Source organism: Desmodus rotundus, chromosome 2 (assembly GCF_022682495.2).
Source record: "Desmodus rotundus isolate HL8 chromosome 2, HLdesRot8A.1, whole genome shotgun sequence".
NCBI lineage: Eukaryota > Metazoa > Chordata > Mammalia > Chiroptera > Phyllostomidae > Desmodus > Desmodus rotundus.
In genome coordinates this window covers 155,402-296,199 of record NC_071388.1, presented here as the reverse complement: position 1 = coordinate 296,199, position 140,798 = coordinate 155,402, and the positions used below count along the sequence as shown (strand labels likewise).

The 140,798-nt window shown below is 45.9% G+C and overlaps 5 protein-coding genes and 1 long non-coding RNA gene across 13 annotated transcripts; 4 read left to right on the top strand and 2 right to left on the bottom strand.

Annotated features, from left to right (window-relative positions):
• Positions 1-20,192: 20,192 nt before the first annotated feature.
• On the top strand, positions 20,193-31,769 carry CCT8 (chaperonin containing TCP1 subunit 8). The gene is made up of 15 exons (XM_024561162.3): positions 20,193-20,343; positions 22,055-22,145; positions 22,813-22,892; positions 23,964-24,113; positions 24,874-25,054; positions 25,162-25,223; positions 26,054-26,191; positions 27,075-27,253; positions 27,930-27,996; positions 28,072-28,159; positions 28,241-28,356; positions 28,721-28,792; positions 28,870-29,034; positions 29,249-29,368; positions 31,585-31,769. The coding sequence occupies exons 1-15, from the start codon at positions 20,284-20,286 to the stop codon at positions 31,660-31,662; spliced, it is 1,647 nt and encodes a 548-aa protein (XP_024416930.2). The 5' UTR covers positions 20,193-20,283; the 3' UTR covers positions 31,663-31,769.
• Positions 31,770-31,911: 142 nt separating this feature from the next.
• USP16 (ubiquitin specific peptidase 16) lies at positions 31,912-58,613 on the bottom strand. Of its 6 annotated transcripts, none has more exons than XM_045195201.2 (18): positions 58,483-58,613; positions 55,469-55,570; positions 53,357-53,535; positions 50,716-50,819; positions 49,664-49,767; positions 48,598-48,782; positions 48,034-48,129; positions 47,094-47,224; positions 46,739-46,826; positions 45,441-45,519; positions 43,443-43,534; positions 43,050-43,106; positions 41,955-42,131; positions 37,863-38,625; positions 36,997-37,091; positions 36,062-36,148; positions 33,271-33,427; positions 31,912-33,171 (listed from the first exon to the last, which is right to left on the bottom strand). In XM_045195201.2, the coding sequence occupies exons 2-18, from the start codon at positions 55,527-55,529 to the stop codon at positions 33,047-33,049; spliced, it is 2,580 nt and encodes an 859-aa protein (XP_045051136.2). In that variant the 5' UTR covers positions 55,530-55,570; positions 58,483-58,613; the 3' UTR covers positions 31,912-33,046. The 6 variants fall into 6 exon arrangements, with proteins under 6 accessions (XP_045051136.2, XP_024416901.2, XP_045051140.2 ...); XM_024561133.3 differs by having other exon boundaries at positions 37,971-38,625; XM_045195205.2 differs by having other exon boundaries at positions 48,598-48,779.
• On the top strand, positions 58,008-67,572 carry RWDD2B (RWD domain containing 2B). Of its 2 annotated transcripts, none has more exons than XM_024561175.4 (6): positions 58,008-58,685; positions 63,108-63,277; positions 65,328-65,554; positions 65,638-65,705; positions 65,832-66,194; positions 66,732-67,572. In XM_024561175.4, exons 3-6 carry the CDS (start codon positions 65,348-65,350, stop codon positions 66,964-66,966), a joined length of 873 nt encoding a protein of 290 aa, XP_024416943.1. In that variant the 5' UTR covers positions 58,008-58,685; positions 63,108-63,277; positions 65,328-65,347; the 3' UTR covers positions 66,967-67,572. The 2 variants fall into 2 exon arrangements, with proteins under 2 accessions (XP_024416943.1, XP_053772476.1); XM_053916501.2 differs by lacking the exon at positions 58,008-58,685 and adding an exon at positions 60,759-62,153.
• Positions 67,573-69,917: 2,345 nt separating this feature from the next.
• LOC128779835 (uncharacterized) lies at positions 69,918-71,096 on the top strand. Its single transcript, XR_008425910.1, has 2 exons — positions 69,918-70,043; positions 70,171-71,096. It is a non-coding gene; the product is annotated as an uncharacterized lncRNA (long non-coding RNA).
• Positions 71,097-71,594: 498 nt separating this feature from the next.
• Positions 71,595-114,239, top strand: LTN1 (listerin E3 ubiquitin protein ligase 1). The gene is made up of 30 exons (XM_024561122.3): positions 71,595-71,706; positions 75,364-75,567; positions 76,301-76,399; positions 76,887-77,117; positions 79,162-79,214; positions 79,910-80,090; positions 80,413-80,586; positions 81,562-81,752; positions 82,753-82,888; positions 83,840-84,649; positions 84,978-85,019; positions 87,666-87,855; positions 88,304-88,543; positions 89,908-90,061; positions 90,791-90,935; positions 91,357-91,543; positions 92,943-93,102; positions 93,845-93,949; positions 97,331-97,473; positions 100,703-100,838; positions 101,053-101,197; positions 102,076-102,289; positions 102,747-102,984; positions 103,550-103,624; positions 105,501-105,687; positions 109,665-109,836; positions 110,617-110,837; positions 112,413-112,607; positions 113,235-113,402; positions 113,911-114,239. Exons 1-30 carry the CDS (start codon positions 71,665-71,667, stop codon positions 113,971-113,973), a joined length of 5,301 nt encoding a protein of 1,766 aa, XP_024416890.2. The 5' UTR covers positions 71,595-71,664; the 3' UTR covers positions 113,974-114,239.
• Positions 114,240-120,064: 5,825 nt separating this feature from the next.
• Positions 120,065-126,674, bottom strand: N6AMT1 (N-6 adenine-specific DNA methyltransferase 1). 2 transcript variants are annotated; one of them, XM_045195189.3, is made up of 6 exons: positions 126,130-126,371; positions 124,559-124,645; positions 123,757-123,847; positions 122,979-123,062; positions 122,211-122,352; positions 120,065-121,344 (listed from the first exon to the last, which is right to left on the bottom strand). In XM_045195189.3, exons 1-6 carry the CDS (start codon positions 126,153-126,155, stop codon positions 121,238-121,240), a joined length of 537 nt encoding a protein of 178 aa, XP_045051124.1. In that variant the 5' UTR covers positions 126,156-126,371; the 3' UTR covers positions 120,065-121,237. The 2 variants fall into 2 exon arrangements, with proteins under 2 accessions (XP_045051124.1, XP_024416866.2); XM_024561098.4 differs by lacking the exon at positions 126,130-126,371 and adding an exon at positions 126,502-126,674 and having other exon boundaries at positions 120,067-121,344.
• Between the last annotated feature and the right edge of the window lie 14,124 nt (positions 126,675-140,798).

Sequence of the window (140,798 nt, the reverse complement as noted above, 5' to 3'; positions counted from 1 at the left end):
AACTGCAGTGGATAAAGAAAAGGAGAGTTTGCATTCACAAACAAGCCAAATGTGAAAAAAGAACTGCTTAGCCAAATGAAAGATGAGAGGTTTTAAATGGTCGTGGCTGGGGCTCAGCTATTTAAATGACAGGCAAGCAGGGCCCCTTCGGGGCTGTTTCAGCTCTGGTCCCTGAATTAGAGCTTTTAGGAGTGGGCTCCAGAGGCCCACGTGGGGAAGGAAGACCGAGGCAGCAGCTTGGCGATGTCTGTCTCAGCGGAAGAGAGACATCAAAGGCGCACTGCTTGCTCACTGCCTTTTATAGCTGCGAACGAAAGCGGACCCCTGTCCAATGGGCAAACAGAAATAAAAGGCTTGCATCAGCTGAGGACTGAGTACTAAAAAAAAGAGGGGGCTAGGAGTCAAAGGTCGAGCCCCTGTGGAGAGAGGCCGCTGTCGCGAGTTCCTGCCTTACTGCCGGCCCTTTCCCTCCCGGCTTCTATCTGAGGGCCTGTGGGTGTGTCGCTTCGACTGAAACACAGGTACAAGGATGTCGCTGGCAGTGTTATCGGGTGAAACCTTTGTATTTCTGAACTTCAGCTTATTCGTAACCAAAGAGAGATAACAGCTAGTCACCCTGCATAAAGTAGTTATGAGTATTACGAAATCTAGCTCAGTGCCTGGCAAATAACAGTTACCCTATCATCTAAGACATTTTCACTGGCCATAAGAGAATACTCAATAAAAAATGTCTTAACCAATGGACAACTATGTTCTCACAGAACAGAAAGTCCAGAAGCAGGATGGGTTCATTTTGTAGCTCAATAAAGTCAGGGCTTTTTATTAGTTTCCGTGTTGTTCATGTGCCTTTATATCCTTGTGGTCTCAAGATGGCTGCTGAAGCCCCACACCCCATGTCCCGCCACGACACCTTCACAGGCCAGGGGGTGGGGTGGGGGGAGCCCTCAGCAGACTGCCCCAGAGCTGGGTCACATGCCTGCCCTCAATGAAAGTGGACCTTTGCGAGTGACTCAGACCACTGCGCAGTTGGAACAGAACAGGGCAGGAGAGGAAACTGCTGGTGCACAGGCCGTCGGCACTCCCTGCGCTGTTCCCCCTCCTTCCTGAGAGCTCACCCTCCAGGTCAGGCCAGTTTTCTGGAAGCAGAATTTGTCCCATCCCAGAACTGGAACACCAGCCACCTCCTCCTCTTAGCAGTCAGCCCGAAGGCCCCACACAGGCCCAGCTCCTTCCCCGGCCATGAGCCCCAGCGAGGAGGCTTGGTCAGAGCAGTGGAGGACAGCAGGAGGGCCCTGTGCCCCAAGGATGCACAGTGTCCTCAGGTCCTCCTGGTGGCTCAGGAGCAGACAGCAGGGCGTCCCGTGCCTGCAGCAGAGTGGCCACAGGGAGTGTCAGGGTCTCAGAACCAGAACGAGGTGGGAAGTGGTCTGGGGCACAGAGCCAACCCTGACTGGCCGGAGCTCAGTCATCTGGTGGCCATGGGGTTTCGATTCCAGGATTTGGGATTCTAGACTCTGCAGCCTGAGGTCATGGTCCAGGGCTGCCCTGTGGTTGTGCAGAGGGTGTCTGTGCCCCTGACCGGGGGTCGGGGTGAGGGGACCCAGCTCAGCTCTGCTCTCCAAGCCCTGACCCCATGGCTGAGCTCCACCTGCCTGAAGCAGGGGCACCTTTTTCTTCAGAAGGACCACGTTTGGGTGCTCACAAAGGAGCCTGAGGCCTGCCCCTGCCTGGACCACCCACAGAAAGCTGCTTTTCTGATTCATGTGGAGACCTGCAGCCTGTTGGCTGCGTCCCAGACACCAGGCCTGGGACAGTGAGAGGACAGGGAGGTTCCAGAACCCCAGACGCGGGGAGTAAAGGCCAAGAGCCAGGCAAAGACGGCCTAGGACCTGCTTGGAGAGCTTTCTTCAACAGTATTTTCCGGAGCAGAATCTCTCCCTGTGCCACCCTCTGTGGAACCCTCTCGCAGCAGGTGAGTGTGAGGCCACGGGCACCCCAGCCAAGGGGCAGCTCTGGGCAGGATGCATGGGAGGTGACGGATGGGAACACTCTTGAAGGTCGCCAGCCCCGGTTCCCCTCTGAACTCGTCACTGAACTTCCTGAACATGTGGGAACAAGGTCATTACAAGTGGGCTTGTTACAGGTCCTCCCCAGCCGGAGCCTAGGTTCCCGGGCCCTGCCTTCCCTACCCACTTCTCCTTCAGGTAAAGTCCTTGCTGCTCCGCACAGGCCCCTCTGGGTCACCCAGCCCATCTCCCTCCCTGGGATTAGAGGTTACAGGTGGGACTCCCCAGCTAAGCAGGGAATACAGGTGGAGCCTCAGCTCTGATGGCCGCAGCAGGGTAGGTGAGGGGCAGCACCTGACCTGCGGAAGGCGAAAGCCCAGCAGCGCGGTGGGGCACCTGCAGGAGAGGAGGATTGAGACTGATCAGAGAAAGGCCTCCCTTGCCCCCAAAATCCCCTTCCAGGGTGGAGACACACAGCGAAGCTCAGGATCCCTGCAGAAGCGCCGGAGGAGCAGCAGCAACAGGAGCAGGGAGCTGGGACCAGAGGGCTCTGCAGGAGCCGAGCAGGGGCTGCAGACCAGGGCGACTGCCCTCGTCTGACAGCGCTGTGTCAGGAACCACGAGCCTCCGGGGGAGAAATGCGCCCGCAGCCCTGCGTGTGGTCCTTCCCTGGGGCTCAGCGTTTGACGCTGGAGGGCCGGATGTTCACCAATAACCCTCCGATAACTGTTGCCTGCACTGGAGGGAACAGAGTTAGGCCCGAGCGTCCAAAAAGGCTCAGAAAGCACACCGTTAGGCACGCTCCGGCTGCCCACCTGGGTCGGGACTGCGACCGAGGCGGCTGCGGCCCCGGCTGCAGCCCTGAGATGGGTTCTGGAGCTGCCCGTTGGGGCGGCTGCATACCCCGTCCTTATCCGCAGCAGCTTCCAGTGCGATTCCAAACGCCACTACTCGGGACGGGGTCGGATTTCCACCCAGGACCTCCCCGCTCCAGACGCGTCTTCCCTGCGGGCAGAGGAGGTTCTCGCACCCACACCTGCAGGGCCGCCGCGCTGTGCAGGGCTGTGCCCCACACCGGCAGTGCGCAGCTGGTAGGGAAACGTGTGCGAGCGGGTTTGTAGCCAGCACAGCAGCGGTTTAAACGTGAGCCTGTGCGCCTCGTGCCCGGAGACCTGAGGGGCACTCCTGCAAGGGAGCCGGAGGAAACTCGAGGGGAGCCCGCTTTGTCATTCGGTTGTAGTTGACTATGACGTCACATGGCGTCACGTGTGCGACCTATTGCCTCGATGTTTGTATATACCGAGGAATGATCACCATAACGCACAGTTACCAACACAGCCATGATTGTTTTTCTTGTGATGAGAAATTTTCAGACCCACTCTGCTAGCAACTTGCAAGTATGCAACATGGTATTGCCATCTAGCCGCCCTGCTACATATTACATTCTAGGACTATTTCATTCATAACTGGAAGTCACCTGTGTTGCCCACCCCCACGACCCCCACTTCTGGTAACCACCAGTCTGTCCTCTGTATCTATGAGCTCAGGTTTGTTTTCGTTTTGTTTTGTTTTTTCATTTTGTTGTTGTTTTTAGATTCCTCACGCAAGTGGTATCACATGGTACTTGTCTTTCTGTCTGATTTCACATAGCATAATGCCCTCTAGATCTGTCCACACTGTTGCAAACGGTAAGATTTTACCCTTTTTACAGCTGAGAAACCTTCCATCGTGCATATCACATTCTCTCCATTCACCCATCAGTGGGCACTTGGGCGGCTTCCATGTCTGGCTGTTGTAAACTATGCCTCCACAGGGGTGGCATGTCTTCTCATGGGGGGGGGGGGGGCTGCCCACAGGGCCCCCCCCACCCAAGGCCTCTACGGATGAGGATAAGTCTACCAAGACATGATCTGCTTGGGGAGGAAAGGTGGCCAGTCTCTCAAAGGAGAAGGGCCAGAAGCCTTTTCCTCAATGGGCGTTTATTGGGTTTAATTTGCACAGGAATACAGGGTGTATATGTAAAGCTCAATCATTGTCAGGCAGTATGATCAAACAAGAGATAACATTCAAAGAACTGTGAGGGTTTATTTAGAGTCAGGGTCAGATAGCTAAAGGGCTGTAAAACTTTGGGGAACAAACTCATTTTGTGCTTGGATCCTTATCATTTAAATTGAGGGTACTAGCAAAGTAGGTTTCACAGAATTTCATGCATTCTTTCTTAGACCTGATGGACCAGGGAGACCTGCCTTTCCAGCACAGGGCCACACCCACCTGTGGCATTGTTTCAGGCTTAAGTCAGGAATGGCAAGTAAGGCAGCCAAGAGATTAGGAGACTTCCTGCAGACAGAATGAGGACTCAAGCTATGTCAAAGCCAAGGGGCAAGGGTCCATCACCCCCTTTCTCTATAGACCCCCAAGTCCTTTCCTGAGGGCCTCTTCGTGACCATGCCTGTCTTAGGTCGTCCCTCCCTTGAGGAATCCTACCCATCATTGGCTAACCAGTCACCCACTGGGGGCCAAGTAGGGTGAAGTAAAGGGGGCAGAGGCGGTGCCCCTACAAGGAAGATAAGCTTTGTCTCCTTAGTGGCTTAGAGTCCCAAGGTCTCCGATTCAGCCTTAGCCATGGGGGGTTACAGCTTCTGAAACCAGGCAGGGCAGTTCCCAACATTCTCCAGTTAGTGTCTTTGTTTCCTTTGGATAAATACCCAGAAGCAGAGCTGTCTGTTGTTTTCAAGGGATCGTTTGAGGTGGTGCTGATGCTGCGGATCCAAGGATCACCGTTGGAGTAACATGACCTTGGAGGACACAGGCCTGAGCTTGGTCTGCAGTAAAATGTGTGTCAAGAAGAAAAGAAATGTAAATGGTATTGAGCTCAAGTTTGTGTTGATGGGAACTCTCAGCACAAACTACAGCCACGATGGCCAGAGGGTTGGAGAGCTGGGAAGGATGGGAACTCACCCAATAAAGAGGAGTTTGGCAAAGGTTCCTCAGAGATACACACAGAAATACCTCCTTTACCGTGATCTTGTCATATGACCCCTGGAACTCAGGGTCTGTTACCAAGAGAACAAGCAAGAGTGTCTTATGCAAGAGAAAGAGTCACCATGCTATCGTTTTGTGTTAAATCCAACCTGAGAAAGGAAGAAAGTTTAAAATGTGAAACCCACCCACCCCCACCTAGCCCCTGCCAGCTGCATGGGGAGAGGGTTCCAGCAACTGAGATCTGACCCCACAGATCAGACCAGGTGCCACTTCACTCCCAAGTCTGTACACTGGCCAGAGCCTGGACGGGAACTGAGGCCACCACAAAATCCATGGATGTGCCTCCAGCAATCGGGGGTGCTCTATGGCACCTCCATGCTCCCCAGGGGTCCAATTCACAGAGCAGCCTCAGAGGCTCCAGGGTGATTAATTCAGGCCTTGATGCCCTCCCCACAGACCCAGTCAGGGTTCTCCACAGAGACAGACCATCAGCTACACTCTGATGTACAGGAAGGGGCTTACTGTACATCACGGAGGCTGAGCAGTACCCGGAGGTCCTGCCTCCCACACAGACAGCACTACATGACGTTCAGAAAAATCCTGAGCCTGCGTTGCCCAGCAAAGGCACACCCAGATTCCTGACCCACAGAAAATGTGAGATGAAAACGGTGGCTATTTTGAGCTGCTACATCGTGGGGCTACTTTTTAAGGCAGCAATGACGGGTATACTCTTCTAAGTGATTGTGGTACATATTTCTAAATCCGCAACACCCAGCAACCCTGCACGCTGAGTGTCAGCACCCACTGTTGACGGACACAGGGCAGCTCAGAAGGTTGAAATGACTTTCCCAAGTTTAAAGCAGCTACTGGGTGACAGGTTTAGCATATCAAACCCTGCTTGGCTTCCAAGGCCACTCTGTTTCCCACAAACAACAAGTTATTCCCTTTTCTATTCCCTTTTCCAGTTCTATGACTTTGGACAAACAACCTATCCTCTGCTAGTCAGTTTCCTCATCAGTAAAATCAGGGGCTGAAACAAATTATCCATTTCTAGTTCTATAAACATCATCCCCTCCTCTGCTTTATCCACAGCACAAGAAGCAAATGTAAATGATCTTTATGCCAAGGAATGCTGAGGATTTGAAGATCGCTCGATTTAGCTGAAGAAATCCACTGAGGTCAAAAACACTGCTGCGAACATTCATGGACCAGGCAGCCGCTGCCGGATCCTACGGCCCGGGGCTGCACGCAGAGGCCAAAGGGGCTCCACCCTGACCAGCTGCGACCGTGCAGCCTCCTCACAGCGAGGGCAAGGGCAGCGGCAGTGCCGACTTCTGCTGCAGCTCTGCGCACACCCCTGTCCCACAGTGACGTGGCAGGGAACCAGGGGCACCCGGCCCACCACACGGTAAAGGCCGTGTGATTGGTGATCAGCGTGGACGTGTTGCCATTTTACTTTATTGTCCTTTGTTGTCATTATGATTGGCTTTCTGTGTGTGCTGTTTTGAAATTCTCCATCCTTCAAGTGTGCCTTCAAAAATTCTAAGTTTAAGCTGCATCTCAGACCCAAAATTGTGGGAACCACTGTCCTAAACCGTAGCGCAGTGGCCCGACTTGGTGAGGGAGGGGACCCTTTTAGGAAAAACCACATCAAAACTCCACCTGCCCCTTTGGCATCTTGGGGTGAAGAGAGCAGAGACCTTCCACTGTACCCTGATGAGACCGCCCTCCTCCTCAGAGGCCAACAAGAACGCAGACCAGGGAGATGAGGATAAAAAGAGTTCCTTTCCGCAGAAGAAAGAAGCCCCATGCAAGGTCCTTTTAGGGTTTCGCGATGTTTGGTGAGGCCGTCTGATTGGTGTGCATGGACTTTGCTGTCTAACCATTCCTTCATCCTCTTCCTCAACGGCTCTGCCACTTATTAGCTAGTGAACACTGACAAGTTATTTGCCTTCACAGAGCCTAGATGTCCCTCTATTATTGTGAAGACTAAAGAAGATAGTTTATTTGAAGAAAAAAAAAAAAACAGTGCAGAGTGGTGTAAATAGTGGGAATTCAATAAATGTTCAGTTTCCTTCTTCTACATTCTTTTTTTTCTTAATCAATTTACTCTGGCCTTGGCTGGTGTGGCTCAGTGGATTGAGTGCCGGCCTATGTACCAGAGGCCTATGTTCGATTCCCAGTCAGGACACATGCCTGGGTTGTGGGCCAGGTCCCCAGTAGGGGGCAAGTGAGAGGCAACCACACACTGATGTTTCTCTCCCTCTTTCTTCTTCCCTTCCCCTCTCTCTAAAAATAAATAAAATCTTTAAAATAAATTTACTCCTGACCTAAGTGTTTAAAAGACTGCCCTGATGCTCGGTGGAGAACATACATAAATGGAAAGAAGAGTAGGAGGTGAGTGAGGCCACTGCTGTTGCCCCCGTGAGGGCGGGGCCCAGGCATGTGTGTGATAAAGCCCCCAGGGGACTGTCCCACAGAACATTTCAGAAACGCGGCTCCTAGGGAGGGTGTCTCAAGCCCAGCGCTTGTGACATTTGAGGACAAATAATCCCTTGTTGGGGGCTGTGCTGTGCACTGCAGGGTGTCTAGATGAGCCTCTGGCCTCCACCCACTCGGTTCCAGCGCCACCAAGTAATGTGGCACCCGAAAAACCTCCAGCCCTTGCTAAGATCCCCTGGGGGAAAGGGAGAACACAATGCCCCCAGCTGAGGACCACTGCCCTGAGGGCAGGAGTGGGCCAAGCCTGGCCCAGGGCCCCTGAACCATCAGGGTCATTAACACACACAGCCGCGTGTTCACAGAGACGCGGCACGTCCACGAAACGAGGGCGGAATACTGTTTCTGTTTCCAAGCTGCTTTCACGCGTGCCATTTCCTCCTCTCCTTAGTCCCAGGAGAAAGCTCTCGTCGCTCTCCCGTTTCTGGTGAGGAGCCTGAGGTTCGCAGCGGTTACTTCATGTGCCCAGGCCCACTGCCTGCTAAGGAGCAGCTCGGGATTCAAATCCCCATCTTTCTTTTTCATAGGGAAAGAGAATTATCTTATTAATGGGTTATGGAGGGGATATTTCTAGCCTTGAACAACACTGTTGCTCTTGGAACAAGTATTAGCTGAGAAGTTACAGTTGTAGAATTCTTTAACAGAGTGTTCAATAATAAAACATATGTTATGTATCCAAGATCAGAGCACGCCAGTCTGTAGCTGAGGCATGAGGTCCTACGTGGAAATGAGAGCTTTATGAGAGTTATCCAGCCCCTGATGAGAAAGGGAAGCAGAACCAGGACCAGGGGCTGAACAGCAGAGGAAGGACGCCCGACCACTGCGGGGGCCCAGTCCCTCTGACCCACAGCTCCCAGGGCGTGGTTGCGGGTCTCACCAGGGCGAGCTGGCGATTTCCAAGGCACAGACATGGACTGGACTCTGAGTGGCCACCCCCCCGCCAGCAGCCAACTCGCTGACCTTTGATGGTCCTCCGACCTGGCCAGGCTTGCTGCAGAGCCTAAAACTGAAATGCTAAGTATAGATGAAGGCCAAATCAAAGTCACGATGAGACAAATGACCCCTCTGATATCAGTTCTTTTTTGACCTGAGAAGAATTTGAAACCTCTTGCTTCCTCTCTAGAGAGGGTTGTGAATGGTTCTGTAAGCTGGAGTTTAAAGCTGAAACCATCTCTCCCTCAGGGTTTGGAGTCAGAAGGCCTGGGTTCTAGTCTTGGAAATTCAGCGGAGGAGCCACTCATCCTCCCCTGGCCTCAGGTTTAGGTTTTATTTTTCCTGTGAGACAGGAACTCTGGGATTTCTTCCGAGAGGAGAAGCCCACTCTTTACTGACGTCCTGCACCTGCAGGCAGTGCGCCACCGCCGCGGAGACCGCGCAGGACGGTGAAGAAGCCACACTTCGGGGTCCTGCGGCCCAGCACGCACCCCTCACTCCGCGGCATTCTGGCCGAGTCACGCTGGACAACTCCTGGACCCTGCACATCCTCGGGTCCTCATCTCTAAGGTAGAGGCGGTAATAACGGTACCCAGACGGAAGGGCTGTTTTGACTGTTGATTGGAAACACACGGATGAACAATTTTCACACAGTCCTGGGCACACAGGAAGTGAGCACTAGAGGGCCATTGTTGCCATGTATTTGAAAATGGGCACAAAAACAAAACGGAAGGTTTTAACGTCTCTCCCGCCTATTGAAACAGGGAATTAGAGCCTCTTAGAAGTTGTCTGGCTAAGAACCATCCTTTACATTCTGTTAGCAAGATTCAGACCTAGTGGGAGACGGTCTCCAGGCGCACGCGCCGTTTCTCAGGTTTGCTGCCCGACCCAGGTTAGCAGACAATCAGGCGTAAAGGGTCCCTCCCTGCGCGCACAGCACGGCTTTGTGCCGCGCCGATGTCTGCGCGTGGAGTTGGCGACGGGCAACCGGGACAGAAAGAAGGAAGGGGCCGCGCTCTGCAGTCCGGTCCCGTGGGGCTGTGCGTTCGCTGAGATGCGGGCCACGGGGGAACGCCCGCAGCGGACTGGGAGGACTTTGTACCAAAAGGGAACGTAAAATATTTCACGAATATTTTTCTATTGGCTATATGTTAAAATGATGACAATTGGATAAACTGGAGTAAATACATTTTGAAAATAATTTCACCTGTTTCTTTTTACTTTTTTACCGTGAGCTCTTAAAAATTTCTGAAATTACATAGGCAGTTCGCACTATTTTTCTATTAGACAAAGAGACGGGTATAGAGAGAGGGAGGAAACACACCCGCACACGCGTGAGGAAGGAGGGGTCCCAAGGGTGCAACCAGCCGCGACCCTGAGTCCCCGTGGGAGGGCACGGGGGCTCCAGCTCCGCCTAAAGAAGGAAAGTCGTCGGGACCGGCGTATCTACTAGCAGAAGAGCCGAAAGAGGCCGCATTCTCTGTGCCTTTTACACGCCGGTCTGTAACGGTCGGGAGAGGAAAACAGCACCAACCGCACCACCCCTCCTTGGGGGAGGGTTTCTAACCTCCCGAAACCGCTCGTTCCGCGTTCGGCGGGTGGCTGCGAAGACCAAGTTAGGGAACGTGCGCCCTCTGCAGGCCGCCTGGTAACTGTGAAAGAGCGACCGGCGCGGGGACGGAGGCTGCGGGTGGTGCAGGAGGAAGAACCCAGGGAGGGAGCCACCTTCCGCACGGCTTTCACTCGCTGCTGCTGCTGCTGCTGCAGCTAAAAGCAAGGAAACAGGTTTGGCAGCGTGGAGCCTATTTTTAGGTCGGATAAACCCTCTCTCCCCCCTCCCCCTCCCGCCTCCCTCCTCCCTCCCTCCTTTCATCCTTTCATTCTTTTCTTTTTTCCACTATTCCAATCGCTGACACACACTTAAAAAAAAAAAAATCCTATATAAAGACAGAAGCCACAAGGTCAAATTCAACTTCAAGACGGATGCTGCTTAATTCTGTACAATGTCTTTCATGTTTCTAAGCCCAACCTCGCAGACAAGTTTGGAAATAGTGAGACCAGAGACGCCCACAAACTCAATCGTGTGCAGCCAGCCGGCAAGGGCTGTCTCCCCAGAGGCAGTTTCTGTGCTGGTGGTTCAGTGGCCGGAAATCTTTTCCTCCTGTTCCCGGGCAAATTTGCAAATGTACAAACCCGTCCTAGCCGCTAAGATGGCTGGGACAGACTACTAGTAGCAACAGTTTCTACTCTACCAAATATATGGAACCACATAGAACAGTATTTCTATGGGGGAGGACAAATGACCCAACTTGGATGAAGGAGCCCACCCTCCGTGCCCATGCGAGCAAGGAAGCCGGCCCCCTGGGACAGTCACACCCCAAGCTTTCCAAACTGGAGAACAAAGGGGAGTCTCATTATCTGGAGGTCAGAAAAAGCAGGACCACAGGGTGGGCTGTCCCTGCCTCCTTTGACATTCCCACACACACTTCTACACACACTCATAGACCCACACTCACAATCGCACACACACTTCTCCCTTTGTCACCATACTTCCTGTTGTTGTTATTATTTGCAGCATAATTTTTTAAAACCAAGTTCATTCCCTTTAACCTACCAAACAAAACCAGCCTAGTTAAATTAAAATGCAGGGTGTGAAATAACTTCAGGTGAGCTTCTGAAAAGGAGCATGGGAGAACTCAGAAATTTTATTTTATTCCTTACACATCATTCAAAACGAGATGAAGATGTAACGCAATCCTCAAACCTGTGTTTTCTGTCAACTGCAGGTCACATATTTTAAAACAAATGCAGAAGAGCACAGCACAAAGTGGTAGGATTTATTTCTTGCTATGTCTTATGCTCACATTTAAAATTCCTAGTTGATGCATACAGCAGCCTGAACGGTGTGTCTACTAAAGCTTCGCTTCTCATAGTTAAACTGCTACTAACCCGAGTTAGTAGAATGTAAGTGAACTATTTCACAGCTCTGCTCTCTCCTGCCAGCAGTCTGGAAATTCAGTGCTCTTGAGAAATATGGGCACAATTTAATGCATAACAGTTCAATAAAGACGCTCTTTCCCACTCAATTAACTTAGGACATTAAAGCAAAACCAGAATGCCCCACCCCTGTTTTGTTGAAGTTCTCATGACAAGCTTTACAGGAGTCTGGATTTGATGGAAAGAAATCCGTCAGTGTCCTGCAGCAGAGTCACTAACAGAATGGGAGCTGTGGGCACGACAGAGGGCATCAACAGCCCTATTGCCCTGAAGCATCCTTGGGCAGGTGGAGGGCAGCTGGAGGGCAGGTGGCCACACTTTCCCACACCTGGTGAGGTGCCTATCTACTGCCCAGGGGGGTGGGCAGCAGGCACTGACCAGGCTGGGCCAGGCCGGACCGGGAGTGTCCCAAGCCCATCTCCCATCTCAGGTCAAAGCTCACAGGGACATTGGGGTGGTTCCCACCCGCCTTCCCTGCCTGTACCTTCTTGTGCCCCTAGGGCGCCATGTAAAGCAGGCCTCACTCTGTGGGTCGTCCCATTTACTAAATCATGGTTTATTTTTTCCCCAGGATATCACATGCTATTTTAGAGTCGGTTTTCAAAAGGTCTTAAATGACTTGGCTGGAAAGTGGTTTTGTATTGAGGGAAAGAACTGGCGTCCCAGAGTTTCAATCAGCACCCTGACCTTCTGTAGACGGCCCAGAGGTGCCAACAGCAAGCATCAGCCAGGAGATGGCCAGGGTTTATGTCTCTCTGCTGCTTTTGCACATTTTTTCCACACAGTTTTCCACGGAAACATCACTGCAGTTGACAGTCTTGTAGGAAGGGGTAGAGGAGGGATGGGACAGGAAGATCTGCTGCCTCACCCCACAAACCCACTGGGGGTGAAGAGATCTGAGGCACGAGCCACCTGCTCGCTTTGATGGGAGCAATTTAACTGCCTCTGCTGTCTTTCACTGAGTGAGAGTTACGATTCTGCCTCAAGGCCATCACTCGCTGCTTCTAACACAGCAACTGTGGATTAGCATTCCACGAATGTTAAACATAGTATACAGTAGCACTTCAGTCCTCTATAGTATCAGAGGAATGAGGTTTTCTCTGTAAATGAATTTTTCAGACAAGTGAAGCATCCCTCACTGCCAAGAACCAAGAGATGTTTTAAAAAAATAAATCACTTTTTTACTTAATTTTGTTGATTATGGTATTACAGTTGTCCTGATTTTCCCCCTTTGCCCCATCCACCCAGCACCGCCCCCCACTCCCTCAGGCAATGTCCCACCATTGTTCATGTCCATAGGTCATATGTGTAAGTTCTTTGGCTGCTCCATTTCCTACACCATACTTTGCGGCCACATGGCTATTCTGTAACTACCTATTTGTACTTCTTAATCCCCTCACCTCTTCACCCATTTCCCCCAAACCCCCCTCCCGTCTGGCAACTTCCAAATCCTCCACATGAAAACATGCTCTCCATATTCATGATTCTGTCTCTGTTCTTCTTGTTTGCTCAGCTTGTTTTTTGGATTCAATTGCTGATAGATATGTATTTATTGCCATTTTATAGCTCACAGTTTTGATCTTCTTTTTCTTAAATAAGTTCCTTTAACATTTCATATAATAATAATTTGGTGATGATGCGCTCCTTCAGCTTTTTCTTGTCTGAGAAGTTCTCTATCTGCCTTTCATTTCTAAGTGATATCTTTGCTAGATAGAGCAATCTTGGTTGTAGGTCTCTGCTTTTCATGACTTTGAATATTTCTTGCCAATCCCTTCTATCCTGCAAAGTTTCTTTAGGGAAATCAGCTGACAGTCTTATGGGAAGTCTTCTGCAGGTAACTAACTTCTTTACCCTTGCTGCTTTTGAGATTCTCTATCTTTAACCTTTGGCATTTTAATGATGATGTGTCTTGGAGAAAGCCTCCTTCCATCCATCTTGTTTGGGACTCTGTGCTTCCTGACTTGCATGTCTATTTCCTTCACCAGATTAGAGAAGTTTTCCTTCATTATTTTTTCAGATAGATTTCCAATTTCTTGCTCTTTCTCTTCTGCTTCTGGCACCACTATGATGCAAATGCTGGATTGCTTAAAATTCTACAGGCCACTTACACTATCCTCATTATTTTGAATTCTTTTTTCTTCTTGTCATTCTGATTGACTGGTTTTTTTGCTTCCTTATGTTCCAAATCGTTGATTTGATCTTGGCTTCATCCACTCTACTGTTCTTTCCCTGTAAATTGTTCTTTATTTCAATTAGTGTACCCTTCATTGCTGACTAGGTCTTCTTTATGCAGCTGAGGTCCTCACTAAGCTCCTTGAGCATCCTTATATCTAGTGTTTTGAAGTCTGTATCTGATAGATTGCTTATTTCCATTTTGTTTAGCTCTTTCTCTGGAGCTTTGATCTGTTCTTTCACTTGGGCCGTGTTTCTTTGTCTCCTTGTTTTGGCAGCCTCCCTGTGTTTGTTTCTGTGTATTGGGTAGAGCTGCTTTGACTCCGTGTTTTGACAGTGTGGTGGGGTCCAGTGGCACAGCCTCCCCTGTCACCTAAGCTGGGTACTCGAGGTGCACCCTTTGTGTGGGCTGAGCACACCCTCCTCTTGTCGTTGAGCCTTGGTTGCTGTTGGCAGGTCAACATGAGGGATTTGCCCAGGCCAGTCAGAGGCAAGGACTGGCTGTGACCACTGACCACCAACCTCCACCTTCTGTGGAGGATCAGCTGTGCAGGGGCAGGGTGGTGGTGCTCCAACCTGGTCTGTAGCTGTCCACTGGGTGTGCTGGCCCTGGGGTTTCCTGGGTGGTGCAGGCCAAGGTCAGCCCCCACCTATGTTTTGCCCAGGACGCCCTGCTTAAGCTATAAAACAACCTGAGATGGCCGCTGCTTGTGCTGGGCTTGGAAATTCCCAGGTGAAGCCAAGCTGTGACTCTTAAGCTGGCCTCTTCTGCTATTGCTGGGCCTGGGGCTCACAGAAGCTAGCTGTTGCTTGTTTGAGAGGATTTAGGAAGCTGTGCAGTGTGAGCCAAGGCCAGCCACTCCTATGGAAAAGCAGCTTCAGTGGGCCCTTAAGTTGGGGGGGGGGGTCTCTGGAGATCTCCAAGGCAGGTCAAACAGTGTTAGCCAGGTTGATGGAATCTCAGATATGGCACCAGCTTGCCAGCTCGGGGTGGGGGGGAGGGCATTGTTAGAAAAGGGACAATGGCCTCTGCCTGCCTTGATGCCAGACACTTCAGTCTCTCCCTATACACCACTGGTGCCTTTCAAGCTGCTACCCCAGTGCTGGTGCTCAGAGGGAGTGAGTGTGAATAAGTTCAGGTGTGGGTTTGTTAAGAGGATTGCTTGGAGCCCCAGACGTTTCTTTCACTGACTCAACTGCCACTGGTTTATGCAGCCAGAAGTTGTGGGGACTTATCTTCCTGACACTGGAACCCTGGGCTGGGGGGCCGGAACTCGTAACTCCTGAGATCTCTCTCCCAAATTTTTATCCACCACATGTGGGTGTGGACTAGGCCATTCCGCACCTGCGCCCTCCTACCAGTTTGAATGGATGTAGTTTCTTTAATTCCGTAGTTGTCAGACTTCCGTTCAACTTGATTTCTGACGGTTCTGAGTGATGTTCCGAGCGACAGTTCTGAGTGACAGTTCTGACAGCTGTTTTATATTTTAGTTGTAATTTTGACGTGGCTGTGCAAATACGTGAGCCATGTCTGCCTGTGCCGCTATCTTGTCCAGAAGTCAAAAAATTAAGTTATTTTTTATTGAATTTAAATATATTTGAATTCAAATATAGGTGGTCATGTTCAATGACTACCTAAAAAGATGCAAAAATTATTATTACTTTACTCATAGCCAATGATCACCTTACCTGCTATTCATGGATACAGGCGATGCCCACACTAAAGAGACCCGATTATGCTTCTGTGGTTCTTCCAGACTCTCTGAAGTGGGCCCAGTCCTTCTCTGTCTGGTTACTACCTGTCACTTGTACTACCAGTCGGTCTGACTGTTCTCACCTGGGCTGTGCGAGGAATCAGACGTAAAGCTTCTGGGAGCGAGTGGCATCACCTTACAGTTCTCGGTCTGAAAGGCCCCACCGAGGGCCCCACCGTCTTCCCACATCACCAACGAGAAGAACATGCATCGTCTGGAGACAGGCATTTTTCTTGCTAACTTTTTTTCTTTTTTCCTTGTCATTTTTGGCAAAGTTTGAGAGTCATCTTGAGATGAGTGACTGTGTATCATTACACTTTCCTAAACATGTTCTTTTGTATCTCCTATTTCTCAAATATTCTTTTTCATCTTGGAAAGTTAATTTCCAATTGTGGTTAGATTATACTTTCCTAAATTGTCAAAACTCCCTGTATGATGATGCAGGGGTAAAATGACTTTCTAGACACGGTTTTCCTACCATTACCCTCCTCCTCCATCGGGATTCCTGGTGGGACTTTGCCGCATGGTGCGACCAGGCAGAGTGGCAGAGCAGTGAGCACCTGTCAGGGAAGAGAACAGCTAAATCGGATAGCAAAGAGAAGACGTAATTGCTCTAGCCAACTACCACATAAATAGATCCTTCCTTAATTTTATTCCCCGGAGACTAATGACTGATCCTAATGAAAATCCTAGTGGAAATCATTTTAACAAAAATAACCAAAACATTAAGAATAGGACAAGTGAGGATGACAATGGATGACAAGCATCTGAACTGTCAAGCACCCTTACTAATCCAACCAAAAATAAGTACTGGCTCATGGGCTGAGTTCCTAAAAGAAATCAGGAACTTCTTATATGAATCAAGTAGCAATTTAATTTAAGGAGAAAAATTCTGCAATGATCTTTTATTCTCTCTTACTGTTTTTAATGGACTCAATGTATAGTAATGTAAGACAGCCTCAAGCTTATTTTATATCTTGATATTGTACTATTTGTACTGTGATTATGTTCCTAGCAAAAATTACAAATTCCTCTTCCTAAATCAGTTAAAGAAATCAAATCAGCCCTAGCTGGTGTGGCTCAGTGGATTGAGTGCAGTGCTGTGAGTCAAATGGTTGCCGGTTCGATTCCCAGTCAGGGAGCATGTGTGGGTGGCAGGCCAGGTCCCTGATAGGGAGCATGCAAGAGGGAACAACACTTTCTCTTTCTCCTTCCCTTCCCCTCTCTAAAATAAATAAATAATATCTTAAAAAAAGAAAGAAAGAAAGAAAGAAAATGGCTTGCTGGTCATTGTCTCTTTTTAAAAAATCACTATGAAGTAAGGCTTCAAATCCCATTAATCATCCCCAAACCATCTATAAATTTATAAACTAGAACTTTAAAGAAAACATATTTATACCCCACCTCATTCCCTGAAGGAGTTGATGTGGCTTATAAAAACAAACAAAATCAATGAGGATTCTTTTTTAAGCTGAGAGAGTCTAGATGAAGAAAGAAAGAACAAGCAAGAAAAATAATAAACCAAGTAGTGAGTACTATACGGAAATATCACCCCATTGTCCTGTATAGTTGTTATAGCTAGGCTCCACATTTGGCTCAAAGTTTCTAGTAGTTTAAGAGAGAAACAAAAAAAGTGTAAGAGGAGAGAGACCATCAAATAAAAACAATGGTCGAATGATGGAGTAAGTTTTCCCCACAGGCCATATAAAAAAAGATTCTGTGCAACGAAGTGTTTGACAGCCTAGAACAGAGTCAACAGTCCACTCCACTTGGCTGCTCCGCTCACTGTCCCTTTATAAGATGCTGGCTCGATACCAACAGGCATCTGTCAAACTCAAGTCTCCGAAGAACCAGAGCACCGATTGTCTGGCTTGATACAGGGACGACATTTATTACCTAAATGAGAGTGTACTGTGTGGTGTTCAGGGAGCTTCCCTCCAACATAAACTTTTTCAATTAGGCTTTTGATTAAGATTGGATAAAAGATGGTTAAACGTTATATTCTCAAAGTAGAATCCCTCCCTGACAGGCACGGCTCAGCGGAGTGGGCATTGTGCTACAAAGTGAAAGGTCGCCGGCTCGACTGCCAGTCAGGGCACATGCCTGGGTTGCTGGCCAGGTCCCTGGCTGGGGGCCAGTGGGAGGCAAACGATCAGTGTTTCTCTCCCTCACTTTCTCCCTTCCTGCGGAGAACAGGACCAATAAGATGGCACTGGTCTGGTTAAGACAGCTTAAAGTATATAAAACAAAGTGGAGTCATTCATGTCAACCAACAGGGCCTCCAGTCAGCCATGACACTTTGGTTCAAGAGGGACACTACCTAAGTCAGAGCAGACACGTCTGACAAGGAGACACACCCGAGATATCTGCAAGCATGATCAGAGCAGCCGTGTCTGCAGAGCGGGACCACCCACCAATAGGCTCATGGGGAGACTGCCCACTGGGCATCAGGGTTGCCAAAACATTTATCGAAAAGACCCAGAAGGGTGGAGTCCACCACTCTCAAGGTATAACTGAGGCAGGCTCCAGACCACTGATGAGACAGCCGAGCTCTGCACCCCACAGGGCTGCTCCGTGCCACTCAGATTTCCCTTCCATTGGCATCAGCCACCAGAGGCTCGGCCTGCTGGACAGCCTTCGCCTGCCCGGCTGCCCACCTGGCTCCAGAGATCCTTCCTTGCAAGATGCTGTCTCCCAGACCCACAGACTGAGACTCTGGGACTCGGGTTCGTTACCCCCACTAACTGCTCTGTGTGTGTGTGTGTGTGTTGTCTCTCTCCCAGGTTGTCAGAGTGTGAGTAGGCTATCAAGGTGTGTTGACGCTCTACTCTGAGTGAACCTGCACGCAGCAACAGCTGAGTGAATAGCGTAGCTACTGTGTATGACTTGGTGCCAGGCTGCTCCGAGGGCAGCTCGCCGAGCAGTTGCCCAGCCGACTTACAGGAAACACTGTGTCATGAACATGTACGAGGGTGAGGACCTCAGACACTCGGCTGGTGGCCATACTCAGGAAAAGTCCTGGATGGCGGAGAGCGGCGCAGTTTCTTACTTCTGCTGTCCTTACTACCGCCTCCTGCATGTAACCTCGTCGTGTGCGGAGCCGGCCCAGGCACCCCTGGCTGCTCCGGGAGCACAGGGAAACACCTTCAACGGATTTCTCTTCTTTCCATTTCCTATCTATTAAAATGAACGTAAGGCCAATTTTTATTACAAACCTTGCATGGGAACTGAATGATTTCTCGATTGTTAACTCTAGTTTAATTTTCCATGGTTCTTGTCAAGGTTTGGTTCCTTAGTCATTTTTAGTTAAATTTTTGTCAAGTGTCATTTTAGCGCCTTTCACTTTTAGCTTGTGTTTGTCTAACACTCCCTTGGAGTCCGACCTTTTTATTCACATCTCAGTCCATCCTGGAAAAACCTTGTGCTGTACTGTTTGGGGCCCATCTGCTGCAGGGCTCTCCACCTCTTCAGTCTCGGCACCTCTCTCCTCTTAAACACTCCTGGGCTTCTCAGAGGGCTTTTAGGTGGGTTCTAGCTAATAATATTATCATACTATAAATTGAAACTGACTTTTAAAAATACTTATTAACTTAAAAATACAGTATAAGCCCATCAGGTTAACATTTTTTTTATTAAAAAATAACTCTACCTTTCAAAACAAATAAAAAAAAGGGAAAAGGGGCACTGTTTTATGCTTTTGCCAATGTGTGTTATGTCCGTCTCACTAGAAGACAACTGGCTTTTCTCGCCCTTCACGTTCCCACTGTGTTATTCACACACGTCGCGTGGCCTCTCTGAAGAACTGGGAGGAAATGTCTTAGTTTTGCTATGAAAGCCTTTTGGTCCTGGTCAGCACGCTCGAGGTCCGATCACCCTGAGAACTGCTGACCTCTTGGGAGGCTTCCCAACAGGTGGCCACGGACCATTTGATTTGAAGTGGCAAAAAAAGCATTTTATTATTTTAATAATTAGGTATTTTTTAATGAGAAAAAGTAGAAAACGTTGTAACTGATAATAGACGTGGCACGTGGTTATTCCTTCGACAGTAACCCTGTCCCAATTTCAAGAAAATAAATAATTGACACCTGCCCGTCAAAGAACGACAGTGGAGCCCAAACGTCCTGCTTCGGGTTTTTGTATTTTCATCGGGAAGAGCGGATTGCGTCCCGAGGTGACATTACTCTCCAGAACACTCTGTTGCCATCCCATCCTGATTAAACCAGCCCGCGTCCAGGCGGAAGACACAGACATCAGGTGGCTCATTTCCAGGAACGGGCAGATTAAGCCGTCCGGGTTGCAACAACGCGCGCTGTGAGACCGGAGTGCCGCACGGGTCCCCACGGGCGGCCTCCGCTTTCACCGGAAGGAGGGCGCGTCGTCGGCTACCGAGGCTGTAACTTGTCCCGTGAGGCGCCGCGCTCAGTAGGACCCTCGCTGAGTCGCGACCCGCACGGGCCCGTCTCCTCCCGCGCCCAGCCCGAGCGTCCCCGAGACGCGCTCGGCACGTGGGAGGGAAGGGAATCATATCTGGCCTTGTCAAGGGCCTGGAGCATCACGCACATATTACTCATGAGGCAGGCGTAGCTTCCAGCTCAGAAATGGCAAAAATGGGACGCACCAACACTCGCGCTTCCACCGCGGGGACGGTCCGCAGCAAGCCCGACGGCCTGGACCGCCTGCGCGTGAGCAGCCCGAAAGCCGGAGGCGCGCTGTGCAACGTGCCCCGCCCGTCTTGCTGATGGGCGATCATCAGTGCTGTTCTGACTGCGAGAACTGTATTATCTCGCGAGGCTTCAGGCCAGCGGCCGGGAAGGGGCGGGTGTAGCTGTAGAAAAAGGAGGAGCGTGAGGCTACGCACGCTGCGTTCCCAGGAAGCTGTGCGGCTCACGCTTCTTGTGGGGTATTGCGAACGGCGCGTGAACGGCTTCCCCGGTGCAGCGATGGCGCTCCACGTACCCAAGGCCCCGGGCTTCGCGCAGATGCTCAAGGAGGGAGCGAAGGTGAGTGATGCGGCCCGGGGGAGTGGTGCAGGAGCGGGCCGGCTTGCTTCCCGACTGCGGTCCGAGGGAAAGAAGGTTCCAGAAGGGGAGGTGCCCCGGGGCGGGGTGGGGGACGCGGCGATTCGTGTACTACAGCGACCCTGGGTTCGCGTCCCGTGGGGTCAAACCGGGGCGGCGTGGCGCCGCCGGATGTCTCCCGCTCCGGGCTCGGGGACCCGACGGGCGAGGGCGGGGCTGAGCGAGTCCCCCGCTGAGACGACGCCGCGGCTGCGCACGTGGGTCTTGCCCCCCTCGGTGAGAGGCCGCGTGAGGAACGCGGCCCTCCGGCCTCCTATCTTCTCTGACGGCGGGGGGGCGGAAGGTGGCACCTTTCAGTTGGGACCCGCAGGCTACCTGACACCCTGGCCTGAATAAAAACTTTCTGGCAAAGCCTAGAATGTCCTTTCAAGAGCATTGTTTTTTTAAAAATGTCTTAGTGTGCTGCTGAGAACTTGTCCGTTGGCTGTTGAGCAGTGGTGTCGATTTTCGTCCCCAGCTTTACCAGAATCAGCGAGGTTCAGCGTCAGGGAGTTGGCTTCTTGCTGGCAGGAGCACCTTTGGGACAGCACGACTGTAACTGAATAACTCTCTGGGTTTGATGTAAATGCTGATGAAGCAGCTTTGCTGAAAATGACGTTAGGCTGAACGCTTCATAGTGTTTATTCTGAGGCAGGAATAATAGCTTATCACAAGGAGGATAGTTTCCTGTGATAAAGGAAACCAAGAGCGGGGTAGTGGAGAATGACAGGGCAGGAAGCCCAGCCTGTGCCCAGCGGTGGGATGGCCTGCCGAGCTTGGAGGTGAAAGTGTCCAGGCTGAGGGGTGAGAGGGCACAGACCCTGAGGAGGGTCCATGTTGTGTCCCGAAGGGTCTCAGGGGGTCTGGCTGGTGGTCAGAGGTGCCTGTCCTGCAGTGGGGAGGGCAGGGAGGCCTGAGATGAGGCTGAAGATGAGATATCAAGTCGGGGTGCTTACCGTTGGGGTCACAGTCCAGCAGGAGCGTCGAGTGGGACCTGGGACAGTGTTGTCTGAGGCTCTGTGGTGACAGCCACCCTGTCCACTGCGGTGCCACTGTGGCTGCTGGGCAGAGCAGCTCTAGAGAAATGTGGGCATGGACACTGCTTGCGAAACATGAGGCCACAATAAGTCCCACGTCTAGAGTCCAGAATAAAACAGTCCAGCTCCGTGGGCGACTCGGGAACCATCAGCTGTGTGCACTGCAGTGGACCTGCTCCAGCCCCTGAGCATTGGGCGCAGGTGCGTGTGAGGGACTCCCAGTGACATGCGCTGCTGGCCTCGCAAAGCCCAGGCTCCCCACGTTGAGCTTGTGGCCAGAATGGTGCTTTCACCTGAAACAGCGTATGTGCCTCCTTGTTGGCTTTTCCTGCTCCTCCCTTTACTTCTCACTGCACTAAACATGTGGCAGGCCCTCTGGTTGGAGTACGCAGGTGCCAGGGCCCCCTAAAAATGCTTTGTTTGTTGTGCCGGTGAGCGAACGTGTGGGTCATTTGTGGCCCCGGGGCAGTGTGCTTTACCCATGCGAGTCTCACCTGGTTCTCAGGACAGTCCTGAGGTTGGTACTGAGGTCGCTATTGTCATCATGGCCCCCGTTGCTAGCAGAGGAGGAGAATCCCCACTCTGCTGTCCCGTCTAACCCGAAGGTCTGTTCACAGCATTTCTCAGGATTGGAAGAGGCCGTGTACAGGAATATCCAGGCCTGCAAGGAGCTAGCCCAGACCACGCGCACAGCGTATGGACCCAACGGTAATTTCCAGATCCCCGCTCTCAGAGGCGCAGCCCCGAGCTGTGCATGCCACTCCTCCAGACGACTTTGGGAGGGCCCTGTGCACATTGGGTTTTAGCCAGCCCGGCACACAGGGTGGCTTCCAGAGTTATTTCCCAGCTCCCAACACTAGTCAGGGTTTCCAGTTTTTAATGAGAACTTCAGGTAATCTTCAGAAACATAGGAATCAAAGTATTACTTTTGTTTATTCTATCAAGAGGATAGAAAAGTCATGGACCTTTCACCACTGAGACAGTAGCTGATATTTGCTGTTACAAATGGCCCACGCTTCCTGCAAAATAACACTGTGATTTAAAGGGGAATTCTCTCTTGCCTCCTGAGTGAACTGAACTTAATACAGGTTTATGGAATAAGCAAAAACCAAGTTTACTTTTAAGTAGATTATTTTGTATTCATTAGTATATTTATATTTATCAATCAACAAGGAAGCAGGATCAGCATCATCCTGAGTAAACCAGGGAGACGTATGCCTGGGTGTGCCATCAGGGGCCGTGGGGGGGAGGGTGGTGTGTGATGGGCTCTCCCAAAGTCGCTGGAGAAATGCAGAGAAGCTTGTGTTTTCTAACTAGATTTTACTGGGTATTTGGAAGAGGATTTGAGTAATAATGTCTTACTATCATTTTTGAGGAATGAACAAAATGGTTATCAACCACCTGGAGAAGCTGTTTGTGACAAATGATGCAGCGACTATTTTAAGAGAGCTGGAAGTAAGTCCTTCCTTTTAAATAAAAGTCAAACGTTTTGGTGACATCAAAAATTTACACTTTAGCCACTCATAAAAGTCTGCTAAGTTACTTACAGGATTGATCGTGATAAACGTGTATTTGCTAATGACACCAGATGGAATGTGTTGTCTGGTTCTGTAGTGTGTGACACCAAAGTGACTTAGTCCCAAATGCAAGGACAGCTGATACGCAAAACAGTGGCTTTAAGGAAGTCAACCATTGGTTTGACTATGTGACAGTAAAACAGTGGAGTTCTGATGTCACAAAGTCTGTGGCAGAAATATGCCCACATGTCAGCACCTGAACACCCGCAGGACCGTCCCTCGTGTCACCACTTGTCCGTGAGGGCTCTGTGACTCTGAAGCACTGTGATCAGTCTTCCTAAAGGGAGCTCCAGCTGTGTTTGCGTGTGTCCCTGACTGGGTTAGGGACACATTGGGACTTGTCTCCATGGGTGGTGTGCGCTGTGCCGTCCTGCTGAGCCTTCTGGTTCCTTGCCGGCAGTTGGTTACCCCTTGCTTGTCCCTAATAGAGCATCTAAATCCTAGGGGGGAAAGCTTAAAATCTTGATGTACTATTTTGGAAGGAATATTTTATACTTCTCTTATTTGAACCACAGTTGATAGCCTTACAATGAGAACATTCATAGAAACAGAGACTCATGACCAACTTACGTGATAGCTGTTACAGCTGTCCTGAAGCTCGTTTTTTTAACGTCTAGATTTAGTGGTGGGACTACTTTGTTTTTATTTCATGAACGTGTCATAATGGTCTGAACCTGACCTGTGGAGATGTCCATGCTGGATGGCTGCACACGAACAAACATACGCACTTTGAGGTCATTTCCCTTTGCTGTGGTCACGTGTGCTCGTGGGCCCTGGGGGACTTGGTTGTCCCATGCAACCACAGCGTCCTCAGTCCATCATGCACCTCAGTGTGACTGGGGAGTTGGAGCCTTTTGACGAAGAAATGGGAGTGGCTGTTTTTGTATTGCCTTAGAGATCAAGTGCGTTAACTTGGTGGTTTAAACTCACAATCCCCCTGCCGCCCCAGGTGCAGCACCCTGCTGCCAAAATGATCGTGATGGCTTCGCACATGCAAGAGCAGGAGGTCGGAGACGGCACAAACTTCGTGCTGGTGTTCGCGGGCGCTCTGCTGGAGGCGGCTGAGGAGCTCCTGAGAATCGGCCTGTCGGTCTCAGAGGCAGGTGTTTGCTGTGGAATGTCCTCCCACTTCGCTTTTGTCTGTGTGTGTGCACATGCGCACAAATGCAGCCCCGCATGCCTGCTTCAAATAAGAGTCGCCCTCACGGCAGTATGAGCGCGGAGCGTTTCCCTGCGCCCACACACTGGTGCTCGCTAGTGGAAGCCTGTCAGTGAGGCCTATGAAAATTAATCCCAGACCTAAATTAGAAAAACGTTGCTCAACAAAATATAACCAGAGACATTGAAGTTAAGAACAATCTAACAATACTGGGGGCGGGGGGGGGGGACAGTGGGAAGAGGGGATTACAGGAACTACTATAAAGGACACATGGACAAAACCAAGGGGGAGGGTGGAGGTCGGGGAGGGAGGTGGGTTCAGCTGGGGTGGGGTGGAGGGATGGGGAGAAAAGGCATACAACTAAATAACAATAAAAATTAAAAAAAAAAATCGGTTGGGTTTACATGTGATGACCTGGGGAAATGCCCATGATTATATTATTAAGTGATAAAAACAAGTCACAAAATTAAAAAAAAAAAGAAAGAAAGAAAAACGTTGCTCAAGATCTTGCAGCTGGTAAGTGGTGGTTCGGACTCAGATCTGGCCTGTCGCCCAGCCTACACTCCCAACTAGGAGGTTCTGCCACGAACGCTACTCTGGACGCATGCTTTGTCGCTTCACATTGAAAATGTGTGCCCACGTTCACCGGATTGTCACAGTTGTGTCTTTTTAAAAAACATTCTTGCACTTCACATTCAAGGTCATTGAAGGTTATGAAGTAGCCTGCAGGAAGGCCCATGAGATTCTTCCCAGTTTGGTTTGTTGTTCTGCAAAAAATCTCCGAGACGTGGATGAAGTCGCATCTCTACTTCACACGTCCATAATGAGTAAACAGTATGGTAACGAAGTCTTTCTGGCCAAGCTCATTGCACAGGCGTGTGGTGAGTGAACGCACTAAGTGTAGAGACCCACAGTAGGGTGATCGTGGCGGCCGAGACATTTCCTCTGTTGTCCATTTATATCCTGATGTGTCTTGTTTTCTTAACAGTATCGATTTTTCCTGATTCCGGCCACTTCAATGTTGATAATATCAGAGTTTGTAAGATTCTGGTAAGTTTAAAAAATGCATTAACATTATCTAGATAGGTGGTTGGTTTGGGGAGGATAAATTTTGTGTTAATCACACCTAAACCAGACCCTGGGTTCTGGGCACTTACGACTTCCGCGTTTTGAAGCATCGTTTATATAACATTTTGATTTTGCTAGGCTATTAGCAAATGTTAGATTTGAAAGAGTACTGACATTTCCTTGTAAAGTCATTTTTCCTTGGCAGTCTGAAGGGTGAGAACAGAGCATAGACAAAATACTCTTTGCAAGAGTGCATTTTTGGTAGAAGCGTCCACTTGACAGAGTAAAACCTATAGTTGTGGTTCCACACGTTGGCACACGACTGTCGACGTAGCTGGGCGTTGCCGGCATCCGTACACGTGCTGGTTCTGTGTCCACATGTGCACGTTTGTGGAGGTGCTGTGTTTTCTGACTCACTCCATCCACTGCCCTCCCTGTTACATGGTAAGCTTGCGGGGCTTGAAAGTGTGCCCCGTCCCCAAGCCTGGCCAGCCCTGGCAGCGGTGCTGGGTCCATCAGCGCCCCGCATGTGCGGGTGGGTGGGTGGCTCAGAGGGTGGTTCTCAGTCTATGGTGCCTCCCTCTATACGGAAGGCCCTCTCCCCTCCCCCACGTCAGTGGCTTGTTCCCAAAGTGGGTTCTTCCTGCTCTGGTGGCCGTGTGTCTGTGCACACCCCCCCACCTCCAGGAGTCACTGCCTGGTGTGTGTGCTGCTGTGGTTAGAGAGGGTGTTTGGGGGAAATTGCAGAATCAGCACTTCGGCCTGGGTGTCAACTTCTTGAACTCACGGGTGGTGCTGCTGTTGCTCCTCAGGGCTCTGGCATCTGTTCCTCTTCAGTCTTACACGGCATGGTCTTTAAGAAGGAAACGGAAGGGGATGTGACATCTGTCAAAGATGCGAAAATAGCAGTGTACTCTTGTCCTTTCGATGGCATGATAACAGAGACCAAGGTATGTGGACCTCAGGACCTCACCATCAGGGATGACGGTCGGAGGCTGGCCGGCCTCTCAGGCTGTCACAGGACTCTAGAGGTCTGAGGGGGGGGTTTCCTCTCAGTCGGGGACTCCGTGTGATTGCTAGACACTGCGGGGCCTGTCTGGTGTTTAAGTCAGGTTTCTGTTCTTTGACTCAACGATTCAAACCTAAATGTTGAACTTGAACCTTCACACAGGGGCAGTGTTGTTTGTATTGTGGCAGGCGGCCCTCGCTTCTGATAGAGCTCACGGAGCGAGTAAAGTGCTCGCTGAAGAGCTTGCCAGCACTTGTGTGCTACTCATGAAACAGAAAAACAACGTTGAGATTCTGTAGCATCCTAAACAAAAATACGCTAATGTTATTTGAAAGTGATGAGTTCGGTTTTAAAGAAGTACACGTTGTATGAAGTTTGAGTTTTATAGATTGCTGCTTACTTCCTCCTCAGAATTCTTGAAATCTGAGTTGTTGATAGTTTCAAAAGTTAGGCTTGTGGTTGGGGGATTGGTTATTTAGTTCATGTTTTAGAAGTTTGGACTCCAACATTGTTGTTTTGGTGACAGTTAGACGTTTGTCAAAAGTCAAATGCCAGGACACCTATCCTACATCTCTCAAATTGAGGCATTTCTCCAACTTTTCCACCAAGGTCCCTTCAAAGAGAAGGTGCATCGGTTTGGGGACTGGGAGAGTCTAGGAGCACACCGGGTTTCCGTAGATTTTGTATTCTGCTTCATAATACACTCACGTCTGTCTTCAGTTTCTCCCAAGTTTTTGTTTCTTCAGTAAATGCTGTCCTGTGACTTTGAACACCAAAGTAAAATGGTTTTAAAGAGAACGCTTGCTTGCTTGCTTGCTTGCTAGGGAACAGTACTGATAAAGACTGCTGAAGAATTGATGAATTTCAGTAAGGGAGAAGAAAACCTAATGGAATCACAAGTCAAAGCCATCGCCGACACTGGCGCAAATGTCATCGTCACGGGCGGCAAGGTGGCGGACATGGCTCTTCATTACGCAAACAAGTACAATGTTATGCTGGTGAGGTGAGGGCCGCTTCACTGTATTGGCCTGTGTTGGGAATGGCTTTTGGTGGTGAGACACCAGACAGTTCAGCGCAGCCTGAAGATTTAAAAGGGGTGGAGTGGGAGATAAGGTATTAGATCAAAGAGCAAAAGGACCCACTTGGTCTGGGCAGGCAGAAAACACTCAGCTCAGCTCAGCGCTGCAGGACCAATCAGCAGGCACTGGCACTTGAAGAGAGGGAGGGAGAGGCAGTCCAGGCAGGCTCAGTGCCAGCTCACGGGTGGGGGTCGGGGACACACTTGCAGTCCAGGAGGCCCACCAGGCAGCTTGTTGACCCTCTCCCACCCCTCCCCTCCCCTGATGAGACGTTCAGGCACGTTCCTGTTCTTTTCCTTGCATAACATGTCTGCCCGAGGACAGCAGGAGGGCCCTTGTGCCAGGGCTCGTATCGCGTTCACAGCTCCAGGCCCTTGGTGTCTCCAGGGGACTTGAGCTCCCGTTCTGGAGTGACGCTGCGAACACCGCGTCTGGGCTGCGCAGTAGGGTCTGGACCTTTTCTGGGCCTGAGCCTTTAGGTCAAACCCCGTGACTTGGGGATCCTTGTGCAGTTTCCTGTTCAGTCACTGCATTTTATTCTGTCGGGTAGAGTTAAAGCCTCTATTAAGGTTTTTGTTTCTGTTTTTTGTTCTTTTTAAGGCTGAACTCAAAGTGGGATCTCCGAAGACTGTGTAAGACCGTGGGTGCTACGGCGCTGCCGAGGCTGGTAAGCGTCGTGGACAACGCTAGCAGGTAGTGGAGCCTGGCGTTGGCTTGTATGTCAACGGTGCCTTTCTTGCAGACTCCTCCTGTTGTTGAAGAAATGGGACATTGTGACAGTGTGTACCTCTCAGAAGTCGGAGACACGCAGGTGGTGGTCTTCAAGCATGGTAGGTAGTGCTAGTGAGTGTGTGTGCGTGAGCACTCAGATGTTGGTTATCTTCACTGATCCCCGGGGTGTTTACTGACAGAGAAGGAAGACGGTGCCATTTCTACCATAGTGCTCCGAGGCTCTACAGACAATCTGATGGACGACGTGGAGAGGGCGGTGGACGATGGTGTGAACACTTTCAAGGTTCTCACAAGGGTCAGTACTAGGGTGACCTGGATTTGGTGGCTTGCAAGGCCTCAGCAGCCCAGTTGCCAGACTCCCTGACGTTCTAGAACTTCAAAATGGTGGTTCATGTAAGAAAGCAAAGCGCCTTTTTTACTTAAGGTTTTTTTACCTGTCTTGAAGGGATAGTTGTAAGCACTGTTTTAGTGCTACATCTGGAAAAGCAGGTAAGTTCCTGTTCACTCCAGTCCTCGCTTTCCATGTGCCAGGCACCCAGATCACCACATTTGTTTGTAACTTGTACTTGGCATCTAAGAAACTGGGGTGGAGTGCTGCCGTCGGAGGTTAGAAAACGGGAAACTGCTCCTTAGTGACCTTCTGTCACCGCATGTTACAGGACAAGCGTCTCGTGCCTGGAGGTGGAGCCACAGAAATCGAGTTAGCCAAACAGATCACGTCGTATGGAGAGGTACAGCTTTCTCTCATAAATTGACTTTCTTCTGGCCCCTTGAGTCAAGTGGAATAATGAACTCTTTTTCTCTGTAGACGTGTCCTGGACTTGAGCAGTACGCCATTAAGAAGTTTGCAGAGGCGTTGGAAGCTATCCCCCGGGCCCTGGCAGAAAACTCGGGGGTTAAGGCCAATGAAGTCATCTCCAAACTCTATGCAGTACATCAGGAAGGAAATAAAAATGTTGGGTTAGACATTGAGGTATTTGAAAAAAACGTTGTGAACTTAAATTTGTTTTCTGAATGCAAAACCTAAAAATAGAAGTGTAAAAAGAAAATGAGGGTTTATTGTTCCCCATTTTCTTAATAACCTTTTCTAGGGTTTATAAGGTAGTACTTCCCCTGTTGCTTTTCTAGCGTAAACATCTTTGCATAAGAGAATTTAAAGGGAAAAGTGAAAATTGCTGTGTTGACAGGCTGAAGTTCCTGCTGTGAAGGACATGCTGGAGGCTGGAGTCCTAGACACTTACCTGGGGAAATACTGGGCTGTCAAACTGGCTACGAACGCTGCCGTCACTGTCCTCAGGGTGGACCAGGTGCGTGGCAGGGGGAGTCTTGCTCTTCAGAAATGTCGTTTTCGCGTGGCTCACTGGTTGGTTCACAGACTAGACAGTGCAGCTCTCACTCAGCTCCGCGGAGTGTCCCCCTCACCTGAGAGGTGCTATAGGGCCCTTTGCGTTTTTATTTTTAATCCGGAATCTGATTGAAGATCCCAGTGTTCAGACTCTCTTTAGCCTACGAACCTCTTTGTGGGTAGTGGTGAGGAGTCCGGGACGGTGGGACTCCTGCTGCTGGCCACCAGCTTGTAAGAAATGGGTGCAGCCTGTGTTGTCCCTGGAGACTTGGAGCCTGGGGGTGACAGGTAATGTCTGGAGGCTGAAAGATTTGAAGGTAGTAAAACCCAGCATTTCTGCGCTTTTCCTTTTAAAAACTATGGCAAAGAAGAACATGGTAAAGACTTGTTCTGGGCTAAGAGACAAACTGGAATTCTTAATTTTTCAAGGTGTTACTAGTAAACTGAATGAAACTCATTTTTCTACAAAATTCTAGAAATGATTAAGCAATGAAGTATTTGTAAGTACACAAAAATTTTAAATCGTAGGAAAACACGGGTAAATGCATTAAGTGAAAATCAGGTAGGACTAGCAAGGGAGGTGGAATTAGACAATCTGAGGGCACTGAGGACCAGGTGGTGATGTTGCCAGGGCCACACAGTCCACCTCAGCAAAAGGAAGTCCTTTTCCCACCACAGCGTGACCAAAAATGGAGCTGGTGTTTGTGTACTCAATTTATTAATTGTGTTTTTATGTTGGTGTATTCGGTAGTTTCCAGGGGAAGATACGTATTTTCCAGTTTTTAAATTAAATAATGGAAGCCTGTAGAAATGCTTGTTCTAAAAGGACCAAAAATAGAAGGGAAGGGGAGAGAGGAATTGGCAGAAATTCTAATAGTGGAAGTTCCTTTTAACTCGGGTCCTTCCTGAACTCCCACTATGTGGGCGGGACACCGAGGCTTTGGTTATCCACTGTTGCCTGCCCTGGTCTGCACTTGGGAAGACGGGTGCCCAAGAACCTGATGACTGTTTACGTTAACAAACTTGCCCCTGATTTTGTGTAGCTTATAGTCTGGGACAGGACTTGCAGGTCACATTGTAAGCATCGGATAACATAGAAGGGCTGGATTGCTTTTAGTAGATACTCATTTCAATCGTCCTAAAATTATGGTCCACAAGTCAACAGCATCAACATCACATAAGACTTGTTGAAAATACAAATTCTTGGGCCCAAACCAGATGCACTGAATCAGACACTCTGGAGGGAGGCCCAAATTTATACTGAATGCCTTTAATTCAACCAGAACTTAACTCTCAATAAAATGGTATTCCAAGAATTGAATGTTTAGATTTCTTACAGAAGCTTCTGAGAGGGGTGTGGACTCTGCCAGGGGTTATGGCAGGGAAGACTTTTACAGCTTGTGTGCTTTAAATAGAAGCCGAGAGATACAGAAACGTTTCCGAGAATATTGTTTCCAATTGTGATCTTCAAAACGTATGAGTTTGAGAGTTCTACTTTGAGGAAGCCCACCTAATTCAGTCTAATTTGGCTTCTCCCAAGTTTATCTGAGCCCAGAGCTGCTGCCACTCCTGTTTTTTTTTCAAACATGAATCCTTTAAAAATGCTAGGTGGCTGCGCTTGGGAAACGCTGGGTTAGCGTGTTGTAGACACATTGGAGGCTTCTGGTGGCTGGGTGCTTATGGACATACACTTCTGACACTTGGGTGGTTCTCACATAGATTCTAGCGACTTCCTGTGCTGAGCTTTTTGTGTGTGTGCATCAACCACTTCGGATTCTAATGGCAAAGCTGGCAGTGGACCTAAAGTTCCTGGCTCTCAAGGAGGGGGGGAGTAAAGGTGGTTGGCAAGACAGCCTCTTGGGTAAATAGCAAACGAGGTGCCAAATTGATTCACACCAATGGTGTGTGCACGTTCTCCTCACTCTTGGCTCCTCGACACACGTGTGGAAGGAGTGGATGTCCTTCACCAGTGTGTGTGGATGTTGCTGTCAGTGTCCAGAAAAGCAGGAAACGCACCCTACTGAGCACCGACGACCTGTGTGCTAGCGTTTCATACGCTCTACAAATCCTACGGTTCACTTCTAGGTGATGCTCAATCCTGAATCAGGCTAATAGGAGCAAGTTTCTTTTCTTCGTCCTGTAGGTGGTTTCTAAGGTTCGTGACGTTTTGTTTTGCAGATCATCATGGCAAAACCAGCGGGAGGCCCCAAGCCTCCCAGCGGGAAGAAGGACTGGGATGATGACCAGAATGACTGAGTGGGCAGCGCTCGCGTGGGGGCTGGTGCTCTGAGAGTTGGCGGCCGGTTTCCTGTTGGTGAATTGTCTCCTCGGCTGTGTTATGTAGTAAACGTGTTGTTATCAGAGCTTCAGTGTTTGGTGACTGCTGTCCTGGGGTCTGAGTGACTGGACTCAGCCTTGTTCGTGACACACAGGCAGGCCACCATAGTAATCGGGCCTGTTTCCAACGTGTGTCTGGCCTGCTGCCTGATCTCACGTGTGTTTCATGGGGACACGGCTGTGCCACTTCCCACAGCAAAGGCAGGGTTGAGAGGTTGTGACAAGACACCAGGTGAGCCACCCACATGTCAAAGCATTTACTATCTGGCCTTTCCCTAGAAGTCTGTTGACTCCTGGGCTACATTTTTCAGTGTTTTTTCTCACAACCCGGGAAATCTAAGCATCCGAGTAACTTGTTTTGTGAGCAAAGTACAAAGATGCAGTAGAGCTGAAACTACATCTCCAGGCATGTGCAAAATAAGCAAGTCAGGGTTCATACAGCAGATCTTAAGATCAGTAAAATTAACTGGTTTTGTGGATATAGGGTACCATATGTTTTAGGCAGCACTTTGTAATTTTACACTGTTGGTATTCCAAAGGAATTTTGGAAGCCCTACGGTGGAATGGGCTCGAGATGAGCTCAGCAAGTTGTGAAGGTGACATGGGCTCATTGTCCTCAGAGACCGTCATAGACTCACAGGGAGTCCACAGGCCTGGTGTCCTTGCAGCTCTCAGGCTGCATTTGGCTCGCAAGTGCTGGTTGTCTGGTAAAAGGAGTTTCCTGGGTGGGCAGTTGGTAGGCTCTTTCTGGCACACTGGCATTAAGGGGACCTGGTGCCCCATTAGTCTCACAAGTGTGGCCTTGGGCCAGCTCATCGCACAGAGCACTGCAGTCAGCCTGCGCCCAGCTGTGCACGAGGTGACGTCAGAACTGCAGGCCTGCACTGTCTGCCAGTGACACACCACTGCCGGCATCCATCACCTGTGGTTGTAAAATTAACACATGTGTGGCAAAGTTTCATCAGCCAGTCCAGCGCTACCTGGTAGGGTCAGTCAATACACCTTTAAACACCCTAAGCAATAAAACAAGGTTTGGGGTAAGTCAGTTTATTGATGCATGTAACCCACCACCAGACCCGTTAACCAGAGGACTTGATTCAGAATCCTTCCAGGACCTGGAAGCAGGAATTAAAAGCTGCTGACAATCTGCAGGTATTTTCCCTTCAATATTTCAACACATTTCGGTGATGCTTCTGGCATGGACTTAATTTTAGTGAGCATGATTTAGTCTTTACTTGTTTATTATTCTTACAGCTGTTGTAAAAGCCCTAAACGCGTTTCCAGAGAAAGCATCTGCTGAAACTCAGAGGATCCTCTCGTAAAACAGGAGGTACGCCTGTGAGTTCAGCACTTTGTCTGCAGACACAGTGTGCACGTGGGTGTCGCTGATGTGAAACCACTGCCCTTTGGTTGATTCCACTTCAAAATCTGTCAAGGAAATGGGAAATGAGGTGTGAACAGAGAAATTCAAGGTTGTCGTCTGTTTTGCCACGTGTGTGCCCAGTGCCAGAACTCTGCAGGCCTCACCTTGTGGGATGTCCCCGCGGAGAACAAGATTAGACAGGCGAGTGTTGGCCGCTCGCGCCTTACTGTAGGCAGTGTAGTGCCCGGACCGCATGGTGCCGCTGTGCTCCACAACTCCGTACAGGGAGTACAGCACCCTGGTACTTTCTTCGGCAACATTCTTTAGGAACGAACAGGGTTCAAACGTTAGTTCTAGTCCCATTCATACAGGAAACAAGGGCAAGATGCTTTTACTTCCTGACCTCCACACTGAGAACCCGTGAGTCTGGACTTGACCTGCCGACCTTGTCGCTGCCCGCTGAGTCTGGTCCCTCATTACTACCCAGCGGCTGTGGCCTTTTCCCACAGGCCACCTGATGGAATCTGTCCTAGTGTCCTAGCCTAGAAGCTTCCATAACAACCTCCCTGAATTTCGTCAGGAGTGTGAGGCTCAGATAATTTCCAAAGACCTCAACCATTCTGGCACTCTGGTTTCTGCTCAAAGTGGAAGTTAAACTTTTTACAGCTGGGGGCCAGCATTAGGGTTGCATTTCAGAACCCACCCTGGGGTTCCATGAGGGGTGCTCGGCCTAGCCAGCCTCAGCCCGTGTAGAGTGGAGGCACCCTCCTCCCCTCAAGCCCGCTCCCCACAGGGCTGCGTGGGCGTGGACAGGTCCTGTCCCGGCAGGCCCCCTGCCTCTCAGTGCTGCTGTGCCTCACGCCGCTCCAACCGCTGCTCCATTCACTGAACTAGATGCTGCTTTGCCCCAAATCCAGTCGCCCCCCCCTGGGGACCCCAGCTCCCCAGTGACCCTCTCAGCACTGTCACTGCTGTCCATTTCAGCCTCATCACTTGGAACTGTTCCAAAGTCCCACTGGGTGTCCAGGCTCAGTCCACAACTCTCTTGTCCTTCCAGCCCTCAGTTCACTTTCCACCCAGCAGGATCTCCTGCCTCGTTTCCTCTTGGCCTGTCGGCCTCCTTCCCAGGTAAAACCTGTAACTTCAACATTCAAAATGGACTGTAGAGTCTTCCCCGCCTCCAGCCCCTTGTTCTCAACAGCTGACCTCACTGCCCACTGCAGGAAGTGAAGGCACAGCCTAACCTAACGCAGGCGCCTGTTCTCCCTGTTCAGAGATGGCAGGGAGATGACAGGGCGCTCCGAATTGGTGTCATCGGGCCCTTCCTGCCTCCCGGGTCTTCCCCAGTCAAGTATCTTCACCTTCCAGATTTTCGTCTTGGACTCTAAACCTACGTAACATCTCTCAGACTTTAAAAACAAAATTCAAAAAAACCACCAACAGAGGAGTCCCCAGCCCCTGGCCATGGTTAGGACTGGGCCGCACAGCAGGAGGGGAGTGGCAGGTGAGTAAGTGAAGCTTCCCTCCCATTACTGCCTGAGTTCTGCCTTCTGTCTCCCCACCTCCCCAGCCCAGAAAAAACAGTCTTCCAAGCAACTGGTCGCTGCTACCGAAAAGGCTGGGGACTGCTGCTCCAACCTGTGTTATTATCCCCAGTATGTCACTCATGTCTCCACCCACAGAAGTAACCAGCACTTCCTGAAAAATCTGCCATGACCACTACGCCTTCCAATCCTCACTATTTTCTCGTCTTTTTTCCTGCCCCACTTTCCTTGGAGCCTCAACACAGGAAACTGGCATTTTAGGGGAAAGATGGGTTCTTCGTGACCGAGTATTCAAAACTAGTGCCAACAAAAGTTGTTCACCCGCAAAAATGACAGTAGCCTATGAACATACTGATTACAGTTCGCTCTACCCACCAGCTCTGAATACATCGCAGAAAACTTTAGATTGGGAAGGAAGGAGGAGTTCTATCATTTCAACTTCCATAAATAAAATAAGACTCAACATATTTATGCTGACTTATTCTGACTCTCCAGGTCCTCAACCTGGGGACCGCTGAGACACCAGCCTTTCCTGCTTTAATCACGACCTGTGCACTGACGTCCAAACCCCCACCTGCTGCCCCAGCCTCTCTGCCTGGGGCCTCGGACATGTCTGCCCAAACGCTTTCCAAACCAAAGCCACGTGGATGGCTAAAGAGTGTCTGAAAGTCAATGTACCCCAAACTGAACGCTTTATCCTGTCTCCATCCACCCTTCTTCCCGGGTTTCCCTCCTCAATTTAAGACATCCCCTCTGCCCACGTGTTCAGTCACCCAACCAGGCCCAGGGATCACACTCGACCCCTCCTCCCAGGTCAGCGTCCATGGAATGGCTCCAACCTTGTCTCCCAGACCAACCGACCGCTGTCTGGATTCAGTCAACACAACACACAGACCTGCTGTGACATGCTTCTGTGGCTCCCCGCCGGAGCACCTACCTCATAAAGCCTGGTTCCCCCAAAACCTCATTCCTAGCCCAGGTCTCAGGTTTTGTTCCCCACTCCGCCAGCCTCATATTGGGGACTCCGGAGCGGCCCGCAGCGCTCACACGACTTCCTGCGGCTCTGCTCCACACCAACTCTCGCTGCTGTGGCACCGGCCGAGGCACGCCCAGCCTGCAGAGCCCCCCCGAATCACTCCTGCTCTATGCACACACTGACAATCAGCCACGCTAAACGGACGTTATCCATTAGTACATCTGCTTAGCTCCCAAGACGTCTGCCACAATAATGAGGGTTCAAAAAACTGAAGTGAAAAAACAAACCGAACATTCAAAACAGAAGGAACAGAAATCAAAGACCCACTACCAGTAATTCTTACCAACCTCACACTTAGGCAAGTTGCTGTGGCAGTATTTGGTAAGACATGATTTCCGTTCAAAGGATTTTCCAAAAAAGACCACTTTTACCTACCTTACATTTAGCGGTACAAAAAGGAGCCAAGTCTAAGATTTCTGGAAATCTTATGTGTTTGTTAATTTTGCGTAGGTTAAAACCAGCCTAAAAAAGAGGGATAATAGATTTAAGTTCTTTTCCTGCAAAAGCAACGCGTATTAAGTGAACTGGAGCCCCCCTCCGGTGCCCAAAGTCTTTGTCCCTCCCAGACAGGAACTGTTTGCGTGCTGTTTGTCCTGGGAAGTGCCTGCCACCCCCCCACCCCACACGCACACCAAGGAAACTGCTCCTGCAAGAAAACTCTTCAGTGTTTCTGCTTCGACCACCCAGCAAAGCCAGATTATACCAATGTTTCGATGCTTCAAACTAAGCCACAGCAGAATACTTTTTTGGGAAGCACTCTAACCACACTGAGGGAGCTGTCCCCAGAGACCCAACCCATTTGCCTAGCCCACAGCACCCACAGGAGGGGAACATTCTGGAGGCGTTTGGGGAATTTGCAAGTGGAAGTGAAACTCGTACTGCTCATGGCAGAAATCTTCTGGAAGAGCCGGAGTCACTGAAGGATGAAATCTGATAAATGTCTGTTTATCAAATAAGGAACCACACACAAAACAAAAACATACCACTTTTTTAAGTGTGGCATGTGACTAGTAAACTGGTCTTTTCCTTAAACCGAAAATTACGGTTAGAGTCAGACGCTAATGTTACTAGAAAGAGCAACAAGAGTTCTAGTAAAACTGCAGGAGAATTGTGCCTGAATTTCTCCACCTTGACAGGCATCTCCATCAAAACGTCTGCCTTAGCAATACGAATTATTTTTTACTTTCCTACTTCTTTGAAGTCAGAATTGGGAAATAACAGGAAAACAAGGAAACAGTAGTAGTCTGAGACATTAACAAAGAAAACAGATGTTACGTGCTTAGAACAAACTTTAGACAAGCAAGAGGTACCTGCTGAAACCTCTTTAAATGAAGGGTGAGAACAGGAGGGACAACAGAAATGAGCATCTGCTTTTGGGCGTTGGTGTGAACGGGCTTCTTTTCACCTGAAAGAAGGGAAAAATTACAGCAGTGTGAAAATCAGTTGAGAACTCTACAGCATTCAGTTGCTATAAAGTCATTTCAAAATCAGACGCCAGGGCAAGTGTATTTTTTGAAGGACCAGGTAAACATTTTAGGCTTTGTGGACCAAGAGGCCAAATGAAGGATATTTTGTTAAGTATTTATATGTAAGACTAAAACTTCCATGAATTTTTACTGATGTTCTTCAAAATATAATACTAATAAAGTATGACTGCTATCTGCTAAAGAATGAAGTTATTTTTGGAGATAACATTTAATTAATTGGGGTTCAAAGTTAGTGTTTTCTACCGTAGTCATTTTCAAAACATATCTCGAAAAACCACGGAAGCGCAGAGACCATGAAGAACAGGCGCAGGCCGAACTGGACCTGTGGGCTCTGGGTTGCCCACAGCGCTCTAAGCTCAACTGCCGTGACATCAACAGTTTACTCTTCGTGCTGACGTGAAAATGCATAAAAGCGAGACTTTGCAACAGTCAACAGGCACCCCGACCACCTCCTGCTCCATGTCTGAGGCAGATATAGGAAAGCCTGTGCCCTGGACCCCGCAGGCCCTTTGGTCCCTGGAAAATCCCAGGGCGGCTTCCCGGGAGCAGGCAGGGCGGAGGTCCAGAGGCTAGCGGAAACCGCGGAAGCACAGAGCCGCACTGCCTGTCAGGGCGCTGCTGTGACAGGCAGCGCACCAGCGGGCTGGTTCAAATACAGGCGGCCCATCCACCCCCCGCAGACTATTTACTTGGAAGATGCCATGCAGGTCCTGACCCAGTTCGAACAGGACTGTCTCCCGATGCCACACAGTACGTGCCCCAAACACTAAGGTTACTTTCTTTGAGGAGCCCAGTACCTTTCGGATTTGACTTTGGGGCACTGAGCTGTCTCTGGGTGCACGCTTCACACAGCAGCTTGTTGGCACCTCGGAGCTCCTCGTTCCGGGTGAACTGGTACAGGCAGTGCTGGATGGAGCCCTCGTCAGCGCCAACGGCCTGCCTGCTGGCCAGGGTGCAGAATACAGTCGCCGGGTCTTGGTTCACAACCTCATACACTTTCGTCCCGGGAACAGGGCTGCCGTTCAGAATCTCTACATGTATGTCGTCAGGGTGAAGAGCAGGAAGAGCAGCATCCAAGTTCAGGTTCCTGAAACCCCTCAAAACGTCCTCTTCCCTAGGGCCTCCATCTTCCACGCAGGCACCGTTTAAACTCCCAGGACGTTCAGCGGGAGATGACAAGACCTGCAGACTGTCGTCCACATCCACTTCCTCTGTGCACTTCTGATTGTCAGCTACACTTTCTACCGTATTTTCTTGGCCATTCAAGTCTTTCTGATTAACACAATATTCTTTATTGATAACTTCTCCTTGGGAGATGTGGTCGGATCTAATACCCACTTGTCCCTGAACAGACACTTCAGCGTCACATTCATTGTCTTCAGGACGGTCGATGGTACAGACATCATTTAAATGAAGAACTTTTCCTTGAATTTTTTGTTGCCTTCTCTGGTTCTGTGTAAAAAGCATAAAACATTTTTTAAAGAAATAAAAGAGTGTACATATACCACATCAGGTTCTCTGGCTTATTAATAAAAATAACAAGTTAATATGGAAAAGCTCCTTCCCAGAACTGATCCTAGAAGTTCCTTTACTCTCAGGAATCAAATAAATCATGAAGAAAAGTTCCTTAACTGAAAGCAGGAATAAAGCCTCCCTGATCATCACAAAACGGCTGCACTGGGGTGAACGAGTATGTGCGGGACGTGGGGTCCGTCCCGAGAACGACCCAGACGGAGCAGCAGACTGCAGCGCCTTCCTGGAACAGGGTGGCTTCGTCCCCAGGACAACTTCTCTGAGGTGCGTCAGGCAAAAATGGTCCCACGTGAAACAAAAAGGGACACACACGTGTATGACAGGACTGTACCCCTGAAACCCAAGTTATTTTACTAGCCACAATTCAATTAAAAAAATTCCCCAATAAGTTCAATTTTAAAAAATGGGAAAGAATATGAGCTAATACTTTAAAGAAAATGAAAGACAAGTAACTTTTTTAAAGAATTTATTTGGTTATTTTTAGAGAGAGAGGAAGGGAGGGAGGGAGGGAGGGAGGGAGGGAGGAAGAGAAACATCAATGTGTGGTTGCCTCTCACGCATCCCCAACTGGGGACCTGGCCCACAACCCAGGCATGTGCCCCGACTGGGAACTGAACAAGCAACCCTTTGGTTTGCTGGATGACACTCAACCCACCGAGCCACACCAGCCAGGGCACAAATGACTTTTAAACGTAAAAATACGGTTAACCTCACTTATATTAACATAAATGGCAAATAAAGTTTACTAAGCTAGTATTCCCCATCTCTTGCACTGGCAGAAATCCAGCAGTTGGATGGCACCCCGCTGTCGGGATGAGGAGAGATGACGAGTGTCCCATGTTGCTGGTAGGAATAAAAACTGGCACCACCTTTGTGGAGGGCAAAAGGGTAACATTTATCAAATCTACCAATGCAAGCCCTCTTCTCAAAATGTACCCTAGAAACGACATACTCGTAAGGACATTTCAGTGACAACTGGCCACTTATACAATGGGGGTCCCATGAAATAAGGGAGCTGAAGAAGCCCCACTGCCCGGTGAGGCCAGCCGTGGGAGGAGGCTGTGGAAAGTGCCAAGGCTGCCGCTGAGGCGGGGAGCAACCCTGCCTGGGATGCACAGGGCGGCGCACAGACGTGTTCCTGAGGAACTGGCCTACAGGCAGGTGTCAGAACTGGCTCAGGGACGCAGAGGTGCAGAAGAGGCAAGAAAAAGGGAAACTGCAGCAGATCATCAATAATTCCCAAGAAAACTCACAGTGAAGGGCTTAGCAGAAGCTTTTGCAGAATTTACCAAGCTCCTTCGAAAGTTTGAAAACAGGGACCCCAACACCAACAGGCGTTCGTTAGTGCTGGGGAACGTCTGTGGTGCACTATCTGCTCACAGGCAAATCTACGATGAGAAAAGAAACACATCAAGCCAGCCACCATGGACGTATTTCTGAACCGAGTGACACCCCTCAGAACGAGCCCCGGGCAGGTCCTTCAGGAGGTGTCCCCGAAGAGGGCTGTGGTCCTAGGAGGTGACGGCTCCAAGTGTGTTACTGCCCCTGAAGCCATTCCAGGGGGCCAGGACGTGGAGGTGGGAGACAACTGACGCTGGGTAGTCCTGCCTATGCATGCTTAAGTCTTAGTCTTTAACAAAAAAAGTTTTTAAAGTTTTTTAAAATTTAAAAATAGAAAAAGGTTTATAGGCCCTGGCCAGGTAGCTCAGTCAGAGTGTCTTCCCACTGCATCACGGCTGCGGGTTCGATCTCTAATCAAGGCACATGCAGGAAGCAACCAATGAGTGCATCAGTAAGTGAAACAAGAACGAAACGATGTTTCTCTCTCTCTCTTCTTTCCTCTCTCCCTAAAATCAATTTAAAAAAGAAAAACAAAGCATACAGAATAAGAATATGAGAAAGTAAAATATTTTTGTGTAGCTTACAATGTGCTTTTAAGCTAATTGTTATTATAGGACTCAAAAAGTTTTTAAAATTCTTAAAGTTATTCTTTAGAATCATTCTTTTTTATTAAGTAAAAAAAGGTACAGTAGGCTAAGGTTAACTGATGATTGTAGAGAGAAACCACATTTTTATAAACTCAGTAGAGACTGCGTGTACTCAGTGTTTCTCAAGCCCACAGCTCTGCCCTGTCCCCGCCCCTGTGGGCCACCACTTCTGCCTCTCACCCGTGTTTTCACGGCCCCTTCTCTCGGTCACAGATCCCAGAACACACCTGCGTGGCAATGTCTACAGGACTCGGCACAGGGACACGCCGCACGGACTCGTGGCCCAGGAGTGGTTGGCCGCACCACGCAGGGGTGTGGAGTGCACTCTGTGACACTCGCACCACAAGACAGCCCAACGGCTCCTTCCTAAGACCGTCTCGTGCTCTTAAGCAACACAGACCTGCACAGGGTCGGTCCTGCAGCACTGGCCGTGACAGCAGAGCAATGCCAAAACCCTCGACCAGGAGAGAAATGGTTGGATGAGCTGTGGTGCCTCTGGAAGTGCAACACCAGACAGGTGTTAAAAAACTGACCTGTGCCCTGAAATGGAAAGCTCTCCAAGAACATAATTAAGTAGAAAGAAACAAAAAACAAGGTCCAGAACTATGTGCACAATTGGTAAAAGGAGGGAAAAAACAAGACTACATGCTTGTACTTGATCTTATTGTCCAAAAGACGAGGACACGCGCACTTACAGAGCAATCATCAGTGTCACAGAAGGACAGGACTCGGGCCAGGGTCAAGGGGACTGTTACTAAATGCCTGAATTTTTATTTTTTAAGTTATTTACTTTTAAATGTTAAAAATAATTAATATTTTTAAGGTTTGAATGTTGCCCTGGCTGGTGTAGCTCGGTGGATTGAGTGCTGCCCTGAAAACCAAAGGGTCGCTGGTTCGATTCCCAGTCAGGACACATGCCTGTGTTTCAGGCCAGGTCCCCAGTAGGGGGCGTGTGAGAGGCAGCCACACAGCGATGTTTCTCTCCCTCTCTCCCTCCCTCCCTTCCCCTCTGCCTAAAAATAAATAAATAAAATCTTTACAAAAAAAAGTTTGAATGTGAACGAATAAACAAAGCACAGCCTTCTATTCCCCTCGACTGAGGAGGTTCCCCAGCACAGGGCACTGTACACGCCAGTGACGGGGCTGCGAGAGGCAGTGCTGGGTGTGCGAGAGGAGGCGGTCCACCCAGGCCAGTCTGACTTCAGACCAACGGTTCAAGACACAAAATCAGAGAGGCGCGGCTTTCTGCCCATGACTCACCTTGGCTTGCTTCTTGGCTTGCTTCTTGGCTTTCTTCTGTAAGTGCTTGCTTGTTCCCGACAGGGCATCCTTTCTCTCTTTTATGTAACTGTCGCTATCTTTTTCTTCCTCGCTGTCTTTATCATCATTCTCCATTGTCTTTTTCAGATTTTTATCATTTATACTTTTCTTACCACTCTTAAAAATATGGAGAAAATATGGGCCAAAAATAGTATTTTACAACTACTATTTGGTGAATAGATTTCACGTTACTTAAATATTTTTCTACTCCTATTATACGCTATTTTATTTACATAATGTTTGAAAATATATCCAGGACAAAATTCATTCATCTCAAGTACTAAGAAGCAATCTCCACAAACTAACAAACAAGTAAACAAACAGAAAAGAAGTAACTGCACATGGAAGCATGATGGAGAAGAACAGTATAAACCGTGTCAGACACATGCTGCACCACATTGCAACTGTGTCCATTTCCAAGGGCACTTTCTGTTCACAGGGATTACCTGTCCAAACACAGGCGTTTCTTTTTATTCATTTCTTTCTGTGCATGTAAGTGACAGTTTCAGACAAAGAAAAAATAGAGTGGATTTGGTAAGACCTGAATCACTAAGTTACAGTGATTAAAGGGACCCCTAATTCATATTAAGTTGAATAATGATTTATCCAAAATTCATCACATCTTCTCTTTTTTCCTACTACTACTTAGCAACCAAATTAACATGGCTTAAAACTGAGATGTTCTGTATTAACACTTATGAACACTTATGAAACACTTATGAACACTTATGACTATAAGGGATTTGTGGTTAGTCTTAAATAACAAATAGTAAGCTTTAATATGTCCCTAGATGTAAACTAATCAAGATAACCATCTACAAAGAATTCTAAACACACTCTCCTCTTTTTTTTTAAAAAAAAAAAAAAAAAAAAAGTACGCCATTCTTTGTCCAACTATTTAAAATTCTTCTATCTCAAATACACTTAGAAAAATTCTCCACAGGCTGTTAATAACTTGGAAAGGGTGACAAGGCTTCCCCATAAAATCTAACACAGGAAAAATATACTTAAATAAAATGAACTCTAGGGTCTTACCTGATCATCTAAAACTGGTAGAGACAAGTCAAGGAAAGACTCATGAACCAAGGAGACCTTAACCAACCAAAAAAGAAAACGTAAAAGGAAGGAACAGATGCACTGTAAACATTACGTAGTAAGATCATGGGGGCTGGGGCTCGGCTACGACAAACAGACTAAAGAAAAGGGGGTGGGGAGCGCAGCCCTGAGGACCCTGGGCCAGGGAACCAAAGCAACATGTTACCTCACTTCTTCCAGTGTCAGGGGTGCTCACAGTCCCCACAAAGAACTACGTACATTCGGGTAGTTTGACCGAGAAGAGCTCACGGAATGAGACCTTTGTGGTTTTGAAAGCCACAAATGACAAGCTACATCCACACAGTGAACCAACCGCACATGGCCCCAACTCACCGTTCCGCATTCTTCACACATGATCGTGCTAGTTAGTTCACCCCCAAAGATGCGGTCCACAAAACTTGGTGCTGACGTTTTCTTTTCATAATCTGTAAGGGGAAAGAAAGTTCATCAAATGTACTTGTAAAATCAACTGAATAGGCTAAAACTACTTACTTAACCTCTCTAACCCTAAAATTGTATTTTTAATTTCCTATCTCAGACTCGTTTTTCTCTATTCATAATTACCGTAAATTTTTTTTTTGCTAGTCAGTGGCACACAGTGCACTTTGGAGCATAACAGAATCTCACACCATTGCATCTGGTGAGAAATAAAAGTTCAGAGAAAGTTCTTATCTAAGATCCTGTCAGTGGGAAACACACTGTGTAAGTCAGTGAGGCTTTTCACCCGTCTCCACTCAGAAAACGAGCAAACAGGCGACTCTGGATGATACTCTAGCTCACCTCCACTTCTATGGCGGGGGCGGGGGGTACGAGACCCACAAAGTCCGAAATTATCTTCTGGAGGGCAGGCCCTTGTAGTACAGGCTTCCCCTGCTAGGTGAGTGTTCTAGGAACCCATCTGCATCAGTGGACCACCTGGTGTTGTTGTGAGAGGCTGTGTTCAGCTTTGGTGAGTTTTTTTTAAAGACTCCTTCACCGTGTTTGCCCACTTCGTGATGGGTAATGATTTATGAGCACACCTGCCCACACTGTGCTGAGTATGCAGCAGTTTTTGACCAAAAAAACAGTGTGACCCCTGAACTTCACCCTCCCCATTCACCTGATCTCACCCCACACGACTTTTCCTTTTGTTTCCTCAGATGAAAAAATTCCTCAAAGGGAAACATTTTGGCGACATGGATGAGGTGAAACAAAAAATGGGAGAAGCACTAAAAGGCATCAAAACTGATGAGTTCAAAAACTGTTCTGAGCAGTGGGAAAAGCGTCTTGACAGGTGTATTGCATCAAACAGAGAGTACTTTGAAGATGATGTAGAATAAATACACAATCGTTTATATAAATAAATTCATTTTGCGGGGGGCCCCCCTCATAACATTCCAACATGCAACTTGCTTTGTGAATTCTAAGACTAACTCCATTTAAAATCAAAACAAAACAAAGCAAGCAAAGAAAAACGTTCAGGAAAATGCTTCCAACAAAATCCTCCTTTTATTTCCCTTTGTTCCAAAAATAATCTCGATAAATTTAGCTTAAAGTATCATAACTTAATTACCTGGTCACCTCTTTTACTAAGTACATGAAATTTATATGCTTTGTTCCCATGACAGAGGCCAGTTTCTATGGAAACACATTTCCCGACAGACCGTGAGAGCAGGGGAGAGAGTCTCTCTGTCCAGGCTGAGGCGCCAAAGAGGCAAAGTGCTGCTATGTGCTGATTCTCAATTGCAGTTCACAATACAGTAGCCACTAGTCACTTGAGAACATTTAAATTTAAATTAATGAAAATTAATTTCGCTGATTTTTTTTTAAATGAATGAAAATTTAATAATAAAAATTTAGCTTCTCAGTTGCACCACTTAGACTTCAAGGGCTCAACAGCCAACACGTGGCTGCGGCATGGACAGGACACGGAGAAGCCTCCGTCACAAGCCCTGCGGGACGGAGCAATGCTCACCCCTGCCTGCCACACGGCCGTGAGAAAGACGTGGCTCCATGATTACTGAACCACCACTGACGACTCACACGGCAAGGGGGGTCCCTTAGCACTGCCAGTCAGGAGTCCACGCTTTTGAGAAATGAAATTGTGATGATGTCTTCACTCTATCCTTGTAAATTTCACTATAATATTACACAAAAAGATGACGCTAGAAGTTGATTTTTTCTAGAACATCCACCTTGGGTGTACTGAGCAAATTTTTAAAATCAATGGTGATAAAGAGAAGTTACACATTAAAAACTGTGGATGCAAAATAAAAGTGCCAGCACTCCCATCCTATAGTACAGGGGGATTCATTCAACTATAGTGGTTTAGTTCAAAAAGTCAGACATTACCTTCAACTTTATTTTTTAGTTCTTCATCCAATTTTTCAGTAGAATTACCAAATGCTTTAAGAATTCCTTTACTCACTCTCTAAAAGTAATAAAATGAATATATGCATACTATTAAATTTAAAATTTTATAATTATTTTCTTAGAAAATATGTGATCAAGTCAAGAACGTGATCAAGAATTAGCTCCCCAAACTTACTGAATAAAAGTTAATACTTCTAAAGTCACACTTTCAAAATTAACTAAAGGAGCTAAAAAGAACTATACGTATAAAACCACGAACCCATGAATAAGGCCCCTGTCTTGTCATTTCCTGATTTTCACCGACTCGAAGCTACACTTTCAGAATATGCCCCTCCCCTCCGGAGAGACCGCTGACACAGTATATCCTGGGCGCAGGACGGTTCAGGGAGAGCGAAGGCTCAGCCTCCAGCAGTGACAGCCCAACTGCGTCAGCCCTGGGTGACCTTGAACCAGGCACTGAAGCTTCCTACACCTTAGCTCTGTCATCTACAGGGGAAGGAACGGTACCAGCATCTACCTCACAGAACGGCTGTGAGGTCTGAGTAAGGTCAGTCACAGAAAACACTAACAACAGTGCTTGACATAAAATAAGGACAAAATAAGGATTAGTTGTTACCACTACATTATTACTATTATTAATTATATTCACATCCTCAGATACATTACTTTCCATCCTGGCAATTAAAAACTTCAAAATGCAACAAATGTTCCCCTGACTTGTACAAAATGAATGAATATACAGTAATTCCTCACTTATCGCCATCAACAGGTTCTGTGACTTTAAGCAAAACGACACATAAGGAAGCCCGTGTTACCACCGGCTAACCAACAGGAAGAAGAGTAAGTCCTAAAGCGTCTCATCGACGTTCTACGGAGAGGGCGTGGGACGGACGGGCAGTATTCACTATCGGAGGGCCGCCTCGCTGAGTTGCCCTCAGAGTCCGAGTACGGGCGCGGCCGCTGGGCCCTGTGTGGGGAGAGAGGTTTCCCAGCTCTCCGAGCTCTCAGGAGACGGGCCTGTACAGCAGAGCCCTAAGGAACAATAATGCTGAAAATGTCACACAAAACAGCATCACGAAAAGGAGAGTCATTTCTAATTCTCTTCATTCATCCTCATGACTAAAACATACTGGCCAAAAAGGCTGGTGTCAAAAAACTGTTTTCCGTCCAGTGGCCTCCATAACTAGCTTTCATTGCTTTAATATCCCTTCAGGTACCAACTGATAGAGAAGTTAACGAGATGAAATTATGAAATACACGGGTCAAAATATGCTAACTTGGTGTTCTTCTGCTCTCATGCCGTCCAGTAAATACCGAAGCAGCTCCTGGCTGTCTTGCTGCTGATATCCTCTAAAACGCACTGCTCTGCAGGAGAAAAATAAAAGAGAGAAAAGCAAAGATGAGACTACCAAAATATGAAACCCGCTGTACCAAATCTTAGGGTCATATCCCAGACCTTTCTCTAAATTCCTGTGTGGTCCAACACCGCCCTTGGCAGATTTCGCTGTCGCACAAAGCACTGACCCAAGTGAAACGAACGGCACCTGAACGTGCGCACTGGGCTGCGTCCACGCTACGAACTTCTCAGCGTCTGACCACCGCACCGAAAGCACAAGTGACGCAGCTACTCACTTTTTACAGACCTGGGCGAACAGCTCCTTGGGCGTCACGACGCCCTTCCTGGCCTCTTGCATCTCAGTAAGGAACTGGCTCATGGCCACAGTCAGAGGGCCTGCAGGCTCAAGGTGGACTTCCAAGGGCTCCTAAATTGGGAACAAAAAATACTTTCTTCATTCCAGTTTTAGAATCATTCATTTTAGCAAAATGTGACTAGTCAACCCACACTGCCAACGTTCCTGAAAGAGCTGTCCATTTAAAAGTTCAAATGTACATCAAAAGATGGAGAAAGTTTCTGGTCATAGACTGTTTTACGAAGACTTCAGTTCTACTGTTTCAGTTTTAGATTATCAGGAACTTATACTACCTAAGACGAACATACCTAAGGCAAAACGTAAAAATAAAAATGGGTAAAATGCATTTGGCTACTCATCTGTCTGCCTAGAGCTCCACAAATACCAGTAACATTCCCAAGAAGGAAGTCAAACAGGAGAGCACAGCAACACACGGCAAAGGCACAACAGATACATGTAAAGGCCCCAGATAATTTCTGCCCTTGCTGGTGTGGCTCAGTAGATTGAGCACTGGCCTGTGAACTGAAAGGTCGCCAGTTCAATTCCCTCTGAGGGCACAGGCCTGGGTTGTGGGCCAGGTCCCTACTTGGGGACGTGCAAGAGGCAACCGATCCGTGTATCTCTCGCAGATGGTTGTTTCTCTCCCTCTCTTTCCCTCACCCTTCCCCCCTCTGAAAGTAAATAAATAAAATCTAAAGAACAATTTTAAAAACATGTAAAGGCCCCTGATAATTTCTGTTAGTCTAATAGCCTTTAACTTGGTAGCCTAAAGCAAAACAAATAAAAAAGGTGAAATGAGTATCAGTGCTTTAAAATAACTTAAAATATGGATATTCAGAGAAGAAAATCACTGACTGCAAAGTGAATTTGAAAGTACATACTGTCAGTGGCAAGTCAGGTGGTTCAATTTTTACAATGGCTCCAGACATTTTTACTTCTTTCAGTAGTTCTCTAAGCACTGGTGTCTGCGACAAATTCTGGAAAGTAGGATGAAAAAGGAAAGTTATTTAAGGACAAAGCAACCCATTCGATCAAAACAAAGTCACCGCCGACGCCGCAGATTCTCCTGCCTCTGTCTGGGAAACAGAAGGCACTGGATGCTCCCTGGCCCATGCTCCGTGGCTCAGCACTCCAGCTTGGGCAGCTGGGCACCCGGGCAGGGCCCTGCCCCCACCAATACCCACTTGTACCGGGGGATTTGCTTCTCAGCTGGGCTGGACTGTGCTCCCCCTACCCGCGGGGAAGTTCTCGGAGGGCAGGGGTCACACTTGTTTCAAGCCCCACTGCACCCTGGGGCTCAGCACAGTGTCTTAGTGACACACAGAGTGAGCATTTCCTTGGGTTTTCTTTAAAACTGTAGAAGTAAATTACTTGGGGGAAAACTTGATACGATGAGTAACAACTATGGGAACAGGATTCGCACAGCAGGAGAAGTAAGCGGGTACCTGCATAACCGCATTGAAGAAGCACGTGTTTCCCAGATTACTGAGCCCCTTCACGGTGAGCTGGGAAGTAAAATTCGTGCGTGTTTCTTTAGCCATGTTTTCCTTTTTCTCTCTCTCTTGTTCATTTTTACTCTCCTTTTCTAATTTTTTATTTCCAAGTTCTATGTTACCATTATCTTTTGCTGCTTTAGGAAAAAAAATAAGAAGAAGAAATGATTTAGCAAAATGTGTGGCACAGCCACACCAAGTGCAAAGCCATACTTGGGACAGTGCACTAGGGTTTGTGCCTTTCACCTGATGTCATTATCTGCCACCTGTTTGATTTTAAATGTCTTCTAATAAGTATAAATAAATTACCATCAAGAAAAACCAGTATATATATTCAAAACTGATACAAGCATTACTTTGACAAATAAAACCAAACACAATGTGTTTTTTAGTATAAACCCCTTTTTAAATGCACTAAAGTGTTTTACAAATGACCATACCATACCTTGTGAAATTGGAATATAAAGCAATCAAGTAAAAATGTGGACGTGAAATAAATTTTTTAATGAATTCTAAGTAAAAAAAAAAAATTCTGAAGTTAGGAATAAACAATTCTGGCTCTGCCAAAGATATGTCTGTGATCATAAAAATCTAAGCAAGCTTAAAGCTAGTAATATATACCAGCCCAATTAATTACGTGTGGAAAACAGTTGAGAGTATCTGGTCTTTTGAAGGAATTACGGGTCCTTCCCTTTTCTGTCACCCGAGCAGAAGGAACTCCGGTCTAACACAAGTCTGCCTGCACCACCTGCAAGGCCTGACTGCCCATCACCGTGTCCACACTCTTCATCACGTCTGACTGGATTTCTCAGATTCCCTTCTAATTCTAACACCTCAGAATTACCTACACTCTCCATTTTACATTCTTACACCAAAACTAGTTTCCTAGTTCAAAATCAACCATAATAAATGTTATGCAGCTATATGCAATGCTAGGTAATACAGTAAATTAAACATCAACAGGTATATAAATCAACATTATAGTATATGTTAAGGAACAAGTGATTTTTTTTTTTACCTGATTCTGAAGCTGTAACACGGGCTTGTTTCCTAACATAATCAACCACCTGACCCAACCGGTGTGAACTGCAATACTGGACCTCATCATCACACAGGTAACACCTGTGCCCCAAAAGACCATAGAGAGGAAGAGTGACAAACTGACAACCAAAAAGAGGGACAGATTATAATTCCTGGAATCCAAAGTGTGTAACCATCAAATTATTCCACTGGAGAAAATAAAACCTTGCACGTTTTCTTGAAGACTATCCACATTACGGCTATATATAAATACTGTGAAAAAACCCCAAACAAACATTTCACTGAAATGGCTATTCATGACATTAAATTTTTTTTCTATGCATATTTCAAAGTACAAACCTACATTATCAAAATTGACAAATTTTATAACTGACAGATAATGTTCAGTGAACAGTGCTGTGTAAATGGTTTTCCAGCTGGTATGGCTCAGTGGATTGAGCGCAGGCCTGTGAACCAGAAGGTTCGGGGCTTGATTCCCAGTCAGGGCACATGCCTGGGTTGCAGGCCAGGTCCCCAGTAGAGGCTGTGGGAGAGGCAACCACACAGTGATGTTTCTCTCCCTCTCTTCCTCCCTCCCTCCCCCTCTCTCTAAAAATAAATAAATAAAATCTTAAAAAAATATATGTGAAAATTTGTTTTAATGACGTTAAAATATAGAAAATATACAAACCAGCCTGATATTTATTTTCATGCAAATTCATTGCCAAAGTTTTAGAAGATTCTCAGTTTACTTGGAATTTGTTCTCAGTGTCTCAATTTTAAACTATCAATAAAAACAACCTACCATATGCTTCACAGTATCACAAGCAAGAAAAAAGGATGAAGCTCCCCAACCCTTCCAAGTACCACCACTTTTCTGTCTACAACACTGAGCTCGAAAGCTTCTCAGAATATCACGTTCTCTAGCCTTCTGAAAGTGATGCTTAAACAAATACAAACATTTTAACTTTCTTGCTCCTTGAACACTGGAAATGCCTCACTCTGCAGCACTTCCAGCGATTCCCAGGCAGGTCCCAGGGCTGCACTCACCACACACTCCAGCTGTCCAGACTGAGAACCAGGCAGTGCGGGTCAGACCTTGGCGTCAGGTAGTGCTTCAAAGCGTGCTGCTCCTGAGAGTCCCTGCCGCAGCCCTGGGGAATCACAGTCATAAACCTCAAGGCCACAAAAATTCACCAAAAGAGAATTCAAAACCTATGATGAACAAGGAAGTGGCTCAAGAAACTCTGTCATTCTTATAGTCTCGAAAATAAGGTGTTAGACTCTAAAGAGCGTGTAGATGCTGTTAAAACTTAGGTATGTAGAAAACCACACATAAATGAACTCTTCCTCTCCAGCCTGCCCTTTCCTGCCCTGACCAGACCACGCTGACGCAGGCATTCACTGCGTCTAGCTGGTTCGGACTCCATATCGGCTTCCTATACGGTATTTCCTAACGTCGGCCTCTTTCATCACATACACATTGGGTTGGCCAAAATGTCTGTTTACGTTTTCCCATAAAATAAAAGACACATTTTTCATTTTCACCAATGACTTTATTGATTCGGGTATTATGAGTATGGCAGCTATCTCCCACTATTGGCTTCCAATGCCTACGACACCCCTGGCACAGAACTGTCTGAACGGCATGTCTGCCAGCACCAGGCCAAGTCCCCTGTGCTGCAGGGCAGTAAGTGGTCCTGCTTCCAGAGCAGAGGGGCTAGAATATGCTCTGGGGGGGAATATCTCTCAGTGGCTTATAAACCCTTAACTGTGATATCAAACACTGCTGATTTAATTTATCCCGCTCCACATTTAATTCTAAAATGAATTAAATTTGATGTTAATTTGCAGAATTAAAACACCATTGGAGATCATTTGAAACATAAAATCAAACTAAGTTGTCTTAAAACAAATTGAGAATCACTTGCTAACAATGTAAAAGATAAACACAGTGGGATGAAAGGTAATAGTCACTATTGACGCTAGGAATTTAAAAGGGACCAAAATACATAAAATGAATAATAAGAAACATCTTCTGGAAAACTGAAGCAGCAAAATACATTCATGCTCACCACATGAATGTAAGAGGTCCAATGAAAACCTTTCAAAGACAAATAAGTAAATACATTCTTTGCTAACAATTTTTTAAAAATTGTCTGACCATGATGAGATTTCACTGTTCACCTGTAAGAATGCCAAAAAAACCCAAAAACCCCCAACGAAAGGAAACAGGAACCCGGTGACAACACTGACCGCAGCAGGGACACAGAGGGCACCCCCCTCACCGCTGCAAGAGCGTGAAGTGGCACAGCCACTCTGGACAGCAGTTTGGCAGCATCTTCGAAAACTAAACATTTAACTATCACACGATTCAGCAACTGCACTTCTGGGCATTTTTTCCAGAAAAATGAAATCTTAAATTCACATAAATAGTTGTGCACAAATGTTCACAGCAGCTTTATTCAAAATTGCCAAAAAACAGGGTCAGCGCGGGTGTCCTGCAGAAGGGGACAGTCACACGCAGCGGCAGGGCTCTGGCGGGAAACACTGCTCTGCAGTACGAAGGAGTAGGCTGCCAGCGCCCGCCTGGACGGGTCTTCGGTCCGTCCGTGTGCGAGTGAGAAGGAGCCGGTCCGACCACTGCGCCCTGCCTGGTTCCACGCACCCAACGTTTCTTAAAGAACACAGTTTAAGAAACGGCAGACAAGCAGCAGCCTGGGGCTGAGGGGAGGGATGGCCACATGAGGCAGCAGAGAGGCCCATGTGAGGTGGGGACCCCTCAGTGTCAGCTGTGGTGGTGGCCATCGAGTCTCACGTTCACTCTCTCTCTCTCTCTCTCTCTCTCTCTCTCTCTCTCTCTCTCTCTCTCTCTCTCTCACACACACACACACACACACACACACACACACACACACGTTCCAGGAAAAGGAAAACTCGGGAAACCTAGGATGCAGGGAGTGCGTCAATGCTAATACACTGGTTGTGATATATTACAGTTTTGTACAACGTTACCACTGAGAAACTGGACAGAATGTGCAGCGACATTTCCATATTACTTCTTCCACTGCACATGATTTATAATTATCTCAATAAAACTTCAATTTAAAAGCAAACTTTAAAAAATGGTCTCTGACTCATCTTCAAGCACCACAGCAGGACTGGCTAGCAGCCCAGTTTCCTAACACAAACCTAACTTGCCACCTTGGAGGTGACTTAGAGACCCTGGCCACTCACACCACGGCCTCTCATGTCTGTGAGCTGTCCTGCCACCAGCCAACCCCCCCAGGGCCAGGGACTCCTTCCCTCAGCTGCCAGCTCACAGTTCAGTCTGTCCATCCCCAGGAATTACCCTCAGAGAAAGGGAGCGACCCTGGCCAAAGCCAGTCCCCCGCCCCCACACCCGCCGAGGTGCCACGGCCAGAGCTGGTCCTCAGACCCATGCAGGCCTGCGGCTCCGCCTGCTCTCCCTCCGCCTGGCCCTGCCTCTGCACAGCTTCCCGGAGGGTGGCAGCGGCACACAACCCGGTAAGGCACCTGAATCCCAGCAACCTCAGCCACAGCGGCTGCCCCCCAGGGAACACAGCAGGCGAGCTGGCACCCTACTCACCCTCCCTGTGCTCAGGCAACACCTTCCGAAGGATGGTCACAGAGTGTAGAAAACCCCACACTGAGCAAAACCTACGCATACCTGGTGGCCACATTTAAGACACAGCCAAACTGAAGGGCCTTCTTCCGTTGCTTCTTCAGATTTATCTTTTACTTTGTTGTCCATCTTACAGTCTTGGCAAATATTCCATTCCACGTTCACTAAGGCCTTTTTCAAACCGCCCTGCTCCAGCCCTTTTCTGAGGTGCCTGCACAGGGGTTCTAGTAAAACAGAACACAGGAGCACATGAGGCAACACGCGGCTTTCTTCGGAGAGTCTCAGAGCTCACCCTTCCTGTGAGCTTCAAAGATGAGTTTACTCTGTACACAGACTGTTAGGTAATCCGATAACCTAGATTTGTTTGACATTTGAATGAGTTGATTATGTGGCAGATTTGACAGAAATTTGAAATTTTGCTGTTTTTGTAGTTCTGAGTATAACCACCACCACCAAAAGTTCACTTTAGTTTATTTAACTATTTCCTTCAGTTAAGTCCTAGTATCACATTTGTAATTCTCTTTATTTTAAAGCGTTTGCAGAGCAGGTCTCTCCTTCAGGGGGCAGGCCCCGGGGAACTGAAGAGTGACGGCGCCTCAGCGCATCTCGGCGAGGAGCTCCCGTTCCAGCAGGACAGACCGGGAAACAAGTTCACGCTCAGCAGCCTCCGAATGCAGAACCGCTGCACAAGGAGACAAGGCTAAGGTCCCCGGAAGTTTCACAACTACAGAGAGTACACTCAGCAGAAGCTGCATCTGTTCAGTCTTAGAAAATATTAACCACAATTAAAATTTCTCATATTAAGCCCTGGCTGATGTAGCTCAGTGGACTGAGCGCTGGCCTACAAACCAAAGGGTCACTGGTTCAATTCCCAGTCAGGGCACATGCTGGGCTGTGGGCCAGGTCCTCAATGGGGGTTGCATGAGAGGCAACCACACATTGCTGTTTCTTTCCCTTTCTTTCTCCCTCCCGTTCCCTCTCTCTAAAAATAAATAAAATCTTAAAAAAAAATTCTGATATTAAATACTTACTATGAGCCTGAGACTGTGCTAAAAGTTTTGCACACATCATCTCATTTAATTCTCACAACTATCCTAGCAGAAGTCACTACTATCCCCAATGACAGATGAGAAAACTAAGATTTCATGCCCAATGTCACATAGCTACTAAGTGGCTAAACCGGAATTTGGACTCAAGTCTTTTTGACTTCAAAGCCCACATTTTAAACTACGACCTCAGGGATTAAAAGCAATCTGAAAGGACATGTCCAAGACGCAAAGGCTCAGGGTATAGAATGTAAAAGTGTTTGCTGTCCCCTTGGAATGGCAGGCACCACGCCTGTGTAGACACAAGCAGCTAGGCTGAGGCTGAAAGTGCTTCTGGGAGCAGGTCAAGTACAGGGCTCTGAGAGCCACTTGAAAGGGTGTCAGCTGCTTCAGAGACCTAGGAGGTTTAGAGACTAGTCAAGTGGCTCGAAGAACTTTATGTCCAAGCTCTTCGTGAAAGCCCACGAAGTTTGCACCACGAGGTTCTCAATGCAAGTGAGATCATGCGAAAGACTACTAAACCCCAGTAAGTAGTCAAAGAGACATGAACTAAAAAGAAGATCACCTTTCAACGAGCAAACCAGCAAGGAATTTTACAAATGATATTAACCAGGACTGATAAAGGTTCAAGAAAAGGGGCCTGGCAGCAGCATGCTGCCCGGGGCCAGTGAGTTAGTGAGACATTTCTGGAAGGTAACTTGGCAACAGAAGCAACAGAGTCCCGAAAATGTTTATGCCATTTAATGCAGCGATTTTCCCTCTAAGATCTGTACAAAGAAAATAGCTGGATATGCAGAGATTTAGGTACAAAAATGTTTACGATTGCTCCATTCATAACACTAAAAAGTTAAAAGCTACCTGAAATTATAACAACAGATTCCCGAAATAAATCACAAAACACGCATGCACCCATGGTCTTTTTTGTCAATGGAATAATCATGCCGTTAAAACGTTGAAGACTATATCTGAATGACATATACTAGATGTAATCATGAGGTTGAAATGCAAGTTACAGAACAATAATGTGAACTTTGATCCCACTTTTGCACATTAAAGTATGTCCACTTAGGGATATAAACATCACTTTAAGGGTGTAATTGGTGAAATATACCTAAAGATTCAGAAGAATCATCAATTGGAACAGTTTTTCCCTTTGTCCGTTTCTTTCCCATGTTGGCACTTCATGGATTACTTACTGACACAAAATAATAATCTAGAAAACAAGATAAAGTTAGCTTGATTAAAAAAGAAGTTTGTTCATACTTCTCAAAGCGACAGTAACAGAACTCAGCCAGAGATAAAATCGTGCATGCCTACCACACACTGCAATTTAAAAAGACCACCCACACGTGTCAGGACAATGAAAATTCCCAAGTAGACAGAACCCGTAGCATCAGTCTTCCTTCATAGCGTAGGAAACGGATTCTTAGTCAGGAGGAGGAGTTTTCAATACAGGTAAAGGTCAGGAGAGAACCTGTCTTCTTGCCCAGACCGTGAAAAGTCTCAGCACCTGACCCCGCTTGGAATGCGACTTCTCACCACACACCCGGGGTGCTGGGGGCACTGGGACGATTTCCTTTCCTTCCAAGCTACCTTTCTTAGCTGTGCGGTCCATGCAAATTGAACCGGTAATTTCTCTTAAAAAATTAAAAATAGTTCTTAAAGTGAATTAACAAGTATGAAAAGTGCTGAAAGTACCAACAGGTCCACCTAATTTTAAAACAATAGTAATGATTTTGAAAAGCTGCATTTAACATACATTACAATAACTTGGCATCAAAATCACTTAAGGGTCTGTAACAGTTACTTGACCCGGGGTGCTTATTAAAATTCTGGTCACATAAGTCAGCAATTTTCAACCTTTTTCATCTCATAGCACACATAAACACTAATCACTAAAAATCTGTGGCACATCAAAAAATACATCACGTTTTTTGCCGATCTGACCAAAAAACAAAAAAAACCCACCAGGTATAATTTTAATTCATTCACACCGATGGCTATTGTTGTGTTGCTGTTTTCATTTTTTTTTTACTTGACACTCGGAGGGAAAAGAGGTCAGTGTGCTGCATGTTTTAAAAATTCTTGTAGCACGCCAGTTGCAAATCACTGACATAAGTGAAAAGACATGGAGCATACGTTTTTGTTTTGTTCTGTTTTAACTGATGAGAGACAGACAGTAGCATCGATCTGTTGTTCCACTTGTTTATGGAGTTATTGGTTGATTCTCCAATGTGCTTGGACTGGGATCCAACCCACAACCTTGGCGTATGGGGACAACACTCCAAGCAACTGAGCAACCCGGCCCGGGCTGGAATGTGTGTTTTGAGAACACTTCCCAATGAATCCTGCTACTTAGCTGCCACCCTATCCTGTCTTAGAGTCTTACAAGTATTCCTCTGCTAGCCCTTAATGGGTCAGTGTACTTGAAGGTTAGTCAAAAAGGTCTGTATGAAAATTAGTGCCACATCAAGTAATTGTTAACCTTTCCAAACACAATCTAAAATGTAACAAGGTTCCATTTTTGCAAAGTCCATGAATAAGATAACAAAAGAATAATATAGAGGTATATATAACACAAGGTATATTTCATGTACTTTTTCTAACCCTAAAGATAACATGTAACATAATTTACCTTATCTCGAATTGTAGGTATAAGGGGGGGAAAAGGAGCACTCGAGTTCTTGCCTCCAGTCAAACTCCCTCTAACCCGGGCTGCATTCTGGCACCAGCGGCGCCCTCCCGGGAAGGCACTTCCATCATGTCACTCTCCGGAGAGCACCGAACAGTTTCCCCGTCCGCGTTGCTGAGCCTTGCCCCCACGGTCCTTTAAAAACTGTCCCCAGTGCTCTGGCAAGCCTGACTCCCATCACTTCTCAGACAGAACCGCTTAAGTTTAATTATATGGAGCTTGGGGTCCTTCAAGCCCTTTCATGATCATTATCACAATTGCTTTCACAACAACCCTTTAAAATTTAAAGTTTAAATGGAGTATTTCACTCAAGGAGGAAACTCAAAAACAAGATGACGAAAGGGCGCAGTGTGTCAGAGATGAAACTAAAGGTCAGGTCTGTCTTTCCCGTTTCCAATCAGTCTTTGGTAACCTGCACTCCGAAACGCCTTGCCCCCAGCTCTATGCCTCTGATCGCTAGCGGCACATCTTTACCTGGACACGTGTAATTTCTCTACTGGAATCTAAAGCCCTAGGAGAAAAGAATTGGTTTTCAGCATTGCTTCCGAATTGCCTACAGAAGGAAAGCGTTAGCAGGTCCTCAAGACATAGAAAAAGAGGATAGCACCCGACGCACAAAGGATGGTTGCAACGTGCGGAGGCATGCACAGAAGGACGAGGCGACCGCGTCCCCGCGGAAAGCAGAGGGTGGACACGACGGAGTGCGCAGTGTGAAGGCAGACCTGCTCTGAGGGCTGCGGCGGCCCGGACTCCGGGGGCACTCGAATGGCGAACTGTAAACGCTGCGTGGCGAGGGCAGGGGGGCGACTTCAATGCTGTGCAAAGAACTCCACGAAATTTTTGACAGCTATGAAGGACATCTAATGAGACCTGACCAGAGAGTACAGTGGTGCCGCCAGCTGTAAAACACCTATAAATCATACTACGCTTTTCAGATGACTATGGGCTTCTTAGCCAAAAGACTCTGCAGGACTCCAGACAACACTGAAAGGAAAGCCGGTCACGCCGGCTCTCGCTTTAGTGCAGCCCCTTCCCCGTCCGTCGCCCCGGGCTTCCCTCGCGTGCGCGGTCGCATTAACGACGGGAGGTTTGCACCGAGCTCGGCGCACCTCTGTCCCACCCTGGGGCCTGAGCCTAGTGGGGGCTGACCCCGCTCGCCCCGCGAACCACGCCCCTCGCCTGCCGCTGCTGCCTCCCGCGGGAGTCGCGGGGGTCCCCCAGGTCGAGAGGGGCGCCAGCACCGAAAACTCATTGGCCAGCTCCTGGGAGTGACAGGACGTGAGGCCAATGAGGACGCGGTACCGGGCCGAGGCCGGGAACCGCGCCTAAAGCAGAGCGGCAGTGAAGAGTGCGAGGCGGAGCAGGACCTTAATGCTCCCCAAGCGCAGGAGGGCGCGCGGGCGGCGACTGCGAGTCAGCGGGGCCGAACTCACCCACAGCAACAGCGCCCATAACTGCAGCTCCTCAAGGGCCTCTGATCAGCCAGCGTCGTCTTCCTCCCAGTGACGAATAACAAGCGACAGAGCGGAAGCCAGCGTGGCCACCAGAAAACGGCAACTTCCGCTGCGCGGCTTCGTGGGAAGTGGCGTTAGCCCGCGTACCGGAGCTGCGCGCGGCTCGCGCCGGAAGTTGAGACGTGAGTGAATTTCCCAGCTGGGCGGTGGGTTGGTTCCCTGTTTGTAAGGGTGGGTTCCTGGTGGCCGTCGGAGGTGTGCAGTCTCCTTGATGGCGCCTTGGTCAGACACAGGGCGTCGGAAGGCCCGCTAGGCGAGCGCCTTTAAATCTCGGCAGCTAACTGCGCGGTGCCCACGGCCCTGGGCGTCTGACTCAGCCCTGCCAGTACGCTCTGTCTGCGCGTGCAGGACCGCTGGCGCCACGCTCCGTGCGCAGTAGACCCGAGGCCTCGGCGCCGGCTCAGCCTGACACAAACGCCGTAATACAAGGCAGAAAGCTGCAGGTGTCCACGGAAACACAGGCCAGGGACGGAAGCAGCGACTCACAGCCAAACCAACAAATTTCATCCTTATCAGCCCCGGGAGGAAAGTGGCTCCCTGGCCTGTTGAATTGGCCGGAGTCCCCATGGCTGAGTTGGGGGTGCTGGCCCTCCTGCCTGGTGCTACTGACACTGTTTCCCCAGCTCTCTCACTAAGCACACAGGCTTTTTTTGTTTCTGTTCTGAAACAGTCATGTGGCCGTCTGTCCACCTGCTGCCCCCCGCCCCCGGAATGCTGTTCCCCTCGTGCTCCGTAGTAGGCATCTCGCTGTAACTCTGTGCACAGTGCAAAAGTCACTGTTCCCAGAAAAACGGCTGGGCGACCTAGGACACCGCTCCTTGCTCACTTGCTTCACCCTGTGCTACTTTGCCCAGCAGTTACCACCATCTGGTATTTTTCTTTCATGTTTACCTATGTATTTACGTCCCATCCCCACCCCAATCCCATACAAACGGGTCATTGTGAGCCCCTCGAGAGTTGTTGGGACGTCTTTGTCTGGTTCGTTGCTGCATATCTAGTACCTAGAAGTGTCCAGAACATAGTAAGTATTTAATACTTCCTGAAGAAATAGTCATTATAATGAAATACTTGTACAAGAATGTTCATAGCAGGCACAAACAGCCACGTTTTCATCAAAAGAATGGAAAAACTGGTATAGTCACACGATGACATACCACTAAGCAATAGAAAGAAACTACTAATATAAGAACATGGATGAATTGTAAAACAGTGTGATACAAGTCATACACCAAATACCTGCCTTATGAAGTTCTAGAATAGGCCAATCGAATTATGGTGAAAAAACCAGAGCAGTGGCTGCCTCGAGGGGGTTGGGCAGGGACTGACTAAGAGTTTGAGTTACACAGATGTACAAAGGTTTCAAAACTCAGCATATGTACACAAGATATGCATTCCATATTTACCTCAAAAGAAAAAAAATACTAATTTGCATACTAATGTTATGCATGCCGAAGTAGGGAGAAGTATACTAATGTCTGTAACTTACTTTGAAATGCATCAGAATGGATGGATTGGTCAATGGATTAGATGTATGAGAAAGCTGATAAATGAAACTGTTCAAGTGTTTAGGTCAGTTTCTTGACCTCAGCACTGTGCACATTTTGGACCAAATGTGCACATTTGGTGCAAATTTCTTTTTGTAGGGGCATGTCATGTGTATTGTAGTAACTGGAGTGGCATCCCTGGGCCCTACCCATTAGGTGCCAAAAACACCCCTCCATTATGACAACCCAAAATATTCTCAGATTTTATTGAATGTTCCCTGGGGAGCAGAGTCACCCCCCCCTTCTCCTTCCTTTAAGGATTGCTCCACTGTTTCACTGTAAAATTCTCAACTTTGCAATATGCTTGAAATGTTTTATAAAAGTTGGAGAAAAACTAGATTATGTAATGAAATTGAAAAATGCCTACAGAACACCAAGTAGAAGATGTACCTATGAAGATCTAAGCACTAAACTTGTTTTTTTTTTAATTTTTAATTTATTTTATTTTATTTTTAGAGAGAGGGGACAGGAGGGAGAAAGGGAGAGAAACATCACTGTGTGGTTGCCTCTCATGTGCCCCCTACTGGGTACCTAACCCGCAACCCAGGCACGTGCCCTGACTGGGAATCGAAGCTGTGACCCTTTGGCTTGCAGTCAAGCACTTGATCCACTGGGCCACACTAGCCAGGGGTGACAACAGAGATTTTTTTTTTTTTTTTAACCTCTGTTCACTGTTACAATCTTAGTGCCAAGGACAGTGCTGGTCACAATAAGTGCTCAAGAAACCTCTGTGGAATGAGTGACCAGTACCAGTAGTAGCGGCACTTTCCTAGCACTTCCCCTGTTGCGAAGCACTGGTTCATGCAGTTTGCACACAGCCTCAGCCAGTCCTCTCTGCAACCCTGTCCTTCCATTTTGGAGACTGCGAGACTGAGGCACAGAGGAACTAACCACCTGCCTAAGGTCACAGTTGGTAAGTGGCGCTTTGGCAGTCTAGCAACAGTATATAAACTGCTACAATCAAAAGACCAAAACGAATTCATTTCCTCAAATAACCACCCAATGAGTTGTTTCCTAGAGTCTTCAACTTCAAAACAGGCTAGAAAAGATATCTGTAGAATTCAAATAAGTCCAGGCATTATAAATATTTATGGGTATTGTTTAGTAACAGAGCAAATGCTAAAGTTAGGATGCCAAGTGAAAATAATAGGACATTAAAATTACATGAAATCACATACTAGTAAAGCAAACATTGTGTTTAAAGGACTCAGTGAAGCTGGTAGGTAGCCTTGGTAATCAACTACTTAAATTGAAGTGGCTAGATGACAGCCAGGGATTCCTGATCTGTGTGGGGAAGAGCTAATGTCACTATGTCTGGGAAAAATGACCTCGGGTCAGGTGGGTTTGGGATGCTGTGCATAGTAAATCCTACTCTTAGAGATTCATGGTGCATATTGGGATCTAGCAACACAGCCACACACACAAACAAATGTGCCCCTGTAATTTATTGTCCAAGTGTCCCTTTTGTCTAAGACAAATACTAGATCAGTCAGCACCTAGACCATGATGACCCATGGTCACCCTAAAGAAACCTGTTGAACTTTGTGTCATTCTGCATTTCAATAACTTACTTAAACAAAACACGGTAATTTTTTCCCCAGTGTGGCACCCTGGACTTCAGTTGGAAATACACTGGCATTGGGAATGAAGTGGCGTTGGCACTGATTTACACTCTGATGAGTGTGGCTGCCCAGCATGTGCAAGAGCACTTCACCTTTCCCTGACTCGTGTCCACTTGACCTTAATGCCCCATCACATGGGGTCATCCCCATAGTCTCGGATGTGGGGATGACAGGATCCACGGCAGCTCATGATCTGCCGCCTTGAGTGATTCACTTTCTTTTTTCAGTGAAAGTTCTTTTGTTCTTTAAAAGGACCTAATAATGAACTAGCTACATTGTTGACCAAGTACCATTTTCTGATATTAAAGAAATGATCCAAAGCATATTGGATGAAACAAAGAAGACTTGAACAGAGAGACATGTTTCTAGAAGGCTTCACAATGACCAGGCGAGGCAGCCTCTCGGGAGCAGATCTACTCTCAAGGTGTGGCATTTCCTGCTTCTGAGTCTGTGAAACTACGAGCTTCACTCCCCTGTGTAGCTGTAGGGTGGGCTAGCTTCTCCCCCCACTCTCCCCCCCCCGCCCCCCGGGGACCCTAACATGCCACTCCTTCCCCTCGGATTGCAACACTGTTGCCAAGCTACCAGTTAGGTTAACTTTTTTCTCTTACAGTCTCTTACTCCTCTCAGTATACACCTAGTAGACACTGTACTTAGTCACTGTAAGGACAATGTTGAGTGCAAGTTAAGACTTGAGTCTGGGAGAAAATAAACACATGCTCAACTATGAAACTTGGAAGAGATCTTAATAACGAGGTTATTTACAGAGCATGGCCAAGTTTAAAGGAACCACTCCTACCCCTAGGCCCGAGAGGTCTGCTGGGGATATGGAACAAGGGCTGCCTGCAGAAGATGTGGTCTTTAGCTGGTCACCACCATTGTCAAAATCCTACCAACGCAGAGAAGACCAGTGAAGAAGTACCCTGAATTCTTTCTCCTCCCATCCTCCCACTTCCTGCCAGCGCATTGGCTGAACCCAACTGCAAGAAAGGCAGCAGGGTCTGGTGCTGTAGGCTGTGGAGGTCAACTGTCCAGAGGAAAAAGAAAGGCTAGAATGGGTCCAGGGGACAAACAGCAAGTAAGAAGCACAAGAGAAAAGAGTCCAGATCATAAGCCTCTGAATTAGGCCTTGGCACTGGGATTGTGAAGGGACAGTCCAGGCCAGTGCTACCCTTGGTGCCCCGCTGCCCCACAGACCTTCCTGCGCTCTCCCCTCCACTCTTCTGAGTCTTCCCCTCCTTCCAAGGCTCCACTCAGATCCTGCCACCATCACCAAATCTTTCCCTGTGGCCCTTGTCATTGTGCCCTCATCTGCATTCCCGAGATAATACCTATACTGGTTACTTAACACCAAGTCTTTTTATCTTCATTGTTCTAGGTCTTGTTGGATTTATGTCCTGATCCTCAAACTTAATAGAAAGCTCCAGGAAGGAAGGATGGGTGAAGCTCTGCATATAGTAGCAGCTCAGTAAACCTTTACCGAAGAGGAGAAAGGGTTCCATGAACAGACCAGGAACCTAAATAATGGTGTTTGATTTTATGGAGTAGGTAAGCATGTGTTCCTTTATAGCAATGAGATCGAGATCCTTCTTTTTTAGAAGTGTAATAACCTTTCTTCTTGCTGGATTTACAAGTACAGGCTAATCATGAAACTACAAGTAATACTGAAGCCCATGAATTGGAAAGTTAAAGCCCTTTCCTTTTTCCTTTTACACCCATTTAGCCAACTGTTAGTAGTTGTTTCGTTCCTCTTAGAATGTCTTGATTTCCCCTTCATTCCTGAAGGGTGTTGTTGCAGGATCTAGTATTGCAGGGTGATCTTTGTTTACCTTCAGCAGCGGAAAAATATTATGTCTCTTCTTTCTGGCCTTCACAGTTTCCGATGAGAAGTGTCCTCTTAAATGATTTTTTTCCTCAGAGCTACGGCTCATTTCTCTCTTGCTGCTTTCAGTGTATTGTCTTTGTTTTTAACTTTCAGGATTTGACTGTGCCGTGTCTTGATATGGATTTATCTGGGTGCATTCTGCTTGAGATATGTCCAGCTTTTTTAATTTGTTTACGCCTTTCGACACAGTTGGAAAGTTTTCAGCCATTATTTCTTCAAGTTCTATATAAGCTCTGCCCTCATTGTCTTTTGTTAGAGTCCCACCTGGCACGAAAACCCTGTTTGAATGCCACTCACACACAGATGCAAAACACCATGACAAGATGATGTGTTAATAATTTTTTAAAGGTGGGAACTATGTAAAAATTTTAAATTTCTGTGTGGTAACTTTCTAGAAGGCAACTCTGTGACGTCTACCAGAACTTACAGTGTTGTGCCTGTTGTTCCGACAAGCCATCTCTACAAGCTTGACCTTGTATAGGGAGTACGCACCAAACTGAATATATACGTTCATCAAACTGTATACATAAAAGAGCCCCCCCAATGTGGAAACAACCCAAGTGTCCAGGGAAAAGAGTGCAGTAAATTACGAATTATCTACATGACTCAGTAGGGCAGTCACCCACCAGAGAGACCGGTCGCCCTGTGCTGATGGCGCGTCGCTCTGCCACGTGTGGTGCGGGGAAGGGGAGAGACATGAGTGTATCATCCCCTTTGGATACATTTCAATTACGTTTACATATCTCACTCTATACATGCATTTACACATTATACCAGCATATATTTTTTATATATGTTTATGTATAATGCTTAAAATCTTTTTGGATACGAAACACCAAAAGCTCTTTGTTTTGGATTGGGGACTTAGGTAGAAGAAGAGACTACCAGCAGAAAACTACATTATTTAAAATTTTTTTTATTTATTGACTTCAGACTGGGGGGAAGAGGGGGATAGAGAGAGAGAGACAGACAGACAGACAGACAGGGAACTTTCTGTTCCACTTATTGATGCATTCTTTGGTTGAATCTCGTATGTGCCCTGACACGGGATGGGACCTACAACCTTGGCGCATCAGGACAACACTCCAACCATTTGAGCTACCCGGCCAGGGCAGAGAACTATACCTTAATTTAAAATTTTTTCTCTACTGCTTGAGTTTTCTAACCTTGTAGTTTTTTAATGTTAACAGTGGTTACTTGAGCTGTGGGATAATTGTCAGTCTTTATTTTCTCTTTTCACATTCCTCTGCTTTTTAAAAACTAATACACTTAACATCAAGTTAAGAAAAAATGAACCATCCATATCATTAGCTCTTATTGTGTTCATTTTAGGTTTCCAAGGTAACCTGTCATAGCCTCTTTCCTGGCCATTGATATGGCTTTTGACTCCATAATTAGATTTCTTCCATGAAATTGCCTGTTGTGGTAGCTCAAGAAGCCAGATCAACTGTCTAGATATGTGAGAATTGGCTCCTGGTTATTATTAGGGTTTTACTGTTCTCACTGGATTTTCCCATATTTTAGGTCCTTAACATATTACATCTATTGCATACATATTACAACACATTACAAAGTAGAATAATGGGAAATATACTCTGATTAAATTGCACATTTTATGAAGAAATCAAATGCATTCTGAATAAGTACCCTTAATCCATAGAGTTCTTCCAAGATTGTATGTGTTATTTGTCTGTCTTATTCTTACCTCCGTAGAAACTTATAGGTAGCTGAAAATGGTTGAGATGGAACAGGCTGAGGCCCAGCTCTCCGAGTTAGACCTGTTGGCCAGCATGTTCCCTGGTGAGAATGAGCTCATAGTGAATGACCAGCTGGCAGTTGCAGAACTGAAAGATTGCATTGAAAAAGGGTCAATGGAGGGGCGATCTTCGAAAGTGTACTTTACAATCAACATGAACCTGGACGTATCTGCGGGAGCAATGGTAATTCAGTTTTGCTTCGGGAGAATTGAAACAGGTCCAGACTTAAAACAATGCTGAGGGCATTTTTCTTCTCTTTTGATCAGGTGGTGTTTTCTCTGTCCTGTATTCTTCCCTTTAAATACCCTGCAGTCCTGCCTGAGATCACTGTCAGGTGTGTTACAGGAACTGGCTAACTTTAGAGTTCAAAATTAATCAGGGGGGTAAAAGCAATTCTTGAGTTTGTTTTCTGTTCCAAGAAAATTGATTTATTTTTTTTCTCCCATGTATTTTGTACCAGATCACTATTGTTAAGTAGATCCCAGCAGACTCAGCTGAATGCAGATCTGACCGCATACCTGCAGAAGAATTGTCTCGGAGATGTCTGCGTGTTGCATGCCACCGACTGGGTTAGAGAACACGCCCCTGGCTATGCCAGCAGAGAAACCACAACTCTTCCCGCTCCGGGAGGTGCAGTCCAGCCCGTCCTTCTCGTTCTCACGAGACTCTGGATCTATAGCCACCACATCTACAACAAATGCAAAAGGAAGCATATTCTGGAGTGGGCGAAGGAGCTCTCCCTGTCTGGGTTCAGCTTGCCAGGGAAGCCGGGTGTCGTCTGTGTGGAAGGCCCACAAAGTGCTTGTGAAGAATTCTGGTCCAGGTCTGCTTGCACAAATTCTGTGTGCTGTCAGTCATTTTAGCACTGAACTAAAACTGCAGATCTAGAACTAAGTATGACCCTGAGGTTGCATCTCGTGGGCATTCAGTCTCAAGTCAGTGGATCCAGTAGAACTCCCGCGCAGTCAGCATCACATCCCTTACCTGACACAGTGCACCTGGGAAATGCCTGTAAGCAGATGTCGAACCAAGGCCCTCCATCCCCATGCATCCGATTCTTCCCTCATCTTGAGCTCTATATTCCCTGTGAAACAAGGGAATTTCTAATTGTCTCATTTCTCCACAGACACCCTAAGCGAGTTTCTGAGAAGTCCCTTTTGGGAGTTCGAGGTTTAACAATTTCCACATGAGTCATAGTGGCAATAAATGAGTTTGGGGATGGGATTATGACTAGCATCATATTTGATTAAAAGAAATCCCTGGCATAAAAGCAGGTTTCTTCACTTCTAAGACAATATTTTCAGTACCCTAAAATGCATAACATAGTTTCAAATTTTCTACTTTGAAAATTTCTTTTCAGGCTCAGAAAATTAAACTGGAAGAGAATTTTGATTCGCCACCGAGAAGACATTCCTTTGGATGGCACAAATGATGAAATGGAAAGACAAAGAAAATTTTCAGGTTTTGAAGAAAAAGTGTTCAGTGTTAATGGAGCCAGAGGAAACCACATGGACTTTGGTCAGCTGTATCAATTTTTAAATGCCAAAGGGTGTGCGGAGGTTTTCCAGATGTTCTTTGGTGTGGAAGGACAGTAACTGAGTAGAGGAGCAGTTGAAAGTATTTTGTCACTGTTGGCCACTTGTTTTTTTTTTTAACCCACTCTTTATTGAAATATGAAGTAATTTTACTTCCATCCCATTCTAGAATGGCAGGGGTGAAAAAGAAAAAGTAGTACAGCTGAAGTGCATCTGTTAAAAATATGTCCTGATTGAAAACTGAACTGAGTTTTAAGTTATAATTTTAAAATAATTGACAGAAATTTCTTGATATATATACCCATTTTGAAAGAAATTAATTTGCCTTGAGTTAAATTGTGTTGGTGATCCAACTTGCCACCCATTCCCCACCCCCTGCCCTTTACCTGCCCCCATGAGCTGTCCCAGCCTCTACGGCAGCTCAGATGGCTTTGGCTAGGGGATACCTAGGAAGACTTCTGCTTTCCTGATTGACATGGTAGACCCAGCGAGGGCACCTCTTTCTGCAGCAATGCCATGGTGATGGCTGGAGCTGCAGTCGTCCCTTCAGCCACAAGGGCAGGAAGGGCCCAGAGAACTGCTGAGATGCCACTGCGTGTTGTCAAGCTGTGCCAGCCACTGCCTATCTCTAGACAGCTTGTTATGAAATAAAAACATTTATTTATTTTTGTGTGCCTCTTTACAAAAAATTAATCCTCACCGAGAACATGCTTAGAGAGGGGAAGGGTGTGAGAGAGAGAAACATCGATTGGTTGCCTCTCATATTGATTGACCGGAAACTGCACCTGCCATCTAGGTATGTGCCCTGATCAGGAATTGAACCTGAAATATTTTTGGTTACGGGACCACTCTCCAACAGAGCCACAGCGGCCAGGGCTGTTTGTGTGCCTCTTACTAGCAGTTGAAAGCTATTTTGCCAAACAGGTGTTTTCAAAGCTTTAGTTTTACATCTACCCCAAACATTTGATACACAAATAGGTGAAGTTTTTCTTGTCTTTTTTTTAAAGATTTTCTTTTTTTAGAGAGAGGGGAAGGTAGGGGAGGAAGAGGGACTGAGAGGCATTCATGTGAGAGATAAATCAATGTTGCTTCACACATGGCCCCCACTGGGGACCTGGCCTGCAAGCCAGGCATGTGCCCTGACTGGGAATCAAACTGGTGACCTTTCGGTTTGCAGGCCAGAGCCACACCAGCCAGGACGAAGTTTTTCTTAAGTGGAGTTTGCCACTCACATCTGGTTTTGTATTCTTATGCTCCAGTCTTGGGCTTGCCTCACAGAAGGCTGAGGCATGAGCAGAACTCACACTTTTTAACAGGCCTCAAACACTCATCAAATTGGTAATTTAGAGAATTCGGTTTTGGCATATTGGATTTTAACAATTTTTTTCTTATTCTAGAAATGGTTTTCTGTAAATTTAGTTTCAGCAAGTTGACCCACAAAGACACACAGCCTGGTTTTGGAGGCCCTCCAACAGCCAGCTCCAAAAGTGCTTAATAAGTGTTTCTTTGCTAGCTTGCTAGCACTCAGGTTGATGCTGTGTTGGGTGTTCCTTGACATGTGAGACTCTGTTAGGAGAATGGTGTTGGGGGATAAGAGGGACACAATGCGTTGGTCATCTTAGTAACAAGTTGCAGGCAACCTATGTGCCCGTCAGTGAAAGTCAGCAGGAATAAAGAACTAAGGAGGCAGTGGCGTAAGTGTTCCTCTAAGGACAGAATGGCACTGACAGCGCTCTGAGTTGGGTAAGAGCTCTGTGCTCCTCCTCAGGCCCCCTCCCTACTGCCCCCCCCACTGCCGGCCCCACCCCCACCCCGTTTGCCTTGTCCAGCGCCACCACACAGCCAGATGCACCAGCCCCCCTTGACTCTGGTTTCTGACTCCCCCAGCCACTTTCAGATTCGGATGGATCCCCACAGCACACGAGATCTGACATCCCCGGAGGCCACCAAAGGGTCAGGTGCTGCACAGACTAATTTTAGCAGGATTAAACTGCTAAAGCGTTTTCAGTCTTTGTACATTCTATTTATTATTTATTAATAAAACTTTTACAAAGATTTTTATTTTTAGAGAGGGGAAGGGTCGGAGAAAGAGAGGGAGAGTAGTTGCAACCATCAAAGTGTGGTTGCAACTACTGGGGACGCAGCCCCGCAACCCAGGCACGTGCCCTGACGGGGAATCGAACAGGCGAGACTTTCGTTCTCAGGTCGGTCCTCAATCCACTGAGCTACAACAGCCAGGGTTATTTCTTTTTTCTTTTTGTTTTCTTTTAAAGAAAACTATTTCAGTATATCAGGGAAACCCAACGGAATATGCCATTAGTGAGTTTCCGTAAAGACTGCAACGCAGCTGAAAGTTAAGGACACACAGGCCCCATTACACAATTTAGCATAAACTGAGCCATCAAAACTCTGCCAAGGGGCACCAGGAGGCTCCCATGGAAGCACAATCCGGCGATCTGATGCCATGGGGTCCGGTCAGGAAAACAAACTTCACTACTTGTTTAAGGAGAAAAAACATTAATGTGGGAAATTGGTTAAAGGGGATTTTAAAAGCCAAAAGAGGTAACAGAGGTCTTCACCGCAGCCGCAGCTCCTGTCCCTGGGGCGCGGTGAGGAGGGGAGGAGGGAGGAATGCAGGAAGGGAAGGGGGTGATCAGAGTAGTTTGCCGGAGACCCAGGCAGCTGCAGCTCGGTTCCCGTCGTGAAGAGAGGGCGGGGCCTGGCTGTGGCAGGTGTCCCGGAGCTCAACGGAGGGACCTGCGGAGTCTGGGTGCGGACCTCTGAGCAGAGGCCTGGCGGCTAGGACCCAGGCCGCCTGGGGGTGGGTGCTGCCTGCTGCCACTGGCTCCCTGAGGTGCACGGTGAGGCCGGTCCGATGGTGTAAAAGGCAGGAGACTGAAACCCGCTGCTGCCGGACGCGGTTGCAGTTCCCGGGGCAAAGGCCGCTGCCGGGGCGACGCAGAGAGGGGCTGGCTGTCCCAGCGCCTGCCGAGGAGCCAGCCGAATAAAGGAGTTTGCGGAGCTCAGTATCGTGCCGTTGAGTACCAGAGGGAGGGTGGACATGCGAGGCCGTCACCAGCATCACGCGCTTGTTTCTCTAGTGATGCTCAGAAGCAAAATCCCGAACTACGAGATCCGTACGTTTCAAAATTAGGACTGCCACATTGCGGGTTTTTCTAAAACTGCACGTTACAGTTATAACATGAAAAAGTGTGAATTCAGGGGGAATACTGCCTAGAGCACTATTTCTCAAATTTTTAACAGGGCCTGGCTATCTGGTTTCAAACGCAGAACCTGATTTAACAGTCGCGAGCTGTTGGGAGCGGTTCCACTCTTGCTGGCTGACAGAGTCCCAGAAGATGTTCCCGGAAGGCAAAGACCAGATGGGAAAGGAAAACTCCCCACTCTTCCCCTTATAGTGTGTTTCATCTTATTAATCATGGGTGGTTTTTGGATGGTGCGTCATAATGGTGGGAAAAAGACTTTCCCAAGAGGGGTTCCAGGGAAACAGGAGACTGCAGACGGAATGACAGAAAGTAATTCCACACGCCCCGATACTCCTGCCTGTAATTCTAGGGAGTCAAAACAAAAGAACTTTCTCATAAGATTAATGTACCACGAAGGAGAAACAGGATATAATCAGACCAATACATTTCTAGTCAACAAGCCCCTGAATGTCTAAAAGTCGTCAGAGTAACACCCCCTCCTTTACCTTAAATAAGAATATGTATCAATTAGACAGCCATAGAAATAAGAAAAGCTGGTTAGCTATTAGGTATACAGAAATAGTTACTATGAAGCTAAAGTTTATAGTACACAGAGAAACATTTTAGACAGAAAAGATAGATAGCTAAGTTAGATATCACAAAGGCCTTATTGCCTCTGCTCAATCTACCGTATACTTTTGCCCTATGAACAATTTCTGAAAATGTCTAATCGTCTGATTTATGACTCTCCTGGTTAAAATAATCTTTGTTCACTGTAACTGAATCTATGGAAACTTTGGCCAAAACAATCCTTGTTTAATATATTTAAATCCATAGAAACTTTTGTACTTTTCCTGGTTACCTTTGTATTGATGTTTCTGCTTAACTGATCATGCTATACACTTGCAAATGTTAATCTATGCCAAAAAGGAAAATATAAAAATCCATTTGTGCTTGCAATAAACGGAACAGAGCTTCACTGTCCTCTGAGGCGTGATGTCGTCTGTCTCCCATCGCCGACGCCTCATAGCACCTTCGGGACCCCCTGGACTCTGCTGCGGCTGGACCGCGGCAGCGAGCGGGCCCAGGAGCCCGCGTTTCCAGCAAACGCCCAGACGACACTGATGATTGCGTTTTAAAGGGCCTAACGCGTGCGCGCCTCCCCACAGCCACTGTCACGTTGTTCCGCCGGGGTCGAAAACGCCCCTCTGCCGCACGTGCCAGCCTCCTCTTCGCGGAGCTGGGAACTGACGTCGGCCCTCGGGACATCAGAAGCGAGGACTCGTCGCCACGGCCCCACGCTCGGCTGCCTATTGGACAGAGTTGACGTCAGTCGGACAGGCGTGGCTCCAATTGTGACGTGACGCCGTCTGGGCGCGTTGACCTCTGCGGAGCCGGGATCTGTAGCAGGGCTGCGGGTGGCGTGGGTAGGTGGCGGAAGGGGAGGGCCGGGGAAGTTTTCCGTGGAACCACTTCCGGCAACAGAGCCGGAAGTTGTGGTCCGGCCGTTTCAACCCGGGGCTGCGGCTGAGAGTGCGGCGAGAACGCGGCCATGGGCGGGAAGAACAAGCAGCGGACCAAGGGGAACCTGAGGGTGAGCGCGAGGTGGCCGGGCCGAGCGGGGACGTGCGCAGCGCCGCTGCGGGGCGGCGTGGGCGCGTGTGCGGCGTGACCTCCTGGAGTGCGACCCCGCTGGCAGGTGGTGGCCGAGCAGGTGGCAGGGCTGGGAGAGCACAGGCGCTTGGCGCCGAGCTGCCCCCCGCGCACACACTTTTCGTTAACAGACGCTTCAGTGGCGGTTTCAGCGGGAGGCTACCGACCGGGCTGAGCCGGCGGCCTCGGACCCGGAGTCGGAGGTCGCGAGGTCGCGGGGTCGCGGGGTCGCGGCAGGGCTCCGAGTCGGGGCTGAAGCACCCGCCCTCCCCGCCTCCTCCATCCACGGACCTCTCACGAGACCTGGGCTTTTTTATTTAACACACGTCCTCAATGTTTTGTTTTTCAAATAGTCCCAGTATGAGCGAAAGAATATTAGAGAAGAATATGCAAGAATATTATAGTGACAACCCATCTAGTCTGTACCTAGAGTCACCAGCTGTTAATATTTGGTCACATTTGCTTTCCCTGTATAAGTATTGTATTTTGTTGAGAATTACTTGCAGAACTTATGAGAATTACTTGCAGAAACTACGACAGCTTTTAAATCATGTGTATTCTAAAAATAATGCCGTTCTTCTACATAACCATGAACAGTTACAACGCCGCAGAAAATTTAACTTCAGTATAATACTGTTAGCTAATAATATGCAGCATTGTATTAAGATTTCTGTAGTCATCTCAGTAATGTTCTCTATAACTTAATTTTTAGAAATAGCATTCAGCAAGCATCCAATATCCAGTCTGGGATCACTCATTCCTTTTACTTATCTAGCCCTTGACAGTTTCCAGCTCCCCACCCCGCCCTTCCCCCCATACTTTTATGATGGGGAAGAGTCTAGGCCAACTGTTATGCTTAATTTAAAATTGTCTATTTGTTTATTATGATTAGATTCAGGTTAGCAGGTTGTGACATGAACGCTTCCTAGATGAAGCACCGACTTTCTCAGTGCATCACTGCAGGGACACATGGTGCCTGTTTGTCCTGCTGGTGGTGGTGGGTTTGTTTTGTTTTGTTTTTAAAGGTTTTATTTATTTATCTTTATAGAGAGGGGAAGGGAAGGAGAAACAGAGGGAGAGAAACATCAATGTGTGGTTGACCCCCACACGGCCCCCACTGGGGACCTGGCCAGCAACCCAGGCATGTGCCCTAGACTGGGAATCAAACCAGCCACCCTTTGGTTCTCAGGCCGGCACTCAATCCACTGAGCCACACCAGCCAGGGTGGTGGTGTTTGTTTAATCACTTAGGGGAAAACAGCTTTTCCATTGGCTATCAAAATAATACGTGAAGTGGTACCTTGAACCTGGGAATATCCTGTTCTCTCCTACAAGCTTTCATCTAATGGTTTTAGCATTCTTTGATGATAATTGCTGGAACCAGTTATTACTACAGTGGTTAAAAAATTTATGTTTAATCTTGACAACAACCCAAATAATTTAGCTACAGTTATTTCATTTTAAACATGATGGTGCTGAGTTTTAAAGAAATTTACTGAGCTCATGTAACCAGGAAGTTGCAGAGCTGGGATTTGAAGGGCAGTCGTTGATTCAGCAGACTTCAAATCCTGAATACCGTGTACTCAAGGGTGATAGACAAATGTCCCCTTTTCTTGATGATAACAGATAAGTATGCAGGTAACTAATGTATCGGGGAATGATGATAGAGGTATGAGTAGAAAGGAAGTGGAAAAACAGAAAAGAATGGGGGTTGACCTGAGAGAGACAAGTGTTGAAAACACGGACTATATTTTGAAGGATGAATGGGAATTTGTCAGACGATGAAAAGGAAGGAGAGGTTTTCAGGTGGAGAGACAAGATGATGCAAAGACCAAACCATGAAGAGCAGGGCATATTTCAGGGACCCTTCAATTCAACTTGGGACTGGAACATAAATCGAGGCAGTTTGTTTGGAACAAGGGAGAAAAAGGGTGGTAGAAGAATGAAGTGGAAATGGTGGAGGTGAAGTGGTGAAAGATCTGTCCTGAGTTTGGGATTTAAACTGTAGATACAACTGTGCTACCTCAAACACCTCTGGAAGACAGGCACAGGAGAATGAAGCAGGTGTATTACAAGAAAATTAACTGCCAGAAATAGAATCAAGTTTCTTTTTGAACTGTGGGTATATCTAACATACAGTAGAGTAAATAATAAGAAACAGTAACTATATTTTAAACTCAGATTAGTCATTGCATGAACGATATAATCAGTACATTCAAAAAATAATTTGTTACTTTTAAATTGGAAACTTGAAGTTGGTAACTTCTGATCCTACTTATCACTGTCCAGCTGTGATAACTCAGGCCAGTTCAGAATTCTGTCTTGACCCCTTTAACTTTTAGCAATTATTTCTTTTTTATACTACTTCATTGTTCTGTTTTCTCATAAAGAAGTTTACAAATGGGATTACAGATGAAATTCCAATGTACTAAGGTCATCATATTTAGTTTTCAGAATTGTAGTTCACTAACTTTCTTTTAGCTCTTTGTATAATGTTCACTTTAATGAAGTTTTAAAATAGAGAACCATTTTTTTCTTTTGCATTCAGTCTTAAATGCTCTTGTTTTGGGAAAAAAGTAATTCAGGCCATCGTTTTCATTTCTGATCATTCATTTCAGTTTGGAATGTATCCAGGGTTTTCCTTGACAAATCAGTTTTCCACACAGTTTTGCTAGGTATGAGCAAATTGAATCACACATTTGGATAACCCTTTTTGAACATTATCAGAAAGAAATAAGAAACAGGTTTAGATAGGTTTTAATGTCATCCTGGACATTGAACTGAGGCATTTTTTTTCTTAGATGACAATATGTTAATTTCTTTTAGCAGTTCAAATATTTTCTTTCTCTGTAATCAGTACAACTAATCCTTTAACTTTTAAGTACTAGGAGACTGCTGCTTTGTGTATGGGTCGGACAGACCACTGATTATGGTTCAAAACAAAGTAATGTATCTCATATCCTAACCATCTTGTAAGTTTTTATGTCCATAATAATGTAATTTGTAACCATTTTAGCCCAAAGAAGTTCGAGTATGTGGCAGTGAGTGTGTCTGTCCTCAAGGAGTTCCTAGTCTAGAAACAGCTATAGTTAGACTTGTTCCACTGTGGTTACTTAATAAACATTTGTTGAATGAATGGGTGAATAAAAAGACAGAATCCATTTCAGTTAATTTTACATCATTACTCAGTGCACATGCTATTTATACAAAAGTTGGAAGTAAAACATTTTATAAAATAGTACTTAGGCTTATCATACATGATGCTTTCTCTGATTTTATTCTGTCTTTAAAATGCTGTCGTGACTGATTAACGCAATGTCATGAGTTCCTCATGGATCGTACCCAGTTTAAAAAACATTTTTCCGATGTTTAGAAAACCAGGCAATACCTCTTGGGATCATTATCGATAACTTCTTGCTGATAGTAACATTTATCTTTGGGAAACATTGCAAAATACATGAAATCTTAGGCTAAGAAAAAGACTCAGAAGCTTCTTCTGTCATGGGAATTATCAAGGAATTATCCTCTAAAGAACTCAAGGTTAAATTTGGAACTCTTCCTGCACTCTGACATTTTTTTCTCTCTCTACTTTCTACCAGCCTTCAAACAGTGGCCGAGCTGCAGAACTTCTTGCAAAAGAACAGGGAACTGTGCCGGGATTTATTGGTTTTGGAACATTCCAAAGTGACCTAGGCTATGTTCCTGCTGTTCAAGGAGCTGAAGAAATCGATAGTCTTGTAGATTCTGATTTCCGAATGGTCCTGCGGAAACTTTCTAAGAAAGATGTCACAACAAAATTAAAAGCAAGTTTTATTGTTTTCATAAATTTTCTTAATAACATAGTCCTTTTATTAAAATATCATTGCCATATTTTATGTAAAGGAAAATGAATCATCGCACATAATTTCTTTTACAATTGTACTTTTTTTCTGACACAGGCTTAATCTTAGTTTGTATTTATCTTCTAGGTTATAAATTAATGTGTTTTTCTGCTCATTTTGAACCACTTTGGATTTCTGGCTGTATAGTTTCACTTCCAGTAGAGAATGTAATTTGACCCTATAATTTTAAATGGGATTTTTTGTTTGCATGTTTATTTCTTTAAAAATTTTTAAAATTTATTTTCAGAGAGAGGGGATGGGAGGGAGAGAGAGGGAGAGGAACACTGATGTGCAAGAGAAGCATTCATGTGAGGTAGCCTCTTGCACACTCCCAACTGGGGAACTGGTCCACAACCCAGGCATGTGCCCTGAGAGGGAATCGAACCGGTGACCTTTCAGTTCATAGGCTGGTGCCCGATCCACTGAGCCACACCAGCCAGGGCTACATGTATTTTATTTAAAAAAAAAAAATAGCTGAAAAGTTTCTACCATACTAGCATGTAAAGGAACTCTAAATTCATTCTATGTGGCACAAACAGAGACAGTCTATTCTCCAATTACATAAAATAGACAAAACTTCCAGAGTAGAATAAATATAGACAATAGCCAGTATTACAGCTGTTGATCCTTAACAGTGTTAATAATTTACTTTCAGGCTATGCAAGAATTTGGAACCATGTGTACAGAGAGAGATGCAGAAATTGTAAAAGGAGTTCTTCCATACTGGCCAAGAATTTTTTGCAAAATTTCACTTGTAAGTTTAAGACTTGACTAGCTTATTTCTGTTGTATGTGTTTGATTGAAGTTATGGGGACAGTCAGATATAGATGACATTGGTGGTGAGGGTTATGAAATGTTATGTCAGTATTGTTATACAGATTGGGTCATTGGGTTTTGTGAAGTGTGTAGGGAGTCTGTTGTGTTTTCCAAAATTAGGTCAGAATTATCCAGAAGCTTTCCAGTCACAATAAGTTTTGGCAGTTTAATTTCTTTGTATACTTGCTCCAGAAGATGAAAACCAATTGCTTAATTGTTTTAAGGCCTAGCTTTAACTCTAGCTTTAATACAGTTCTCATCTCGTTGGGAGAAGGAAAAAATAATCAATTTCTTCACATAGTTATTGATTTTTTGTTAAGTTCTGTACATAGTTGAATTCTTATTGATGGGTTATCATAGCATATTCCAAAATATCTGTATTTGTTTCAATAGAGTGATTTTAAACCATATTATACTTGCAATAGGACCATGACCGCCGTGTTCGAGAAGCCACACAGCAAGCTTTTGAAAAACTTATCCTCAAAGTTAAGAAACACTTGGCTCCTTATTTAAAAAGCGTGATGGGCTATTGGCTCCTGGCTCAGTGTGACACGTACCCACCTGCTGCGTCGGCAGCAAAGGATGCCTTCACAGCCGCGTTCCCCCCCAGCAAGCAGCCTGAGGCCATAGCGTTCTGTAAGGATGAGATTGCAAGTGTAAGTCCTGGGAACTGTTACCTGCTTTTCCTTGAGTGTTTAAGGGACAGCAAGCATATTACAGTGACAGCTCTTCTACCCGGCAGTATGAGGGAGTACGTGCGTGAAATGTTTCCAATGGAAGGTTGTCTTTTTAGAACAGTGTTTAACACAGTTGTTCATGCTGCATTCTATTTATTAAAAATATATATATTATATTTATTTATTTTAAGGCATGGAGGGAGAAAGAGGGAGAGAAACTCCAATGCACGAGGGATACATTGATCGGTTGTCTCACGCCCCCAGCTGGGGCCCTGACTTGCAACCCAGGCGTGCACCCGGACCAGGAATCCTTTGGCCACCCTTTGATCTGCAGGCCAGTGCTCAGTCCACTGAGCCCGACCAGCCAGGGCTCATGTTGTTTTTTAACTGTAGTTAACATGTTGTATTGCATCTTTCTAAAATATTTAAATTTTCCCTCTTTAATTTATAAATCTTAATTTATCACATCACCTAAAAAATTTAGATATATGCTCTATAGTATATAATCTAAATAAAGAACACATCTAAAAATTCATTCTAAACTTACTTTCCCCCATATTTAACCATTAATACATATTTCCAGCTGACTTCATTCTTTTTGCTGGCTCTCTGGTATTCCTTTGTATGGATATACAGCAGTGTAGTTAACTTTTTAAAACATATGTTTGTAGTTTTACCCCGATGTCTTCATTAAAACGTTTAGTGGACTTTTCTGAATAGATCACTTCATACTTGGTGGGAGTGATAAGTACCAGCACTTTTAGTCACCATTTGTTGGGTCAAAGAATAAGCGCAGTTACAGTTTTTACAGATGTTGGTAAAGTGCCCTTCAGATGGCCTTACACATCTCTCCCGCTAGCCATGTGGAAGTGTCTTCAGCTCGGGGCCTGCCCTTTGACCAGCCTGGTATCAGCCATAACTTCTGTGGCTTTCAGTGTGTCTGCATCTGGCGCCGTTTTCCTCATTTCTTCCCTCCTTGCTGTCCTTAAGATACGGGCTGGGAAGACCAGATGGCCAGGCTTCCTGACATTGCGTGAGGAAATGGAGTGAGGAGGGAGCTGAAGATTTCAGCAGTGTGTGCCTGCACTCCTTCCCTCTGTGGGGCTCCGGTGCGCTCACAGCCCTGTGTCTGCCCCTCACTCCTTCCTCCTTCCAGTGAGTCGGCCTTGCTGTGGGTTCCTGTTACCCTTATGGGCTCGGACTCCAGGGCTTTCCCCCCACACCTCCCCCCCAGACACACACACACACACACACACACACACACACACACACACACACACACACACGAAGTCCCCTTGCCCACTTGATTCTCAGTTTTCCTGTTCTTCCTTTCTCAGGTGTACCAAGTTGTCCTTCTAGGGAGATGATTTGTACCTTTAACCATCTTCTCAAAGGCAGTTCTCTAACCCAGCTACAGGTTAAGAGTCATTGGTTTATTTAAATATCAAGTGGTAACTGTTATGAGAGTGAAGTGTCAGGAGTTTAGACACTAAGAGTTTTAGAAAATGGATTTTAAGACAACTGATTTGGCTCTTCATAGTTTCTGTTTGTGTGTTGTTGTTTTTTAAAATTTTATTTATTTATTTTAGAGAAAGGGCAAGGGAGGGACAAAGAGAGGGAGAGAAACATCATGTGGTTGCCTCTCATGCGCCCCCTACTGGGGACCTGGCCCACAACCCAGGCATGTGCCCTGACTGGGAGTTGAACTGTTGACCTTTTGGTCTGCAGGCCAGCACTCAATCCACTGAGCTATGCCATCCATGGTGAGGGTGACAATTCCTCTTGATGGAAACTGCAGGTGCTTGGAGAAGTGTCCTATCCTTCTTGCCTCCATAGCAGCTGACCTTGGAGATGGTAGGGAAAGAAAAATAGGTAAAGTTCAAACCTTTTAGTTTTGCTACTTAATTTAGTTTCCTTTGTTGGGAAAGGTTAGGAAACTTCTAGGTGAGATGAGGCTTATGCTCTCTCCAGTCACCATTGGCAATGCAGTGAAATCTCAAGGCTTGGGATTTTCCCTCTGCAGGTGCTGCAGGATCATCTGATAAAAGAAACGCCTGACTCCCTCAGTGACCCGCAGTAAGTTGTGCCTGCGTAACTCCTGCAGGATTTGTTTTACTCGTGGGTCATGCCGTGGTCATCTTAATTGGTGTTTTTAAAGGGGTGTCAAGTGTAGAGCTGAAAATGCCTAATAGAGTGTGCTGTGTGCCGTGTGCCATTGTCGGTGCTTCTCCTTGCCAGTTGTCCTGCTGTTTACGCCGAATCGTCTGGGAGCCACATATTTGGTTCTTTTTCAAAGAGATGCTTTTAGATTTTTCCCACATTCACCTTTAGATGGTCAAAGCAAGGGATGTTTTAAGGTCTTGTTGAAAATAGTTGAAAAGCTGTCAGTAGTTCTACCTAAAAAGTAGTGAAATGTTCCCTTCACTTTTATTATGTTCTAATCAGACTCTTAAGAGACCATAGGGAAAGCTGTCTTCGGTGCATTAACACCTGTTTCGAGGCTCCTCCGTGCACCCCTGCCGAGAGCGGGTGGGTGCACGCTTCCCTCGGCCGCGGCTCTCCACGTGCTTTCACCTGGTATTATGTGGGAAATAGGTGACTGAAATTGTGGGAGTGATTGTATTTTGAGGGAGGTTGGCACGGGAAGAATTGAATATAGAAGTGAAGCAACTTTGGTAGGCATTGAATGATAAAACATTTAAAATAGTGCTAAGTATGTTGTTTGGCTTATACTCAATCCTTATACATGTTTCTCCTGTTTTCACAATAAGAACTGTTCCAGAGGAAGAGAGAGAAGCCAAATTCCACCGGGTCGTAACGTGCTCCTTGTTGGCCTTGAAGAAACTGCTCTGCCTCATACCAGAGCACGAGCTTGGGTCTCTGGAGGAGAGGTTTAAGTCTCTTCTGTCACAGAACAAGTTTTGGAAGTATGGAAAACACAGTGTGCCTCAGGTGTCTTCGTCTTTCTTTTTTAAGGCTCTTCTCTGATCCTTTTTTTTCCTCCTGATTGTGTCAGTTTATATTTATGCTTTATGTTTATTGTTTATGTTTAAAACTTTACGAATACATCTTCGTGGTGGGACCTAATTGCCCCTCCTGCTAGAATGTTACTGTATTTTCACTTTTGTATTTGTTAGGACTTCAGATTGAGAGTTGAGTTGTCATGCCCCATTCTTGGCACCTTGATTGAAATTGTTGGCATGTGCAAGTCTGTTTTCATTGAATGTTTTATTTATTTTTCCCTTTTTGTTTCTGTTTTCGTTTTTCCTTTTAGATCCGTGCTGCTTATTTCGAGTTAGTTTCTGCTTTGTGCCAGCGTATTCCACACTTGATGAGGGATAAAGCATCACGAGTGAGCTCCTCTGTCCTACTGAGCATTGACGACAGTGACCCCATCGTGTGCCCTGCCCTCTGGGAGGCTGTGCTGTACACTCTGACGACTGTCGAGGTAGGTGAGGGAGGTATGCTCAGTGTATCTAGGAATACCTGTCCTAGAGCTGCGATTTTTCAACCTTTTTCATCTCGTGGCACACGTAAACTAATTACTAAAAATCTGTAGCATATGCCCTGGCTGGTGTGGCTTGGTGGATTGAGCACTGGCCTGTGAACCAAGAGGTCTCCAGTTTGATTCCCAGTCGGCACGTTGGGAGCACGAGAGAGCCAACCAGCTGATGTTTCTCTCTCATCCTCCCTCCCCCTCTCCCTGCAAATAAATGCATAAAATATTTTTTTAAAAATGTGCGACACACCAAGGAATGTACTTTTTGCTGATCTGACAAAAAAATAGGTATAATTTTGCTTCATTCACACCAGATGACTACTGTTGTGTTGGCGGTTGTCATTTTTTACATTGACAATCGAAGGGAAAAGAGGTCAGTGCCCTTGGCTAAAAGTCAGGCACCGCATGTTTTAAAAACTCTTGGCAGCACACTAGTTGAAAATCGCTGTCTTAGAGAGAGCCTGTTAGGTTACACTATTTAAAACTTAGCTGAAAAAATGCTTTCTTGGAAATAAAATACTTAATCCAAAACTTGGTGTAAATCACACCCGACTATGAAACGGCAGAGGGTCTTGGTTGACTTTCTGTTCAGCTGGTGTTGTGTGTTCCCGTGCGGCCCGGTGAAGCCTCTCTGAATCTTCTGTGTAAGGGACAGTGCTGCTGTCCCTTTAGAAAGAGCAGCTTTTGTGCAAGTACTTTAAGTTAGGTAATTATTTCTGGTGACTATGATCCTGGAAGCCTGTGGGATACATGATTACTGTGTGTAATAAGTGTCTTATAATTTCAGAGTTTTAGTTTGTAGTGGAAGTAAGAGATGTTAGTCTCTTAGGGTAGAATACTTGACTTTTATTTTGGAGACCTATGTGTCTTCTCTCTCATTTGGGGAAAGTAGGTTATGATCTTTATAATCTTTTCCCTGGTTAGGACTGTTGGCTTCATGTAAATGCCAGAAAAAGCGTGTTTCCTAAGCTCTCAGCCGTGATGCGTGATGGTGGCCGGGGCCTGGCCCCAGTCATACACCCCAACCTGCTGCCATTCGTCAGCAAGCTCCCGCAGTCCGTCACAGACCCAAAGCTGGACTTCTTCAAAGACTTCCTCACCTCTCTGGTTGCAGGGTAAGGGGTTTAACTTGTGGGTCTTTAAAGCCAAGAGATGTTTCTTGTTCTCCCAGAGGGGTGGGGTGACATATACATAATTGTCTGTCTTATTTAAATTTCTCCCAATTGTTTTTTCCTGTTCATTAGACGCTTTTCAAGTTTTCAGGGAATTAAAATGGAATTTTTGTCTTGGGTACTTTGAAGGCTTCAGTGTTAGTGTACAGCAGAAAATGAGGTGAATACAGTAAGACCCATAGGTGGCAATAGGCCATTTTCCAAATGAGCCATTTTTTTGTATGTTGATAAATACAAATGCATAAATGCAGAAAATGAACCTGTAAAGTTTCTAAAAATTCCACAAACTTACAGAAATTTAAAGTCACAGTTAAAAATTATTTCAGTATTTGCTGAACTTAATAAATGAAAGATACTGGATTTTATTTACTATTTAAATTTTTTTACACTACTTTTTATTTGGTTAAGTCCTGTTTTTCAAATTTGTAGCTGGATTGGTTCATGAATAGAAAGTAAATGTGTTACCTTCTGTTGCCATTTTTTTAAATAGGCTTTTTTTCACGGTTCTTCAAGCTCATATTATAATTAGGCTATATTTTTGTTGTTTGTTCTTAGTTTTTAGTTTAAGAATTTTATTTTTTAGTCCTGTCTGGTGTGGCTCAGTGGATTGGGTGCCAGCCTGCGAACCAAAGGGTTGCTGGTTCGATTCTTAGTCAGGGCACATGCCTGAGTTTTGGGTCAGGTCCCCAGATGGGAGCGCAGGAGAGGCGACCACACATGGATGCTTCTCTCCCTCTGTTTCTCCCTCCCTCCCCCTCTCTCTAAAAAAATAAATACTTAAAATCTTTAAAAAAAATAAATGCACATTAAAAAAAATAATTTTATTTTATAAAATCCTCTTCTTTTGGTATGATACCTTTTCCGTGACTTTATTTTGGTGTTTCTGAGTTGCTTATGTTCGTTGTCATGAAGGAGTAAGCCACAGTGATGTATTATTTCTTAGGCTATCAACAGAGAGGATCAAAACCAGCCTCTCAGAGTGCTCGGCAGTGATATCTGCGTTTTTTGATTGCTTACGTTTTATAATGCAGCAGAACTTAGGAGAGAAAGAGATTGAAGAGATGCTCATCAGTGATCAGGTATTTATAGTATAAAAATCACTAGTGTTTTCCACACTGACTGTAAGGAATCAAGTTCATTGTGTCTTGTTGCCATTTCCTCATAAAGCTTCCATACTTGGTAGTATAATTCGTGTAACACTGTAATGACTGAGGATTGCCTCTGGATGAACAAACCCTGACGGTTTTAGAGTTGAAATGCAAAACAGAATTTAGAAGATGCCGTTTTCGGTCTTTTCCATCACCGTGTTTTGCTGTGTACAGTGCGCACCCACATTTGTGCGCATGTACATGTGGGATTGTTTTCCCCATCCTTATACCCATGGTGTGTAATCATTGTACCCATGCATAATGTGCATCCTTATTTTTCCCTCAGAAATTTGGGCAGAAAAGTGAGCATTATACACAGCAACATATAGTAGGTTCAAATACACGTACTTGAGTATTTATTACTTCTGAAATACCCAAGGGTGTATACCCTTTTGTGAACAATTGTGTTTGGTGCTTAGAATCAGTGATGAGAGCAGGTTCTGGAATATGGCTCCTATGGTAGGAAATTAATTAATGAAATAGAAGCCCAAATCCTAGATGCTATCGCAAATAGTTAACTTCTCTTGTCTTTGTAATTCAAGAAAAAGGGTTCTGAATTCTGTGGATCCTCTGTCTTTCATTTTGGCTTAGAAAAAAAAGCAAAAAACTTGAATAACCTCAGAAATTCATTTGTTAATGACCATTGTGACCTTGGTCATTCATGTCATAAAAATGAAGTCATTCAGGAGGAATACAGTGAAACCATTAAGCTGTTTATATTGATAGGAAAATGATTTATCAGGTTAACTCTTTTCAGAGTTCTGGGGGGAAATCCTTGCTTTTCACTTATTAAATATGAACATTTAGAATGTTATACAGCTACCTTGTTTACATTTTATTTCTTCTGGAAACTGAACTGTTCTATTTCACCTTCTCTTTTAGTTGATTCCTGTGATTGATGCAGTTCTTGAAGACCAAAGATTGCAGGATGGGCAACTATTTGCCTGTTTAGCAGAAACTTTAAGTTCCTGGGAAGCCAAAGCAGATGTGGAAAAAGATGATGAAACTGCTCACAGCCTGGAGAAAGTGCTACTAAATTTTTGGGAAAGACTATCAGAGATCTGTTTTGAGAAAGTGAATGAGCCAGCAGCTGACGTTAAGTCTGTTTTGGGTGTATCTAACCTATTACAGGCCCTTCAACAGCCGAAGAGCTCACTGAAGTCAAATAAAAAAAAAGTTGGTAAGGTCAGGTTTGCTGATGAGATGCCTGAAAGTCCTACAGAGAACAAAAAATATGTCCCCTCAGAAGGCGAGAACAGTGATGGCTGGGAATTAGTGGCTGAATCTTTTCTCTCCCATAATAGTTCAGATCTTATATCTCCGCTGCGGAAGAAACCTTTGGAAGACTTAGTCTGCAGACTGGCAGGGATGAGTATTAATTTTGTCAATGAACAAAAATCAGAGCAACACCTGAGGTTTCTTTCCACTCTGCTCAATTCTTTCCCTTCAACCCAAGTATTTAAGATGCTGCTAGGTGATGAAAGGCAGAGCATTGTCAAATCCAAACCTCCTGAAATAGCCGAACTTGTACAGAAGAACCCTGCAGTGCAGTTTTTATACCAGAAACTACTCGGTTGGCTAAACGAAGACCAAAGGAAGGACGCTGGTTTCCTGGTGGACATTTTGTACAGTGCCCTCCGTTGCTGTGACGACGACAAGGAAAGAAAAGATGTCTTGGATGATCTGACTGAGGTACCACTGGCGTGTCTCTTCAAGCTGTAGTGACTTACACTGGCACCACGATTCCAGACGTGGAGGGGTCCTGTGGAGGGGGATGTTGCACTTGTTTCTCGATTATGAATTTAAAGATAAGCAGTACAGTGGTTGTGTGTTGGGAAGCATGTGAGACTTCCGGTCAGTGTTCAGTAAATAATGTACGTGGTTGTGACACAAGCTTGGTAGCAAAAGGGGGAGCTGGACCAGCTGACAAAGTTCCATTTCGGTAGTGGTTGCCTGGTCGCATCTTCACTTGCTTGTAAATCCTTCCAGTGATTACTTGTGACTCCTTTTCCTCTTTCAGGTGGATCTGAAGTGGAATTCAGTTCTTCAGGTCATTGAAAAGGTATCTTAGGGATTTTTTTCTTCTCTTTTTCTTTTTGTGTTTATGGGTGTAGAAAAATTAAAACCAGTCATAGTCCTACACTGGGATGTGGTCAGATATCTGTGTTAGAGGACTTCCTCATTACTATCAGTTCCCATAATTTGAGAAGACATTTGGTGCTTGCCTTCTGTTGTATTTCTCAGGTTAGGGATATCAGGGAAGAATGGACAGGCTCTGCAAATCCAGTGTTTCTTCCTTAGCAGGCAACAAAGGGAAAGTTAAACATTTTTTTATTTATTGTTTTTTCAAATCATAAGAGAAAGTGTATTAGGAAGCTACAGAGGGAGAAGAAGTGAGCCAGCTGGGCCGTGTGGGCTCAGGAAACAAGTTACGGAGGCAGAAGAAGGGCCCTGGGAGCTCCAGGGAAAGAAAGGCAGGGGTGCAGTGCAGAGGCAGACAGGAAGGGCACGGGCGTGCTCCCCAGAGGGAGAACGCACACATTTTATTTTTTAAATGAAGGCTGCTATTCTTATCCTGGTACTCTTTCTTCCATAGAAATGGATTCAGTGGTTCTAGTTTTGCCTGGAACGCACCAGGAGATTGTTGGCCCAGCTCTGGAATATTATACAGGCAGATTAAAGTCTTCCAGTTGATGGCAACTTAACTGAATAAGAAAGTTAATGATGAGAATAATGAAAAGAAATCAAGGGACATAAAAAATTTGGAAGGTTAAAAAAATAGCCTAATTATTCTTTTGTAATGAAGAGGTAAATAATATAACTAACAACACATTTCCAACCATAGAAGTGTTATGAATACTTAAAATATTTTAGCTTTTTTGGATTATTTTTAAGTTTTTCACAGATAATTCTTTAACTTAGAAGTTTTTTTCTTTTAAAATTGTGGCATAAAACACAACCTAATATTTACCATCCTAGCCACTCGTGCGTGTACAGTTCAGTCGAGTCTGTGTGCTCACGTCCCTGGGCAGCCAGTTTCCAGAGCTCTTACACCCTGCGGAACTGAAGCTGTGCCAAATGAACAGTGACTCCCCGTTTCCTCCAGTCGTTTATTTTTTACAAAACAAATACACAGTGTTACTATTTTGCATTGAGAAGTATAACTTATCAGGCACATCTTTTGCAGTAGCTTATCCAGTATCTTCTCTCCCTATCGGCAGACTACATGGAAAGCCAAATGAACAGCCAAGCTGCCTAATACATCTAGAATCAGTCAGGGGAGTTAAAAGTTTGATAACAGAACGCTCCCTCCATTTCCAGCTTAGAGGTGTCTCTGCCACGTGGTTTGGATACACGTGTTTGGGAGACTCCTCCACCAGGGCAGTGTTTGCTGCCCACTCTCACCCATGAGCAGCTAGCCTCCCGTCCTTAAAACTGGTCAGATTCTGTCGGTAGATAACACGTGGAGAAGTTGAACTTCGTGACTTGCTAACCCGAGACACATTTTATTCAGAGGATTATTTTCTGGATTTTGTAGGATTCTATAAAATAGACTGGTCTTTTTTTGACAAACTGTATTAGGAAAGCCAATTTTATAGCCATTTAAACTCTAGTTTTTCTTGTGTTTGTGCAATCTCATACTTTATGAGCAGAGCCCTAAAGTTACCTTCTTTTAAAAAAACCCTGGATTTTGAATGCGGAAAAGAACCTTAGAGGTTTTCTAGGTTAATCCTCATTTTTCAAATTAGGAAACAGGCCCAGGTTGATTATGAGATTTGTCCAAGGTCATGAAGCCAAATAGTGGTAAAGCTTGGGCTAAAATAAAAGCTGTGGTTACCTACGATTTCTTAAGTAAAAGGATAGAGTTTTTCAGGCATTACCCAGTCCACACTTGGGTTGTTTTTTTTTTTTTTCTTTCCTAGATTGCTTTGAAATGAGCCAAATTGCAAATTCCTTTCTTCTCAACCCTTAAAACAAAAGAAGCTCTGGGAACATGGATCAGCATGCTTTCGGGGGTGGAGTTACAGTTTTCCTTGCTTCTCTGTCCCGTGAAAATAAACCAGTTGCTGTCACATATCTAGCACTAGTAACTATTTTAAGGAATTTGTGGAAATAATAAGTACCATTATTCATATTAAAGCAATTTAGCATTATATATTAATTGTGCTTTAATTTTAGCAAAATTAATGAACAAAAATTGAATATCTATAGAGCATTTAAAAAAAGTCTGTCCTCAAAGTTCAGCCATTCATTATTGAACACATCTGCAGAGTTGGTAGCGGGTGTCAACGAAGCTTTAGACTCTCTCTGCTCGCAAGGAGCTTAAAGTCTCATTGGACACAAGACACATGCAGATGAAACATTTAAATAATACCACCCAGTGCGTGCTTTCGAATTCAGAGAAAATCAGTGATGAGCATGGGCTGGAGAGGTGGGGAGACCTCGTAAAACAGGTGGGATTTGTACTGATTCTCGAAAAATGGATAGGACTTGGGGAAGTGGCTTGGGGAAAATGGATGAGCAAAGCATGGGGTGTAGTGAGACAGGCTTTGTGGGGACGTGGAAGCTGCCCCCCTCAGTACGAAGGAGGAGGGGTGGGGAAGGGCAGAGCCACAGGAGGAGTTCAGGGAGGCTCAAGGCACAAGACTCCAGGCAGGTAGACTTTGTGGTCTTGCTTCTAAGCATTGCTTTAATTGTATGGTTTTAGGCATGTTCTAGTTCAGAGAAACATGCCTTAGTCGTTTCTTGGCTGAGAGGAGACACCCTCGGAGAGAAATTGGTGACCTTAGCAGATCGTCTTTGCAATAAGGACTTGGAATCCACAGTAACTTCTGAACCTTACTTCTCGGAAAGATGGACTCTTTTAAGCTTGGTATTATCCCAACATGTTAAAAGAGGTAAGCAAAAATATAACTTGTTTTCAGTGGGGAATAATCCTATCACTTTTAGGGGGATTTCAGTGGGGGAATTATGTCTTGCTGAAAATACAAGACATAATTCACTAAAATGTCTTAATTTTGTAAGTACTCTAAATGTTTATTATCTTTGTAGCATGACTTGGATGACATTTAATATTTTGTATTTTATTCTAAAGGGTTTTGAATTTAGCAAAGCTCTTCACCCTAATTTTGTAGAGCATTGGTTTTTATATTTAATTTAAAACTGCTTTTTTATGAGGCATTTTTTTGTGTGTGTGAGAACATACTGATTTGTTCGTATGGTTTTCTTTTGTCTAATACACAAGCACCTTTTTTAAAAAATAAACACAAAGACTCAAGTTGTAAGATATTCAGAATTATACTGTTAATATTTTTTATTTTTTGTCTGTGTTTTTTTTTTCTCTAGATTATTTGATTGGAGAAGTATATGTTGAAAGAATTATTACTAAACTTCATGAAACTTTATCCAAAGCAAAGAAATTGTCAGAAGCTGAAAATAATGACTCTTCAGTGTCTTCTGTCTGTGATGTGGCCTATGACTATTTCAGCTCAGCAAAAGGATACTTGCTCATGCCATCATCTGAAGATTTATTATTAACTCTCTTTCAGCTGTGTGCTCAGAGCAGAGGAAAAACACATTTGCCAGGTAATAGCCTACTGCTCAAATGTTTTGCTGGGAATCTCTGGCTCTGACCTTCATAAGTGTAAGTGTCAAGGCTTTGTTAATTGAATTATATATAATGTATTTGAAAGTTGAAACCATTTTGAGTAAAGGTCTCAAATCTTAAACACTTTTGACCTTAAAAACCAAGTTAAAGATGTGTGTAGACATTATGTCTTAAGTTCTTATTTGATATCAAGGAAATAGTTTTGGAAGGTGCCGTATCTTAATCTCTTTCCTTCTCTTAAATAGTTAAAAACATTCAATCTTAGTGTATATCAAAATGAAATTGAGAGTGCCTTTTTAAGGACTATATTTTTGCCTTGTGTGTTAATTTAGAAATATCTATGAAAGAAATATTTTAAAAAATACTCTTGGTAGCCTTCCTCTCCAACCCTTTCTTTAATACTGATGTCTCTGTTTAGAAAAGGTATTCTATTGGGTTGGCCAAAAATGCCAAAATAAAAGATACATTTTTCATTTTTACCAATAACTTTACTTATTTTGAGTATGTCAGCTGTCTCCTGTGTGGTATAATGTTGGTTCTTAATTAATGTCTTCATCTGATGGCTGTCAACTTCAGTTGGTCTGCCCGACCATGGAGCATCCTACAGCAAGAAATGTCCAGCATGAAACTTTGCAAATCACTTCTGACATGTTTGATCAGTTACAGCACCTTCTTCATACACTGCACTAATTATTTTTTGCATTTCAGTTGCATTTTTTTTAAAGATTTTATTATTTTTAGAGAGAGGGGAAGAGAAGGAGAAAAAGAGGGAGAGAGCCATCAGTGTGTGGTTGCCTCTTGCACACCCCATACTGGGGACTTGGCCCATAACCCAGGCATGTGTCCTGACAGGGAATCGAACCGGCAACCCTTTGGTTTGCAACCCATGCTCAATCCACTGAGCTATACCAGCCAGGGCTCAGTTGCATGTTTACCTTTCTTGAAATAATAAAGTATAATATGCCAAAAATGTTGCATCTCTTGTTCCATGTTAAATATTAAAGTAGCTGCACAAATATTCACCAATTTTGACATTTCTTTTAAATGCACAATGATATGGCAGCTGTCACAATACAGTTGAATGAAATTGTTTGGAATGAAGTTACAGACAACTAAGCACTACTGGCGCCATCTTACGGAAAAAACCAAATGAACTTTTTGGCCAACCCAATATTTTTCACTTCTCCAAAAGGATGACTTTAATTTTACTATTGGATTTTTGTTTTCTTTTTTGAGTGTTACCTTAATAATGTGAGACTGGCAATGAATTCTTTCAGACATTTTGTAATGATTATAATTACTGCAGCGGAATTACAAGTCACTGTTGACATCTTGATTGTAGACATTCTCATCTGTAAACTGAAAAACACTTGGCTCTCCGGCATGAATGTGTTGGTTCATCAGACGGGCTGCGCCGGCCCGCAGAGCACCTTCCTGCGCTCATCTGCTCTGTGGCTGAAGGACCAGGTCCAGTCTTCGCCTTTGGACATCCAAAGGTAACCATTTTGTGCTCAGCTGCACAGTGTTGCTTAGTACTTACCACTTCCCTTATGTAAGATCCCATAATTAGTGTGAGTGCCTATGAAAAATGACTCCTTATGTGAGAAATCAATAGGACTCCTACGAGGATTTTCCCAGAAGGACTTGTGTTAAACTCACTGAGCTGAGAATGACTGTCAGAGCAGACCTGCTGCCCTCCAGACCTACAGTCAGGGAGGGGCTGCTGCTCTTCGGAGTCTCGCTGGGTGTGGCTTGCAGGCCTCGCCTCTCCTGGCCTGCGCACACAGCGACTGTTCGGATCGCTTTTGCGGTCTGACAGCCCCTGTCTCCAGGTGCTTGGGTTGCAGATGTGTTTCACAGCTCACACCCAATCCACACGTGAACGTGAAGCAGATGCACCCAGAGGCTTTCGAGTTGGGTCTCATCTGTCTCTGGGCACCACGCTCATTTTGTGGAACACGGGAGCTGTATTTCAGAAATATCTGGTCAGAAATAGGTCAGATCCCCTTCGTGCTGGGATGGAAGCAGCACTTTCTTTTCAAATTGTGAATGTGGGATTAAATCCCCCGTGTGACTGTGTGTTGTGGTAAGCGGGGGAAGATGAGGCGTAGCAAAGCCACTCAGGGTTCCTTTTGTGTTTTTGTTCAGGTAAGCTGTTACCTGCCACAGGGCGTTCAGTGTGTATATATGGGTGTCATAACCATACGCTCTTTGCATTGTTTTAGCCTTCAAGGCCTCTTGTCTACTGTGGATGATTTGCTCAGTAAGCTTCTGGAGAGTGAAGACACCTCCCTCCTGGGAGTTTACATTGCAGGTGTCATGCCAAACAGCAGAGAGTGGGAAATGATGAGACAGTCCCTTCCCGTGCAGGTATGTTTGAGGTTGGAGAGTGCGCATCTCATTCTGATCTTTGGATTTCATGGAAGCTTAAATATTTTTATTTATTTTTGGTGAAGAAAAAATAAGTAAGTATCTCACTTCACCCTGATGCCTCCGAGTGCTCCTCTGGGGGTTTGCTGTTTGCAGGGTCCCAGCCGGCCTGGTGGCAGCTGTGGTGCAGATGAGGTCCGAGGGCGCCTGCAGGGAATGTGCATGTGAAGGGTTTTGCATAGCGGAGCCCGAGCTTCAGGCTCTGTGGCTGCCAGTAAACTAATGATAAACTCATTCTTACAATGACTTTAAAAACAGTTTGAAGAGGTTCTAGTAACTGTGTTTTTGCCCCTGTCTTAGTTGTGCAGTTGGTGGCAGACAGGGTGTCTGACGATGGTGTACCCGCTTTGTCTTTCTGCAGTGGCTGCACAGACCTCTGTTAGAAGGAAGACTGAGTTTGAATTATGAGTGTTTCCAAACAGATTTTAAAGAACGAGATACAAAGACACTTCCTAGCCATTTGTGTACTTCAGCATTACTGAGCAAAATGATATTAGTTGCACTGAAAAAGGAAATAGTCCTAGAAAATAATGAGCTTGGGAAAATAAGTAAGTATATGCGAGAAGTTAATGTAATATAAATAAGAATTTTGAAAGAATTTTGAAATACTTTTGATTATACTGCAGTTTAAATCTTCAAGGAATCAAGAATCTGCAGCTCCTATTGTTTCAGTGATGAGGTTACTTAAATAATGAATATTAAATTGCAAATCGGATGGAAACATACTGAAATCTTGCTGCAATCTGGTTAGATATCAAGCAGATTGTGGTATAAGATCACTTTCTCAAACTGGCATCACATCGGTGTGAGCAGATCCTGTGTCACGTAACCGGAAGGACACTGCGGAGGGCGTCTGGGTTTCATCAAGGAGCCTCAGTTTTTAGCTGGTATTTGAGTCACTGCCTTTGTCTTCTGGGCAAGTGGAGGTTGATGTGGTGTAGAACTGCAGGTGGCAGTGTGAGCTGTGCAGATGGCTTAGAAGTGGAGGGTCTGCACAGCTCCTATGTCAGTCCGGTGTGTGAGCCCTCGGGGGCTGTGACAGTTCCCAGTGCAGGAGGTGGGGCCCTGTGGTCGGCCAAGTCCACAGGCTCTTCTGGGCGAGGCAAGGCAAGGAGCACCCCGGCTGTGCTGCTGGCAGAGTGAATCTGTCCAAAAGCCAGACTGGAAAGTAGAGTGTCATTTCTGGAGTGACTTACTCATATTACTAATTCCAAACTGACAACATTGTGTATTTAATCTTCTCGTCAATACTATCAGTTAGATGTTACTGTTTTTATCCTGACTTGCTTAGAATTACTTAACTTGGAAAGGGGAGGGTTATGTTTTTAAACCAGGTCTCAAATCTTCTGACTTCAAAATCCAAACCGTACATGTATTTATAAGAAGAAGTTGTGACTAATTGTGTATTAAAAGCCTCTGACATTCCAGGTTTCATGAATGACACTTGGTCATTTAATTCTCACAGCAGGTGCGTGAGGCGGACTGTGGCCTCCTCACTGACAACGTTGTGTACAGCTCATTGAGGGCAAGCGGTCTGTCACGGCCCGTGCCCTCTTCACTGCCACCTGCCGTCTTCCAAGTCTAAACTCGGGGGCCGCAGCTTCTCATCTCAGGCCTCACCCCCCTTCGTGGTTTATCCAGTGTGCACCTTCTTGCCACTGTGGCCAAAGTAGTGGGAAGATTCTTCCCCTATCTCTGGTCATTAAGGTCCTTGTTACATTCTTAACTAATCAGAGAAGGAACCAAGGAAGATTTGGTAAAGGAGTGGTGTTTGGTATCAGACAGATGTTCTCAGTTTTCAGTCTCTTGCCAGTCTCAAAGCACGTTGGAAAGTCAGTTCCCAGGTGTTGGAGAAGAGCGGACGGGGTGGCATTAGAGACCAAAGCGGAGGAGGGAGGGGCTGGCAGGCCCGTGGGGCACCCCTGCTAACGCGCGCCCTCCTCTCAGCTGCAGAGCTTCTCTACTCCCTGCAGTGGTGTGAAGAATTGGACAACCCCCCGGTTTTCCTAACTGGGTTTCAGGAAATGCTTGAAAAAATGAACATTACCTACGATAACTTGTGTGGACTTGGTAATACCTCCAGCCTTTTGCGCCTGCTATTTAACAGGTAAAAATCCCTCTCAAATTCCATTTTTAAATGAGCATTTTACTACTTTGAAATGTAAGCCCTCTTTGTGCTAATTTTTCAGTCACAGGGTTGATGTAAATTCATCTGAATTCTTAATGATAAATTCTTTGTGGATACTAAGTACTTGATTTTATTTTTCTGGGGAGATATCTGGACTTTGTGTTACTAAATTTATCAGCATGTTCAAGGGGCAGATGATGAAAGGAACAGAGCCCGTAGACAACGGCTTTGACTCATCCTCTGTGACCCATTCCCCACCCCCGTGGGGATCAGCCTGTGTCCTGCCCGCTGTCCCAGCTGTGTGGCCACGAGAACCATAGGCCTTCTCCCCTAGACGAGGAAGTAGGTGTGAAAACGGGCCCTTGTGGAGGTGGTTGCAGTGAGCGGTTCTGTGGTTGAAATCACTGAGTGGGACTGCCTTTTCTTAGGAGAGTCCAGGGTCTGGTCTCTGGCTGGCCAAGTCTTCCTCTCCGGTCCCGCCCACTCAGCAGCCGCCCAGAGCACGCCACAGCTGCAGCCCCGCGGCCTCTGCGACCTCGGGCCTGGTCTTCAAGCTCGGGGCAATTGTGCGCCCGGTCCTTCCAGTCCTGGGTGCAGAAGTCCTGTGTGCAGCGACACCCTCACAGGGCGACAGATTCAACTCTGTTGCAGGAATCCAGGGAAACAGTGTTTAAAAATCATAGGTACAGGTTCAGAATGAATTTTTTCCTTCCTTTTTTAGATCCATGGAACACGGCACTCTGTGGTCTCTTATTATTGCTAGATTGATCCTTTCCCGAAGCATTTCATCTGATGAAGTAAAACAGCATTATAAGAGAAAAGAAAGGTATAATCACTTAAAGTTTTCACTTTGTAATTTATTGTATTTGGTCACCTTGGCAACCTCCAACTAACCAACAGTTTCTAATAAATCGAGAAAACAAAGTCTTAGGAGATGAAATTTAGTTAAAAAAGATGAGAGTTAAAGACTGAAAACAATTTGAGTTGTTCTAGGTTTGGAACATATATTTTTGTGATAAACACTTTTAACTTTATAACATTTTGTCATGGAATTTCATACTGGTTTTCAACAAGTAGCGTTTCATAAACTTACTCTCTTTTCCCCCAAAATCTCTCTCTTGTGAATCTTTTTATTACTTTCCATCTCTGACATCCTGTATCACCACGTTATTTGCTCTATAGAGAGGGCTTTACTCTTCTCTTCGTGGGGGTCATCCAAGTGAGGTGGATTCTAGAAACGCAGGAAGAATGTGTTCTTAACCCAAAGAAATACACTGCGGTTAGACGTGCAAGAGACCTGCCAGGGTCGATCATGCTGGGGAAGCCATACTAAACACTCAGCTGGAACTCACCAAGAGGCATTTTAAATTGGTTGATTTACCGAGAAGCAGTCAAGAATGACATGTGTATGTTCTGGCACAGTAGAATTGTAAACTAAATTTTGATTTTTAAAAATCTTATCTAAAACTTTAAAAAATGTATTATTTTGAGATAAAGATTCACATGCAAATGTAAGAAATAATACAAAAAGATTCTGTACGTCCCACATTTAGCTTCCACTTTGACACCATTTGGCACAACCTCAGCTCAGTTTCACATCCAGAGAATGGCAGTGACACAGTGTATCAGCCAGGGTCATGTGCGGTCATTTGCGTGTGACCACAAACCGCCGTGAAAGTCTTCAGATGGAGAACAGCTTTGACCGTGAGCATCACCGTGTTAGGTTTCACACCCATAGCCACCTCCCTGTGTCCCGTTTCTGCGTCTCTGGCAACCAGTAGCCTGTCCTCCTCTGTCATTGCCTCGCCCAGGAGTGTGGTATCAGTGGGACCGTACAGTACATGATCTTTTGATACTGGTGGTTTTGTTCAGCATGATTTAAAATTTTTCTAATTGTAAAAGTAATGAGGAATTTACTCAAGAACTATTCGAACTAATTACTACTGAAATGGATATAAGCTTGACATGCAAAAATCAATAACTTTCTTATTTATCAGTAATAATGAATTAAAAAATGTCATAGGAAAAAAGATTGCATTCCAAGTGATTGGACTATAAATACCTACAAATAAATTTAATAAAAAGTGTAATTGTAAAGCCTAGTAAAGATGACAAAAGAAAGTGGGGGGATATGAATCTGTAATTTCAATGTAATCACAATGAAAATTTCAGCAACATTTTTTGAAAAAGTTGACATACTGTTCCAAACGTAGTGTGCATCTGAAGGGAAAGTGCTTTAAGAATAGCTAGGAAATTTCTGAAAGAGGAAAGCGAAGAGAACTTGCCCAACTGAGCACAGTCCTTGAGCTGTGAATAGACAAACCAGTGGAGCAGAGCACAGAGTCCAGAAACCAAACCACACCCATGTGAGAATGTCGTGCCTGATACAGGTGACCTTTCAAATAAGTGAAGAGAATCAGTAATGAATGATGTTAGGAAAATTGAGTGTGTGTTTTAAAAATACAGTGAGACCCCTTCCTGGCGTTACGAGTAAACATGAAATGCAGGTGAAAGCTAAATGTAGAGAACAGACCTGTAAAGTTTTAGGGGAATAAGAGACTGGATTGCCTTGCATGGGGAAGATCTTCTTAAGCAAGGCACAAAACCCAGAATCCATTAAAGAAACAATAGACATTGGATTATTTTAAAAATGAAAGCGCCTAGCAACCTAATTGTCTATCAACATGAACAGACAAATAAAAATACAGTACAGACACAATGAAATGCTGGTCAGCCTTAAAAAGAAGGCAGTTCTGACACCTGCCTTAACTAGGTGAACCTTGACATGATGCTGAGTGAAATCAACCAGTCCCAAAGAGACAAATCCTGTATGATCCCGCTAATTTGAGAGACCTCGCTTAATCAAATTCATAGAGACAGAAAGCAGATGGGGGCTGCCGGTGGGTCCGTTTCTGGTTCTTGGGTAGTTTCGGTTTTGCGAATGAAGAGAGCTCTGGACTGTGTTTGCGCAGCAGCATTGACTGTGTGTGACACTGCCGGACCGTGCACTTAGAAATAGTCAACACGAAAGAACCCATTACGTATGTTTCACCACACTGAAATACTTTTTAAAAAAGAAAACTATGCCAAAAATACAGTAAACAAAGTTGAAAGGCCAAGTGACAAAATGGAGGAACACATTTGCAAATTAACAAAGAATTAATGTCTATAATATATCAATACCTTCTATTACTCACTAAAACAATCCAAATTGAAAAATGTGTCAAGGACTTGAACAGGCGACTCACAGATGAAGTGTAAAATGTGAAAGGAATTGCCTCATCAATAATGACGGTCAAGTAAAGCTTACCTGACATATTGCCAGGGATTTAAAAGATTCGCTAAGTGTACAGAAAAACAGTGACGTGTGTACTCTGTGAAAGTTTAAATGGGTTAGGGTTTTTCGGAAAGCAATTTGAAAATCAAAATACAGTGCATTGAGATCCTTTGATCCTGCAGTTGTACTTCCAGGGATCGAGACTGAGAGGTGTATGAACATGTGCTCAAGGACATCGCAGCCTTGTTTACCAGAGCAAGAAGTTGGGGAATAAAACCTAAGTGTCCACTAACAGAGAAATAGTTAAATTATGATACACCCATCGTCTGGAATATTTGTGTTTGTAATTTACTTATGTAGCATTGAAGTGTCAGTACAGAAAATAACTTATATGTTCTGACACAGAAAAATGTACAAAGTGTCTAAGTGACAGTAACAACTTACATGCTTTGTGTTTCAGTGAAAAAGTGGCCGAAAACAGTACGTCTAGTGCGATGTGATTATGGAAATGATCCCAGCTCTCTCTCTCTCTGTATATTTACCTGTCTACACAAACATGAATTATCAGCTCATAGAAAGGACACACAAACGGCACTGTGCAGATTGACTCAGTGGGCTCTAGAAAGCTTAACTATGTGTTGTATGTATAACACAAAATAGTCATAAATGGGGGAAGGTAAATGTGCTCCTTTAAAAAATTAGAAATGTGTTAAAAAGAGAAAGAAGCAGCAAAAAATAATTATTTATAGTTCCATCATTCCAAAATTAGCAGTTACCAATCTCTTTGCACAGTTTCTTTTATTTTTTCTATACAATTATTTTACATAGTGGAATTACTAGCCCTTTGGAACCAATCTGAATAAGGGATTTTCTGAAATAACTGCATATTTAGTGTAAGTGTAACTCACAGTTTTTCTTTCCTTTAAACAGCTTTTTCCCACTAACAGAGGGAAACATGCACACCATTCAAAGTCTCTGTCCGTTTCTGTCAGAAGAAGACAAGAAAGAATTCGTTGCTCAGTGTATACCTGCCCTTCTGGCCTGGACCCAGGAAGATCTTTGCAGTACAGACGGTTAGTTTCTTGATAATAAATATTCTATTAATTTAATTATTGCTTGAGATGAACGAAGTGTCTCTCAATATCTGAACCCAAATCTAACAGAGTTAAATTAAGTTACAGCTCGTCTATTCCTGGTTTGCGCTTCTGCTGCGTAGCAAGTTGACAGTCAGTAGGATGAGTGTCTTTGGAGAGAGCCCATTGCCGTTTTGTGGGACAGAAATGCTGCAGTCTTCAGGGGGATTTACAACCACAAACGTCCTCTCTCTCATTTCCTTTCCATCTGTAGCTTTTTTAAAAAAATCCTTCCAAGGACATGTGGGGAGAAAGAGGGAGAGGAACATATGTTGCCTCTTGTACGGACCCCAAACAGGGCTGAACCCACTATCCAGGCATGTGCCCTGACTGGGAATTGAACCCTCAACCTTTGGGTTTATGGACAACACTCCAACCAGCTGAGCTATATTGGCCAGGGCCCAGCTGTAGCTTTTTAAGCTGTGCCTCGTCTCTCTCTCCCTAGTCAGCCAGTGATTGAACACAAAGTCAAATGAGGGAATAGCTTTTGTATTTTAAACTTTTTTGGACACTTTTCCATCCGTTAGTTCATCTGTTTATTAATTTAATAAACTGTGGAACACTGGCTGTGTGTCAGCCCCTTTTGTAGAGAAGACAGAAAATTGTGTCATGTGATAACTGATGGAACCTCTGTGTGGAAATGGCAGAAAAGGAGTTTTCAGCTGTGCTTTGAATGTCGGTGGCAATTTCACAAAGAGGAATGTTTCAGCTGAGTGTTCATTTTCCATAGGGCCTTAGTTTGGGAAGGACAGAGTCAGATAGCTCAAGTTTAGCCGGCATCGAAGGTTGAAGGTCGGGGGACCAAGACACGGTGGATTCTGAGGCAGGAGGGAACAGACCCTAAGGCCTAGTTTGTGGCTGAGTTGGGACTTGGAGCTGTAAGAGCTATTGGCCCGAGTCAGGTAGGAGAGCAGCACAACTCCCTTAGAAAGCAAATGGACCACTGCGGGGTGGGCATGAGAGTGAGATGGGGGAGGAAGGCTGGGTAGGAAACTACTGGAGTAGTCCTAGAGACAGATAGATCTGAAATCAAGGCATAGATGGAAGAGAGGGTAGGAGGTGCAAGAGATTGAAGGGGCTCTGGGATGATGTCCCGTGTTGGGAAAACGGAAGTATTACTGACCCTTACAGAAAACCCATTAGGACACCTGAGGGTTAGGAGAATGGGGAAGGAGTGTGCAGGGAGCTAATGCTACTTTTTAAATGCGTGAGATGGAGGTGCCTGTGGAGTAAGTGTTCAGATGGAGACTTCCAGCAAGCTGCAAGCCACTGACTGGGGAGCAGCAGTCCTGCCACTGAAGGCCACGGCGTGTGGGGGGGCATGCAGTCTGTAAATGAGGGTGAGCTTGTTGAGACACACTGCCAAGGGAACACACGTACAGAATTTAAAGGATATATGGTGGTGGGGGATGGGTGGAGCCTTGAGAATAAGGACAAAAGTTAAAGAGAAACAAAGGAGAACTTTGAGGTAATGCACATCACCTGAGTCAAATGCCACAGAAGGTTGAATGAAACTGGGGACCGAGCGTGTGCATTGGTGTTTGTGTTTCAGAACAAGAGGCTTGTTCTGAAGAGGTGCGGGGGGACTGCCTGTTTCAAGGGTTTGGTGAGAGGGTAGTAGAGAGAAGGTGGGAGCTGGAGGCGGTACGAGGTCAGAGGGAAAGTACACGTGGGGAGGAGGAGGGTTAGAAAATCGGGCAAATTCCCAGGAGCAGAGGAGGGAGGCAAGAGGGTGGGATCTTGAGCACTGTTGGACGACGTCAGCCTCCTAGGTGGTGGCTGTCCCCTGAGACGAGGTCAGGTGGGGGTTTGCAGATGCCAATCCGTGGCTGGGACCCTGGTGTGATCCTGACTGATGAGCTTCAGGTCTCTTCAGGCCAGGCCACTGGATGAGTAGAAACTGCATTGTAGCTTTTACAAAAGGTAGTGGAGGTTGAGACGATGGAAGAAGCTGTGCCTGTGGAAGAAGCTGTGCCGTCAACAAGCATTGGCGGCGTTGCCACACTGACCCCCAGGACCAGCCCGTGCCAACAGTGACTTTCTGGATGGTGCTGCAGCGGGAAGCAGTCGACCCAAGTGCACAGAGGAGGGGGGCACCTGGTGGGAGCAGGTGATGTCTCTGGCACAGGCTGCACCCAGGACAGCAGAAAGGTGGGGGCGGGGGCCGGCAGCGGGGCCACGGCCTGGAGGGTATGCAGGCCTGGCAGCAGGGACACCGGAGGAGGAGTCGTTTCTGATGCTTGACAGCCAGTTTTGCTCTTTCAGCCCAACTGATAAAGCAGAATTAGCTAACAAACATGCTTAGTTGTTAGAATATCAATTCTGGTTATTCAGGGGAGGGCATGAGTAGGTTTACATTTGTGAGTACATGAAACAGTTTATTCTTGTGTTATTATTAATTGTTGTGTTTTCCATACAAAAAACTGTAAACTACCTTTGCCTACTCAGTATCATGAGTCTCTTCTATTTTGCCAGCCAGGTTTTAAGAAATAAATAAACCTTTCTCTGCCTAGGAAGAGTAAAGGCATTACAGAGCCAGTCTTGAACAGCACGGATTTGAGCTGGGTGGGTCCTCCTGTGCATGGGGTTTTTTTTCAGTAAAAGTGCAGTTTCCCCTGCGTGCACCCAGTATTTTCCTTCTGCAGTGGGGAACCTGCAATGCAGAGGGCCAGCTATGCGTTGTTCCAGGCGATTTTGTGTAAGGGAATTCAGCGTCTACAGATTTTGGTGTCCTGGAGTGGGGTGTCTTAGAACCAGTTCCCCATGGATATGGAGGGATGATGGAAGTTTTGGGAGAAGCAAAAGTTATGTGCAGATTTTCGACTACATGGGGGGTTGGCGCTTCTAACCCCCCCTGAACCCCTGGAAATTCTCAGGAGAGTTTTGGTCTATGTCAAAGTAGACTTTTTTATTAGCAGTACAATAAAAAAATTTTTTTCTTTAGAGAGAGGGAAAGGGAGGGAGAAAGAGAGGTAAACAGCAGTGTGCAAGGGATACATTGATTGGTTACCTTGCACACCCCCTACTGGAGACCCAGCCTGCAACCCAGGCTCGTGCCCTGACTGGGAACTGAACCAGTGACCCTTTGGTTCACGGGCTGTCACTCCGTCCACTGATCCACACCAGCCAGGGCAAAATTTTTTAATTTTCATTTTGAATTTTATTATAGGAGGTTTTGGACATCTTGCCATTTTAAATTCTTGTCTGCAAACCAGAAGCATAGATGATGCAGAGCTATTACATGGTATATTGAAAATCCTAATATGCTGGAAGAAAGACCATGAAGATATTTTTCTTTTCAGTTGGTAGGTGATACTTTATACTATGTTTGCCTCCCCGTATACAATCTGGACAATACAATATGTATTTTATAGTCACAGCTCTGTAAAGTAAGAGGGTGGTAGACACCTAAATCACTCTTTTATAAGAACATAAGATTTAAAGTGGAATATTTCTAAGGGAATGTCTATATGATTCCTTCATGCTTTTCTGTTTGCTTTGCTTCTGTCTTTATCCCAGTGATCTGTCCGAAGTGAGTCCAGAGATCCTGGGAGTGAACATAGAAGTAATGCGGTTCCTCTCCCTGTTCCTCAAGTGCTGCTCCCCTCTGCTGGCCGAGAGCGAGTGGGACTTCATCATGTGCTCCATGCTGGCCTGGCTGGAGGTAAGGCCACCCGGCATCTCCTGACCGCTGCCGGGTCTCCGTGTGGCTCTCGGTCCAGAACTGTCACCAGTCGTGTTCCCCACTGGTTGTCATCAGCGCCTTTGTGGCTGTGTGCTCCTCACCCGCTACGGTTTCACTGACAGTGAAATGACAGCTTGGATGTCGGCCAGTGTCATTCGGTGACCAGGCTCCCAACTTCTGTCGGACCATCCTCCTCATTGGCTCATGTTAATGGAATAGGTGCCGCACAGCCCTTGCTGGTTTTGTCTCTCAGTGGCCAGCCTTTTGGACTTTCTGGTTCTAACAGTTCTTCAGGCCCAGGTGTCACTGTCTCCAGAGTAACCCTTAGAGGTCAAACAGGTTCACAGGGAACCGGCATGGTCCTGGCCCAGAGCAGCCCAGTGCACCCCTGCTTCGGGCCCTTGCAGCACACTGGGAGGGGCAAATCGGCCTGGGTCTCGGCTCCACCTGCTCTTGGCTGGGTGCTGTGTGGCTCAGGGTTTTAATTTGACCCAGTTGAGCCTCAGTCTCCATATTTTAAAATAATTTAATAATGCCTAATTAGTAGGGCTCCTGAGAAGATTATAAATGGTGTTTTTAATGTGTTTCACTTGGTAACTGGTAATTGATGTTGTTTTTTTTGTAGTTTTAGAAATAAAAAGCATTTCACAATAAATGGGTTGATTCTAATTTGTACTATTTAATTTTGAAAAAAGTAATTTTGGTGTAAACTACATTAAATGTCTTCTGAGACTATATATATATTTCAGTTGCTTTTTATTGTAAAATGTAGAGAAATGAACGGGACTTCTGTATTGCCTTGACTTTTGATTTTCTGGCGGAGGTCTGCTGACCTGTATGACTTTGGTTTTCTGCAGACCACGAGTGAGAATCACGCGCTGTGCCACGTGCCTCTGGTCCAGTTGTTTGCCTGTGTCAGCTGCGATCTGGCCTGTGAGCTCAGTGCCTTTTTCGATTCCACAACTCCAGATACCGTGGACCACCTTCCTGCAAATCTGATCAGTGAATGGACAGAATTTTTTTCCCAAGGCATCCATAGTTTGCTGTTACCTCTTTTGGTTACTGTTACAGGCAAGTAATAAAGGGAGATTCATTTAGAATCACTTGTCAAAAAATTCAAAACATCTTTGGATGTTTAAGTCAAACAGTGCAGAATAGTCAAAGAAGAGACCAGAGAGAAAGCCAGGCCCCTCAGAAGTATCGTGCGCTCTGTTCCTGATCCGAGTTGAAAAATGACAAGGCATCAAAGGCCTCTGCAGATTACAGTGACAGCGACTCGGACGACACAGAGAGGTCCTTTGTGACTCGGACCTGTCTGTCCTTTTTAAAAAATGAGATGCCGGAAGTCATTGCACAGTTGAGATCATTTGATGTTATGTGTGTTCAGTTTATGTTTCTAGTGGCAAGGGGCTAATATCTGTCGAGTTGTTATGTCATTTTCTCTAGTAACATTCGATTATCTGTGAGTCAGCCAAGCCGCATTGCTCATTTTATTTTGGGATATACCCCTTTTCCTTTTTGTCTTCAGGACAAAGCAAAGATACATCTGAAACATCCTTTCAGAATGCGATGCTGAAGCCCATGTGTGAAACGTTAACGCATATCACAAAGGATCACCTGTTGAGTCACGAGCTCCCTGCGAGATCACTTGCTGGGCAGAAAACAAACTTGCCGGAGCACCTCCAGACTTTGCTAAATACACTGGCCCCGTTACTCCTCTTCAGGTCTCGGCCAGTGCAGATTGCTGCCTATCATATGCTCTACAAGTAAGAATTCTGAATCAGTGTTGCGGTGCTCTAAAGAATAGAGTATGTATTTAGTTTTAATTCTTAGTCACTAAAAATGTCAAAGTTGCCCTGCCTGGTGTGGCTCAGTGGATTGAGCGCTGGCCTGCAAACCAAAGGGTCACTGGTTCTATTTCCAGTCAGGGCACATGCCTGGGTTGTGGGCCAGGTCCCCAGTGGGGGGCGTGTGAGAGGCAAGCACACACTGATGTGTCTCTCCCTCTCTTTCTCCCTCCCTTCCCCTCTCTCTAAAAATAAGTAAATAAAGTCTGTCTTAAAAATGTCAAAGTTATAAAGAAAGTGAATACAAAGTAAACTTGACCATGCATTTTTTAATGACAAGCAATGCCAAGTTTTTGGTCTTTTGGTTCACTGCTTTCCATCCAGAGTTTACATTTAGATAGTCCTGGCCAGAGGTAGTTATTTCAGAAAACATTGAAGAATACATTCATTACTAGATAAGTATTGGTCTTTCTGCTCTTAAGCATACTTTTTAACAACAGACAATTTAAAATAAAATAATTTAAAATAATGTTCTAATTTCCAGGTTGATGCCAGAATTACCACAGTATGATCAGGATAATCTAAAGTCAGATGGAGATGAAGAGGAAGAACCAGCCCTGTAAGATTTTTACTAGTTTGTTTTATTACATTCTCATAATCTGTCTCACCTATAGTGGCCTCTGAAGGCTGAAGCGATGCAGAAGCTCCCAGCACAGTGTGTGTGTTCCCTCCACAGATTTTTCACAACCTTCTGTAGACATCAGTGAAACCTAACATTCATCCAAAAAGGATTGGTCCTCTCTCATCTTAATTGCTCCTAAATCATATATTCCGTTTGCTACTATTTAGTAAAGTATTCTTTTTGGCCACATGGTATCTTTTGTGGTCAAAAATATCAATGGAGCACCTGTTTTGCACAAAGTATTGACTAAATGCTAAGAGAAGAATACAGTGTTTAATAGATGTTCTTGTTCGTAAGGAGCTTGCAATCAGAGGCAGACAGTAAGTAGTACCTGTAGTAGAAGCCAGTGCAGGACAGGTGCTGAGAAAAAGGATGGGTGGCATGTTACGGGGCCACCCTGCTGTGCGCCAGGACGGGAAGACTGTGCTGGACCCTCTTGCAGAAGAGACGTCTGTGCTGGACCCTCAGGGTGGGCAGCGTGCCGGCAGGGCAGGAGGGCCATGCAAATGCAGGGAGCCCCTGGCACAAAGGCGGGGCCGCGCGAGTGCTCAGGGTGTGCTGGGAATGTCGAGCCGTCACCATGTCACTTATTTTTTTATTGTCTGTGTCTTGTTCCATGGGATGTAAGCTCTGGGAATACAGGGATTTTTGTTTCTTCTCAGTTATTGGCACGGCACCCAGAATGGCTCCTGGCCTAGAGCAGACTTGTGAGTGGGCCCATTTGTGGAGGCAAAGAATAAATGAACGAGTGTGTGGAGTCGGGGGAGGGCCAGTATAGCAGAAGACGAAGCTGGAAGGGTGCTTACAAATGGCATTTTTTAGGATTTGGGCATTATTTGGAAGAAAGTGGGATATCACCAGCTGATTTTGGCGCTAGTGTGAAGCATAAATTGTACACAGAAGCAAGCAGGGAGAGAGACCATCCCAGGAATCGTAACATGCGTGCATGCATGGAAAAGGAGAGGTAGCTGAGCCGGTGATTGTGAAGTCTAGTGACTGTTGCCTGGAAGAGAGAGAGGCTGCTGTGTGAGGGTGGTGTCAGGAGAGACACCTGCGTGCAGGAGCGGGAAGAGCCAGGTGTGGGAGCAGGAGGAGGCAGCACAGGGACAGGAACATGAGTGAGAGGAGAGAGCAGCACAGGGTTCCCACCCACCAGGGCTTTGCTGACTGCGAGTCTCTGAGGCTCACCTGGCAGTGGTGGTGAGTGTGCAGTTCTGTGACGGCTGCGCTTAGCTGGCACCGTCGGGAATTGATGGTGAACTTCCCGAGAACGGAGAGTCGTGCGGTTTCTGCACCGTTACAGGGTGAGAGGGCCTGGGGGGACTTGGCCACCCTCATCGTCCCTGTGTGCTGAGGGACTGTGGTCATTTCAGCTTTTCTGGGTGTGTGACTTTTTTCATCTACAAAACAGAACGTTGAAGTAGATGTTTTCTAAAAGGGATTTTAAGTGGTAACGTCTAGAGTCTACACTGTTGTAGCACGTTCATGTTTTTTATATTTAGAAGTATTTATATGTAATATGTTACTTTAGTGTATTGCATATATATTATATTTACATATTTATAAGTAAAAAATGTAATGTGTAATAGGTATGTTTTTATGTGTAAATCATATATATTTGTATATTTTATGTGTTTTAAGTTCTGTAATTACCATTATGTGAAATTAGGAGTTAAAGCCGAGTTTACAAAGCTGACTTTGAGAGTGGTGTTTGGAAAATAGAGAAGGTTTTTCTAGACGGTGAGGGTTACATGTGTGGCTGTGTGTTAAAGGGGTGAGGTGTGAGGATGACTGTGCTGCCCCTTGTTCACAGGTCCCCACCAGCGGTGCTGATGTCTCTGCTCAGCACTCAGGAGGACTTGCTGGACAGCACCCTGGGGTCTGTTCCTGTGGGACAGATCGTCTCAATCAAGCCGCTGAGCGAAGACTTCTGCCATGTCCTGGGCTACCTCCTCACCTGGAAGTTAGTACTGACTTTCTTCAAAGCGTCCTCCTCTCAGGTCAGTGAAAGTGGGGCAGCTTTTGACAGTCCTGTCCTAAGGAAATTTACCTCATTTAAAAGTCAGGGTTTAGAGAAAGAGCTACGAAGCATTACCTATGTAGTTCAAGCTGTTATCCCTAAATGCTGAAAACAGCCTGCTGTAATTTGCCCAAACTGTTCTGCCGGCACCAGATGGCTCCGTCACCTTATGTTTAGGAAGGAAGCTCGGAAAATCTATTCCTTTTTTTTTTTTTCCTTCTTTTAGGCAGATACTGACTTAAAAAATTTCTATCAAACTTTGATTGAATCACTGTAATCAAGCTTCTTTGACAGGTCAAGACTTGATCTATCACTTCATTTTGAAAATGCATGGTGTTCATTTCCGATGTGATTTTTCAGAATGCGTAAATTACAGCTATGTTGTTGGAGATGACCCATGTCCCGGCACAAATGTGTCCGAGTGTGCATGTTAGCGTTTGCCGCTCTGAGGGGGAAACCATGGTACGGAGGCAGCACAGACCGGGCTCTGGGGACCCTGTCTTTCTCTCCAGGCCTGCAGAGTGCCCTGAGCTGCTTTTGTTTGCTGATGATAAACTTTGAGAGCTCACTGTTGGACTTTAACATTGGTTTCTTTCTTTTTTTTCCTTTGGTATGTATGCATGTATTTATTCAATTGTTCTATTACAGTTGTCCCGATTTTTCCCCCTTTTGCCCTCCGCCCCTCAGCCCACCCCCTGCTCCTGCAGTCAGTCCCCACACCGCTGTCCGCATTGTTGGGTCAGTCATGCATGTTCCTTCACTCGACCCTTTCCCTTCTGTCCCCCGTTCTCCTGTTCCTCCCCTTTGGCCAGGGTCTGTCCCATGTTTCCATGCCTCTGGCTTATTTTGCTCATTAGTGTATTTTGCTCATTAGATTCCTCTTATAGGTGAGAGCATATGGTATTTTTCTTTCACCACCTGGCTTATTTCACGTAGCGTAATGTTCTCCAGGTTCATCCACGCTATCACAACGGGTAGGAACTCCTCCTTTCTTTCTGCTACATAGTATTCCATTGTGTAAATGTAGCACCATTTTTTGATCCTAGTATTCCATTTATTTGTAAATATACCACTCATATACTGATAAGTGCTTAGGCTGTTTCCAGCACTTGGCATTGTAAATAATGCAGCTCTGAACATAGGGGTGCATAGGTTCTTTTGAATTGGTGTTTCTGGATTCTTAGGGTGTAATCCCAGCAGTGGGATCACTGGATCAAAAGGCAGATCTATTTTTAATTTTTTGAGGAAATTCTATACTGTTTTCCACAGTGGCTACACCAGTCTGCCACATTTGTTTCTTAAAACATTGTGGATGTCCGAACTATTGCAGAGAATTGAGGCCAGTATGTGTATGTAGGAGTTTTGGTCTTGTCATTACATATTCATAAATCTGGAAACTGACCACACTCCATCTTTTCCGTTGAACCAGAGGTGGGAGGGACACAAGGAGTAATGGGCACCTGCATGAGCCTGCAGCCTGGACGGAGCTGTGGGCAGATGAACCAGAGTGACACCCTAAAAGCAGTGATTGGAAGGGTCCTATACGTAAATAAAATCTAGATGGGTCCTGTAACAGAATTTTAAAGAAATAAACCTTAACTGGTCCTAAACCTGGTCAAAAAACTCCTGGTGAGTTAGACTGAACCGAAACCACTATGTAACCTAGACCACTTTTAGCACTGGGAAAGGAGACACTCACCCATCTGCAGTGACTTCCCACTGCCTCTCAAACCCTCCAGCCCCTGGCAACCCCCAGTCTGTGTCCGTCTCTGGATTTGCCAACTGCGGACATTCCCACACAATGCCTTCTGCACCTGGCTTATTTCACGTAGCATGTTTTCACGGTCCTTTCCTGTTGCAGCATGTATCAGTGCTGGGTTCCTTTTCATGGCCGGACAGTGTTGCCCCATGTGATCTGTAAACCGCAATGTGAGTGTGACACGTTCAACGTGGATGAACACTTCGGCTGCTTTCACTTGCGGCTGTTGCGGACGAAGCTGCTGTGAACGTTCATGCATGAATTTTTGTGTGGACGTGTTTTCACTTGTGTCGCACACCTAGGAGTGGGATTGTTAGGTAACATTTATGTTTTTAAAAGCCCATTTGATATATATGATTAATTTTCTTCTCCTTTCCTTCCACTTTTTAAAAAGATTTTATTTATTTATTTTTTAGAGAGAGGGAAAGGGAAGGAGAAAGAGAGGGAAAGAAACATCAGTGTGTGGTTGCCTCCCATGAGCCCCCCACTGGGGACCTGGCCCACAACCCAGGCATGTGCCCTGACTGGGAATCGAACCTGCAACTTTTTGGTTTGCAGCCCCGCACTCAGTCCACTGAGTTACACCAGCCAGGGCTCCTTTCTACTTTGTATTTTGAAAAACTTCAGTTATAGATAAATTGAAAGAATAAGTTGACGAAGTTACGTACATTTTTCCTACAGTCACAGGTTTTTAACATTTGCATACTTTCTCCATATTTACCTTTTTCCTGCTGGTCTGTTTGAAAATAAGTCGAGGACAACATGATGCTCCACCAAGTCTTTCAATACATGCACCCTAAGAATAAGGGCGCAGTTACACATGAGTGAGGTAATTGTTACACTCAAAATTTTTGGATGCAGTGGTGCTGATTGGCATTCACATTTCCTAGTCAGTGTCCTTCACAGCTCTCTCCCCCTCTCTGTGGAGGGTGGACTCAAGGGTTGTGGGTGCATTTGTTGTCGTATTTCTTTAGCCTGTAGCTCCCCACCTTTCTTCTCTTTGCTGTCACTCCACAGGCAATGATTTTGTGGACTTACAGTTTGGTTGTGTCTGATTGTTACCTCGTGATTAGATTCCTGCTAGTTTTCCGCCAGAGTGCTGACCACCTTCTCCCCCCACACCCCGCCATGGTGACGTGTCCTCATTGTCAAGCCTCTGGGGGCGCAGAGTGTCATTGTGTCCTTTATTGGTAACACCAAGTTTGGTTACTTGATAATGTTATTGTCTGCAAGAATTCTCCATTGTAAAGGTACATCGATCAAGATATTTTAAGACTCAATTCCAGCCCTGGCTGGTGTGGCTCAGTGGATTGAGTGCCACTCTGCAAACCAAAGGGTTGCTGTGTCGATCCCCAGTCAGGGCACCTGCCTGGGTTGCGGGCTGGGTCCCCAGTGCAGGGCGCTCGAGAGGCAACCACACATTGATGGTTCTGTCCCTCTCTTTCTCCATCCCTTCCTCTCTTTCTAAAAATAAATAAAAACTTTAAAAAAAAAAAAAAAGGAATCAATTCCAAATCCCATGGCTTGATACTTGTATTGGAGCACACATGGTGTTAACTGTGAGGAGCTGGAAGAGATCATTGTAAGACAGGTAACAAAAGCTGCGACGTCCATGTGAGCCTGTGAAAACCACAGTGCCACCGAGGGACAAGGGGCTCTAAAGCCTGGGCCTCCTAAGGGCCAGCTTCTCCTAGTTTAAGAAAGAAACCAGAAATCCGTATTTGTGTGAAATTTCCTGATTTATAAAAGACATGTTGAACTTCTGGTCCACGCTTGCTGTCCTGAAGTCGGGGGGAGTGTTTTATATAGGGTGGGGTTGGCCGTGGAAACAGAATTAGTTTTAGGCAAGATTTTGAAGGATGCAGGGCTGTATTGTGGAAGGAATATGGGGATGGTGAACAAGTCTCCAGGGAGGTGAAGGCGGGAACAGGAAGGTGGTTTCAGGAGGATGTTAGAAACACATGAACACGATGAGGGGTGGTGAGAACATCTGCTCGTTGATGCAGACAGAAGGCGGTGGTGTGTAAGCACATGGGGAGGGTTGGAACATGGCATCCCTGTTGTAGAATTCCTGGATGCAGTTCTAAGTGCTCACACTAATTGTTCTGTGTGGCATTGTGCAGTCTATTTTGATGTGTTCTTATCTCTCCATTATCTTGTTTCATTGGGTTTACTAACACATGTTTGCTTTCCACCAGCTTCGGGCTCTGTATTCGATGTACCTCCGGAAAACAAAGAGTTTAAATAAACTGCTCTATCACCTGTTCAGGCTCATGCCAGAAAATCCGACCTGTGCAGAGGCGGCTTCTGAGCTCTCTAACAAGGAACCTAAGACATTCTTCACTGAAGAGCTGCAGCTGAGCATCCGAGGTCAGTGAGGGGTGAGGGGGGTGCGTGCGTGCGCTGTGTGTGCGCGTGTGCACTCCTGGACCCCAAGGTTCAGACCTGCGGTGGGCCCGAGTGCGAGGGTTTCCATGCTTCTCTGAGTAGGACGTACGGCGAGATTGGTGGGTGAGGTTTTTGAGAATTTCATAAGTGTTTAAAACCTAGTTTGCTGAGACTTATCTTTTACTCTGTAAATAAGTATTTGTTATGTGGTAATGTTTTGTAGGGGAAACAAAGATGAGTAAAATGTATTCCTTTCAGTGTGGGAGCTCAGATTTTAGCTAAGAGGACAGGCATCTAGCAGTACTAGCGTGTTATCCTCGATTCCAGAGGATAATTTTGTAAATGCCTTCAAGCTCTGAGGGTGGGGCGGGGAGTCCGAGCAGGGGTCCTGGGCCACCGCAGACGCAGCAGGGATGTGGGGAGCGACGGAGGCCAGCCTGCTGTTGTCTTCCATTGTCCCTCCTTTGTCACCTCTGTGTGTTTCATGTATTTGTGACTTTCCAAGTGAAATCCAGAATACTGTTCTGGGAGATTTTCCAGTATCAGTTTGGATCATCTTTTACTTCTTTTTGCCATCCTAAGGGTTCGTTTTAAATACATAGGAAAAAGCTAATACTCTAGGATTCCAGTTTCTTTGCTGTGTTTTTTTAATGAGCTGTAGCACTCATGTTGAGGAATTAGGATTTTCTAAGGAAAAGACTCATATTAGGCTGTTATTCTGTGTACGAAATACATAATACTCAGAGTTTGCCGTTTTCTTAGAAATGACGACTCTCCCGTACCACATTCCTCACTTGGCGTGCTCAGTCTACCACATGACCCTGAAGGACTTGCCCGCCATGGTCCGGCTGTGGTGGAACAGCAGTGAAAAGCGGGTCTTCAACATTGTGGACAGGTTCACGAGCAAGTACGTCAGCAGTGTGCTCTCTCTCCAGGAAATTTCTTCTGTGCAGACCAGCACACAGCTGTTTAATGGCATGACGGTTAGTATGCTCCTGCGTTTCTCCTGGAAAAGTGGTTTTAAATGTGGAGTCTGGTGTCAGCAGCAAGTGTGCTCATGGGGCAGGACTCGCAGGAACCGCCCACTGTACTCGCTGGTTCTCGTGTGGCGGGTCCCAGTGCTGACTCGTCGGTGGTGCAGTGCCACCAGCGCAGTCCCCTGGCGCTCATCAGTTCACAGAAACTTGTCTCGCGGCGTCCAGATGGATACCAGGCCCCAGTGCCAGCCATGGGTAGGGCTGCCCAGTACAAGGGAGGAGAAACACTGACCGTGGGTTTTGCGCTGGAACTGGACAATGGCATGTGGGTAGGAAGGGTGCTCTGTGAGCACAGTCGGGGGTCATCAACGGAGGGGCTGGGGGACCTGATGGAGGAAGCCACTGTGAGTTGAGCAGGAGTTTGTTCTGGGGAGGCATGTGGACAGGCATCTAGTGTGGAGGACACAGTGTGGTAGCAGCACACGGCATGGGGTGATAATTCCTGTGACTGTCCCAGAAAGGAAGAGTCACCCAGCGTTCATGCAGAGTAGGGCTCCTGCAGGCGAAGGGTCAGAGAACAGGCGACTCCTGTGGTGAGTTAGGGCCATGCTGGGATTGGCCTCAGGTAACAGCCTTAAATATTTGTCCCTGTTTATTCACTGAGAAGTGTCTTGAGGTCGTGAACGGTCTGAGCTGTCAGGCGACATTGCGGTGACTCCGACAGGAAGCAGGGGCCACAGTGTTGTGGGGAGACTGGGGTGGCCGCTGTGAGCATGGGGCAGCCTGAGCGAGGCAGTGTCGGTGGGGATGGCAGTGGGGCAGGGGTTTATTCAGACTTGCGCTGGTGGAGAGCTGAAGGGGGATTGAAAATGGTACTGCGGTCTTTAGCCTGGAAATAGGAAAGTCCGAAGAATACATTTGTAAAGGGTGATCATTTGTGTTTTATGTTGAATTTGCAATACTATACGAAAACCAGAACTGGATATAAATGTTTTGGCTATAAATTCAGGAAGATTCTGTGGTAGAGAAAGACTTGGGAGACATCCGAATGAATATACATAGCACCTGATACTTTGGAGGACAAGGAGTAATTATTAACCCATTCTGTCATTTCTATTCAAAAACTACTAGTATTATGTGGTCAACCTTATATAATAAAATAATGTTTTATGAGCAGTGTATTTCTTGTAAAACAAACTTTGAATGTCATAAAGTCTCTATAAAATACAGTTGGCTCTCCTTATCTGTGGGTTCTCCATCCGTGGGTGTAGCCAGCCTTGGATGGAAAAACAGAGTTGGTTTCCAGGGATGTCGACCCGAAGACCCAGGGACTCGAGCTCTGCAGGTTCTGGTCCGGGTGGGGTAGGGGGAGTGGGTCCTGCAGCTGGTCCCCATGGATACCAAAGGAAAACTGTATGTCAGGTATTTATTAAATATAGCAGTCAAATACGTGAACATGTTTACCTGTGTTTTCTTTGAATGGAAACTTTCGCTTCTCGTAGTCAACCTATGGACATGATTTTTGAATGAAAGGAAGGGAAGAAATTTAGGAAAACAAATACTACCGTTCATGTGTTGCAGGTCAAAGCTCGCGCTGCTACTCGAGAGGTCATGGCCACTTACACCATCGAGGACATAGTCATCGAGCTGATAATACAGCTGCCTCCCAACTACCCGCTGGGCTCCATTGCTGTGGGGAGTGGGCGGCGCGTGGGCGTAGCGGTGCAGCAGTGGCGCAACTGGATGCTGCAGCTGAGCACCTACCTCACCCACCAGGTGGGTTTCCAGCTGCTGAGCTGCTGCAGGATGCAAAGGCAGAACCTAAAATATATCTCTCTGCTTGCAGTGGAATGGGGCCTTGGATGAGCACAGATAATATGCCCAAATGACTTGTGCCTGCCAAGCTGGTGTAATTTCTAAGGCTCTGTAATTTTCTCTTTCTGGTGTTGGAGAAAAATTGGTTTGACCTCATTGACATTATAGATGATGATGTAGAAAAATGCTGGATGTTGTGTGATGCTGGACAGATGAATGTCTTTTGACCTACTTTTACTCTAACATTTCAGCTCTTCCTGTGACTATTGAAATCCCAGGACTTTCAAAGACCTTTGGCTTTTTATTTTTAATATTTTATTTATTTATTTTTAGAGAGGGGAAGGGAGGGAGAAAGAGAGGGAGAGAAACATCAATGTGTGGTTTCCTCTCGCACACCCCCCACTGCGGACCTGGCCCGCAACCCAGGCACGTGCCCTGACTGGGAATCGAACCAGCTACCCTTTGGTTCGCAGGCCAGTCCTCAGTCCACTGAGCCACACCAGCCAGGGCTAGAATTTTTGAAGTTGAGTAAAAATGACTAATTGGTTGTCTTCAGTGTACATTTACTCTCTTTCTTCTTGTTAACAGAATGGAAGTATCATGGAAGGCTTAGCGTTGTGGAAAAACAACGTGGACAAGCGCTTCGAGGGCGTTGAAGACTGCATGATCTGCTTTTCGGTCATTCACGGCTTCAACTATTCTCTTCCCAAAAAAGCCTGTAGAACATGCAAGAAAAAATTCCACTCAGCCTGCCTGGTGAGTCTAAAAAGAAATGAGCATTTGGTATGTTATATATATTCTCTATCTGTGATGTCTGACTTTGGACAAGAAAACAATGGAAGATAACCTCAGCTGTAGTTAATGGGAGCATTGTAATCGTTGGGTGTTTCTAATACAGCTTTCAGCACTGAAAAAATAGCTGGTCTGCTGAGATCTAGAAGTAGACAGAGTGGAGCTGAGAGCCAGCTGGCATCCCACCTCGGGACCGTGTGCCCCTCACCCTGAACGCCAGCAGCTTTGCCTGCGGGGTGTCTTGGGGCGGGGCGGGGTGGGGCGGGGCAGGACCTCGGTGGGCGGAGCTGGGCCGTGGGCGGGGCCGGACGTGGCCACTGGAGGTGAGGCTGCCTCGCTGCCTTGGCGATGAAGGGGAGGAGCAAAATTTTCAGTGCTCGCCTTTACAGTGGCGTTTTAAGGTTACTTCAAGTGTGTGTGTAAAATGTCAGCTTTAAAAAGTGTTTTTACATTTAAAACCTTCTTCTTCCAGTACAAATGGTTTACCTCTAGCAACAAATCCACGTGTCCACTCTGCCGCGAGACCTTCCTCTGAGGTGTCTTTCCCGGAAGCGGCCCCTGCGGGGCAGCGGGGCGTGACCTGGGTGCCACCCTTCCGGGCTGCGGCCGGAAGCCCCGTCTGTCGGTCGGTGTGACGTCCGAACAGCCGGTCGCTTCCCTGTAGGTGGCTTTGTAAATGTTTAGAGTCCTCTTCTTTTCCATGTGAATAGTCCATATTCAGAGAAAATATTTATATTAATAGTTTAATCTCTTTGTACATTTAAAATAAATATGGGAGAACCCCAAATTACAGATCTGGAATTTGTGAAAGTGTATTGATCCATGTTCTAGAAGAGCCAGGGAGGCAGGTGACTTGAGAGGGGTGGTTTATACCTACCAATGTTTTAAGACTTATTTATTACTCTGACGACAAAACTAGTATTCTGACATTTGTAGATTATTTTGAAGACAAACGACACTAAGCTATCGATGGAGCTTCTCTCCAGGTGGTGGGCGCGCGCGCTGCTCGGCCCCCGGTTTAGCGCGCGCTGTGGGTTCAGAGGGCCCACCCGCGACCCCGAGCCGCGCTGACGGCGGACTGGTCCGCGCAGGCCTCACTCCCCGAGTGGGGCTCGGAGAGAACGGGGCCTGGAGCGGCGGCCGCGCTCTGTGGACGGGCGGCGGGGGAACACAAAGATGTTTGGACGCTGTAGACCGCTTTCCGCTTTCCGTTGTGTAAGCGCATTTTGCTCTTCACTGGCCCAAGTTACATTGAATTAGGTGTGAGGGGCCGGTTTTTCCGGCCACGTTGAGAGTTGCAGCCCCAAGTGGAATGGAAGACGGAGTGTGACGGCCGAAGTGCCGCAGGGGAGGCCTGGTCGCAGTGCGGGCACCGGAGGCCGTGCGCGCGGGGCGGCGCTCGGGGCTTGGAGGGGCTCTGCCGCAGCCGCCCGTGGCGTGGGCGGAATCCGCCCATCTGCCAGCGGGGTTACGGGAAGGATCAGCCCGTAGCCTCCGTTGCAAACGTGTCACGGGCCAAAAGCCACTCCTGTCAGATAAAGTCCCTGGCCGCCATCACGTGTTGCGTGGTGGTTACTGACGGTGTGAGCGTGTCAGACGCGTCCCGGGGTCGCGTTACCAGGCGGCCCTGCCCGGGCCGGAGCCTGGGCTCTGCCTGCAGTGGTCACCCTGGCAGCCCGGAGGCTCGGAGAGCAGTAGGTGGCGCGGGGACGGCAGGATTCTTCTACCTCTTCTGTCTCTGACACGGGACGGCCGCGGAGGCCTGCGGTCCTGTGAAAGCCACACCGCGGCTCCAGCCGTCCTTCCGCCGGCCGGCCTGCCTCCCGACCCGCAGCCGAGGGGAGGAGAGCGGGGGCGGCGGAGCCTCACCGGCCACCCGAGGCTCAGGCCGGGCCGGGAGCCTGTCCTGGGCGGGGCGCCCACCGCTCGCTCGCACCGCGGAGTCGAACACACGCCCGTGCGGCGTGTTGCTCCCTCCACGCGAGGAGCGAGACTGCTTTCCGGAGCAAGACCGAGGGTCAGGGTTCCACAGCACAGTTTCATTTCTCTGCCTTCGACGGCTCTAGAGAGCGTCTCTTAAAACTCTAGCATACGGACATTTTAGAGTTGCATGAGATTCAAAGCCCAGTAGCAAAATTATTAACTTAAAACCCCCATGTAAACTGCAAACTTCAGATTTTATTTTTAACTTAATTTGTCACATGCTCTAATGTACGTGATTGAGTTTCTGTGGCTTAAATAATGTTATACTAAATAAGCTTTTTGCTGTGAATAATTAATGTTATTTGATTGTTATATCGTGTGCTCATTAAAATTTTTAAGTACAAAATATGTCAGATGTACAGAATAATACAACATAAATGCCCTTGTACTCTTCACAAACTATTTTGCCATTTTTATTTCATTTTATTTAAAAGATTGTCATTTACTTTTGAAGAGAGGGGAAGGGAGGGAGAAAGGGGGGGAGAGAAACAGCGACCGACCGGGCCGGAGCGGCAGCCCAGGCAGGCGACCTTCCGCTGGGTGGGCGGTGGCCCAACCCCGGGGCCGCACGGCCAGGGCGGCTGCTGAACTGAACGTCGCGGAGGTGGGGGGCTACCGTCCCGCACTCCTTCCCGAGGACGCGTCTGTCCCTCCCTGCAGCCGGTCTGCTGACCTGAAGTTGGTCGGAGTCCTTCCTGTTGAAGACTTCACCACTTCGTAGTTAAGGGTGCGTGTTTGTGTCCAGAACTAATATGCAGCAGTTTCTTAAACACTCACACTGGTGATGTGCTGTTGAGAATCGCACGGGACCAGCTCACTCGCCCGTTCCCCCAGACGGCCGTTCCAGGTGCTAGTGTTTGTCCTCGTGGTGCCGTTTGGGACAGGGCTGCCCGCGGACCTTCTCGGTGACGTGTTCCCGTGCTAACGGGCTGGGCCCGGGCGAGCGCCCCGAGGCGGAAGTGCACGCAGCAGACCTGCGCCCTGCGGCCGTGGGGTGAGCGACAGCGCGGTTGTCACACTGCGGGGAGTGGCTGGTGTGCAGGCTGCACCGGAGAGCACCGGTCCCCTCCTCCCGCTGCCTCACGAGAGGCTTAGCGTTTCCCAGTCGGAGCTCAGAGACAGTCGGTCTCTGCCCTCATCTGTATTTACCTGGCTGCCGACAACATTGGCTTCATTTCGTGTATTTATTGGTCGTTGTGTTGTGAGTCCCTCATCTCCATGCTTGCTTTGCTCTTGGCTGACTTAGGTTCTTACCATGATGCTTTATCTGGGACAGGGCTGGGCTTGAACATGGTCTGTAGCTGTCTTCAATTATGCAGAACTTCCAGTTAAATGTAGTCAGATTTACCATTTTCTTGTAAAACTTCGTTTGTTCCCTGAGGTTTAAAAACACTCTGTGCTAATTCCCCTGTAGATGACGTGGCTGTTGTAAGGTGGCAGTCGTGACCTGTGTTGGGGCTGGCTACCAACAGCAGCGTACCCATCCCCGCGGTTGGGGGGCCTGGTCTCGCGTTCCCACACCTGTGTGTGTGTGTGTGTGTGTGTGTGTGTATTGGTTCCTAGGCTCTGTGTTCTGTTCCGTGTTTTCTGTTTTTTAAAAAGTGCTTTACAGTTAATCTTGAAGAGGAGGCAGAGTCCTCTGCTCTTGCTGTCCCGGACATGCCTGGGACAGGTGCTCCCACTGCTCAGTACCCTCCCGCACCCCTTGGTTTCACGGCCAGTTTGGCAGATTTCCCTCTTAGATGTCCTCTGGTGTGACCGGGGGCTTTTCTACCTTTGCCAGATCTTATCCTTGAGGCCTTACAACCCGGTTATCTTCACTTAGGTTATAAAATTAAGGCAGAACATTAGCATATCTGTTTGTGACAGGATCCTTGCTCTCTCTGAGTTTGCCTTTGTTTTTATAAAGCTCCTCACAGAAGGACTTTGGGCTCAGCAGGGTGTTTAGCATGGGGTGTGCCATTTGAATAACTTTAATAATGTCTGTCTTTTTTTGTTATGATGGATTATTCTTAGTGGCACCAATGTCTTTGAGTAGCACCAAGGCATCAGATAATTGGCATCTGTGGTGTTACGATGTTATAGTGATACCTGAGGTGGTTAAGAAGTCTGTTTCTATGGCATTCCAAATTAAGATGCTATTTCAAAAATATACTGGCTGCAGTATGTTGATTTACTCTATGATTCTTAGCACTTTGAAGATGGCTTTCCGCTGGCTTCTGGCTCCCTTCTGACTGTTTGAGAAGTATTTTAATTATCATTGATAATTACTTTAATTGTCATTCCTGTATCGCAAGGGGTGGCAGAGTTACAGGGACTAGCAGTAGGTATTCGGTGTTCGTGGGCCCGACGGGCTCTGGTCTGTGGCAGCGACTCTGCTCTGCGTCGGAAACCACAGCAGCCGTAGGCAGTACAGGGCTGATGGGGCTCCCGTGTCCTGAGATTTCAGCTGCAAAGCCTGTGCCGGCCTTGCTTACCCTTGACTTGTCCCTTCCCTCTGGCTCTTACGGTCGCTGCCCCTGCATCTGCAGTGCCACTGTCCACCTGGGTGAGGACCTCCCTGTATCCTGCTTATATGCCAAGGTCAATCTTCTCTTTAAACATCCAATTCTGGGGTAATATTGGCCATTGTCTTTACAAATATTGCCTCTCTTACATTCTTTTTGAGACTCTTGTTTTGCTAGACCTTTCCATGCTATCCCACATAATCATTCTCTTCGTGGAGATCTGTTACACTGTCCATGGTTGCTTTTTATTTCAGCGATTCTGTGTCTCATACTTATTTATTATTTCTACAGAGGGTAAGGGAGGGAGAGAAGAGAAACATCAGTGTGTGGTTGCCTCTTGCACACCCTCTACTGGGCACCTGGTCCACAACCAAGGCATTGTGCCCTGACTGGGAGTCAAACTGGCGACCCTTTGATTCGCACACTAGCGTTCAACCCACTGAGCCACAACAGCCAAGGCCTATTTTTCATTTTTAAAAGTTATCTTAAATTTGTTCTTTCTAAATAGTATCTTGTGTGCTTTTGTTTGGTGATTATGTTAGTTCCTCAAACATTCTATAATCTCAATATATCAGTTCCACTGTTTATATTCCTCAGGTGTCCAATTCTGTTGTGTCTTCCTGCTCTAATTGACTGTAGTGTAACTGCTTGGTGATCGGTGGTCTAGATTCTTCCAGTGTTAGTTATTTCATGCTGATGCTGCTACCCCACATAGGTAGCATAAATCCTATAGCAGGTAGCACAGGCCTAGGGTTTGATTTCTCACAGATTATTACTGTTTTTCTTTCCATTCAAGATCCAAAATTAATTTTTTTGCTGCTTCCCTTGGCCTAAAGGATGTGATTTCACAAGTCCTCTTTTTTCTATGATTAGTGGCTCTTTTGAATGGCAAGGGCGCTGTATCTGCAGCCTCCTCCAGGTGGCCCAGGGCCAGCTCTCATTGACCACCAGGACGTTGGCGCCACTCTCCACATCATGCTGTCTCGTGTGTACGGTGTCGCCATCTCCCTGTCTGCGGCCACTGCACTGGTCTCCGAGGGCCACCTCGACAGAACGCCACAGGCTGGGCAGCATGGGCAACAAGTCACCTTTTCATAGTCTTGGAGGCTAGATGTCCAAGGTTAAGGTTTGCGGCAAGTTCAGCACCTCCTGAGGCCTCTCTCCTTGATTGCACGTGGCTTGCTGTCTCTGGTGGTCTTTTCTCCGCGTGCCACCCTGCTGTGTCTCTAAGGACACCAGTGCCACTGGATCAGTGCCCCCCCCCACATGGCCTCAATTTACCTTCTCTCTTCAAAGGCCCTGTATCAACTACAGTCACATTCTGAGGACCAGGGCTTCAACATGCGAATGGGTGGGTCACATTCAGTCCGTAATGGTTGTGTATGTGAAGTTTTGGGTCTACTTTATGAAGCATTTCTGGTTAAGTTTCTTGTGTTCATGGAAGTCCTCTACGCTGATGTGAGTGCTTCGGACATTAGCTGAACTCAGGACTCAGGACACCACTCCCCAAAATGACGACCAAAAGAGCACGGTGAAATTCTAAGGTTATCTTTTTTCTTCCTGGGATACAGGAAGTTACTTAAGATTTATGATGGCACTGTTTCTAGGAAGGGAAACTATTTGCAGATGCCAAAGCCAAGTCAAGCCCCGCTCTGACGGTTTTGCTGACCTCAGAGGAGGACGGTTCCTTTCCTCCCACAGGCTGCCGTAAGGGTTCCGTGGCGATGCTATTTATGGCAGTTCTGAAGTTGGGGGGTTTGTCCTAAGGAACGCTGGGCAGTACTTTTAAAAAGAAGTTTTTAGGTCTGTGCAGCAGAAGACTCCACTGGTCTATGCTGGGATTTAGGAACTTATAACCTTTAAAACCTCCTGCAGGTCATCTTGATTCTCAGGTGGTCAAACTGAAAGTGAAGGGTGGACTCCGCTCCCTCTGGTGCCGCCCTGTCTGGTGCTGCGCCCAGACTGTGGTGGGCATGGCGTGGATGGTGTGGAAGAAAAGGGGTTCCTGAGTTCAGGAAAGGTAATCTGACGTTTCTTGACAGACATGTATAAGCTTTTAAAAATGTGATTAAGAGTGAGGAGTTTGTTTATTTTCAGTTCTCCTTGATTGAAAAGAAGTATATCGTAAAGGATAAAAGGCAGGAAAAATCATAATCAGGGAGAATGAAAGCAGAAGGCATTCTAAGTAATAGAATGAAGACAATAAGCAGGTGAAACTAAATTTTAAAATATTTTTATTTTTATGTTTTTAAAATATTTTGTTTATTTTTAGATAGAGGGGAAGGGAGGGAGAAAGAGAGAGAGAAGCATCAGTGTGTGGTTGTCTCTTGCACGCCCCCTACTGGGGACCTGGCCTGCAACCCAGGCATGTGCCCTGATTGGGAATTGAACTGGGAACCCTTTGGTTCACAGGTCCGTGTTCAATTCACATAGCCACACCAGCGAGGGCTAAAATATTTTTAAATAAAAAATTTTTGGCAAGCGGGGAGGGGGATAATGGGAGGAGAAGGGTTGGAACGTGTATAAAGAACCAGGGACGAGGACAACGAGGCAGGGGCAGGAAAGTAATTGGGGGGGAAAAGGGGACAACTGTAATTGAACAATAAAAAAATTAAAAAAACAAAAAACTTCTTAAAATTACACAATTAACACATTATCCTCGTGCAAATGCTACCACACAGAGGGGCAGTTCCTCCACTCCCACCTGCTGTCTCTGAGGCCTCCTCAGGACCACACACACCTGCCCTTTCCACTGTTTTCTTAAACACACACAATGCTGGTTAGTAACTTGCTGCTTGTTTACTCAGCAGTACGTCCTGAACACCTGCTGGCTCAGGGCCCACAGATCCGACTCACTCAACAGCTGGACGTGACTCGGGCTCAGTGTCGTGGGTCCTACTGCAGTGGGTTTTACCAGCCCCTTGAGTAATGGTCAGATAGGTTGAGTCCCTTGTTTTGCTATTACAGGTAATGCTGAAGTGAATATCCTTTCATATATAATGTAAATACCATTTATATATAGAACAAGTTATATATAATATATATATTTCCTTGCTCTTATGCAAAGACTTCTGTAGGCTTGACTCCTGGGTGGAAGAAAGTGCCGTACCCTCCCCACTTTCTCTCCGTGACCCATTTCTGACAATTTCACTTGTTAACCAAGAAATGACTTTAGTTTCAAAATATGGTGAATACATTCAGCTTATAAATACATACACACACACATATACGATACATATATTCAGTATGATATGTACTCATGTATATTAAATATAACAGATCCGGTATCATCTAGAGCAGACAAGGTTATCAGGACCTGGCAAACTTCAGGACGGAAAGCATCTCCTGGCCTGCGCACCTAGAAAGGGCAGTGGTCCCCTGCAGTCCTTTCATTTTCATTGTTCTCAAAATTTCTTCTGAAAGGAAAATTAAAAGGTAAAATCCAGTGGAGTCATTTGGTAAAGTATATAATCACTAAACAGTTTAATAAATAATAGACTATTTACACATTATATCCATCTGAGAAAACAATGTAAGTAAACTTCTATTAAAATGAACTTGGACTTTAGACACATGAGAACACTTTGCATTTCCAAGGCGTTGCTGAGAATTCTTATCAGACTCTGGACTCAACAGAAACATTAATTATACTTGTTATTACAGTAAGTCATTAATAAGTAAAGTAGCATTTCTTTTAGAAAAAGCAAACCCTTCCCTTTTATAAACAACAACAAAAAGACTAAGCCAATGGAGTTAGCCAAAACAAAAACCCTCACCTAGCACTTTCAGGGGCTAAGGATATCAGGTAGAACGCATTCTCAAACTGAGACGTACAGAAAAACAGAAGAAAGATTATGGTCAGTGTAGTTACAAAGTGGTCTGCAAGCCGAGGTATAAAAATCCATACCAGGAGATAGCTTTCACGATAAAACTCCAGGTGAACTAAAGAGCGCACGGCAGAAATGACCAGGGCATATCAACCAGAGGAGGACAATCCCCCATACTGAGGATGCAGCGTCAGGAGAAAAAAGTTACAGATTTTGTATTTGAATATTAGTTTAGGAATTAAGGGGGAACTGCTCCCATCCCCCAAAACAATACTTTTTAAATTCCCCAAACCAACCTGTTAAAAATTCCTCTTTCAACATGTTTTGTCTGTATTACCTGCTGTCAATGGTTATAGCCATAACACTCCTAGTTCCTTTATAAATTAAGTCTTTGACACTATTAACTTCTGACTTCAGCAAAGTCAGTGGTTAACCGATAAACAGGTCTGTGTTACCTGGCTTGTTTTCCTTAATAGTAACCAAGTAGAATAACCCTCCTGGCGACAGGAGATCTGGAACCACTGGAAAGAACCTGTCCATGACTTCGCGACCATTTCTGCCGCCGGCCCAGGCTGCTGCTAGTCCGTGACTTCCTACCTGTGACCAATTAGGAAGACTTTTCGTTCAAGTCAAGTTACGTTTAAAATCACAAACTTAATCTTTTTGACAACATTCTCCAAACAAGTATGTATTTTGTATTCTACTGCCTTGCCAGAGAATGATCATCAAGAATGAAACAGGCACCACAACCCACTGTTAAACTTCATCAGCCTCGTGCATTCTCTCTTTAAAATGGGAAGTGGTTACTATGAGTCACCTCTTCATTACTGCATCTCTAAAACCCTGTGTTTCGAGATACATCTTTTCCCACCCCCACCCCACTTCCTGATGATAATGCCTGTGGAAGCATTCCTATGTGAATTTAAGGGCGATTAAAAATACTGTTTTGCAGATTTGTCATTCACAATAAAGGGCAAGTACAGGCGTGCACGCGTGAATTAATTACCATACCCTAACGAGCAGGATTTTTAAGGATAGATATAGGTTGGTTTGTATTTTCACTTTTTTTTTTTTTTGGTCTATCAATAGCACCCAATCATTCACAGGGGCAAATCAGAGCAGTTTGTGTTAATCAGCAGCTGACGTCATATGATGAAATTTATCTGATTTTAGAAAGAAAACAGCAGATAGCATTAACAATTAAATTTTGTTACATGTCTTACCTCCTCAGGTGGAGTCACTACATAGGGGGGATTAAACACTAGAAGATCAACTTTTTCCTTCATTCTTGGTAGCAAGCCTTGGACCTAAATGTTCAACAATTGTCAGACATTGAAGCCAGAGTATAACATAAATTAAATCAATCTTCTTTAAAAAATGTTCTTTTAAAAATATGTGTTAGAAGACCACTGTAATAAACCGAAATGGAGATGACTACTTTTACATTTTCATTCAGGTAAAGATTATATGGATTTACGTAAAAATAAGGAAACTGAACTCTCCAAATGAAGATGCTGTTTAGGAGCTTTGGCGCTCCAGCAGCTCCCATGTTTACACTGCGGGCTCCCCTCCCGAAAACGAACTAAGGAGGGAGGTCTCATCCTGCACGTGTGTTCTGGGCAGATCCGGACACATCATTAACCAAGAAAGGTTTTCTGAGAGGACAGACGACATCAGATTGAGAGGCACGAGGCCCAAGGGTTTCCTTCCTAGAGTCAGGTGTGCCTGAGGCCATCACTCTGCTGAAGCCAGTTTGAACCAGATTCTCCAGATTCTCCGTCACTGTGACACACAGATGCTGATGCAGACAAGCCAACAGAAACTGCCTGTGAACTGCGGGCAAGAAGGATTCCACCAGTCTAGAGTTTACTTTGTAAACTATGAGGGATACTGCTTAGTGGGTTAAAAATTAATCACTCAAGTTTCTTTGACTTAAATCATCTTGACCTTAACTTACATTAAAAGGAAATTAATTACTATTGGTCAAGGACTACATCTCACCAAATCTGTGATTATGGGCTGTATCTGAACTTTGTTACAGCGTGCGGTCTCCAGGGTACACGCGGCTGCTCCAGGGTTGATGTCAGTACACCTACAAACAGAAAAGAAAGAAAACTACATTCTCTGTCCATGAGGCTGCTCTATTTCTGAAAAATTGAACGAATACTCCATTCCTTTTACATGAAGTAGAAAAAGAACAATGATTTGTTATACTGACAAAAAGTGTTATATTGGTAAGATGTGCATGAGCAGAAAAATGCACATAACTGCACACATCTGAAGGAATTTATTAAATTATGAATCCAATCAAGGAATATTATGCAGCCATCAGAAATTAAGTTTAAAAGGAATTTTTGAAAGAAAAATGCTTATGAATGATATTAACTGAAAAACATCAAGAAATAGAAATAAACAGAAGGAACAGTTGGATCGTGTGTGGTAAAATTTATAGGTAACTTTATTATACTTTCTTTATTCTCAAACTTTTTTAAAAATAAATTCTGGTAACTATAAACTTTTTTCTGATAATCAAATTATTTACCTAAAAAATTATTCAAATTTAGAGATAACCTAAAATTCTTATGCTGCTTCTATAATTACATAGTCTGATGGAACAGATTTGAACATGCAGTTATAACTTTTAGGAAAGTTAATTTTCAATCTGAGTCCTTACTGAACTAAAATAGACACTATCAGATACTTATCTATGTACAAAAAATGATTTCATTCAAGCAATACTTGTGGTCCTTAGGGTGAATCTCTCAGTGGAAGATGTGCGTGACTTTGATTTTCTCACACTTACATGTACAAAGCTTGAGGACCTATCATGGAGGCCAGGAATGTGGATACCACTCCAGACCCTGACCCTACTTCAAGGCATATCTCCACTCTAAAAGAAAAAATAATATTAGTACAGTAGCATTAAAATACACACGACAGAAAATAACGCTTGTGCTACTTTTAAATTATATTTCTCCAGCATTATCACCTGAAGTTATATTTCACCTGCAAATGTATGGAAATGTATAAGGTAATTTCTGACAACTTCTTTGTGCTCATTTAACACTGCATAGCTCAAAATTATTAAAATTTTAAGTCCATAAAATAGTAATATAATAGATGGCTTTCAATTAATTTCTGCAAAACATTAGTTAAAAACTATGGAATAATGCTAATTTAGGGTTTGAAATTTTAATATGAAAGACATCAGCCCATTCCAGAAGAAGCTCCTAGTTTAGTATTTCCTAAAATGATAGTGTATTATTACAATATTTTTTTTGAGATTGAAATATTTTATCAAATCATACCTATTTTACTTTGGTGCTACACAGTATTTATTTATGAAAGGCATTTCTCTATCATTTTAAAGTGTATAACTTATACATCTATCACCATATATTAGGGATAAAAACTTGCCCAACTGCACGGATAATATTAGAGCAGCAAAGAAATTCTATATTTGTACTACTAAACACTGACTTGGGAAAATACTGAAGTATCTGATATGAGAATATTAATAATAATCTTAAGAATGCTACTGGATATATTCACCGTTCTATTGTATTTTGTCCTTAAATTTATTTCCTTGCCTAAAATCTTATATATGTGAAAAGTACCAATTATCCCCATTACAGAACTAGGTTTGATGGGATTTAGGGGTCTCACTAATATTTAACTACCCAAACAACTGCCCAAACTCTATGGGTTTCTAACTTTTGGACCCAGTCCGCTTCTGGAAAACTTTTTATGCTGTAGTAAGGTGGGTTGAATCTCACCAGACAGCTTTTTTTTTAATTCGAAAATAACTGTTTTGGTCTCATAAACAATTAAAGTTCCAAAAGCAGAATATCCAAGTCTGTAAGAAAATCAGCTCCCTTTACAAGCATACTGTGCAACCCGATTTGTGCATCTAAATTGTTCTGGTATCCTGAGCTATAGAACAGTGCCATTCTATATTCCAATTGATGCAAAAGTTCCCTCGTTTACAAAGAAAAACTAGGTAAATTGGGAAGTTTCGTACTTGGAGAAAATCCAACCGGGTTTAAAAGAGAAATGTAGATCTTTGAAGCCTGACAGCTGTTTCATCCTGCGACAACCCATTTCAAGTCTTTACCTTTAAATACATCTAAATGCCCAAATTTATTTCAATTAAAAAAAATTACAATGTAGGTATTCATTCTTTTGTTATTAATTTGAAGTTTATGGTGAGCACTTCGACAGGTCAGTTTTATTGTTTATAAGGTGCTAGTTAAAATTGTGTAGGCTGCCTGCTGCCGGTAACTAAACGTCTTACAATTGAATGAAAACTTCAGTTCCGCAGCCGCACCAGCACCTTTCAGGCTAGAGCATGTCACTCAGCTACTTTAGACTCACTCCCCACTCCAGCATCTCATCCTCATCCGTCAATCCCGTGACGCCACGAGCCTCTGGGGTCACCGTCTGACCTAAAAAGCAGTGTCTGGGCGCGTTTGGTGCGGAACGTGCCGTCTGATTGCTGCTGCAGGGGGCTCGTGCGCTCGTCATCGCCGCGTGACGGGAAATGACACCGCGCGGCTCGGTCGGAGCTCTGGCACCGACAGGACCGCGGCGCACTTGCCACTCTGTCTGCGACCCAGGGGCCAACCTCTGTCGGGGGGGTGATCCCGCCTCCAGAAGGGGCGACGGCGACAGTCCTTTCCTTGGCTCTGTGCCGCCGCCTTGAGGACCCCCGATCCCTGTCCTGCGGGGACCCGCGCCTCCTCGCACCGCGTGAGCTCGGCCACCGCCGCCTCGAGAGCGTCCAGGAGCAGGAATGTGTCCTCCGCAGGCTCGTACACGTCGCTGAAGGCGCCGCGACCCACATGCCCGTGCAGTGGCGTGCAGACGCTGGGCGCCTCCATCTTTCTCCAGTGCATCCCACGCAGTGGCGCCGACACCGAGCATGCGCAGTAGCAGGACGTCGGCGGGGCCGGGGGGCGGGGCGCCGGGTGGGAAGTCGCCTCCGCGCTGATCACTTGTGACACTTTTCGGGCAGGTGGTCTTGGAACTTCAAGTGAACGACATGATCTGCAGTTCCTGACAATTGCTTTATTCTTTAGGACATGTACATGTATGTCAGTTTATGAATCAGCACCTGACAGTCATCCTCAATTATTTTTGACTAAGAGGAACGTTTATAGTGCATTTACATGTTTTCTATCCCTAGTTAGCAAAGAACTGAAAAATACGCGGTGGTTAAGAAATTTTACTTTTTTAAAAATTTTTACATCATTAAACTTTAAACTTTCAATTTTAAGATTGAGATTTTTCTTTTGATGAGCCCAACTTATAATTCTGTTGGTATTAAATTGATCAGTTATCGATGCATTTTTATTTTGTTTTATTTTGTGCACTTTTTATCTAACCAAAGAAATTTTTCATTTAACCCAAGATCATAGAAATAACCTCCAGTGGTTTTTTTCTAGAAGACTGACACTTTTCATTTTTATATTTAGTCTATGACCTATCTCAAATTAATTTTAATGTGCAGTGTGAATTTGCATATTTTTTAAGATTATTTATTTATTTATAGAGAGCGGGGAAAGGAAGGAGAAAGAGAGGGACACATCACCGTGTGGTTGCTTCTCCAGCGCCCCCTACTGAGAACCTGGCCCACAATCCAGGCATGTGCCCTGGCTGGGAATCAAACCTGGGACCCTTTTGTTCACAGGCAGGCCTGTGCTGGATCCACTGAGCCACACCAGCCAGGGTGAGATTTGTTTCCATGTGGATATGCAGTTGCTCTAGAGTAATTAATCGAATAGATATTCCTTTCCCTTTTGAATTGGTGTAGCACTTTTGTTGAAAATAAATTGATTGTACATAAAAATTGATTTTTTAATCACTTAATTGTTTTACTCGAGTATTTAGCAAAAATCACCTTCCTCATGCTGAATCACAAATGTGCTCTTTTTACAATACAAACCTCCCCCAAGAAGATGCATTTTCCTGTAAATACACAAAGGAATTGGAATACGAATGAGCTCGTGGTCTGGTTTCTGGAGGACGGTGTCCTCCAGGTAGGACTTGGTTTCTGGGTAGAATTCAGCCTTAAAGTTGGCTGAGTTTCACGCCTTTTTAAACGGGTAGTTCTCTTATGTTTTGGGGCATCATCTACTGGATATTAGACTATTCTGTATTTGCATTCTTTCTGTCAATTTTTTGAAATTTCCCAATAAAACATTTTTACATCTAGTTTTTTTATATTTGAGAAATAAAAATACAGAAAAGTGTTTGAATTGTATTTTTAAAAACCTTGAGTACCCATCACCCAGATGGGCACTAATTGACAATTAGTATATTTAAAACAGGTTTTAAATATAAGAATTAAATATGGCAACTGAGGTGAATGTTCTTTCTGTACTCACCTTCAGTTGTAGGTTGCAACCCTCACTCCAAGGTGATTTCTCTTATAGATTCAGTGTGCCCCCTTAGCACGTGTTTTTATACTTTTACATTTATGGATTCATAAACATCATCTACTTTATGTATCACTGGTACTAGGTTGGACATATTGCTCTTCAAAGTTTTTCACTCGACATTATATGAGATTTATCTTTTGATATATGTACTTTACTTTTAATTACCATAGTACTTTATTCTTTGAAAATGTAAAACACTTTCACTTCTTGAAGAAGTAAATATTGGTAAACATTTAGTTCTTTACAGGTTTTCTCTATTACGAACAACACTGTAACTAACTTTTTAAAACATGTCGGATTTGATCTTGTACAAGATTTTCTGGGACCCAAGCTGGGGTGGGGCCGCAGCGCAGTGCGCGCACATGCGCAGCTCCACTGTTTAACTGCTAACTGAGCTTAGGCACGTGCTCGTTATTTGAGGTTCTTCCTTTGCGAATTGTCTCTTCATTTAAAATTTTTTTTATTTTCATCAAAGTTGGTAACACTTAATAGTTTAGCAGACTAACCCGTTGTACATGAGTTGTTTTGAACAAACAAGCACTCCAGCAACACAACACCCAATCTCTTCAGTCTCACGCTCCAGTTGGAGACCCTTTCCAAGTTCGGGCTGTCCCTTAGGCTGCGCACAAGCCTGGAATAATACTGCTTCCTCTCTGGGGCCAACGCTCTGGGGCCCGCAGCGCTCCCTACAGTGCTGTCCGGAAGGTCTCGCGGGGGCGGGGTCCGCACCTCCGTGCAGGGGACCCTTTTCCGCGGCAGTCCGGGGCGGTTCCCTGCCAGCCCGACAACTGGTCCTACGTGGAGCCCTGGGCCCTGCCACACCTTCCGGGCCAGCGGGTTAACCCGGCTTCTAAGCAACCGAGCCCAGGGGAGACCCTCGAAAACGGGGCCGGGGGTGGGGGGCTGCTGCAAATGGCCGGGTTTCCTTCTGACTTGGGACTCATCCGTGTCCCCTCACACCTACACGGACAGCTCCCACGTCCCCGTCCACTCACCCGTCTGCAGACACGGAGCTGTTTCTGCGTCTGGGCTGCGGTGGATTGTGCTGTGCTGGGGATGGGTGCAGACGTGTTGGGGGGGTGACATGTGTCCCTCTTGTGGGGACCCCTGTCATGGCTCCTGGACAACCCCGGGGTGGGGCAGGGGAAGCCCGTCATCTGAAGGAGAGAGCAGTGTCTGTTTTCTGTCCAGATACCCTGCTTTGAATTCCTCCCTGTGAAGTCTGTCCGCAGCACACTGACAGAGGGACTGCACGCTGGAGGGAGAGGGCTGTTTGAAGGTTTGTTATCGCTTGTTGGAAGATAAACTGAACTCATGCTTCATCCCACTGTTTTCTCTTAGCAAGTGACAGTCCTGTTTCAGGTTTGGCTCCTGTGCCTCTCCCTCCACAAGCACTTCCGCCAACCAGGCACCCCCTCCTCACGGGCGGGCGCGCCCAGTGCTGGCTCTTCTCCTTGTGTTTACAATGAGTCCACTTGTCACAAGCTCAAGTAGCATCTCTCTTTTGGTCATCTTTCCAGCTTGTTGTCCTATTTTTATTCCACCACCCGATTCCCCACTTTAAAAGTGGCCCTATTCCTAACTGTCTTACTTCTTCAGAACATGTTCTCTATGAGCTCAGTGTGAGCCACTGTCTACGCTTGTCCCTCAGTTAAAACCACGCTGTCGCAGAACCTCTGGCATCATCTGGCCAGTCCCCTCCTCTCCTTCAAATTCTCCCCGTCCCGGACACAACACCAACGAAACCTCCCTTGTCAGCGCCCTACCCTGCGCGCCTCTTCTGGTTGCAGGCAGCCCCTGCCCGACGCCAACACACACACCAGACAGCATTGGCCTGGATTCGACTCTCTCTCATTCAGACAAACAAACCAACAAAAACCCTCTCCTGCCCTGACCGGTGTGGCTCAGTGGGTCCAGCAAAGCGAAAGGTCACTGGTTTGATTCCTGGGCAGGGCACAGGCCTGGCTGCAGGTTTGGTCCCCTGTCAGGGGGCACAGGAGAGGCGACCAGATCAGTGTTTCTCTCTCACATCGCTGTTTCTCTCTCTGTCTTTCTCCGTCCCTTCCCCTCTCTCTAAAACTAAATAAATGAAATCATTTATCAAATAAATGCAAGTAGAAATAGCCTTTCTTGGCCTGGCTGGGTAGCTAAGTTGGTCACAGTGTTCCCCCGCACACCAAGGCTGCAGATCCGATCTCTGGTCGGGGCACCTACGAGAAACAGCCAGAAAATGCGCAGATAAGTTGAACAGCAAAGTCGACGTTTGTTTCTCTCCCTCCCCCCCTCTTCTCTAAAAAAATCAATCAATCAAAAACGGACGGTGTCCCAACTGAGTTACTTCTCTTCTCTTTACGTATCAGTTGGTGGCTTGTAAGGTCACAGAAAAAGAGCTGCGTTTGTGGACGTTTTAGTCAACTTCTCTTTTGTTTTCTTTCGTAATGGTCACCCGACCCTCCATCATCCGCAGGGCTTGCTCTTCTGCACACCTGAAGGGAAAATTGGTTGATGTTCCCTTGCATTCAGCGTTTCTCACCACCCCGGTCCACATAGCCAGTCTCTGGCCTCTCGCAGTCCCTGTCGGTTCAAAGCCCAGCAGCGGATCAGAGGAAGCTGGTGCTGATGCTGCAATCGGAGCACCGAGCGCGGTGAACGCTGTGCGCGTGCCCGGGAGGACCACCCAGGCCAGCCAGCTGTCAGGGCTGAGTAACTTTGTGTCAACTCGAAGGACCCGGATGATCTTTGCGCGCACAGGCTGATGCTGCGGACGATCGGCCGTGGGCGATGCAGGCAGAGCCTGCAGAGGGCGGAGGACCGCGAGCAGTCTGGTAAACAGGTACGGGGCGTGGACAGGGAGACGCAGAATGCTGAGTGGGGCTGCAGGCAGCACGAGGCCAAAGCAGAGGCGAGGCAGGGCCAGCCTGCGGGCGGCTCTCTTGGTCGCTGCGGCGCCTGATCAGAGGACGACGGGCAAGGACGGCGGCTCCGAGGTGGCCCCTGAGTGGTTCTCTGGTTGTCTAACAGCAGGGAGGGCGATTTAACTGCGCAGGACACTTGCAGATTGGACTCCCCTTTGCTCCTGGAGCCTCCGTGGGCGCCAGCGGCTGGGCGGCCAGGTCTCGGCCGCGGGGGCGAGGGGCTGGGGCGGCCGCAGCTCAGAACCGCCAGACCCTTGTTCCCACCGCTCTGGCCGCGCTTCCTCGGCCACGACAAGAGACTTGATTTAAATTCTGGTCCGATCTCCGAGCCCGCGAGCCGGACCAGCGGCTGTGAGAGTTCCAGGTGAGACGTGGGCTCGTCCCGTCTCCCAGCCCTGCGGCGGGAGGGACGCCCCGGCTCCGGCCGCCCCTGCAGGTGGGCTTTGCCGTTTTCTCTTCACCTCATGCTGACCTTCACCTCATGCTGACCTCCAGAGTGTCTCTGGGTCTGTGTCCCGTGTGCGCACGCTTCGTCAGTGTCAGGGAACCCGTGCACCAGCACCATCCTCACCGCAGTACACGTGTGTGTTTACACTCGTGAGCTCTGCGAGTCAGGCATTGATCACCAGTGCTGATCTCAGTGGTGCGTGAACCCATGGTGCACCTTCAAGGAGAGGGAGCCCTGAATTCGAGGGAATAGCAACGCTTGAGGCCTTGAAATGTTGTTCTGCCTGGCGTGGCGTGCTGTGCTTCACCACCCATTCTTTTCCTTCTCAGTGTCCCGAGTCCATCACCAGCCCAGAACACTCCCCACGGTGACACTGTTCTCACCCGTGTCAGCTCTTGTGATGAACTTTCCACCTCTGGGTCCACCTGTTTTTGCAAACTTTCCCAAAGAAAATGGGCTCCAGACCATCACCTGCAGGACAGTCAGATCCGAAGGTCCTCAGGCCCTGGCCCCTCCCCCCCCCACCGGTCACACAGCAGGTGGTCCTGAAACTGCCCGAACCTGACCGGCTGAGCAGGTGGGGGCCACGTGCTGGGCATGGCCCCCACCCACAGGTAGCTTGTCCTCAGGTTTCAGAGATTCTCCCGTGTCTGCTGGCTTTTTAAAAATATTAATCAGCTCCAAGTATCCTTATACCAAAGAAGCATATTTTGGAGCCCAGGGCACATTAGGGGAGGGGTGGCACAGGGGAGATCTTGAGGTGAGCAGGGTGGGATGTTTGTTCTGTGTGCAAAAGAACACAGCTAGTAAACGGCAGACCCAGGCTCAGATGAAGTTTAAAGATGTAAAGTTTAGGAGTTTGCTCTGTCAGAACTGCCACAGTTGCACACGAAGGAGTGCAACTTGTAACAGGAGGCACTTTGGGCAAAGCAATGACAAAGAATATTTTCTCTCTGACTGATGAGAGGCCAGGCTGGGTGGACAAAGAAAAGGGGGATGGGTGGGGGGAGGGGGAGGAGGTGTGGGGGATGAATGGTGATGGGTGGAGACCTGACTCGGGGTAGTGAACACACAACGCAGTGTACTGAGGATATGCTGTGGAATCGTGCACCTGAAACCTGGAAAATGTTAATCAGTGTCACCCCAATACATTCAATGAAAAGGAGAAAAGGTTTGTGTTACTGTCAGCACAACAATTTCCATTATTACAATTTTAACTGTCCTGTCCCCTGTTTTCCTCTAGTACTTTTTTCTAAAATAAAAATGGCTTTGTTTTGATGCAGATCCCGGCCTGCAGGATCCGGTGTTGTGGCTGCAATACACAAATACACACGGACTACAGAAATCCTGTGGAGAAAAAGGGATGGCATGACCACTCTCTAAGTGAGAGACGGTGAGAGGGATAGAGAGAGCCCAAGAAAGAGAGAGAGCGCTGACTTTGCCTGGACAGGCTTTTATTGCTTTTCTGGGCACCTTACACGGAGGATGGTCCTAATTTGCTATGCACAGGTTCACCACAGGTGATTACCTTTTAAGGACAACAAAGGACAGAATACTGCTAATTACTTAAAAGAGAAGGATGTTACAGCTCCAGGGGAAAACTGCTCACACTCCATACTTGGGTGGTTTAGCACAGACTTTAGGAAGTTAAAGATACTCAGTAAACATTTGCTGCCTCAATTCAGGGTGAGGGAGTTTTAGCAAGAGCAAGTCTCACAGCAGTCTAGGTACAATGCAGGCCTGATTTCCCACGGAGAACCTGTCCATGGACTTGTGTCCTGCCCTCCAACCTCGCTCCCCAGTGGCTTTTCCGAGTGGGGGCTGAGCCGCATTTCCCACGCTTGGAACAATTCCCCACATTGTTTGCTCCAGTTTACATAAACAATACAGAAAAATAAAATTGATTTAAACTCCTACCCAAGAAGTAAAAAGTGTTTTAGTTGTAAATATCTACCCCTTCAGATGTCAGTAAGTGAACATTTCCTGTATGCTGTTGTATTTTCTTTGCATTTTACTATAGCAGGTCTTTCAGATGGTTGCAAAACTTGTACATTTTCAGCTTTTCTCTTTTCCTAGTACATGCACTGCTTAAGACTGTACAATTTGCTGTCAGTTTAGCTATGTAGTATTTTCATTATTCAGTTCAAATTATTTTCTGACTCCAATTGTGATTTATTTGGGGGATTATTAAGAAGTATATATCATGACTTTTATATCCAAGGACTTTGTAGTTACCTTTTGTTACTGGTTTCTAGATTAACTGCAATGAGAGCAAGAAATATACTTTATACAGTTTCAAGCTGTTACAGTTTATTGAAACATGCTATATAGTTAAACAGGGTCAGGTTTAAAAATGTTCCAAGTGTACGTCTCTGCTGCCCTCTCGTGTACATCTTCGGGATAACACCTTGGTGCGGGTCAGCAGGAATACTGTTGAGTGTAACGGAACATCCGTGAATGTGAGTCCAATTTGTGGTTTATGTTAAGTTTTTTTGTATCCTTATTGATTTTTGGTGGCAGTGTCTTTGCTCTACCACCAGTAGCAAGGATAGAGGTTATTTTCTATCCTTGAATGAGATAGGTGTGTTAAATCTATTATGATTATAAATTTTGCTATTTTCCCTTTTATCTCTGTCTTCTATAATCGGAGTTTATGTTGGTAAGTGCATACAAATTTGGAACTTCTTGATATGAAGTGCTTTTTATTTCTGGAATGTTTTTTGACTTCAAGTTGACTGTACCTTATTATAGAATATTATTTTGGTTTATGTTCGCAAAATATATCTTTTTCCATTTTTATCAGTTTCAATCTCTTTTTTACCCTTGTATTTCTTCACCTGCTGGGCGCTCAGGTCCGCCTCGCTGCGGTCCTGGTGCCGCCGCCGGCCGCCCGGCTCCGGAGGCTTTCTCAGGTCCAGCCTGTCACCCCTCGGCCGACCCCTCCTGCCCCCCAGCGGACACAGGACCGGGACCCGCCTACGGATGAGCCCGAGTGGGCGTCGGGGCGTCAGCGGGGACCCGGTGGGGCGTGGGTCTCCGGACGGAGAGTGGAGGGGGACGCGCGCTATGCCCATCCCGGGACCTTCGAGAACTTGGGGAGGAGGAGTGACTAGGACTCTGCCCCGCGAGGACCGGAGGGGCCGGGGAGGTGCAGGTGTGGTGCGATCCCAGCAGATCGGGTCTCGGGGTTCGGGGAGCGAAGCCGGGGCGGGGGAGAAGGGAAGAGGGGGCGCATCTGGAAGGAAGACTGGACCCTGGTGCGCGGTGTTGGGAAGAGGTGGATACGGGAGAGGGTTGGACCGCAGACGCCGGGAGTGCACCCTGGGGCTGGGGGAGGAGGAAGGGCTTCTGCAGAATTTGGGTGGGACGGAGAGCTGCTGGTGGCGGAGGTGACGGAGAATGTGAGACACACGGAGGGTTTGGGGTTTGGGGGAGGGCGATGGGGCGGGAAACCGGTCCATGGGGCCGCGCAGGTTCGGGGGGTCCTGTCCCCCGTGAGAAGGAAGGGTCAGTGGAGCGGAGCGTCCTCGCAGCTGATGAAGCAGCGCACCAGGCCTCCAGCCTCTAACCCGCGGGGGGAGCGCAGGGCGGGTGCGGAGGGTCCGGTGGTCGCCTGCCTAGCTTACTCCACCCTTTTCCCTGGTTACGAAAAGAAGAAAAAAATGGGAAAACTAGCGTCCCGGGAGTGTGACGCCAGTTTAGAACTTAGAAGGTATGACAAAAAAATTTTTTTAATCCCCCACAGGTTTTGCGAGCTGGCCGTGTGACATTGATGCCTGGGACACTAACTTCTAGAAAATGCAGCCGCTGAGAGATCATGGACATCTCTGGGCAAAAGTAAGCGTTATCATCATCATCATTATTATTGTTGTTGTTATTTTGTCAGCCTTTTCGGTCTATTTCTGCAGGGCTTGGTATAATTTAGTAGTGCTGGGAGTTATTTTCCTCTCTGGTACTTACATTGGCATGAAAAAGTGTTTCTGAGGCCAGCTGCTCGGACTTAAAGAGTCAGGAATGTTCTTTATGGGCTCCTGGCTCTGTTTACATCTGAGGACTTGGTTCAGCTCCTGCATCTGGCAACTGGGCTCCATTGTCCAGCTCCAGCTCTGGAGTGTGGCTGTGGGGTCCTGGTTACAGATCTGCGTTCTGTCTCCTGGGTCTGTGGCCTGGGGTTGGATCTGTGTCTGTGTGTCTGGGATCTGGAGGCTCTGTGGGTGTGGCCTTGTGTCCCAGCGTGGTGTGTGGGGTCCGTGTGCAGCTCTGGCTCTCGGGTCTGCTGTATGGAACCTGGTGTCCAGGGTTCTCTGTCAGTCTGTGGTGTCTGGGGTCTGGTATTCAGGGTCCATGGTCTGGCTTGGTGCCTGGGGACGGTTTTGGGATTGGGGCCAGGGTCTGGGGTTCAGCTTTTGGTTCTGGGTCTGCTCCGGGGGCCAGGTTCTGGACTCCAGGGCCTGTATCTGGGTCCCGAGTCTGTGTGTGGGGAACTGAGTGACGGTCACTGGCTCCAGTTCAATGGCAGCAGGAGTTACGGAGTTGGGGTGTGGGGAAGAAGGGGGCTGTAAGTAGTGCAAATAGCCCCGTTTTGATGCTAACGGCTGTGAGTGCAGCAAGGCTGTTGGGAAGCTCCGTATGCTCCAGGTGACTCAGGAAGCAGCACTGTTGTGGGTCAGCCCAATGGCTCTGCTCCTTTGTGAGGCAGCCCCGGGGCAAGTTCCCCCTCAGGCTGTGCTGCTCATTCTGGTCTGGGCCTGTCATTTCTTCTCTGCTCGGCTGCATTTGCACACAAAGAAGGGCATGTTGGAAAAGGGGCCCCTCTGAGTGAGGAGATCGGGCTGGGTGAGCAGAGAGAAGGCCTCTGGTGTTGTCACCACAACAGTCTAAGTTATTTTTATTCTTAAATTATGCCATGTTTTCCTCTAGTACTTTTTATTTTACCCAAACTGGGACTGCCTTTTTTTTTGTTGCAGCTTACTTAAATTATACAGAAAAATAAAAATTATTTCAAAATCCTACCCAAACAGGTTGTAACAGCTATTGTTTTAAGTATATGCCCTTCCATACATCTTTACTTGCTTATTTCCATTCTTCTACTTTCTCTGGATTTAATTTATTTTTCTGGGTTTGTAATATGCATGCCAAACATATGAATTTTCAACTGTTTCCCTCTAAGTGTGGATTTATCACTATGTTTTTTCATAGGTTTTGAATGTATTACTTTAAATATTATTCAGTTCAAATGACTTTTTAACCCCAATTGTGATTCATTTTGATCAATATTTAGTAGTGTATTTCATAACTTCTAAATGTAAGAATTTTCTCGTGACCCTTATAACTGATTCCTAGATTATCTACAATGAGAGCAAGAGATGCCATGTAATTGCAACCCTTTGAATTTTTTTGGAATCTTACTTCATTACAATATGGTCAACATAATAAATGTTCCAAGCACGCATCTCTCCTGCCATCTCGTGTTCATTTTGGAATAACACCTTAGTACAGGTCTTGGAAAAGCTGTGTATAGTCGGTTATTGTTGAGAGCTAGGAAAGAGGGCTAGGCAATTATAAGCATTGCTAAGCAGAAAACCTCTTGAAGGTCACTAGAATGGATAGGGAAGAGAAACAACATCGTCAGCCATGATTTGCAGAGATTTGAGGGCTCATCCTGAGTTATAGCCAACTAGTTAGTGGGCCATAAAATTTGAGGTGCCAGTCCCATCTTAGGTTAAACTGAGAGTACAAATTAGGTAAGACAGATGGTGCTTATCACAGGTGACAGGGGTTCAAAAGAAAATGTTAACATCTGGTTAATGTCCCTCCGGAACCAAGAGCTATGCAGAGATAACAGCAACCCCCGCTTTTGTAGCTTGCTTGCTTGCTTCGCGCGTATAAAAGAGCTAGCCTGTGAGCGTTCGGCGCGACTCCCCTTTGCAGCCTTAACGGGCACCCTGGGAGTTCGCCTCTGCGCAGGTAAAAATAAAGTACCATCTAAGTGCACTCCACACGTCTCCATTTGATTTTCTGCTCGCGTTCGGGTTACAACATTATCTGTGAATGTTGAATTCAATTTGCTGCTCATGGTGTTTTTCATATTCTTATTGAATTTTTTGAGGTGGTCTCTTGTTTCTGAAAGAGGAATGCTGTATTCCTGATGAGAGAGGTTTGTTAGATCTATTACGATGTAACAATATAAATTTTTGTTTGTGTCTCTGTTCTATACAATTTAAGTTTATGACATTAAGTACATGGTAAATTTGGATCTTCTGGTTCAATGAAACTTTTTGATAGGAAGTACTCATCATCTCTAGTCCTGCTTTGTACTTTGAAGTCTACTGCATATTTTTATGCAATTTCCATGTGGTTTATGTTTCCATAATACAGGGTGGGGCAAAAGTAGGGCTAGAGTTGTGAGTACGAGAAATAAAGCTTATTGTTGTCTTATTATTTAATAATTATGATGTTATTTTCCATGTGAACAACTGTAAAGCTACTTTTGCAGCATCCTGTGTATCTTTTCCCATTCTTTCACTTTCGATCTTCTTTCACCCTATGTTTTAGGTGATTCATATTTTCTCCCAGTTTGTGTCTTTTCTTTTTATTGTCTGAACAAGTTCTTTTTCAGAGTCATCTTTAATTTTATAAACTATATGTTATTAATGTATTTCTTCATTAAACTGCTTGTCCACAGGTATACTTGATTCCTGCCTATTTTTGTTTAAATGGACCACTAAAAATCAAACCTACACATGAGTGGCAGAGTCCGTCTAAGATCAGAGGCTGGACTAGCCTGGAGGTGAGAGGGGGTGTAGGCACTGATGTGGATGGGGCTGGGTGTGATGTAAATTTAGGCTGGTGGGCCTGAGGGGCGGGCAGTTCTGCATGAGAGATGCTCAGCTACGGGTAATAGGTGCTGCTGGCCGCTGTTCTCTGTGGTCAGGAGGTGATGCTCATGGCCAAACGTGATGCAAGCAATGCAGTCCAGGGACAGGAGGTGAACTGAATGGGGGATATGAGGTGATGGGGTGAGGGGCAGATAGAGCTACCCTGTGGGGAGCAGAAAAGGGGTCCCGACTGTTTCTGGGGTACACGTATCGAATCCCAATTTAACTGACCACTTCCTGTGGGACCACTTTTCTATATTAATCTAGATTATATTATATTTATAGATAACTTTGGTAAATGGGTATCATTGTGTGTTTTTTCTTAAGTCCAAGAACATGATGATATTTTTCATTTGTTAAAGTTTCTGTTATTGGGTAGCAATTTCCAATTTCATTCATACAGATCCTATATGTTGTTAAGTTTATTTCCAGGGTTCTTTAAAATCTGTTTTGTTGCTATCAAGTCTTGTTAAAAAATTACATCTTTAACTTAGTATTTCTACATGTGTGTTTCTGCATGTTATTTTCCCATCACTGTACTACATTCTATTGGTGATACTTTTCCGTTGATTCTCATGAGTTACGAAGGTAAACATGCTCTCATGCAATAATGATCCTCACATGGTTGTAGCTGTAGGTGACATAGAAATAGTTAAAGCCTGAAAGAAAAATAGAAGTGAGGTAATGTGAGGAACTAAAAACTTTCTTTCTTAGTCTTAAGTATATAATGACTACATAAAATAGTAACATCCTTCCTTTCGTTTTAAATGAGTTTAGGGCCTGGAAGCTTGGTGTTCTGGAAATCAGAAGTATTTTGTTACAGGGAATGTGCCCCGGGGAGGTAATCTGAGGAACACAGAGTGTGGCAAATGTCCACATTTTCAAAGAGGAAAACTTGAGATGGTGAAATGTGGAATCTAACAGAGTAAGAATCTTTGTTCTAAGTGACAATATGAAGAAGTTATTACAGTGACATAGGAGCAGTGGAGAGAAGCAGGGATCCTCAGACGAGTACTGTGTTTAATCACAGTGTGACTCGGTCTCCTAAGTGGATGGGTCTTCCTTTGCCTCCCGATCTATTGTCTGGGACACTTTTCCCCGATATTTGTCAGATTGTTGGCCTTTTTTATTCTTTAAGTTTTAGCTTCCATGCTTCCTGTTCCAAGAAAGGCAGCATTTCAGATCTAGGATACACAAGGACATGCTGATTTTATTTTAATGGACTCTTCAGGACACGGAGTAGGGTTTCTCACTCTCAGCACTATGGACCGTTTGGGCCACATAATTCATTCTCCTGGGGGATTGTCCTCTGCATTGTAGGTTCTTATTAGCATCCAGTACCTGTATTCACTGTCAACACCCTGGCTTCCCTTCCCCTCGGGATAATCTAAAATGACTCAACACATTGCCTAAAGTCCCCTTGGGGTTAAAAATCACCTTTGGTTGAGAAACAGTTTGAAGCTTTTATCATTTTTGAAAGCAGAAAGATCTTGGTCTGGTATGCAGTATTTTTATTATTTTTCTATGCAAATTATTTTCCAACTCTGACTGTGATTTATTTTGGAATGTTTTTTAGAAGTGTATTTTAAAACATCTAAATATAGGGACTTTCTAGTTACCTTGTGACTGGTTTACAGATTAATGGCAAAGAGCAATAAACATAGTTTGTGAGACATTTGTTGGAACTTGCTTTAGGGGTTAATATAGTCATTTTTTAAAAAGTTCCAAGTGTGCTTGAAAAGCATTTCTAGTTTACTTTGTTGTTGCTGACTTAAACAATGAGAAAAAAAATATTCAAAATTCTACCCCAAGAGTTAAAAAGAACTGCTATCATTTTATGTAAATACACTTGCAGAGATGTCGATATGCACGTTTATGTCTACTTTCTCTGTATTTAATTTACTATTTCAGGTTCCTAATATAGGTACAAAACTTGTATATTTTCAGCTTTTATTTTTGATAATGTGCATTTAAGGGTGAAGATGTTTTTCAGAAGTTTTGGTATGTAGTATTTTGGAGGTTGTTTAGGAGTGTATTACATAACTACCAAATGTGAGGACTTTCCAGTCACCCATTTGTAGTGAATTCTGGCTCAAGTGCAATAGGAACACTTAAGAAAACATATCGTATATAGTTTCAATGCTGTGATGCTTGTTGAAACTGGCTTTATATTGGCTTGGCCAACATACAAAAACTTTTGGGAAGATGGAATTATGAAGATGCCTGAAAGACTGCAGAAAGCAGTAGGACAAAATGGTTAATACATCGTTCAATGAAATTATTTGTGAAAAAGGAAAACGTCTCTTTCATTGTGTCTTTACTTAAAAACCGGATGAACCTTTAGGCCAGGCGAATAGAACAG

Excerpts from the sequence above, each read along its gene's own strand:
- CCT8 (XM_024561162.3), top strand. The coding sequence starts at position 20,284 with ATGGCGCTCCACGTACCCAAGGCCCCGGGCTTCGCGCAGATGCTCAAG. Across the intron at positions 20,344-22,054 it reads TGCTCAAGGAGGGAGCGAAG|CATTTCTCAGGATTGGAAGA; the intron begins GTGAGTGATGCG and ends GTCTGTTCACAG. Across the intron at positions 28,160-28,240 it reads GGTGGTGGTCTTCAAGCATG|AGAAGGAAGACGGTGCCATT; the intron begins GTAGGTAGTGCT and ends GTTTACTGACAG.
- USP16 (XM_045195201.2), bottom strand. The coding sequence starts at position 55,529 with ATGGGAAAGAAACGGACAAAGGGAAAAACTGTTCCAATTGATGATTCT. Across the intron at positions 53,536-55,468 it reads TGATTCTTCTGAATCTTTAG|AACCCCTGTGCAGGCACCTC; the intron begins GTATATTTCACC and ends CTGTTTTACTAG. Across the intron at positions 42,132-43,049 it reads TACCAGTTTTAGATGATCAG|AGTGGTAAGAAAAGTATAAA; the intron begins GTAAGACCCTAG and ends CATATTTTTAAG.
- RWDD2B (XM_024561175.4), top strand. The coding sequence starts at position 65,348 with ATGGTTGAGATGGAACAGGCTGAGGCCCAGCTCTCCGAGTTAGACCTG. Across the intron at positions 65,555-65,637 it reads ACGTATCTGCGGGAGCAATG|GTGGTGTTTTCTCTGTCCTG; the intron begins GTAATTCAGTTT and ends TCTTTTGATCAG. Across the intron at positions 66,195-66,731 it reads TGTGAAGAATTCTGGTCCAG|GCTCAGAAAATTAAACTGGA; the intron begins GTCTGCTTGCAC and ends ATTTCTTTTCAG.
- LTN1 (XM_024561122.3), top strand. The coding sequence starts at position 71,665 with ATGGGCGGGAAGAACAAGCAGCGGACCAAGGGGAACCTGAGG. Across the intron at positions 110,838-112,412 it reads AGCTGTTTAATGGCATGACG|GTCAAAGCTCGCGCTGCTAC; the intron begins GTTAGTATGCTC and ends CATGTGTTGCAG. Across the intron at positions 112,608-113,234 it reads GCACCTACCTCACCCACCAG|AATGGAAGTATCATGGAAGG; the intron begins GTGGGTTTCCAG and ends TCTTGTTAACAG.
- N6AMT1 (XM_024561098.4), bottom strand. The coding sequence starts at position 126,650 with ATGCACTGGAGAAAGATGGAGGCGCCCAGCGTCTGCACGCCACTGCAC. Across the intron at positions 123,848-124,558 it reads GGTCCTCAAGCTTTGTACAT|GTGTACTGACATCAACCCTG; the intron begins GTAAGTGTGAGA and ends TTCTGTTTGTAG. Across the intron at positions 122,353-122,978 it reads TAGTGACTCCACCTGAGGAG|GTAGGAAGTCACGGACTAGC; the intron begins GTAAGACATGTA and ends AATTGGTCACAG.